The sequence below is a fragment of the Rhododendron vialii genome, chromosome 13a (assembly GCF_030253575.1).
Source record: "Rhododendron vialii isolate Sample 1 chromosome 13a, ASM3025357v1".
NCBI lineage: Eukaryota > Viridiplantae > Streptophyta > Magnoliopsida > Ericales > Ericaceae > Rhododendron > Rhododendron vialii.
In genome coordinates this window covers 2,727,338-2,838,810 of record NC_080569.1, presented here as the reverse complement: position 1 = coordinate 2,838,810, position 111,473 = coordinate 2,727,338, and the positions used below count along the sequence as shown (strand labels likewise).

The 111,473-nt window shown below is 37.8% G+C and overlaps 11 protein-coding genes and 3 long non-coding RNA genes across 24 annotated transcripts; 4 read left to right on the top strand and 10 right to left on the bottom strand.

Annotated features, from left to right (window-relative positions):
* The first annotated feature begins 12,176 nt into the window (after window positions 1–12,176).
* LOC131313497 (transcription repressor OFP12-like) lies at window positions 12,177–13,224 on the top strand. The gene has a single exon (XM_058341826.1). The coding sequence runs from the start codon at window positions 12,328–12,330 to the stop codon at window positions 13,042–13,044; it is 717 nt and encodes a 238-aa protein (XP_058197809.1). The 5' UTR covers window positions 12,177–12,327; the 3' UTR covers window positions 13,045–13,224.
* Window positions 13,225–17,020: 3,796 nt separating this feature from the next.
* Window positions 17,021–17,447, top strand: LOC131313496 (uncharacterized). Its single transcript, XR_009196214.1, has 2 exons — window positions 17,021–17,148; window positions 17,241–17,447. It is a non-coding gene; the product is annotated as an uncharacterized LOC131313496 (long non-coding RNA).
* Window positions 17,310–19,691, bottom strand: LOC131313495 (small ribosomal subunit protein uS13z/uS13y/uS13x). The gene is made up of 4 exons (XM_058341825.1): window positions 19,571–19,691; window positions 19,302–19,462; window positions 17,808–17,996; window positions 17,310–17,642 (listed from the first exon to the last, which is right to left on the bottom strand). Exons 1-4 carry the CDS (start codon window positions 19,571–19,573, stop codon window positions 17,537–17,539), a joined length of 459 nt encoding a protein of 152 aa, XP_058197808.1. The 5' UTR covers window positions 19,574–19,691; the 3' UTR covers window positions 17,310–17,536.
* A 1,041-nt stretch (window positions 19,692–20,732) lies between these two features.
* On the bottom strand, window positions 20,733–34,459 carry LOC131313494 (uncharacterized). Of its 6 annotated transcripts, none has more exons than XM_058341824.1 (13): window positions 34,296–34,412; window positions 33,827–34,010; window positions 30,197–33,356; window positions 29,591–29,720; window positions 29,387–29,469; window positions 28,162–28,391; window positions 27,512–27,598; window positions 24,072–24,171; window positions 23,702–23,915; window positions 22,975–23,624; window positions 22,738–22,864; window positions 21,985–22,304; window positions 20,733–21,041 (listed from the first exon to the last, which is right to left on the bottom strand). In XM_058341824.1, exons 3-11 carry the CDS (start codon window positions 33,212–33,214, stop codon window positions 22,853–22,855), a joined length of 4,524 nt encoding a protein of 1,507 aa, XP_058197807.1. In that variant the 5' UTR covers window positions 33,215–33,356; window positions 33,827–34,010; window positions 34,296–34,412; the 3' UTR covers window positions 20,733–21,041; window positions 21,985–22,304; window positions 22,738–22,852. The 6 variants fall into 6 exon arrangements, with proteins under 6 accessions (XP_058197807.1, XP_058197806.1, XP_058197803.1 ...); XM_058341823.1 differs by having other exon boundaries at window positions 22,816–22,864; XM_058341820.1 differs by having other exon boundaries at window positions 22,816–23,624; window positions 33,827–34,022; window positions 34,310–34,459.
* Window positions 34,460–36,868: 2,409 nt separating this feature from the next.
* Window positions 36,869–39,868, bottom strand: LOC131313493 (small ribosomal subunit protein eS24z-like). Of its 2 annotated transcripts, none has more exons than XM_058341817.1 (6): window positions 39,720–39,868; window positions 39,551–39,629; window positions 39,420–39,461; window positions 38,615–38,785; window positions 37,335–37,421; window positions 36,869–37,226 (listed from the first exon to the last, which is right to left on the bottom strand). In XM_058341817.1, the coding sequence occupies exons 2-6, from the start codon at window positions 39,623–39,625 to the stop codon at window positions 37,185–37,187; spliced, it is 417 nt and encodes a 138-aa protein (XP_058197800.1). In that variant the 5' UTR covers window positions 39,626–39,629; window positions 39,720–39,868; the 3' UTR covers window positions 36,869–37,184. The 2 variants fall into 2 exon arrangements, with proteins under 2 accessions (XP_058197800.1, XP_058197801.1); XM_058341818.1 differs by having other exon boundaries at window positions 39,723–39,801.
* Window positions 39,869–43,644: 3,776 nt separating this feature from the next.
* On the bottom strand, window positions 43,645–45,088 carry LOC131312836 (uncharacterized). The gene is made up of 2 exons (XR_009195999.1): window positions 44,752–45,088; window positions 43,645–44,155 (listed from the first exon to the last, which is right to left on the bottom strand). It is a non-coding gene; the product is annotated as an uncharacterized LOC131312836 (long non-coding RNA).
* Window positions 45,089–46,984: 1,896 nt separating this feature from the next.
* LOC131312835 (uncharacterized) lies at window positions 46,985–52,437 on the top strand. 4 transcript variants are annotated; one of them, XR_009195997.1, is made up of 4 exons: window positions 46,985–47,970; window positions 48,134–48,375; window positions 49,025–49,127; window positions 51,777–52,437. It is a non-coding gene; the product is annotated as an uncharacterized LOC131312835 (long non-coding RNA). The 4 variants fall into 4 exon arrangements; XR_009195996.1 differs by having other exon boundaries at window positions 46,998–47,107; XR_009195998.1 differs by having other exon boundaries at window positions 47,006–47,107; window positions 48,115–48,375.
* LOC131312834 (NAC domain-containing protein 2-like) lies at window positions 49,171–51,782 on the bottom strand. Of its 2 annotated transcripts, XM_058340831.1 has the most exons (3): window positions 51,642–51,782; window positions 50,174–50,457; window positions 49,171–49,670 (listed from the first exon to the last, which is right to left on the bottom strand). In XM_058340831.1, the coding sequence occupies exons 1-3, from the start codon at window positions 51,760–51,762 to the stop codon at window positions 49,587–49,589; spliced, it is 489 nt and encodes a 162-aa protein (XP_058196814.1). In that variant the 5' UTR covers window positions 51,763–51,782; the 3' UTR covers window positions 49,171–49,586. The 2 variants fall into 2 exon arrangements, 1 of the variants encoding a protein (XP_058196814.1); XR_009195994.1 differs by lacking the exon at window positions 49,171–49,670 and having other exon boundaries at window positions 49,795–50,457; window positions 50,552–51,782.
* Window positions 52,438–56,031: 3,594 nt separating the features above from the next.
* Window positions 56,032–58,706, top strand: LOC131312833 (uncharacterized). Its single transcript, XM_058340830.1, has 3 exons — window positions 56,032–56,368; window positions 57,819–57,960; window positions 58,361–58,706. Exons 1-3 carry the CDS (start codon window positions 56,082–56,084, stop codon window positions 58,442–58,444), a joined length of 513 nt encoding a protein of 170 aa, XP_058196813.1. The 5' UTR covers window positions 56,032–56,081; the 3' UTR covers window positions 58,445–58,706.
* A 526-nt stretch (window positions 58,707–59,232) lies between these two features.
* Window positions 59,233–63,322, bottom strand: LOC131312832 (COMPASS-like H3K4 histone methylase component WDR5B). The gene is made up of 3 exons (XM_058340829.1): window positions 62,532–63,322; window positions 60,579–60,891; window positions 59,233–59,548 (listed from the first exon to the last, which is right to left on the bottom strand). Exons 1-2 carry the CDS (start codon window positions 63,183–63,185, stop codon window positions 60,601–60,603), a joined length of 945 nt encoding a protein of 314 aa, XP_058196812.1. The 5' UTR covers window positions 63,186–63,322; the 3' UTR covers window positions 59,233–59,548; window positions 60,579–60,600.
* Window positions 63,323–66,101: 2,779 nt separating this feature from the next.
* Window positions 66,102–73,133, bottom strand: LOC131313417 (F-box protein SKIP17-like). Its single transcript, XM_058341708.1, has 13 exons — window positions 72,610–73,133; window positions 71,797–71,972; window positions 70,571–70,765; window positions 70,110–70,220; window positions 69,434–69,519; window positions 69,226–69,347; window positions 68,491–68,555; window positions 68,315–68,387; window positions 68,160–68,222; window positions 67,903–67,967; window positions 67,497–67,571; window positions 67,143–67,401; window positions 66,102–66,517 (listed from the first exon to the last, which is right to left on the bottom strand). Exons 1-12 carry the CDS (start codon window positions 72,964–72,966, stop codon window positions 67,179–67,181), a joined length of 1,611 nt encoding a protein of 536 aa, XP_058197691.1. The 5' UTR covers window positions 72,967–73,133; the 3' UTR covers window positions 66,102–66,517; window positions 67,143–67,178.
* Window positions 73,134–75,149: 2,016 nt separating this feature from the next.
* LOC131314400 (ent-copalyl diphosphate synthase 1-like) lies at window positions 75,150–83,275 on the bottom strand. The gene is made up of 14 exons (XM_058342997.1): window positions 83,181–83,275; window positions 81,266–81,315; window positions 80,020–80,326; window positions 79,707–79,890; window positions 78,929–79,152; window positions 78,442–78,562; window positions 78,226–78,338; window positions 77,779–78,005; window positions 77,508–77,623; window positions 76,963–77,061; window positions 76,592–76,834; window positions 76,326–76,455; window positions 75,914–76,129; window positions 75,150–75,439 (listed from the first exon to the last, which is right to left on the bottom strand). The coding sequence occupies exons 1-14, from the start codon at window positions 83,272–83,274 to the stop codon at window positions 75,224–75,226; spliced, it is 2,340 nt and encodes a 779-aa protein (XP_058198980.1). The 5' UTR covers window position 83,275; the 3' UTR covers window positions 75,150–75,223.
* A 1,615-nt stretch (window positions 83,276–84,890) lies between these two features.
* LOC131314403 (ent-copalyl diphosphate synthase, chloroplastic-like) lies at window positions 84,891–89,152 on the bottom strand. Its single transcript, XM_058342999.1, has 9 exons — window positions 89,033–89,152; window positions 88,847–88,959; window positions 87,536–87,762; window positions 87,057–87,172; window positions 86,825–86,923; window positions 86,480–86,734; window positions 86,170–86,290; window positions 85,799–86,014; window positions 84,891–85,221 (listed from the first exon to the last, which is right to left on the bottom strand). Exons 2-9 carry the CDS (start codon window positions 88,890–88,892, stop codon window positions 85,003–85,005), a joined length of 1,299 nt encoding a protein of 432 aa, XP_058198982.1. The 5' UTR covers window positions 88,893–88,959; window positions 89,033–89,152; the 3' UTR covers window positions 84,891–85,002.
* A 13,796-nt stretch (window positions 89,153–102,948) lies between these two features.
* Window positions 102,949–110,882, bottom strand: LOC131314402 (ent-copalyl diphosphate synthase 1-like). Its single transcript, XM_058342998.1, is given in 15 exon segments — window positions 102,949–103,479; window positions 103,922–104,137; window positions 104,294–104,414; window positions 104,581–104,702; window positions 104,704–104,839; window positions 104,953–105,051; window positions 105,136–105,251; window positions 105,427–105,653; window positions 105,867–105,979; window positions 106,052–106,172; window positions 106,468–106,691; window positions 107,240–107,432; window positions 107,568–107,874; window positions 108,759–108,808; window positions 110,808–110,882. Coding segments are annotated over 13 exon segments (2,208 nt in total). The 5' UTR covers window positions 107,866–107,874; window positions 108,759–108,808; window positions 110,808–110,882; the 3' UTR covers window positions 102,949–103,257.
* Window positions 110,883–111,473: the final 591 nt, after the last annotated feature.

The window sequence follows — 111,473 nt, the reverse complement described above, 5'->3', positions numbered from 1 at the left end:
TATTTTGGCCCTGCTAGGAAGTCTTTTGATAGTCATCTCCGCAGTTCCTTGAAGACATCATGTCAGTGCTGCATCTTCCCTTATGATCACTGGGTGCAAGTTTGTAGTACTGAATTGCCACCTACATGTATTGAACAGGACTTTCTGGAGATGTTCATCTTCAGGACTTTAGATCGTGATTAGTTGCCCTTTCTTTTGAAGAGTTTCTATGATTAGTGGATTAGAGTACAGAAATTTTGTTTCTTGTAGACTAAGACAAGGATGGGATTGTGAAACACAGAGAAAACAAGATTTGAGATACCAACTGCGCGGCATGAGATACAACTAAAATGTGCCCTCACGATTAGCTGAGTAACGCGCTGAGTAAAATAAAATGCACCCTCGTGATTAGCAGAGAAACGAGTCTAATGACCACTTCCATCATATTGCGTCGATGAGAAGGTTTCTTGTTTGCTCTAATATAAGCCTTGGAGTTTGATCTCTGCGTTGAAGAGAATTAACGGTCGGTTTGTTTTACGGGACTATTAGGGCTATAATTGTTGGCTAATGCTTGTTTTCTCTTTCCCTTAAGATTATCAAAGCTTCACTTATTTCCTAGTTGATAGCCAGTGGCCTGATGTTCGAGGATAGTTTGTCAAGGACATTTGAAGTGAATTAGCCTCATTTTTAATTTTGGGTTTCACGTGAAATTTCTCACCCATGGTGGTCAAGTATTAGAGCTAGAATCAGAAGAAGTTTGTTGTAGGGTCTTGTTTATTTTGGTGGCACAAAATATCTTTGAAATTCTTCTGCGAAGAATGATGTTCCATCAATTTCTTGTCCACAAAAACTCTTCAAACCTTCGAGGAGGGACCTTTCACCTTTCCTTGTAAGCTCAACAGATTGTCTGGTTCTGTGAATTGTCTTTGTTCTTGATGGTTGCCTGACTGAAGAGGGTACACCTGTGTGCCAGGTTGATGTTGAGGTGATTCTATCGGAACCCAAGGGCATTGCAGGTTAGGTTCTATAGCAGGCTGTTGTGCCCCTTGGGCCTCGTCCCGAACCGTTAAACATGATCCGGACCGTTAAGTTTGTAGACCTCGAAAAATCAAGGTTTTGTCACGACATGGGTAACTTGGTGATGAAACCAAATTATCTTGGTATTGTAGTTTTAAAATCTTTTTTGTCGTTCATTTAACCATCCATATTCTCGGAAAATACCTTAAGAGCCCTGGTAAAACTCCATTTTTGCACTTCATCATTATCACCTTCGAACATATCCTTAATGGTTGTAGGTATTTGATCTCACTATTTACAAATTTTGTCTCAGCCCTTGTCCCAGTAGGAGATTAGCTCAAAAAGTAAGCTGGCTCGGTCACCCAATTATGGGAAAAAATAGATTATAGACTAATATTTCTTATACAATTACTGATAAGATTTGGGAATACATAAAAGTTGGACGGAAACCTCATGATGAGATAATGTTAATCATCAATAGAGATGCAAAGGTAACGGCCAGTGGGAAACTAGCTCGCAAAGTATCAAAAAGCTCTTTCGAGGCAAGTTGGCTTGGACTAGGGAAAAGAGAGACTAGTACATTTTTCTTTTTTACAATTTTGGATATGATTCGGAAATACAGAAAAGTTGGACGGAAACGATGAGATAACTTTAATTGTCAATAGAGTTTCAAAGGTAAGGATTTAGAAGAAAAAAAATCTGAAACCTTATCCTTTCATAACGTGGAATGCTTGGTTGCTCTCACTTTAAAACACCAAACATCAGAAAGTCTACACCCACTATTCAATATTTACCGCTCTTTCCACCGCCCTCGAAAGTGTTTTGGACGGTCCAAAACTCTTTTCTAGAAAAGTTTTTTGATTGCCGAAATGGACCGTGAGATGTTTAGCGGTGATTCTTGAACGATGAAACAGAACGGTGGGCATAGCACTGCTGTTCAAACGCTCGTGGGCCACATGTCCATAAGGTATGCAAACGGCTACGGAAGAATCCCAGTTGGTCCCTAAACTTTTCCCATCTACCTCCCATTGTTCTGTCATTGTCTTGTTATGTTTTGGAAGGGGTGTGATGGATCAGTTGGTTACATACATGGACCATCATCTTTCTGAATGTAATAAAAGAGGTGGTGGGGTCTTAGAATTTGCTCTACTCCCCTCTCTATTGCCAAAGGTGTCTTTGAGACAAGGCAAGAGGAAAAGGGGATCCTTTTTTTCAACCGCCTGGATCAGCTTACGTGTATTTTGATTATTCTCCTCCCCGATCCGGTCAAACGCTGGCCATCTACGCCGAGACTATTGGATTCGCCAGATATTTCTCTCTTACGCTCTGGTTCAAAGAGGTTGTCAAGTTTCAAACTCAAGATGTCTGAGTTTATAGTTCATCTCTGTTGTCACTTGAGCTACCCTTGGTAAGGGACCCTTTTCAAAGTCAGGAAAGAGCATGCAAAATGTGATTGTTTCTCTAAAATTTTATCTTGACAAGGAATTTTGTCCACTTTAGCATTCACAAGTTCTCTCTCTTGGTAAAGCACATATTCCCTTCAAAGAGCCCATGGGGACTTCAAAGTGCTACTCCCTCCGTCCCTAAATAAGTGTCCGGCATGCAAAATTAGGCTTTACAAAACATACATATTTTTTATTAAAAAATTTAATTTTTGTACACAATCTAATAGAACTCATTGTTATCTATTGATTTGTGAAAAAAAATTTAATTTTTTTAACGAAACAAATGTATCTTTTTGAAGGCTTAGTTTTGCGCGCTGGACACTTATTTAGGGACGAAAGGAGTTCTACATTCTAGTTTTGACATGTACGGCCTGAAAGAAGTTTTTTTTGTTTTTTTTTTCCAGCTTTCTCTCTCAACTTTATGTCCCTTCAGCATTTTTAAATTTTGTTTTTTTGACTGGGGTTCCAAGCGGTTCATCAGTCCATTCATCTCGGCAATAAACAGCTCAAATTTTAATCCGAGCAACGGACGGTTGAGATTTTTATGCACTTGGATTAGATTCAAGCCGTTCGTTCCGAAATGAGCAAATGGATGGGCCGCTCGACACCCCGTGCTTGGCAGCATCTCCCATCCCAGAGAAATGAATGAAATGATAGTACAAAAAGAAGTTCAGAAATCTCTATCTTCTCTTTTCTTCAGACCATTAAAAGGTCATTCTGTAGGATTCAGTCCCTTCCCAGTCTCCACTGGACACCAAGAATTTTCATTCTCTTGGCCCAGAAACGGAGACCAATCTAACTGGGCTGGCCCAGTCTCTGATCTCAGAAACCCGCCCATGACCAGATCTTTGCTCAAAAGAGATTCCCCTTGAGAAAAATTGTTGATCAGACCTCAATGGAGAGAATGTAGATTGCTGAAAGTGGGCCGGGCTTGAATGTTGGCCCATATTTTTATACCGTCAATGACAGCACGTTTGATTGTCGGATTATTTTTAAGAAGGATTGGATAAGATAAGATGAACGGTAGGATAGAGGGGATAAGTGGGGTTCGCGGAAAAATAGATGGGACCGTATGAATACTCGGATTAGTTGTATTACTGTGTTTGATTGAAGTAATATAAAGATGGCGGATATAATCCGAGAAAGGGAGACTAGCTAATACCATCCCTTCTCGTTAATTCCCCACATGGGATAATAAATGGACAAATAGTCCAACCTTATCCAGTTCGACCCTTAATCCCATGTGCATCAAATGCGGACTAGGAAAAAAAAAAGAAACATGTGGGTCCACTCTTTAATCTCCCTCTCTTATCATGCAATCAAACATATCCTACGAATACGATATAACTTTTCAACTTATTGGGATTTTCAAAATGAACGATTGCAATCAAATTAATCAACGGAACCCCAGTGCGGCTGTCACAAAACTCACAACACCTACGGCATGTATCCTCTTAAGCACCAAATCAAATGATAGCGGATAGTATATTTATAATTACTACCAGTCACCACCTTCTTAGATGTAATATATAAAGTTTTTGTTATTACTACATCATTGTGAATGTCGCATATCGAGAGAGAGAGCTCTATCGATCGAGAGAGAGAGTCATCCCGATTGCAGGTCCTTAAGCACCTCTATCGATCGAGAGAGAGAGAGTCATCCCGATTGCAGGTCCTTAAGCAGCTCTATCGATCGCAAAGCCAACTGATGATCGATGCTCCAATAACAATAACAGTAGTGGCCGGGGATATGCATTAGGAGTAGTGTATCATCTTTACATTTCCATTTTGTATTGTTAATTTCCACAATGCAGATTGCAGACGCTATCTGGGAACAGCTAGCTGTACCCCAGAGATGTACTCTCTGTTAATTTAGTTCAACGCACGCAGTTCCTTTATTTAGAGTGAAGAACAAGGGCATGTTAACTTCGTTGCATCAAGGGCCCGGACTACCAAAATGTAGGGCCCATTTCGCAGCTTAGTTAACACGAGAGAGAGAGAGAGAGAGAGAGAGAGATGTTTGTCGGGATAGAATTGCAAATATATATGTATGTATGTACGTACGCTGCTAGGCTGGGTAGTGGGGCAATAATCGATCGAAAGCAAAGACATATCCCTACAGCTACAGCTATGTTTTACGATTTTGTTGTGTCACTACTTAATTAATAATTGAATAAGATAATAGTAGTATAAGTATATAGTAAGATAAGATGCCATTTCTCAGTTCGTTGTTAATTTGGTTTAAGTGTCAACGATTCCTAATTATTCATAAAGTTCAACTGATCACTTAAATGAAAAATTGGACAGTACTATTATATATAATACCAATAATCTACTAATTATTTTGTAATCCAAATCTACTAACTAGTTCCTTTGTTTATCTATTTATATCTACGATTGGATATGTAATGCCGGGGTCTCAACTATATATCCAGTGCTTGCTACTGGATTTTGGACGGGATTACATATTCTGAGAGAACCTATATCCTGAGATATGAAATTTTATCAGAGAGGTGCGATTCTCTCTATCCCTTTCTATCAAGAGCTACTAAATGTGACTATTTTGCCCTCTCCGTTTTTGTCCCCGTGTGATTTGCACGAGGATAAACACTGAATTTCTTTTCTCTCCACCATTTCTATCCTGAGGGAGTTTATATCCCACTCATCCCCTAAAGATAATATATCCCATCTTTTTATCTTCGAGCAAACAAACGAGCCCTTTGAAGTTATATTGTGTATTTATTTGCCAGACTTTTGTCTCAAGCACTCCTTTTTCGCTCATACCCCCCTCGATTGGAAATTACATGCTTTATTCATATTGTGTGAAAATGGGGATTGAAAACCCAATGCCAAGCAAATTTCTACCGCACACCATGAATTGCAAGAGTTGTTCCAGAATAAGATTCTGAGACCGTACACGTTAGTAGTTAATAATTTTCGAGCAATAATATTGATGGCGAGGTTCCTGTGGTAATATTGTAGGTAGGACAATGATAGGCAACAAATGCAAGAAATAGAAAGCTTCCCCCAATCGCTCTATTTTACCGCTTTTCCCACCGCTCTCAGTGACAGTCCGGACTTTTAAAAATTCTTCCAAGAAAGAGTTTAATTAGCATCTTTGGAAGAGTGTTTTTTTTTTTTTTTAAATCTGGACTATTGATTGCCGAGACGGACGATGAGTTTGAGTGCTGCGGTAGGGGGAGCGGTGAAACAGAGCGGTAGAGGTAGCACTGCTGTGAAAGAAACATGGTTGTTGGATGGGTCAGAGTGTTAGGCTCCCCACCATGTGACCGAACCGATTGATGTTGCCTTCCCTGCAGTTGGTTGCTTGGTTGATTTCGACCAAATACTCTCAGTTTTTCCTTTTTCCAAAACAAACGCATCAAGAAAGAGGGGGAGAAAATGGTGATCAGGAAAGTTACTGTAGAACAAGCGTTGACAATCTTAATGATACTACTACTGGATTTTGAATTTTTAAATGGCTTCTCAACTGTTGAGTTCAAATTTATGATAACAAAGGAGAGGCAGGACACGAGAAAGAGACAAGTCGATCGGATCGGATGGTAGTTGACGAAGAAGGGTTGCAGAGTCCTTTTCTCTAATTAATAGTACGAAGCAGCTGTTAGCATGTTTTGAAGGTCGATAAAGTCAAAGGCCAGGATCAGCTGAATTTGTTACTAGTATCTAGTAGTAATTTTTATGTTGTGGAACGTCACAGTAACCCACAAGCCAAACCAACACCTCAAGCACACACAATCAAGCCAATCAACAGAGAAAAACAAAACAACACAACGAGAAATACGTGGTTCGGTCTACTTCCACGGAGAGGGGGGAAACCTTGACTATACTATGGGTGGAACCCAATATTTTTTAGAATAAGGTGTTCGTATGAGGAAGGGATCATTAGTGTAGGAAAAACATTGGGGTAAATATTGGTGTAATTAGTGTTTTGGTACCTAATCAACTACTACATTCGGTCTTGCTATTGTCAGTCCACTGAGCTGATGATAAGCATATTAAAAGACAAAAAAAACACGTATTTCTGTGTACTTTTTATACCTTTAATACACATTCATACTCACTATTGTCAGCCTTAGAATTTTCCAATTTCATATCCTTGAATAGACTTTTTAAGTATGAAAATTCTATGCGTGTGACATTCTCCTTTAGAAAATTCAAAGCTACGATATCGTACAAGAAATCCTACTTAGAATATAAGAGATGTTAGTTGGGTTTCTTTGAATTTAATTTTCTATTGCTTTACTTCCTTTTTATTTGTTTTACTAATACTTCACAATTAGCATGCGCGCGTATTTCACAATTAGCATGCGCGCGTATTTGGATCGAATATATTTTCTCCAAATAAACCGGACGTACATACGCTAAAATTATAGCAAAAATTATATTCATACCACTTTTGTTTGAAAGATTTTTAAAAATGGTGTAGAAGATCATAAAGCAAAATAAAATCATCATTTCATATGGGCCAGTGCAGCCAATGGCCCGAGTAAAAACAAGGGCAAATTTCACTGACCTCCCCTGAGGTTTCTGACACGAACAGAAACCTCCCCTGAGGTTTCTGAAATAACACTGCCCTCCCCTCCTTTACCTGAAAATACCAAGGGACCCCCCTCTCCGTTAATTGGACGTTAAAAACGGATGGAAAAGGTTATTTCTCTCTCCACCCACTACTAAATGTACTATATTTTTTACAATACCTATACTACCCTCACCAAACTCTTTACCCCTCTTATTTATAAAATATAAAATACAAAAATCACTACACTTTGTACCCGTTTCATTTTGAGATTTTGTCCTTATTTAAAAGGATTCACATTTGTTAATCTTCTATCAAATTTTTGTGAATTATTAGTTCGTCTTGATAAGAGGAATTAAAAAAGTAAAAAATTAAGATTTTTTCCAAATATTTTTAGAAATTCAATATTTTGGGTAAAAATAATAATTTTGTACTATTTTAATTCCTCTTGTTGAGATAAGCCAATAATAATCCACAAAAATTTAACGCAAAACTTGCAAATACGAAAAAATTCAAATATGAACAAAAATCAAAAAGCCTAAAAATCCTACAAACAAACCCCGTAAAAATCAAAAAGCCTAAAAATCCCACTAACAAGCCCGTACCCTCCATTGCCAATAGTTTGTTTTTTGGTTTTTACGGGATTTGTTTGTGAAATTTTTAGGCTTTTTAGTTTTTGTTCATATTCGAATTTTTTTCATGCGGACCTGTTTGTGGGATTTTTAGGCTTTTTTATTTTTGTCCATATTTGAATTTTTTTTGTATTTACTAGTTTTGTGTTAATTTTTGTGGATCATTGGTTTGTCTCAACGAGAGGAATCAAAAGAATATAAAATTGTTACTTTTATCCAAAATATTGAATTTCTCAAAATATTTGGTAAAAGTCTTAATTTTTTACTTTTTCAATTCCTCTTATCGAGACGAACGAATAATTCAAAAAAGTTTGATAGAAAATTAGCAAATGTGAAACCTTTTAAATAAGGACAAAATTTCAAAGTGAAATGGGTACAAAGTGTAATGATTTTTGTATTTTATATTTTATAAATAAGAGGGGTAAAGAGTTTGGTGAGGGTAGTATAGGTATTGTAAAAAATATAGTACAATGACATCGGTTTTGTTTGGTTGGGAGTTTAGTTTAGTTTTAGTAGTGGGTGGACAGAGAAATAATCTTTTCCATCCGTTTTTAACGTTCAATTAACGGAGAGGGGGGTCCCTTGGTATTTTCAGGTAAAGGAGGGGAGGGCAGTGTTATTTCAGAAACCTCAGGGGAGGTTTCTGTTCGTGTCAGAAACCTCAGGGGAGGTCAGCGAAATTTGCCCTAAAAACAAACAAATGGAGTATCATCGATCATTTCATGGTTTGTTTAAGGACAAGGATATGTCTCTTGTCAAAAATCATTACTCCAATATTAATGAGTGGTGCTATGTGCACTGACCAAAAACATACCGATGGTGTACCGACCGTCGCGACTGATTCACTCCAGTCACCAGACGGCCGATCTAAATTGTCCATAAAAAAATTTTAAAAAAATAAGGTATTTAGATCGAGCACCTACACACATCGGATGCCGTTGATTCTCACGTAGGGCCCCTCGTTTTTTTTTTTTTTTAATTTTTGGACGGCTAGGATCAGCCGTCCGGTGGCCTAAGTGGGTCCGTCGCGACGGTCGATACACCGTCGGTATGTTTTGATCGGTACCAATATCATTTTCGAATATTAATCCTTACAGTTTCCTTGTTTTAGAGGAAATTTCCAAAGGTTTCCCAGTTGTGTTTAGAATTGGAATCATTATACCCTTCTAACGCAGATACTTACATGAATACAGTGGGACCCATGCATCCTTAATACAGGTACAAGTACAGGTACTGATCATGATTAACAAAATCTGGGGAGTAAAAACGCGTTGGCATCATCCAAATCTGGGGAGTAAATGTTTTTTGGGAGAAAATTTTTCAATGCCGGATGAGTATATCTCACGTGCTATCTGTTCAGCACATCCGAGCCACCTAATATACTTATGGATGGTTTGAATTGAAACTCTCTTTCTCTCCTCTCATTCCAGTACTTTCTCTTTCTTTTTTCTCTCTCTAAATCCGAGCCGTCCAAAAACGCAATAAACGGTTCGGATGCACCGAGCTGACATCATGTGGTACCGCTCGGCACTGAATTTTTTTTCATTTTTTGGGAAAGATGAATGAGTGCGGTCCTGTCGATGTTACTTAGGGGGTGTTTCCACTAACAAAAATCACAAAAAACTTATCGTTTTTTTTCATTTCGTTTCTACTAACAAAAAACTTAACAAAAACTGTTTTGCTACAGTAATTCTACTCACAAACCATTAACAACTTATAACTTCTCAACCACAAATAATTAGAAGAGTCCTTCTACCACCACACTCATTTACACACTCATTCACACACACACACACACTCACAATAAGGTTGGGGCCCACACACACCGCACACACTACACACCCAGTGTGTGTGGGCCCCTAAATGTGTGTGTGTGAATGGGTGTGTAAATGGATATGGTGTTAGAATTATTGTAATTAGGTTGTGTTCCAGAAACACAATAAGAACTTATTTTTTGTGTAATAAGAAAGCTTGTTCCGAAAAATAAGAAGGTTAGTACTTATTTTGGAAGAATTTATATAGGTACCGACCGGCCGGGGAGGAAAATCGTACCGACGGCCGCGCCGAGTCGTCTCTGGCCACCGGACGGCCGATCCGAACCGTCCAAAAATTCTAAGAAAAAAAAAAATCGAGGGAGCCAATGAGGGAATTAACGGCATCCAAGGTGTGTAGAGTGTTTGATCCGAACACCCCTTTTTCGTGTAGGGTGCTTGATCATATATACACAGAAAAGGGGTGCTCGGATCAAGCACCCTACACATCTCGGATGCCGTTGATTCCCGCGTAAGCCCCCTCGGTTTTTTTTTTTTTGAATTTTTGGACAGCTCGGATCAGCCGTCCGGTGGCCAGAGACTGCTCGGCACAGCCGCCTGTACGATTTCCCTCCGCCGGCGCCCATTATCATAGCAACAGTCTTATTTTTTGTATAAGGCAATTTCAAGCTCAAAAATCATGTATTTACGCAAATAATTTTCCTACCACTATGGATCTTGTTTGATAGATCTCATTGAGATCTTTAATACGGTGCAAAAAAAATTAAAGATCTTGAGTTTGAAAATGTGAAAAGAACTTTTTATTTAAATTTTGTGGAATGACCCTTCTTATTTTTAAATGAAAAATGACAAAATAAGTACTTATTTTTTAAAAAAATTTCCGGAACGGAACCTTAGAAACACCCCTGATTATTATGCTGACTGGCACCGGCTGATATGTGGTGGCGTATATGAAAAGTACTTTCAACCGGCGACTACACACTGTAAAAAAGTACTTACAGTTACAGAGGAACCTTTGCCATAAATAGCTCTGAGATTATTAAACTGTAGAGTTCACCTTCCCATGAGTTATTTATTGCAAATCAAGACAGAAATACTATTTTGCCATTATTTGGAGTACCAATTTGGAAAATGATTTTAATACTTCATTTTTTTTATAATTGTACTTCAAAAATTGTTTTTTGGTATAAAAATTATACTCCCTCAGTCCAAGTTTGTTTGTCAAAATTTGACAAACAGGCCTTTTAAAAAATTGTTTATATTTTACAATCTATAATGTTTTACATAATTTCAATAATATCATACTTTAGATCTAATTGAGATCCATCAAACAAGATCATATTGTATATAAAAAATATTATAAATTAAAATATATAAACAATTTTGTAAGAGATCCCAAATAGTAAAAATGGACAAACAAATCAGGACAGAGGGAATACATAACAAGACAATAAATTTTAAAGTGTCATCATAAATAATGAGAGTATCAAAAATATTTTCCTACCAAATTTCAATTCATATTTTGGCAATGGCGGCGATTTGACTGCCGTTGAATTTTCGCATGTAGTTTTGTACCATGTCACTCTGAATTAGAATTATCGTAACACATATTAAATTATTTGGTGTACACCAAATGTAGATCAAATTATGTGGAACATTACTTTGGGCTTTCATACAAATAATTAAAGTCATTTAATTTGTTTAAAGCATATTTTTAAGAGTTTTTATAAATAAATAAAAAAAGCTCATTCTGGTAATGTCTGTCGGCTCCGTTCCAAAAATCCTCTTAAAAAATAAGCAGCTCATTTTATATTTTTAAATTCAAAAATAATGTAAATGAAAAATAATATTTTATTTATTTTTGCATCGTATAAAAAGATCTCATCGAGATCTTTCAAACAAGATTTATATTGCATATTTTTAAATTTCAATAAATTCATAATTTTTGAGCTTAAAATTATCTTTTTAAAAAATAAGAATTTTTTTTTAGTTTCGGAACGGGGCCGCTCGTCTCTGAATTTCCACGGCAAAGAATAAAATCGTGGACCTGTTGGACATTTACCCCCAATATTTTTACTGTTAGGGAAAATGACAGCCAATGATGTGTTTGATAATTAATACCCGCCAAAGATATTTTCAGCATTAATAAATATTCTCAGTATGTCTTAGCATGTCCTTGGCAGGTATTAATTATCAAAGCACGTCATGAGCCGTCATTTTTCCCTACTCTTAACTATACGACCCAGAGTCCAAGACAGATCAAGTGGGCATAATCTAGCTACGACAAATGGGATGGTATAAATAAATATTTAGGTTACATGATACTTCTTCAGTCCAGATTTAATTGTTCCTAATTCTATTCTAACCGGCTAAAAAATGGGTTATATCTTTGAATTTGTAATGAATTTCATATCGATTATGGATCTTGTTTGATAGATCTCGATTAGTTCTACAATACATACAATGTTTTAGAAATTCCGTAAAACATTATAAATTAGAAGATATAATCAATTGAAAAATAACACGAACTCCAAAAAAAACCTATTAAATCCGGGCGGAAGGAGTACTTTGATAGAATCTTTCGTTCTCGTTCCTATTTTCGTTCTATGTCTCCCTCCCAACTTTCTCTATCACGAATTCTAGTCGTATGTGATGTTTCGAAAAGTATTTCCGCTTCCGTTCTCTCACACTGACAAAAATATGTGACTTTGGAAAAACGCAAAGTATATAATTACGTACAAACATTTAACACACATTCATAATAAAAGCGGGTCACACACACTCAATCATATTATGAGCGGATCCCACACACCTCTATTGTTTGCAAAGTGCAAAAATATGTGACTTCGGATAAATATAGGTTGCCCCTCTCTCTCTCTCTCTCTCTCTCTCTCTCTCTCTCAGAAGATAACACAGAAGATAAAACAGAGAGAGAGAGAGAACAAATGAGGAGCAAACTGGAAAGAAGTATCAACATGTGCTTCTCAAAGATCAAACTCCCAGGCACCACCCCCAAAGTCACCACCGATTCTCCCCCATTCCCTCCAAAAGATCACAGCCGTCCATTACCCCACCCCACAACCACCACCGAATCACCCTCATTCCCTCCGGAAGATCTCAGCCGTCCATTACCAAACCCCACCACAACCACCACCACCAATCTCGTCAAGAATTTCAACTCTCTCTACGACGACCCCACCTTCGACTCCACCTCCCTTTCCAAATCTCTCTCCTCTTCCTCCCCCTCCTCCTCCTCCTCCTCCGCCGCACCCGATCTCGCCGCCGCCTTCGCCTCCCAACGCTTCTTCTTCTCCTCCCCCGGCCGCTCCAACTCCATCGTCGAATCCTCCTCCTCATTCTCGTTCTCCTCCTCCTCGTCGTTAACTACTTCCGTTCGATCCGACAGTATAGTCGGCGGCGGCGTGGCTGTGCCGACGTACTCGCAGGATCCGTTCGAGGATTTCCGGCGGTCGATGCAGGAGATGGTGGAGGCCCGCCGGTTGGTTGACGTCAGCGCCGATTGGGACCACTTGCACGAGCTACTCACGTGCTATCTTTCCTTGAACCCGAAGAGCGCTCACAAGTTTATTGTCCGTGCTTTCTCCGACCTCCTCGTTTCTATGATGGCGCCGCCACCAACGAAGAACGGTGGCCGGGGATAGGCCGGGAAGCGGCGGTTGTTGTAGCATTTCCGCGGCAGAGTATGTGAATGTTAGAGCAATGTTACGATGAGATGGTAATCAAAGATGGTCACTAAAGTATTATCGGTTATTTTATATATGTTGTTAATTTATTGTCTTTTAACTGTTATTTTGGGGTAAATGGATTTCGTTTCTCTCATACCAGAATGCCTCGAATATGCTATTCCACAACGGTCCGTTTGGATGGATGATATGATTTTGGGTGGATATAGAAGATGGTGGATTTGATGGTGGATATAGAATGAGGAGTAATATGTAAGGAGAGTGGATCCACCTCATAAGAATGATGGATTTGTAATCCAGTGTTTGGATGATTTTTTGAAAAGAGGGATATGAAAGGTGGACATGAAGAGATAAGTTATCAAATGACTTAATTGCCCCTAGTTTACTATTTTAATGGAAAATTAGGTTAATTTCATTAAAATTAGAATAAGTGCATATTTATTGTTAAATGTGGGATAAAATAAATTTATTTTATCTTACAAATATTTAATCATATTATTTATTAGATAAAATATTATTTTCCTAAAGGTAATCCATTTTCAGTCAAAAGAAAACTACTCAACTTTTCTCCCCCACCGAAAACAGTGTGCAATTAGAAGAAAGCAAAATCCATTTTCAGTTCACTGTTCATCTTCTCCGATTACTTTCTCTCTCTCCGATCTAAACTGGGCCTCCTCTTACTCCTCTGTTTCCCCTCATCACCGACTTCGACCTCGCCTCCCTCGACATTACCCCCCTCTCTCCTCCATGGCTGCCGTCAACTTCTTGAGGGGCTGGAGTTCGGAAATGGAGGGAAGAGAAAAGGCAAGGGCAGAGGAGTAATTCCACCACCCCACATAACTAACGACAGGGGTAACCCCTGTCGTTACATATCCACCCGCGGGGTGGATTACAAATCCGGAGGCTTCAAATCGGGACCAAATCCGGCTGCCATTTTTTGCAGCCAAAGACCAGAGATAGAGGAGGGAGGGATTGCAACTCCGGGCGCGAGCCAAATCTGGGTGCAAATCCCCCAGCCAAACAGGCTGTAAAGGATAAAAGTTCCAAGTATCGATCTCTACGTAGGGTATGAGTCAACATCGTAAGGATCATCATATTCTAATTTTTCAGATACTTATTTTTCGCTTTACGAAATTGGACATTCTCGCATAATACATTACTTTTAAATTAAAAAATAAGTATTTATTTGAAAACTAAGTACTGTACTTATTTCTCTTAACGAAACGAAAAAAGTTTATAGTATTTACTAAAAGTAGGATTTGTGCATAGACACATGTCATTCTTCTTTTCGCATGTATCAACTAAAAATTTATTTAACAGAAAAAAAAAAAAAACTCAGTGCGAAGCCTTTAAGCTATGGATGATAAATATTTTTGGTAAATAGAAGCTCTGATTCCACACTCTCTTACCTGTGGGCTTTGATTGTTTTCGTTGGCAAACAATGCTTGAGAGATTAAAAGGGTCTAGCTAAAACTTTTTTGGATCAAAATAAACAAGCAAGCATGCCCAACTAAGACAAGCTCGGGGGAATCTTCATTTTTTGTTTTATGAGCTGAGGATCATAACAAATTACTAACAAGTCACCACTACAAGATGCTGTAATGTTTCAACAGCAAAATATGTGAACCCCCAAATCCCCTATATCGAAATTTTGATGTACCCATGTTGCGGTGCGTATTTGGCCATTGGATCATTTGAAACTTTTTATGGGATGTTAATCCAACGGCCTAGAATGCATAGGAACAAAGGAATAGAGGTAAGAGAGGAATTGGGTACAGAGGACTTGAGCTTAATGGACATGAGAAAGCGAATAAGTATTTCTCTTCAATGAGATCGTATGTTTAAATTTCACGGAGGGCCAAACATTTTACACCTTGGGGCCATGTAGAGTTTGCTCAGTTGGTAAGTTCAGGACCTTGAAATTAATCAAGGTACGCTCAAATTGACTCGGACATACGGTTATAAGGAAGAAAAAAAAAGGTACATGGCTTGTTTGTGCACAGATATTGTAAGTAAATGGTTCAACTTGACTGTTAATAAGTCTATAAAGATGCACGTATTGAGAAATCATTTTGCGTTCATACTACATGTTTGTTTGTCATTGACGGTGGCCGTCGGTGGAGGTGGGCTAATCTGTTGGCTCCGACCGACACGTGGCCTCATGATCACCCGTTGTTACTCTGGTGTTTAGCAGCTAAGCAAATCATACTTGTCGGTTTTCAATACTATATTAGTAAGTGATTATGTGGTTATGGTGACAAAAAAAATTAAAAATGTTGGGAGACGTCCATTCCATTGACAATTTGACGGAGGTCTAAAAAGTCAATGTAGTGACTTGTTACAAGTTTTTTTTATATACGCAGAAGGTGAAGAGAAGAAAGACGACCCTTTTCTGTGAGTTTTTTTTTTTGGTCTTGAGGCAGTAAGATATTGGATACACTCATACACCAGTTCAATCTCCTCTGTCCCGAAAACTCCAGTGCATCTGTGCCAAGGGATTTTTCGATCATTGGATTGTGTGATTTTTTTTTTATGTTTTATATCCAATGGCCGAAAAACTCTTCGGCACAAAAATTTTCAGCACAGAAGATCCTGCCTCTTGAAACACATAGGTGATCCACTCCACACACAAGTTACACAACGGTAGGAACATACAAGGGAATTACTCCGAATATTGAATTAATACTAGTAATAAAAAATACCATTCCTCCCGAAGATAACTGGCATCCAAACAAAGCCTTCAAATTTTTGTTTTGGTTTGTAGTTTGGACCGATAGTGTCCTTTTATTGATATATATATATGCTATGTTCATGCTTTGATCAAAAAAATGCCCTCACTTACAATATAACGTGAGATAAATAGGTCGTGAGCTAAAGCCTTGGAAATCCTAATGCCATAATGCTTTTCACTATGTGCACTAGAAAGAGAAAGTTACAAATAAATACCACATGCCATCAAGCTAAATCACCTCCTTTAGTTCGGCTTTTCTTAGGATTTTGCTATTTTGGTTGGTTTCTTGCCGTTTTTTTTTGGTGGTCTTGGGTGACTTATGCCGGTAAGTCCTTGTTCCGTTTAATCTTTGTAATCGTTTGTAAAAATTAATAAAATCTTTTTGCTTAGAAAAAAATAATCACCTTCTCTAGGTGGGTCCTAATCACGCTTAGCAAACCCGCATCAATGCAAAGAGTGAGGCTGTATTTCAATCAGTTGATCGTTGAGATCCCTCCTAGGTCAGTGATGGATGCAGAATCTTACTACTCGTACGATTTTAAGAAAAGTTCTTCAAAGTGAAATCCAGCTATGCACCTTTAACCTTAGCCAACGACCAACAAGAAAAATGGAGAGAATTCATTGCAAAATGGACAAGTACCACTGACATGGCTAATCCCAAGCTTGAGACTGATCAGCAGACTGCAAACGTTATAAAACCAGATCAAATCAAAACCAAATGGGTCTGGATCCTCTTCGGTCCAAAAAATTGGACTGGAGGAGACAGTCCAAATCAAAACCATTCATTGGTATAATCAAATTAATCAATGGTTCGGATTTGTTCCAAAACTCTTACATGGAATGTTTAACTCTTTCGTGGAAGAGTTTCGCGACAAATCTCAACCATTCATTCATCGCATAAAAGGGAATCCAAACCTAAACTTTAGACTGGAGAGGATCCATTTCCCTTCCGAAATTGAAACTTCTGTTTGACCTTGGCCCTTGTAAAACCAACATCCCACTGTCAAGATGTAGAAGGGCGCTGTCAAGATGTAGAAGCCCTTATATATCCTGCTAGTATTTAATCTAAAAGAGAGAATCTGGAAACCACCTTTGTAAATGGCTTCTCCTTCAAAAAATTTAAGTAAAAGCAATCATCGTACATGTCCACAGTTAAGTTCCGAACATGGAATCATTCATCTAACTAAAATCAAGACCCCCTTTGCGATCTCACGGGTCACAAACAAACCATTACCACAATCGGCAATTGAATATGAACTGCTAAAGTAACACCACCCCCAACCAGCACAAGCAGACGCATGCACAAAAAACTGCATAATGGAATCCACCAGGTGGAATCACAAAAACTAATCTTGAAAACCAAATCCGCCCAACCAGCACAAACAGACGCGCACACAAAAAACTGCATAATGAAATCCACCAGGTGGAATCACAAAAACTAATCTTGAAAACCAAATCCGCTGATATGACAAAATTTACGCAACCCAAAGAGTTCCAAAAAAAAGATCCATTCATATTAAACACCATAAACTAGACGACTACCCAAGTCAACCAGAAGTCATAATGTATAGAGAGAAACATATAGATAAGTAGCTGAAAACATCAAAATGGTGCAAAAATCACGGCAAAAGATAACATCAATTCTCAAAGAAGTGCTGATGTTGGTAAAGGTCGTTCAACAAAACTAGCTGCAGGAACCATAGCAAACAGAGAAGCAAATTATCGCTTCTTGGAGACACCGACAGTCTTTCCCCTACGGCCGGTGGTCTTGGTATGCTGTCCACGCACTCGAAGACCCCAGTAGTGACGTAGCCCGCGATGGTTCCTACACAAATGCCGAACAAAAAAGCAATGAAGAGCTCGTGCAAGCAAAAAGTGAACTTCCATAATGTTTTTATATCATTATTCTAACACGGAAGGAAAGTGAAAGAAACGAAATTTTAGACTCCAAACATGCCACTCCAGCATTGGAACATAAGTTATGGATTACCTGATCTTCTTCAGTCGCTCCAAGTCATCCCTGAGCTTCATGTCCAGAGCATTTGATGTCACCTGAGAGTACTTCCCATCCTTATAATCCTTCTTCCTGTTCAGAAACCAGTCAGGGATTTTGAACTGGCGAGGATTTGCAACGATTGTCATCAGGTTATCAATTTCCTGACTTGAGAGTTCACCAGCCCTGCAAGGTTCATTCAAACAAACTTCAGCATAATAGGTCACATACTCAAGCCAAATTTAGAAAACAGAGGAACAAATCAATATGATATTTCCCATCCCTATAAAGAAAACGAAGCAAATAAATCCAGCATCTTTATCGCTAAAATACTTGTGTGGGATAACAAAATAACAATCAAATAGGAAACGATTTAGTAGTTATCTGGAATATCTCAAGAAAATAGAACTTCCGGGGTCATATAAACTACTATTCTTTTTCTTGGTTTATAACTTCTGACAGAACATGAGTATATCTTAGAACGGGATTCAGTCTTTAACAGCTACATCTTTCATTTTAGAGGCCATAAGAGATTATGCAAAAACAGCACAAGTAATTGTAACTACAAAGATTGCTATAGAGCTCAAAAGTAGGGCTGATAAACAAACAGATCTACTATGTTTGTTCGTTAAGAGCTTGTTCGAACCTCTCTAAGTTTTCAAAATAAGCTTGTACAGTTTTCGAAACTCGTAAGTTTTCAAACCAAACCCGAACAAAGTACTGCTCGACTCGTGCAGCTTTTGAAGTGTGAAAATTTTCAAGCTACTCGACGTCACTCTCTATCGTCTCAGTTAAAGATCATTCGAGATCAGCTCAACTTGTAAATAGATCAAGCTTGAATACATCTTTAAAGCTCATTAATATTTTAAAACACACTTAAACAATTAACTGTTCGGTTCGAAATTCATTCCGATCGTTCATCAGTCCAATGAAAAAGTGACTCTAGTCCATATGGTGTGCTGTTAACCTTGTGATTAGTTTAAGCCCTCACATTGAGTCCCCTGCGGTCTAATGTGATTGTGCATATTAGAGAAACTTGCCATTCATATTCGACACAAGAAAAACGACAATAAGGGAAAAACTAACAAGTAACATCGAGAAACAAAATTCTCAAAAAAAAAAAAAATTCCAGAAACGTCAAAAAGAATAATCGTATTAGTGATCTTTCAAAATAATTCAAACCACAGTATCAAAATCTCAAATTGCTATTTCCATTCGAACTCTCAAGTTATGAGCTTCACTGTTCCAATAATCCATGGGTCTAAAACACTCTAATCCCACTTCCTAATTCGTCATTTTTGACCCCTTTGCATGTCAGAGGACCACATCTACAATCATAAGTCATATTTTGTTGCCCCTACAATCATAGTCACGAGCAAAATCTCACCAGATAACCCTAAACTATATATTAGAAAAGATCATTAAACATGAATAGAAACAGTTAAATATGAATAACAGAACGAACTTGAGGTTCAAGTGGAACTGTAAAACCTCTTGTTCATGTCGATATCGGCCTTCTTGCAGACGATGTTGGCGAAACGACGCCCGATACCCTTGATTGAGGTCAGCGCAAACATGATCTTCTGTTTACCGTCGACGTTCGTGTTCTGCACACGAAGAATGTGCTGGAACTCCTCATTCGCTACCAGCGACTGTCAAAACCAAACATCAGACAAATAGATCAATGGAAAACGTACACCGTAAAAACATGTATACAGAGAGAGAGAGAGAGAGAGAGAGAGAGAGAGAGAGATGGTCACCATGGTTAGGGCTTCGGATCAGGTTTCTTCTTGGTCGGTGCTTGAGAGTGCGGCTGGCCAGAGAGAACGAAGCACGAAAACCCTAAACTCAAAACGATTGATGGTAATTCCACGGTCCTTACTTATAAGAGAGGCAAGAGCTATTAGGGTTTTCGACGCTTTGTTATTTGTCCAAAACGCCCCTGGTAAATCTAGTTAATGACCAATGAAGCCTCTTGGGCCTTATTGGACTGGAAGGTTTAGTTGGAGTCCATTAAAGGCTTTACTTTACTACAACTGGCCCAAAAATATTGGAATTTGTCAAAAAAATTCAAACTTTTTGCTGCTAATAGTAAATAGTATCAATAAATTGTTTTTATTCCTAAAGAAGTTTAAATTCTTCGTAATTAGAATGCATTTTCTTAAAGTTCTCATTCGGACTATTTTTTTGGGACGAAGGGAGAATTAATTTAAACCGTCTATTTTGCAACATTTTATAACTGATTATTCTAAACTGCAAAGATAACGTGTGAATCATATTTGCCTATTTGAGACAAATATGACGCTAAAACGATGCCATCTTATGTTAAAAGACATATTTAACGGAATTATAGTAACTTAAAGAAATTTTTGGAATTATTTAATATTTTCCACGAATAATACTGAGCATATTGAAAAGAACCACTTGAATCACCTAGAGTTATACAGCCTTTAGGTTACGAGGATCACTTCTGATAAGGTTTGCCCGGAAATATAATTATTCAATGCTCCTGGAGCGTTTGCTCGTGAATATAATTATTCAATGCTCCTAGATCTCCACCCCCAGAGCCTTTTTCAAGCGCGCATCGGTGGGAAAGCCACATACTGTATGATGAAACTTACACCAATATGTGGTGAAAAATGAGCCTTTCACCACTTAATATTTCTCCTCTCTAGTTTTAGCCAAAAAAATCCGCGGATTGCAATTGAGCTGTTCATACAGGAAACTTATGCTATGGCACATTTCACTTTTTTTTTCTTTTTTTTTATATATTTATATAACTAACACACCTTGATTTAGCAATGAATGGCCATCCATTGAGCTAAATTCGACTCAGAAAATTGCAAAACTAGTTCATGAATATACACTTAACCAAATATTGCGGGCATTGTGGGAGCTCTTGTAAATGAAAAAGACTTGGGCTTAAAAGAAATAGTAAGGCATTTGAGATACTCTAAGAAAATATAGTACTATTAAGTTACAAATATTTACCATCTGCAATTCCAAAAGGCTTATAGCAAGTCCACAATATCGCAAACCAAAAGATGAAAAAGATAATTACAAAAATGATTACATCAGCTCCAGTTTGGACACTCCCCTTGTTATGATGCATTACTACCTTTACCAGCAGCATCCTAGTCAAGAGATAAGAGTATGTACTCAGCAAAATATTCCTGTGCTTTTCTACATGGCACTGAAATTAGATGCAACATTAGATGCAACCCACCCCTACTGCAGGGAGATAAAGAAGCAATTGTTAGGTAATGAGAGAGAGAGAGAGAGTCTACAAGAGGTTGAAAAAGAAAATGTACAAAAGCACAGGTATGAAACTTGAATCAGAAGAGTTTGGTTCTTAAAGCACATTATTGAACATATATGAGCTTCGTTCATATCAATCTCAACTTAAGGATTTTTTATAATTGGTTCTAAGGAGCCTGGGGATGTCAGCAAAACCCAAGTTTCCCTATTTCTCTCTTCACATAACGTTGTCATGAGCAAATTTTCTCATACTTTTGCAAAATACACTGCAAACTGACGAGAACGACCAAAAACAGAATCATCTAGGCCATTCATCTTTTTCGATGACATTATAAAACTCAAAGGTCAGCATGCATTCACAGTAAGATGCAACAGAAAACAAATTCAACGCCCCACAATTGAACCTTTTGCATCTACAACATAAATTACGCCGTTAACTGTGTTCACATTGACAGGAAAACCAGTACTCACCGAACAAGAAGCAAAGATTGAAGAAATGATGAGTTAGTGAAAAGAGAAAATAAAACATGCACAGAACTTACAGGGAATTTGAATGTGACTATTCATGACAATGTTTCACCAACTATAGACAAGGCAAGAAAAGCACAACAGACAGCCAAGTCAGGGACAAAAGACACAAAACTAGAGCAGGAAGGAAGAAAAGGAAGGGAAAAACAAGCAATTCAGGGGAAAATGTAATCAATTCAAGTAAAATACCAGTAATTTTGCATAGAATAGATGCTACATGTTGCGCAATGGAAAAACAAGCCATGTTGCTGACTCAAAGTAATTGGCACCATTTTACTATAAAGGATAAAGGAGAAAAGAAACACGGAGCAAGGAAGACACCTAAAAATATTTAATGCTACCAGAGACCATTAAGGCAAAGATAACAATAAGAGACAGTTACACATACCTCAAAAAGAACTTTCGTTCTGGCCTCTCAAGTTTAAATATTCACATTTCTCAAAGAAGGTTGCAACAAATTATTACTCAGATTGTTGAAACTTGATGTGTCTCTCTTCTTGCTATCCTTCTGCGAACTGATTCCCATAATATTCAAAAAGGAGAGTAATTAACAAATTTCCCAATCTCCAAAAAGATGCAGATTCTCCATTAAGATTGTGGCCTCGAAACAGCAACCACTACATCTCTACGACAAGCAAACTCGCTTCTACATTAAGCTACATGAAGTTAGCAAAGTTTTCCACTCTTCAACAATCTATGTGATTCTACCTGCAATACATTAGATTGCCAAATTAATCAGAGAAGACTGGAGAGTAAACAAGTGGAAAAAGGAACAAATTGATAACTACCAAGATATCACTTTCATGGAATTGACAAATTACGATTATCTCTAGCAGAGTGGTAGGAAAAAATTTCAACCATGAAGACCTGGTCATCATCATGCCAAATAGCAGATCCTCTCTTTTTATAAATAACAAATATCCCACATGTCACTGCTAGGAACTGTTTTCTAATTGAACACCAATTTCACATAAACAAGCTATCAGTAGATGTTTCTTTATGCAAACATGTGTCCGTGCGCGAGCATGTCAATACAAACATACATGCGCGCGCACACAATACAGACACATGTACATATATGTGTACGTGTGAGAGAGAGAGAGGGAGAGAGAGAGAGAGGGCTTTCCTAAATTAGAATCACCTCATGAAAACCAGATGTATTAGGACTCTGAGGGATCGAGAGGTACAGGGCAAGCTAGACCAGGAGGATGTGGCCTACCTGACAACCAGACTCAGATTCCTTAGAACAGTGAATGCTAGCTTGAGGCCTGCTGGGAACGGAATTCAAATCAATGGAACAGGAATCAGAATGAGCGGCAGCGAATTCTTCTTTCTGTTCATGGATATCTTTCACAGTAACCATAGAAGTTTGACCCACCTCAACAACATGATTCAAGGCATCCACTTTATTTACTGCAGTAGTATCATATTCATCAACACCCGAGTGGCACCCAGAGGACTTGCAAAGTCCATAACGAATATGAGATGCTTGGGAACCAGGTTTAGTAGCATCATCAAAAGCCCCGCCAAGAGGACAGCAGTTATGGTGAACTGAAGAAACAATTTCCAGTTCATGAATTTGGGCAACATCCTCTTTCGAATAAGACAGTGTAGCATCCTGGGGTTGAGTCATAATTTCAGCAGAAAGGTAGACAGCTTTAACTTCTCCATTTAGTTCATGATCAGCACCTTCCTTCCGTTTACCATCAAGAGATCCCCCCAATTGTGTAGCATCAGGCATGATCGTGGAAACATGAGTTAACTTCTGAGCACTTTTTTGTTTATTCAGTTCCTCCACAGTACGTTGTAAATCAAGTTCAAGAGCATCTCCGCCAGAAGACTCTGAATCTTTATTTTGTGTTTTTTCACACTCTTGATTGTCATGGGTATGTTTTTCAATGGTTAAGTCCTGAAAGTTCACTGTCTCGCATGTTACATCAGATGCATCATATTCAGCAGCAGCTATATCGCTTTTTCCAGGAGCATTTGAAGTTTGCTGTTCGATTCTGCGTTCTGTGGAGATTGTACCTGCAATACGAACATAAATACTTAAAATCCTAGAGAAAAAGTTCTGAAGCCATGCCCTTCAAGCATTCATGAAATACCTGCAGTGGAAATGAGACTCTCTCCACCAATACTCTTCCTCAACAAAGGTTTCTCTAACATATCTACACCGGGGAACACTATCATATTCATGTGTTTCATTTCTTTCTTGTTTGATTCTTCAAGGGGCATGAAACCAAAAACAGAAGTCCACGTTTGTAGCAGTTCAGAGATTGCAGGTATAACCAGTTTCTCAACATTAAGCGAGCATAGAGCCTGGACAAATGAGTCACAAATGGCTTAGCATCAAAAGACAAGGAAGAGCAGTAAATCCAACAGAACCAAGAAAAATCCAGATTTAAGTCACTATAATCCTAGATTGTTTGCCCAGAATGATTGTAACAAGGATCTGAAATATGGTTCACAACATACCAATTCAATTGCATTTAGTAGCCGACGACACATCCCTTGACGCCTATAAATATGCCGAGTCCCAATGAATGGCATCTCTGCTAAGTGATTCCCATGAATCCTATTCATCAAGGAGTAAAAATTATAACTCTAGTAATTATTACCAGTAATATCCTTGAAGGCCACAGATATTCACAAATAAATGCAAAGGTAATTTTACTCCATGCACTAGCAACGAGAAAATCAACACAGAAGCCAGTTGAATCAAGCCTCTTGTTTCTGCTAGACCAACATATTCCCCCCCAGAACCGGTAAATACTTATGCTACGACAAAAGGTTGTACCTCACTCGGCAACTTAACACACAACAAGGATGAGAGAATTCAATTTGATAATAAGGCAACTGCAAGGTGAGATACTCAATTAGGCATTTTCAGGTCATTTTCCAGCAATACTCTACTGTTGTACATTCTGTTTCCATTTTCATCTTACAATAAGGAAGATCAAACAAAATAACAGAAAATTTAACTTTCTTAACTATATCCAAAATTGGATTCTCAATAATGAAAACCATTAAATGGAAAGTATAACAAATATACCCAAGTGAAAACATGGAGCTGACATTGATAACGTTTTGGTTGTGCAGAAACATAAAATATCCTAATAACAGACACTTAGATCAGGAGAGAAGAATAAAAAAGAATAACAGCACAATTGTGAAATTTTAGAGGAAAACTTCCATTCTCTTTCTCTGTCTGTGATTTTGGCTAATTAAGAACTCTTAACTGTAGCTCATGACCGCATAAGTAAAAGATACATGCAACAACACCATATAGTAGGTGGGAAAGCCCAGGATTCAACCTAGAGAAGTCAAATTTCATGAGATGCACGCACACCCTGCCAAGCTACTTTTACTCATGATTTGAAAAGTGAAAAGCAAATTTTTTAAGTTTGATTTGAGTACGTATGTCCTTTTCCAGGGCACTTGAGAAAACTAAAAATAAGAAACGAACCACTTTGAAAAAATTGCCTAGGGCCTTGATTTTCAACCCATTCTTCCCCTCAAGTGTTTATCTTTTCTGAAGTTACAAGGGTAGCATAAGGTCAAGGAGGGGCAGAAATAGCTCGGGGTTGAGGCAGGGGCAAGGGAGACTTTGCATGGAGGGACGGAGTTGAGGAATCGTCCCTCGTCCAACACCCACTCGTTGCCATCTCCACCTAATTTGATGGACGACAAATTTATTTTTTCAGAAGCGTTTGGGAAAGTAACTGAATGTCCTACTTTTGTGAAAATTTATATTAGAAAACGGTTCATTTACCTAGAGAAATTACTTTTGGAAACACTTATTAAGATATAAAGGAAACACTATCTTTACTTCTTATATACCTCTGTATAAATATGTAAACTACCCGACCGGTGCCAACGTACACCACACGAAGCTTAGAAATTTATATGATAGTCCATAGACAATATTTCGTAGCTTGTAGAAAGGTGATCATACTTAGAAATGCTACTTCATTTTTCTTTTCGTTTCCTTTACCTGTATATTCGTATTAGACATGACTGGATACATCTTATAGGTGTCCCAAAACCAATGCTTTCTATTTTCTAACATGCTATCATTAATGCAATGTTCAATGTTTTCTTCTCACAAGTTCTTTGCATTCTCTCAAAGTATAGGCATCACTCCTGTATCTTAACATGTCGAACCCTCTGGCAATACACCATATGATTATGGATTCTGAAAAACATAAAGTGAAACATGATTCCTAATTTGATATCAAACTATGATTGTAGACTAATCAATATGATGTTTCGGAAGAAATTTGTTTCTCTCTTTCAAACAATAAAAGTAAGTTTAAAGGTAGAATAAAAGTCAAAACCTCAAATTCAAAACACCAGGCAAATGATCGTTCATTAATGCAACTTTAACTGTTAATGTTTATACTTAATGGAACTTAGAGTCTAGATGGAAGGAACCGAAAGAAAATGTATAAATACCACTTATCCTTATCCTTTTCATTCAGAGTTTTGACTGAATGGAAATATTGCAAGGAGTGTTATTGGACTTATGTCTAAACCGTTGGGACCATTTTAGAAAAAAGCATTTGACTCATCTTCTGGAAAATATTGATATTATGTTGATTGAATGACAGAGGTCAAACCAATTAACCATATATAAAACAAGTGTCGGACGGGAACGATTGGAAACACCCACACTCGTCCATATGTCAATTATCTGACACAAGTAAATATCAAATTTGGCCTTAATATTCGGCACAAGCCTGGAGAAATGAGGAATGCGCATTACGTAGTCTCACAGGCAGAAGATTTAAAAAAAACCGTTAGATCCTTCATGAACATGAATCCAAATACCCGACACAAGTAGGATTGTGCTGAGGTATGTATAGTAGTTAGAGGAGCTAACGCAGGGATTTACAATCTCTCGCTCATCCACTCTTCTCCTCACTCTAACATAGAATGACCATGGCATGCCAACGACTCAATGAGCTACCATTCCAAGACCACCTTCGAAAAGGTAACATGACTCAAATACCATAAATCTTTAGCAATAAACACAATTTTCATCATTGCATTTAAGTGAAATGCAAATAAGGAAGGTTTAGGGCTGAGAATAGAAGTTTAACAGGATTTTACATTTGAATAAGAGCGAAAAATCTTTTGTCACCACATTCATATCAAAGAATTCCTCGTATATTTACGTCACGGCGTAATAGTTCTTAAGGAGTAATTGGAACTTTGGAACAATAAAGCTCATTCTCATGGGAAGTAAGCAACTTTCCCGATGCAAAAAATACTGTCTCTAGAAAGTAACAGGATACATAAAAACATAATCAAATAATCAGCACTTACTCCCAGAGGCATCACAAATTCAATTGGTCTAATTTGTAGAGATAAATTTCAGCATCTCTAAAACAGAAGAACTCCAACTCCAAATAATCATACCCTTCAGCAAATCCAGCTTCAACAAATCTTATTCCCTCTAATCTTCTTAAACATGTCAATGGAATAATGGCTAGCCTTGCCATAGTCTAACTGAAATATACTATCAATCAGATTCGACTTTTGATTGGAAGAACAGGCGGGGACAACACAGCATCAGAATAGACCATACATGTGTCAACACATAAGTAGAGCATGATTCAGAAGAATTTTCGAACAAAGCCAATGAATGTGAAGATACGTAAAATAGTTCCCCAAAAGTTAAAAAAGAGTTGGAGCTGTAAACCTTGTCACTGACATTTGTTCTACGCTGATCGCTACGAGCATACCATAATAGTGACTCAAACTTATTTTTACCTTCTAGGTTCATCAACAATTCAAATGCATGGCCAACAATTTCTTCGTATTCTGACAACTGAAATCTTGTATTTAAACAGTATTTATGCCTCAACATCCTAGCTGCAACAAATTTGATAACAATGCAGGCAGAAAAAAACCTTATGGATGCCGCTGAGATAATTTCATCACCCCTCTCTAGAATAGCAGTGAAGAAACCAGCGTAGTTCAGCCGAGTAAAATTGGACCTGGAACCAATTCAATAAACAGACAAGAATAGTATCAGTATTAAGTTATTTAATATCCGTATGAATATAGAAAACAGGACGGCCACTTGGCGTTCCCCTCTGTTTTAAGTCTTTTCAATATTGGACCGTGCCAATATTGTCCAAACAATGCTACAATACACAATGCTAATCGCGTCTATTTCCATTATTTAAGGTGCACTACGATAGTACATAACTTCAGATAATTCCACATCTTGAAAAAGGGAATAAACCGGTAACTGATACAGGTTTTGGAACTCCTTTGTTAGCACAATATTCAGTTGCAACAAGAAACCTTCCCAATGACAATCAAACTCTTGCAACAGACTACAACTATTTCAAGGTAAATAATGGATATATTCCAATATAACACCAAATTAGTAACATTCACAAATCACAAGTGTCTGTCTTTATAAGTCTAGTTATAGAGTTCCACCCACATGCAAGCCATGTGTGCCTCATGCGGAACTCTCTAGTAACTGATATTTGTTCATCTGCAATACTAACCAGTCTCTTTCAACCAAAACATAGTCAAAAGTGCTTACCCACAACTATAGACAACATTACGAATCATGTTGATTCCACTTCTCGGGTCAACAATTGGCAAAAAACACTCGTCCAAAATAGACAATGCAACAGCTAACTTGGAGTTGCATTCAACTTTTGAAGGAACAGATGTTTGTGGGCTGACATCAAAACGTTGACAAAGAGTCCATGAATATCCTTCTTCCAGTCGATTTTTGACCCCAAGAAGCACCTGAAGTCGCTCAAAGACCTGTTGAGCAAGTATTATGTTCATTAAGTACCAGTAAATAGAGAACACACCGGATACAGAACTGGAGTCATAGAGCATAAGTGCAATTACTGGGGATTGAATACCTAAGAGAAGGAAAAGGAAACACAAATTGAAAACCAATTTTTCAACAGAACAAGAAAAGGGAACAAGAAAAATAACGCAATATAAAAAGGAATATATGCCACAGTTCCAGATAAATAATGTGGTTAGCATATGGTGCCAAAACTGCTCATGTAAACTCAACTGAGGTCCAGTAGCATGTTAATGCTTGAAAAGGGTAGCAATGGCTAAGCTGTAATCAATAATTTTAAAAGTATTTGCATGATGCATAACTTATTTTGGTTATACATCAAGCAACCCTTATTAGTGCTCCTTCAGCACAGATGACTTTCAAGTTGGATTACTTGCACAGTTGCACCCAAATTCGATTACATAAACAAATTGCACCAAGAAGATCTATAAAGTAATAATGTCAAGATAGAGGAAACACAAAACAATGATTCCTTTGGAATTAATTTAGCTCCTTTATAGACATACATGGAACAAAATAAGAGGCAGTTTGGGGAACAGATAAGACCAATCATCAATCTAATAAATCTTGAACAAACAACCAAATTTCGTGATGCCATATCCACAGTAGTCACCAACTGTTATAAACCCTTTGTGTATTGTTATGCAGGTTAAAATATTGTACACTACCGTCATAATAAGAAGTAAATCAGGACAAGAGAATTTGACAATTTTCCTTCCTAAAACTTAACCAGTCCACCTAAGTTTTACTGTACTACAATCCCCGCTAAAAGAAAACATCAACATTATCATATAATGACTTCGATGTTGAGACAGGAGTAAAGCATTAAAGAGTTCAGAATTAGTGTCCCAAACGAAAATAATGATTAGCAACTAAAACTACTACTTATTCCATCAAGCAAAAGTACTGATTACTGAAGCTGTAGAACTTCATCAATAGTTACCTCTTGACATTTCTCTCCACAAAAAGACGGACGATCAGAATCAACATGCACAGCATCGTTTGCCTGAATGCAGAGTAGGTGGTCTACAAAAGGCAACATAGTTGATATTTAAGACAAACTAGCTATATCCTGGAATCAAATAGTGAAATACAGAGTTGAAAAAATCCCAAAAAATCATAGCACTGTGATAAGTGTAGTACATACATTTTTCCTCGCACAACCGGCACGTTAGCAATGCAGAACCAGTTGCATCACCACTCTGACATGTACTCCCAACCATGCCACAAAACTTGCAAGAACAATACACACAGTGCCAGTCACCGGAAGGAAACTTCTGCCATGCAAAGGAAAGAATGATTATCGCATTGGCCAATAGAAAACCCTTGCACTAAAAATTTTTGATACATGCTAATCGAAATGAAAATTCCTCTATCTGCACAGCAGCGGAACCATTACTTTGCTGAACAAGCACTTGAAAAACATTACATAAAAGAAACCCAACTGCTAAACACAAGTTTAGACAAATAATTTAATTTGGATGCCGAAAACAATTATTTAGAACCTGTCTCCGTAACATGGACAAACATTCCCTAGATATTTTTTTAGCCTGCCGCCTAAAAGCTTTGGATTATTCACATTGGACTGCCTACAAATGAATAAGCTTAAGAATGCTACTGCATAGAACACACAGACGCAACTTTTAGATAAGCCCTAAATGAAGATGCGAAGTATGCATCAAAGTGATACTGCATTACTGCCTATAATTTACATTACTATAAAACCGTATAAAATGAGGCAATACATCAATACCTGTATATTTAAGCAACTTTGATGAAAAGTTGAAGGACAGCCATCACAACATATTAAGTCCCCACCATCCCCACATTTGTTGCATGTATCATCATTTGGATCATCGCCATTAACGTCAACAGAATGGACTCGAACGCATTCAGACCCATCATGTTTGCTCCACGAGTCTACTAGACACTGGAAAAGGGAACTTCCTGACTCGAGATAAATATTCTCAAATGGTTGTGTGACTTTACTTCCAGCATGAGACTCAAATTCCGCGAGAGCAAAGGTTTCATTGCAGCAGTCACAATGAATGCCATCTCTGGTTATCCTGCCCTCAAGCAATACTTGAGTCCTTCTATGGTTCATATATTTAACCTTTCCACTAAGAGGAACAGTTCCCAAGTCAATCATCCACGAAAGAAGACTGCGCTTCCCATCATATAGTACAAAGCCTTCACTGTCTGGATCCAACCCCTTCTTCGAGTGACGACCCACCAGAGCATATCTCTTTCCATTTTGTCTCTCCCTGCGATGTGATCTTTGCATTCCCCTCTGAGATGTATTAGCTGGAACGTCTTGTTCACTGTCTGACGATTTCTGTTTTGTTCCTCTCTTAGCATTGTTCTTTTTAAACTTCTTCTTTTGAGTAACTCCTTTGTGTTTCTTATTTGCACCCTCTCTTTCTCCCTTCAATCCCTTTTGTAGTCCCATTTTCTTCTTTGTTGTCCTAAATAATTTGCTTAATTCCTCTTGTGGTATCAGAGTAAATGCAGCAAGGGCCCTACTATCAGCCTCGCCACTTTCAACTTGTTCTCTAAGAACTTTATAAGCCAAGGTGACTGACCACAAACCACGTCCTTCAGGACTAACATATACAGCGTCGAAGTACTCTCTGCCCTCCTCTCTGCCGGACCTGGGCCTACGCTCAATTGTCCAGCCTGCACTCGTAAGCATAGCCATTATTCGATCCCTCAAAAACTGCTTTTCAGTACTTCTTTTGCAAACTCCCCCTTCCTTTTGCTTGCTCCCTTTTGACTGTTTCACAATGAATTTCCGGCCCGAATCACGTAACTTACTGGCTAACCTATTGTGCTTTCCATTGTCCAGAAACTTAGAACCCCTAGAGACCCTTTTGGACTTCAGTATATCGCCATTTTCCCTGAACCCCACCAACTTTTGCTTCGCCTTCAGCGGCCCGCTTTTCCCCTGCACTTTTCCTTTTATCTTCTTCTTTTGCCTGTCAATCAATTGGACACTGTGATAGTTTTCTATTTCAGTGCTATTCTTGGCTGAAACATCAGCTTCTTTCCTCCCTGTAACCCCCAGAACACCTTCAGCAAGTCCAACACCAACCGTCTTCTCAACGCCATTTGTTGCCAGTGTCCTTGACCTCAAAATCCTACCAACAACCTGAGCCTTACCACCACAAGATACCTCCTTGACCTTCTTTATCAGTGTGTCATCATCCCCATTGCGTTCAGAACTCTCCACCCTTTTCCTTTTCCTCCCCTTTTGTCCTCTCCCAATTTTAGGCTTACCTGTATGGTGTTCAACATAGGCCTTACCATCAGCTTTCTCATTGTGCTTGGTTTGGTCAGATTCCTCAGACCTATTTCTCTTCCCTACCATCTCATTACCATCAGTGTTGTTGGTATCAGCACCTTTTTCCGGACCGGAACGTACTACTATACCTTTCTCCTTATCAGAACTCTCCACCGTTCCTGTCTTCTTCCCCCTGCTCCCTCTGATGGTCCCACCGTGGGTCCAGGACTTACTGCAGGAATAGCACATGTACCGAGGCTGAGAGTGATTGTTGTTGTTGTAGTACAAGAACTTGGTGTTCGTGGAGTTGCACCGCAGGCATGGGGGATGATCCGGCTCTTGCGGGTGTGCTCCAAGAGGCGGGCTCTGCCGCCCCCGTCGCCGGTTCTTCCGCGTTTCTAAATCTTTCTCATTATCGTCAGAATTCCCTATCCCTATTCTTACCATCCCTTGCCGCCCTATCCCAACTTCAAGCCCAGATGTTACAGCATTAGCATCGGGATTACCTCTATGGTTGTCACCACGCACACTACTATCAGCATCTTGACTGCTATGTTTCTTCTCTTCCTGTTTCCCCTCAACCTGTGCTACCATCTCGTTATCATCAGTGTTTTTGGCTTCATCGCCTTTTTCTACACCTGAATTAACTTTATCATTCTCAGACCCATTGCTCTTCATCTCACACGATGAATCTTTGACATATTCTGGATCAGTCAAAGTTGCAACAAAATGCGCTACCATCTCATAACCATCAGTATTGTTGATCTCACTACCTTTTTTTAGACCTGAAATTGCGATAGCTTTCTCCCTCTCAGAATCGTCCAACCTTCTCCTTTTGTAGATGGTCCCACCACGAGTCCAGGTCTTACAGCAGGAATTGCAGAGGTACCGCGGCTGAGAGACTTTGTTGTTGTTGTAGGCCAAGAACTTTGTGTTGGTGGAGTTGCACAGCAGGCATGGGACATGATCTGGCTCTCGCTGGCCATGAGTTGGGCGCTGCTGTCCCCTCTTCTTGCCCTGTTCTAAATATTTGTCCTTCTCATCAGAACTCTCCAACCTTCTTCTTTCCCTCCCAATTTGAAGCCCCGGTGCATTAGCATCGCCAGAAGAGATATTGGTATCTTCTCCTCGCTCCATATGTTCAAACCTACGCTCAAAGTTTCTGCCAATAGAAGAATCTTTAATATACAGGGTCCCACCCTGAGTCCACGAGTGCCGGCAGGAACGGCAGCAGTGCCGGGGCGGAGAATGTTTGCTGTTGCTGTACAAGAGGAACTTGGTGTCCATCGAGTTGCACCGGGGGCAAGGGAGATGACCCAGCTGCGATAGATCCACGGGTTCTAACTCTAGCTCTTTCTTTGTTTTGTCACCCTCACTACCACTGGTGATTTCATCACCCTTGCTTGTGCCTGAATCGACATTACCATTTGCAGACACAATGACATTTTCTTGCTTTGCGGCCATAACATTGGATCTCAAGCCCTCTCTCATCTTACACACAAACCTAATTTCTAAACCCTCGGTCAGCTTCAAAGATAAGCAAGGGAAATTCCAACCAAAATAAGTTTGTGAGGACAATTGAGCTTCAGAGACTCACATTATACACAAAGCCAACAAACAAGCTCAGGAGTATCTGAAAATCAAATGATACAAAGAAAATGCATGAGGAAACAATGGCAAGACCGACTGTACAAAAGCAGACAAAATCACTACCAAGCTACCCTCCAGCTTCCTTTAGGTTCAGTCCAGTCCAATTTGGGCTTTCGTGGGCCTCCTTGGCCCCACAACAATGATCAGAACCATTCATTTGGAAAGCTCCTAGAGTACATTACCCACGTAAAAGATGATGATTTATCCAAGTAAAATTCGCAGTTCAAGTACTCAATTTTTCTCCGTCTGTTTTTCTTTCACAAATCTGTTTTGTTCATATAGGCATCGATGCTTGATCAAGTTGATTTGTTGATTTTTTGCATGGTTAATATACTTGACGATTTCTACAAAATGAAAAGCCACAAAGGCCCAAACTGGACAGGACTTGATTCTAAGGAAACTAGAAGAGGGGAGTGCGAAACCACCATCACAGTAAAACCTAAACCAATGTACCTGGGTATACGTGCACGGCAGCGGTATCTATACGTTGTAGAACCCACTAAATGGCGTCCGAAGCAAAACGATTACCGAGACAGGCAACCGAATCACGTTCAGAGTTTTATAAGCCCATCACACCGTTCTCAGACTTGGAATGAATAGCAGCAGATCTCAAGCCCTCCCTAGACTCCTCCAATAGCTCGGAAAAACCCTAATTTCAAAACCCTCAGTCAGGTTCTAACAAAAACACTGACAGACCAAAATAAGAATGTTACACGACAGTCAAGCTTCATAGCCTCACTGACATCATACACAAAATCAAATTCTTGATTCGAAAAACTAGGGAATCACTAAAATCTAATGATATAAACAAAAACAGAGCCAAAAAAAAAAAAAGGGAATTTGGGGGAGAGACCGTACAAAAGGCAGAAACCGAATCAGAATATGATTGGGAATCCTACCGCCGTCACACGTAGAATAAAACCTAAATCAATGTACCTGGGTAAACATGCAGGAGAGCTGTATCTACGCGCCGTGAAACCGACAAGTCAATGGCAACCGAAGCGAAGCGATTGCTGAGAAAGAGAGAGGGAGGAGGAGGTTGATGAATGGGGGGTTTTAGAGAGAGAGAGAGACAAGGGGGTATTTGTTTGTTTGTACTAGGAGTGAGATTTATGCCTTTACGTTTCGTTGTACGGAGGGACGAGGGAGTATTACTGGGGGTTTAGTTTGTAATTTCGAATTACTTCTTGTATTCCTACTGAAAATTTCCCTCCAATCTGTCTCTCTCCACAAATTGAATATTTTTCCTTTCTTTGCTCGGTCTTGGAAAATACTACTCCTACTAATTGGGATGTCCAAATATAAGCTTGGGATTCATATTTCACACCCAAAGCCTTGTCTTTTTCTTTTCTTTTTATCTTCGGAAATTCATTGTAGGCCCACAAGTGAAGTAGAAAGTGCAAACGAGTCGGGCCGAGTTTTATTGTGTCTGTACTCGGCTCATTTACTAAACGAGCTTAAAACTCAAGCTTGGCTCGTCTTAAACGATCTGAGTCTGACTAAATTATTTAATGAGCCGAGCCTATACAAATAAGCCGAGCTTTGAGTGTCGAACTCAGCTCATTTACTTAACAAGTCAAACTGATCCGAGCTTTAACGAGCCGAGCCATGAGCTGTCTGCGAGCAGTTCGGTTCTTTTGCACCTCTGCCCACAAGCTGCAACACCATCTCAATAAACGCGGGAGCTTTCAGACTCATTATAAAATTCGAACTTCTTTTCCCGTACCTTCATAAAGAGAGACGAGGTGTTATCATTATCACCTCATTAGATACGCTTCACTTATTTAAGCCCACGTGTATCGATCGGTTTTTTTCCGTTTTAAATGTTGCATACCACTCAGTATTTTTTAACAAATATACTTTGAAATCTCCGTATACACTCTTGATATTTTTCACTTGACAAATAGTATGTGATATAAAACACGTGCAAAAAAATTGAATAGCGAAAGTGATAGCATGCCATACTATGGCATTACTTCTTTTCTTTTCTATCAGGCATTACTTCTTTTCATCACTTTATTTTTTACTTTTTTGGGTAGGGGTGGGGTAAGAATGCAATTGTTGATTGTTTTTGGTTCATTGCAAAAGCGTGGATTGAGCTGACATAAGTTCATATGCCCCGTTTAATAATAGTGATTGATGAATGTGATTCGTAAGAAAATGCGATTGATAATAAGTACGGATTAGTAATGGGTATGTTTCTCATACGGACTACCATGCCCTAAATTTACAATCAATGCACAGAGATATCACAGGTAATGCATGAGATTTACTGCCATAAATTGTTGAATTGTGCAAATCACTCTGGTGGGGATCCTTAATTATGGAGTATTTTGGATTTTATTTGTTTGCTATGGGAACCATTTATGATTCATGTAATCCTGGTTTTTCTGCTTTCCTGTCCGGCAGGCAGAGGGAATAATGCTTGGCATTGTTTTTGCAAGTCAAATAGGTTTCATTGCCAGTGGTTGTAACTAGGATTAGTTTACTAGTGTGTTTGGAATTTCAGAATCTTTAGATAGCAGAATCTCATCTGTCAAATTCAAGTGCATGAGGTCATCTCTATTACTGAACGGTTAGATTAATACTTATCATTAACAATGAGTTATACAAGAACAATTTATTTCGAATTTTACTAGGATTTCCCTTTTTCTTGTAGATGATCTAAGTTGTTAAAATATAAATGGAGTTTGAGCGATCAGATTCCTGCCGGAAAAAAGAGAGAGATGCCAGTTTGGTTGCAGTTTACGTAATTAGTTTTTGCACAATATTCCAAGAAAACCATGACTTAAACAAAATCACTTTATTGCATTCATACCTTATTCGTTTTCGGGCGGAACGATTTCCAAGAATCTAAGAAATGAGGTTCTGAGTTTGTAGAAAAAGAATTTGAGAAACAGAATCTGAAAACTACAACCTAACAGTTGTTCATGTAATCAAGAATAGCTTTCACCAATCAATCCGTTTGAGAGTCTCATGACAATCTAAAAAGGCAAATTGTCAACCATCTCAATCCTCCCCAATAATTGACATGTAAACTGAACCTTACCAATAATACTACTAACATTGTCTACAATGGCTACTCATTATTCAATGCAGCCGCCAGTGTAGGCACCTCGATCAAGAGTTTGAGGCTACACCAGGAAAAACCTATTGAAAGAGAGCCAGAGAGGCTGCACAAGAGAAGACCTTTTTCAGTAGATGATTTTTATTACCAATTTGCCCAACACAAATCGCAGGAAACCATTGCAAAGGTGTCCCTGGTTCCAAAATCTCCCTCAAAACCTCCTATGCTGGGAACTCACTCAGACAACACCCAAGACAGCAAGCACGTATTGATATAAGTTGTGGGGATAATCTCCTATGCTGGGAACTCACTCAGGCAACACCAAGACAGCACCGGTAGTTTGGACGTATTGATATAAGTTTTGGGGATGATTGTGCTGAGAGAGAGAGAGAGAGAGAGAGAGAGAGAGAGAGAGAGAGAGAGAGAGAGAGATCAAATTCGTATCTGACATTACAATCACCAACTCCAATTTAACTACCATCGCATCAATGACTTTGGTGGCAAATCGCAAAACAGAAAATTAAGCTCAATTCTGGCAGGAAAAATAGTTTTCGATGACTAGATTGTTTGACAAAAATTAGGACATGCCGAAAGTTCAAAGGAACTACTTAAGAAGCATGACAAAAAAAAGGGGGACAAAATACTCCAAATATAACTGCAGAAAAATGTGTAGAATGGAGCTGCCGAATAAAGAACATTCCTTTGCTTCCACAGAATGCAACAAACAACGAAATCTGCAACATCTCATTTCTTCTTCCCAGCCTTGGCAGCATCTCCAGCCTTGGTCTGCACATTTTACGAAACCACTGAATGCAGATGTATATGGAGAGAGAGAGAGAGAGAGAGAGAGAGAGAGAGAGACGGTTGGCCAACATTGACCAGTGTTTCCCTTACCTTCTTCACACCACGGATCTTCTTCGCCCTGTTCTTCCTCTCTTTCATCTGCTTCCGGGACTTCTCCACCTTTGTGTCCAGGCCATTCTGCGAAGGATGAATAGGTCAACTAATACGCTCGAGAGAGACAGACAAAGTGTAAATAGCAATTTCTCATGCTCATTTCCTTTGCATTCCATTACAGTTCATTTAATCCCCAGGGCACCTTTGCATGACTAGATAATCCTATTTGCATTAACAGTTAGAATCTGATTTGAATCTTTGCGAAGCTACCATTCTACTTGCTTGCATATCATTCCACTAAGAGTCATCCAACAGGGTAGAGAGATTTTGGAGCACATGTTGAAAGAAAGACGAACAGAAGTATGGGGTTTGTCTCTTAAAACAGTTCATGATGCCCCTAATGTTCATTGTCGATTCTAGCCATCACAAGTTGTTGTAGTTAGCTTCTATAGTAGGTTGAACAGCACACTGAATAATTGAAGCTATCTCTTAAAACAGCTATGATGCCCGTATTGTTAAAGTTAGCATCTATGTGCTTATCAGGAAAAAAGAAGTAAAGCATCTATAGGAGAAAGAAAACTACACGGAATATTGACATTTGCTTCTTCTAACCATTACAGACTTAAAACTTCAGTGGCTTCTCAATGAATAAGCACATCTAATTGAGCCCAGCCTTAAATTACCTAACCACGTGAAAGTAGAGAGCTATCCTCCTAAGCTTTACAAGAAAAAAAAGTTGCAAATTATGTCCAAAATAAGTGAAAATCTTAGAGGCAACTAAAAACATCATCATTTCTAACTGTCACGTTTCCCTGTTTTCCAACCATCTAGCTGTCTGGGTGAATGTGCAGCCCTGAGTGGAATTCTTCTTCTCATGTATGTTCCATATCATTCATCTTATGAACTCCATGAAAACTAAATAAAATAGTCACAATCTTAAGCAAAGAAATTTAATCATTTTTTCCTTCCGTGGCATTTGTAATTGTGTTACTCAACAACCTAAACCCAATCAGTATTGTATTGGAAACTCCTGGGGCATAGTTGGTGTAACGGGTTCAAATAAAAGAAAGAAAGAATTTCAACATCAATACAAAAAAGGAATGAGGAATTGCAGAACGATGATGGCTGAGACAGTGTTCACCACTCTGCAACTCTGTTGATGATCCATCTTAATGGAAAACAAAGACAAGCACAGAACAAAAAGACAACAACCACTCCCAAAACATATCCGTTGCCCACGCTTAAGCATATCAAGCAAGCAAAAGATGAGAAAATACCCTGATGAGCCTGTATTTTGGTTCGTATTTCTTTGCATTCTCAACAGAATCATAGATCAAACCAAAACCAGTAGATTTGCCTCCTCCAAAATGGGTCCGGAACTTGAAAACAAAGATGGAGTTTGGATCTTTCACATCGTACATCCTCGACAACTTTTCTTTCAGCTCCGCCTAAGATAAACAAAGGATACCAACAAGGAAAACCTTCAAAATCACACGAACTAAAACCTAATTGTAATAAAAAAGGATCAGCTATAACAAAATAGAGAAGCTGTAGGCATATCACAGATATCAAAAGATCTTTTCCAATCCAAGGGGGGCTTCTCATATTTACAGTATTTTTGCGGTGAGCTCCATTTACTATTTTTATACTTTCTTATTTTTTGCGGTGAGCTCCATTTACTATTCTTTTGTACTTTCTTCTTTTTACAACGCCATAGGTCGGCAAAGCATGATCGGGCAATAACCAAAACCAGAACAATAGTTGAATCAAGGCAAACAAAGCTAAGAAACACATTACATAGATACATTGCAACCTAATCACATCCCTTCCTTGTAAACTTGCATAACTTCACATACAAAAAAACCACACCTCTTCAGTAAGATAAGTTCAAAATTTTCGACACAGATTGCACCAACATTAAGGAATAAACTAGTTCACTACTTGGCGTCTATAATAACATAAACCGAATTCACATAAACAATACAATAGCTAAATCTACTGATTCACTGTATAGAAACAGTAAATACGAACATGTATGAATCATGTCAAGTTCAAGAGAAATACAAAAGGGAGAGATCAAACCTTGGAGACATTCGCCCTTCCTGGATGAAGAACGTCAATGATCTGAACCAAATAAATCAAAAAGAGCAGAACATGAGACATGTGAACTAACAGCAAACAGAATAATCAACGAAAGAAATCAGAAAACTCACAAATTGCTTCCTCGCAAGGAGCCGATTGGTCATGAACTTCCTGGTCCGGATCGTCACCGCCTTGCTGTCCGCCATTATCCTACAAACAAGCTTCGGTTACACGCAAGTATATCTACATACATACATACATACATATAGAGAGAGAGAGAAACGGAGAGAGAGAGGTTACTCCGGTGTGCGATTTCTCTCTGTCCTGCGCCTCCGTCGTCCGTTCTCTGCTCAGCAAGGCTGGGAAATGGAGGCGCCAAACAAGTTAAGCGTTTAGGGTTTTAGAGAGGAGTATATATGGGCCTATACGCTCTGGCCCAACAAACCGTAGGTTCAATCGTCAGGAGTCAGGACTCTCTTTTTCGCTGGACTGTTTGCAAAACCCGAAGGCCCATATTGGTTGGTCCGGAAAGTCACCTACCCGAGACCCGAGTATAACGGGCAGCCCGATCAAGAATTAGGACATTTGGCATGTCATCGACTCATCAACTGCAAGGGCTGCAAACGAGCCGAGTCAAATCAAATTTTGAAGTATTTGAATTTGGCTCATTTATTAGTTATTGAGGCGTTACTCGAGCTCGGCTCATCTTAAAACTCAAACTTGAACTTGACTTACTTATTAACGAGCCAAGCCTCGAGTTACTGAGAAGTTCATTTGCAATCCACAATATTTTTTTTTATTATACGATCAATAACAACTTTCCTAAAAGATGAGAAAAAGGCACTCACATTTCTATATTGCTAAAGAAAGGACATAATTTTATGGATATGCCATCTACTTTCTTGCTAAGATGAAGTAACATCTTAAATAGAGTTATTTTAGTACATTTGGAAAATGTAAAAATAAAAAGTCAAAAGGAAAAGTCATCAATATAATCATAACAAATAAATAGAGTACAATATTTGATTACATTCATGATACATGAGGTCGGTTTTCTCCACATCCAACCAAAAGAAAAAGAAGATGCCCTTCTTGATTGTGTCACAAGTTAATATTTGTAGGTTCGTTCACTATGGTAAAATTACGAAGAAGAAAAAAAACCTTAGCCACTCTCGTTTTTCCTTCATCAATGACATTTTGGAGCACATTGAACTTTGACTTCAAATGTAGAGATGTCAATTTCTTTCGAATGCCAGTGTTGGTGTCAAAATAAGATCTATTATCAATATAATTAATTTTTCTTCGACCTCCAATAACTGTATTTACTTAACATATGGTCTAAACGTGAAGCTTGATACAATTCTTGGTATATTGTCTCGCTTTCTGCAATCTGAAACATTAACATGTAAAAAAATGAAAGAAAAATAAATAAAAGCTTTTTTAATCTGCAAATAAAAAGGCTGTATCTGTGATGTTACCTTATCTTGTTGATTCGTGCCAAATTGTGATACCTCACGGACAAATTTAGTTTGTTGTGTTAAAAAGAAAGAAAACTAAGAGAATTGGTAGGAATCGCGGCGTGAATGAGGAAAAAGTAATTATTCAAGTCCATATTTGACAAATAAATTGGAGCTCTTGTGATCTAAAATAAAGATCCAAAGGAGTAGTTTTTTGTTCCTACAAACAGTCCCTAGAGGATTGGGAAACGTTGTAGTGCGCTGTGTGTAGTGCGGCATTGTAGCCATCCAAAAGTGTTTTCAACGGTTCAGATTAAAAACAAACTCTTTTCCGAAAGAGTTTTCCCAAGTACAATTCAAAAAAAGCTTATTTTACATGACCCTTTCTCGGCGTCAAAATTGACAGATCTAAACACCATGCCAAAGCTATGTGGGATTGGACTTCCCAAAAAGCCGGTGGTTGGAGCTCTTTTCTGTGTCAAAACCTTAGTCATATTATCCTTCTCCTAAATGCCTTGTGCTTTTGTTCTTATTATCGCACTGCTCTCATGTTATCAATTCTTGCTCTATCAAATTCTACTAGTTTGTGCATGTCATTTTTGATGTGTTTCAAATGTCCTTTCACGCTCCCGCTCCTACTCACGCACGCGCATGCGAATTATGTGATTTGAGTCAAAACTAACCCATTATTTAGATGCTCTGGTTGGAGCCTCTTACAAGATACATAAAAACAAGTTAACATTTGGCCCAATTGAATGAGAATTAGCAAAGTTTAGTTTGTCTACTTATATATATATATATATATATTTTTTTTAAAAAGTTTAGTTTTTGTTTGGTATGAGCATAATCATGAATTCCAATGAATGGTTCATCTATAATTTCACGTTAACATGTAGTAATCAACTTGCCTTTTTTTTAATACTAATAAAATTAATCCACACACCTGATCTTAATCAGATACGTACGGCCCAACCCCTTTTGGGGATATTTTGCTGTTCTTTTGTTTTCGTATGGACTCAATAATTAGTCAATGAAATACACTGGAGCTAGAGATAAATAAATGATTATATGTAATCACACAACGTGAAACACGTTGCGCCCCTGCGGGGCCTCATCAGTCTATTAGTACTAATTTCTAGTCTTCACAGTCCTTTGTTCTTTTAGGGTTGTAAATTTCCAAATATTAACATCTAGGCCAAACGAATCAAAAAGTTATGTGCAAAGCTAAGAATCACGATATGTTTTTTTTTTTTAAATAAGGACAACAAGAAAATGTCCAAAAATCTTAGCGAAACTCAACCTTACTTCCTTTATATACCATATATAGTTTGATCAGTTTAGATGAACCAAAACATAGGCAGGCTAGGCAATCAGGCCAATTTCATTCGAAACTCAAAACAATACAAGCTTCTTTTCATCGCACATTGATTTACCATGATTTTGTCCCAACTTTGGATTTTTTTTAAGAAAATTGATCTTCGCAAATGTAAGCTGTTTTACTGCCACCTATTTTTAACGTTAATCAAACATTAAGTCGCAGTGCCACAGGGGTATTACTCAAACATTTTTGAGTTTTAGGAGTTTGTGGGTTCGGGGCGTGCTATCGACCCCCATCAAACATTGCAGCCAATGAATATATAGTACTACTTTTTTGTTGGTATACTTATCTTAGGTGGTGCACACACTGATTTTGACACTACATATGTTTTTTTTTTATCCTGACATTACAGATGTTTGATGTGTCTATAACAATGTGACATGGCCTGATGCTGAACCCTACAGGGAGAGGTGCCAATAGAGACACAAGACCAACCTTCTCACATGCCAGAGACTTCTCCATCACAACTCATAACTAATGCCCACGTACAAAGCTACTCGCAGTGAAGTGGTCACCGCGTAACGGTGTTTAAAATATTTGGAATGGTCCATGGATGCTAGCCTATGGCTTGCACTCTATGACTAATTAGAATCCCTTTTTAAAAAAAAAATCTGGCATGACTAATTAGAAATTTAGAATCCAATTAGTGTAGCCCAATGGTTAATCCAGTTGGTAGGTTTGCTCCCCACACAATTGACCACGGTTCGATTTTTGAGGTCAGGCCACCAAAAAAAAATTTCTCGTGAATTCCTTAGTTCTGGCATGGATGAACTGTCTTTCACCGGACCGCGAAAGGAATTAGTTGAGATGGACATAAGCTGCTCTTAAAGAAGAAGAAGAAGAAGAAATCAATAACGTATCTCCCGTATCTCTGTTGTAAACATCTCATCTACGTCACGGAAATACAAACTCACAAAATAATGGAGCCATCATATCCAAATTTTAGTTATATTCTGTTATGTCACATTCACAGAATTGAAAGGTACTCCATTACAAGATAGAGACAGTAGAGTGAGATGAAAAATTAGTTAAGTACCCAATACCCTACACCATCACCAGAGCCCTTATTTGTTCGATGGTTATGAGTGTCCACAGTGAAACTAAGGGATTCACAAAAAATTTCTTTCTTGTGGCCTGACCCAAGAATCGAATCCCCAGCCAATTGGACTAAACCCTTGGGGCTATCACCAGATTCACCAGAGCCCTTTGTTCAAGAGTAATAACTTTGCCCTTGCTCTACCCAGTGTCCCTATGGCACAAGTCCTTAGCTTCATGCACGGTATATATTTTTTCACAACCTCAACCTAATCTGTGGTTCTCCTTCTAAATATCCATCTCTCACACCTTTAAGTCCCATAAGTTTCTATTCAAAACATCCAAAACCCCTAAGAGGCTTAAACTCCGCATGAAACATTTCTCTTGAATATGGAATACACAGCTAAATCAAATAATGTAAACAACCCAGGAACTATACCATAAATAGACCAATCTCTACAGGTTGCATTCCAAGAAGTGCATATCAATAAGGTACCTAATTTCCACCAGGCAAGACTCTAGACCAACTGGAAAGGGGTAAACAGAAATCAGAATCTTCCTCCTGTTATTCAAATAAAATACCTGGAATATGAGAATCCCATACGACTAAGATATGGCTTCATATATCAGAGGAAAGACAAGACCATGAAAAATGGCTTCCCCATGAGTGCACTGTAAGTATGTATGTACATGCAGGTTTTCCTTAATCCCTCCTCTCTTAGGGTAATATCCATGGAACTAGTGATAGAGACTTCATTGTTTTGAAAACAAAGCTGTGTCTGACTCCACCAGTAATGACCACAGCACTTGCACATCTTCACATGAGCACGATTTCACATCCTCATACAGAATATATATTCCCCTACCTGGAAAAAGGAAAAAAAAGAAGAAGAAGAAGACTATTAGTAGGAAGTTATCATGCGGGAAACTTTCATGAGCATGTACAATGCTACCTTTATCATTCGGCCTAAAATTAAAAGACTTGACCTGACAGGAGGACAGATTCCTGTGCTTCTCAAAATTGCAATGAAAGGGAGAAACTATTTGAAATCACAACACCAAGAATAAAACATATGGACCAAATCAAGCAGCAACTAATGATTCCCTCTTTTTTGTTTGGTGTAGAACTTCTTTTGCTTTCTGCTTATACGCAAGAAACAACTTAAAGATGGAAAAGCTTATTTTTGAGAAGCTCCATTTTGATGCTTTTTGCTTATAATTTTCAATACTCAGTACAGGGAGACCTCTATGAGAAAACCTTTGGAGAAACACATGAAAGAAATGATATCCAAAAGTCGAAAAAGAAAAGATTTCCAGCAAGCTAGGGCAAGCAAAGCAGATGAAAGAAGACAGAAGAGGATTTTGTGTCGAGTAAAACCAACTTGTCAGTATATGGCCATCGATGTAGAGAGATGATAACTCATGGAAGAAAAAAACAGAGAAACATAGACTGGGAAACTACGTTTTTGGGGAGCCAAGTGCAGCCGATTCCAAAGCTTCTTCAAGGGGAAGAAGAGGGATTGAAGCCATTCCATTAGGAGAAGTAGTGAATTTGGTCCAAGGTAGGTGAAAGGTTGGAAGGAAATTATAAAGGATGGGTGTTGAATGAGTAGACTGTAGCTTTGCTTAGACAAGGGTGGATTCTACAACACTGCTCCCCTTTATTTTTCCGTGTAGGGCAGTGGCAGCAGAAAAATTTCCTCTGTTGGTGTCATGTCATAGTCGTACCCTTTTGACATTGTAGAAGGAGCTAAAAAAAAACCCCTTAGTCTATTTCACACTTTAAAATTCCCTCTCTCTATATACCTTGTATCTCAAGCCAAAACTTATACACTTCTTTTATCACTTGAAGCCTACCAACTGATGAGGTTTCCTCTTCAATCTTTTGCTTTCCCTTTTGGTGTCCCAAGTCCACAAGCCTCAAGTTTCACCTACAAGATTTCTATTCAATATATGTCACAAGTTGCGTATTTTGTCCTTGTTTATCTCTAGTTGGTAAGGCAAGAGCCTGCAAGGAAGGAGCAATTAGATACATATAGTGCCCTGTTGGTTCAAGAAGTCCACATTTCAAACTAGTGCTTCCTTATTTCTGCATCATTTTCCAGTCTTCTTGGTGAAGCCAACACATGTCATTTTCAACCTATTTGAATCAAACCAAAAGAGAAATAGCTATCCAAAATATCTCAAATTAATGGTCCCAAGAATAGAAATCTCCTACATCCAACAAGGTGGAAGTCTTTCTGACTACTTAACTAAAGTAAGTGAATCCTTTAGCGGGGTTTTCATTAAGTAGAACATTCTATGTTTTAGCCAAAAACAATAGCTTTTGAACCCAGAAAAAAGAGAGACCAAGTTTCATTCGATACATAGTGGAAACTTGCATGAGCCTTGGATGTACTCAACTACATAGTTGGGGTACTACGTAAAAAACCTCCATGTCTTGCATTCTTTGTTTCTTTTCTCGATTGTTTTTGACGTGTTGTGTGTTTGTGGGTGGTATGGTCAATTTCTCGGCACATAATTCAATCCCGAAAAAGATCTAAGATGAGATATATCATCTGCATCTTTATCGGGCCGGTGGCAATCTAGTTCATAGCATGTTTTCACGGAAGGGATTTGCTACTAAAAGAACGAAGCAATACAAAATCAACATTTTCCATTGTAACGATCGTGAAATCTCAAGGGGAAAAAAATACTTGACAAAGCTTAATTGGCTCAATTTAAACAGGCAATGGAGCAAAAATTTCATGATCCGTGAGTGATAGAAACATCGTTTTTAGCCTCCCCTCTTTCAAAATGGTGGTTGTCGCAGATTAATAGGTGCAAAACCACCATAAACGGATTGGGATAAATTCCGGCAACAATGAAATCCCATAAATAAAGAACAATGAAAGCAATACAAAATCAAAATCGATCAGCTGAAGAGAATGAAAGATTTGAAGAGACCTGTTACAATGGCATTGAGACCATTCCCATCAGATTCTTTCCGTAACTCCCCTCTGCTCTGCCGATCAACCACCTACTCTCTCTCTCTCTCCGCCGGAGTGAATTTATTCCATAATTCTCTGAAATGGGTTTGATTCAGTGCGACTAAATCTATTTTCTCACAAAAAAATTCACTCAAATCATCTCTGATTATACACTAAACAGAATTCGATTAGCATGATCTAATTCAAGATTTATCTACTTGACAAGACCTACAACTTGAACATTTTCGATCGAGAAATAAACCCCGAATCAGTTCAAAATTTACCAATTACAATCGGTACGCTGTTTCAAAGAACACTTAACATGCGAAGTTGAGATTAAAAAGAGTAACGGCGTCGTTTAGAATTTGTTGCATAACACAACGGTTTTGATGCAATGTGGCCTAGTCTACTTTAACAAAAATAAAACCACTTAAATCATATCCGATTACGCATTAAAAAGCATTTGATTGACATGATCTTGTTCAGAATTAGTGTTCTAGACAAGCCTTCCAACTTGAACAGTTTCGATTGATAAATAAACTGTTACGGAAAGAAAAAGCATTTCACAATTTACCAAATACAAGTTGCAGTCCCTCCCTACAAATCACACTTCGCAGTTTCACCGTGAGAAGTCCCGATTTAATCCGAGCGACGCCGTTTTGAGGAATGAACTCCGTGTTGAAAATGCGAGGTCTCGACAAAAACCGGTCGACGTCGTTCTGAGTAATCGTCATCTTCCCCAACCAACCAAACCGATATCAACGGAGAAAAGGAAGAAACAATGGATGCTAGTTCCTCTTCTCCAAAACGCTAGCCCTAGCTTCAGACATCGCCACTTTCTCAGCCATCGTCACTTCTTCTTCTTCTTCTTTACTGAATTTCATTATATCTCATCAATTAATCTACTTATGTTGTCATCCCTTCTATCGGTAAAATGCAAGAAAACTGAGAATTTTTAATTTATGCGGTGCTCATTTTTTTAATCTTTGTGCTTGCATATAGCCTTTGTCTACAATTGGGTTTGCATGAAGAGTGAATATGGGTAATAAGATACGAAAAAATGCATTTTTGTTTCATTTTTTGATTTTTTGGTGATTGGATAAACAGCTTGGTGGGTTTTTGATTTCAAGAGCAAAATCGAGAGAGCAAGCAGAGAGGTGGTTTCTGCGACTCGAACCTGTGACCACCAGGTCACAGTGGCATAAGCTTACCGTTGTGCTCGGGCCGCCCTCAATTAGTTTTAAATATTATGTCATATTTCTGCTGTTAATTTAGGAGGGGGTGGAGGTGAAGATTCTACAACTGCCTGAAACTTTTTTTTTTTTGTCAATCGATAGAAGAGATTATTTACATCAAATATGAAGTACATAGTACAAATCCGGGACATTACAAACCCTCTAAGGGAAGAAGACCCACGTGGAAAGACTCGAACTCCTGACCTCCTAGTAAAATGAAAGAGTCCTGACCAACTGAGCTCGCCCCAATTGGTTAACGCCTGAAACTTAACATGTGGCATATTTTTTATTTTTCCGTTTCAATCCATAAACCTATGCGCAAACCTACAACCTGTGAGATATGCAACAGAAAATACTTGACATCTAACATAAGCACAATACTCTTGTTTAGCTTTTCTGTTGGTAGTTCTGAGGCAGTCCTAAGAAGGGTTGAGCTTTTCCCAGCCTAAGCCGTTCTACTTTCCAGTTTAGATTTGTGTAACTAGAATTCCAAATCTGTCATTAGAAAAGACGTGTTTTCCCCTGCGGAAGCAGTTCTGCATCTATTCTTCCAAGAGTAGTGGCATTCCCTTGTGCTTTTTTGATGCTCTCAGTTGATTTTGAACTGAATGAAGAATTCAGTGCTAGCTTGTTTGTCCAGAGGAAAATAGGATGAAGCATTGAGCCATTTACGCAAGAGGTTTGCTGACAGGTTACCAGATATTTGGGAGAAACTAGTGATGCAGTGTCAGTTAGAAGTGCAGATGTTCTCCGCCAAGAGTGAAGAAAAGAAGCAGTGCATGGCTTGAAGGAATTGCAGAGTATAACTAGAGGGTCCAAATTTCATGAAAGCTCAAAAAACTGCAGTCAACAAATTTCTACATGCACTCATCTGATTTTGAGGTAGTTTGGATTCCTAACTTTCCATTTGTATGTGATGGTTTTGCTTTGTCCAAAATTGTGATTGGAAAATAACTAGTCCGCCTGTAAAAGCACAAGGATTTTTCTATGCATTTTGTTTGAACTGCGAATTAGTCGCTGATGTTTGTTTAACGAAATATTAGGATTTGATTTGTTGAAGATCAGAAAAACTTAATTCTGGTAATTAACAACTCCGTAGAATGTAATACCGCAAGAACTTAGTAATTGACAACCTGGTAGAATGTAAACTTGGTTTGCTCATTTGGGTACTTGGCCTACTTGACAGCAAGAACTTTGAAATAATCTTGCTCAACTAACTTAATACCGGCAGGAAAGCTGTCTGATATCTGCACTTGATGAAAAGAATACACGTTTTGGTGCCATCTGAATTTGGATACGGTAACCACATCAAGAATTTTAGTGAATGGGAAAGTCACAGTTCTTTATCTTCAAGAAGTTAAGTCCTTTACAAGTGTCATGCAATACCAGTGCACAAATAGCTTCGATTTCCAAGATGTTGTCAAAGCGAATGCCCCGTAAACATGCAAGTTTTGAGGGTTATGTAAATGATGTTCTTATTGGGCGGTAATGTCATGAGGGTTTTCTAAAACTTGCTGTTAATTTGTTGCAGAGTCCTTGCTACGGAGAACATGATATTTGACACTTTCAGGCAAATTTTATTTTCCCGTGGTGAGAAATGGAACACAGCATAGTCTCAAGTCGTTGTATTACAGGTTAGAGAGGTTTAATAAAGTGTCATAAATTCCATGTATTATAGCACAGGTAGAGTTAGATATCCTGTGCAATCATTCTTCCTTACTCTCTTGTGGTGATTGTTTTGTTTTGTTCCTTTTCTCTTTTGCTCATATATACCTATCTACTCTCGTTGCTTGGTGGAACCTCTGTGAATTTGCTATGGAAAATGGAGTTCGAGCTGCTAGGATACAAATGCAACTGGTTGAAAAAGTAACTTTATTCACGACATGACAATCATCAAACACTCAACAATTAGGTTCCTAGAAACATTTATGGTATGGTACTGTGATATCAAGAGATGCAATATTGTACATAAATATACACGAAATGATGAGCACGGGGACTGCCTACCTAACAAAGATAGAAGAACAAAACCTGAACAATCTTGTGGCTCAAATAAAAAATTCCATGTTACCTTGCGGAACATGATTGTTCTACTAAATATTCATTCTTTCCATCTGTGAAAATAGTGCTTCTGGTCCAAAATCTTCATAGATTTTACAAAGAACCCAGTTATCGACCTGAAAAAGAGAAAACAGAGTAATGAGTGGAGAGGACGCCCAGACTCATATACTAGGTTTAGAGGTTATATTTAACCAATGTGGGACAAGCTTCAACACTTTCCCGCACGTACGACCCCACGTGGTGAGGTAAGCAAACAATTCAACACATACGACAACAATCAACTATTAACGACAAACAAAGGGGAAACCAACCATCAACATTCAATGACATAGAGTCTTGTCCAAAAGCCTCCGAAAACCTAGCTCTGATACCATATTAAGACTCAAAACTAATTGGCAATGAGTGGAAAGGCCGTCCAGGCACATATACTAGTTTTAGAGGTTATATTTAACCAATGTGGGACAAGCTCCAACAGAGTACATAAACAATCAGCCAAAGCCAGCAACATGGTTTGCACGCTGCTAAAATTGAAGTATATGCTAGGACTTAAAAGCAGTAGTCAATGTAAATTTCCCATGCACATATAGCTTTACTAGAACTTTAGTAATGGTCGCTTTACCCTTCCATGCTCATGATCACATTTGATTGAACAAATATGATGCTGCAGTCTGTATTCGATCATTTTCCAGTTTGTTTGCAGCCCACTGTGCTGGCTCTGATCACCTTCATAAAAACACAGGTTTTTCTTGACTCCAACTAGCCCGTCCTTGCCAAAGATCACATTACCAGGTGTTGTTCCCTTCCAGTAGCCATTTCCTGCTCTACGATCTGGCCGGAAGACTAGACCATACAAATAGCGCCTCGGTGTCAACACGTAGCATTCCTTTGTTCCATGCCAGTCTCCTTATGCATATACAATGAATTGTCAATAACACAAGAAAAGTTCGCAGACAAATTAAACTTGAGGCACCCGATGATTTGTTTAAGTAAAGAAGACATTTGGATATACAAGATGCGCGTGCCCTTATACTCCTTACAATACCCTCTTAGGTCCGGATATCCTGGATAAATGGACGGTTTTGGAGACAATTTCTCACCAAACCGACCACATCAGTCTTCTAGTTCTAGGAACCGAAACTCACCAAAACTGTCAGCCAAAAAACTGTTATGTATTGAAACAATTCAGTCGGGTTCAGTATAATCAGGTTGGGCCTTAAATTCGGTACGAGTACAGTACAAAACTGAAATTCCATTCGACTGGAAAAGAAATCTTCAGTCCAACTAGTGAAAGGGGCAAGAAAAAGTAGAGACATTGGAAAGAGGAGATAGTGTTGGAAGTAGAGAGGAGAGACCAAGGGGAGGTTTTCCTTTCAAGTTTGTAACTAGGTTACCGTGATGTATCTGTATGTGACATTTAAACATGATGTATCTGTATGTGACATTTAAACGCACAGTTTTGCAGGAAAACTTGAATTCCTCCCTTTTTTCAGGATGTATTTTGCCCATTGAGAAACTTGAAGTTGTGGGTCTCACAACTTTCTTGATAACTGAACATAAAGAAATTTGCAGGGAAGTTAATTGTTTCTCCTTTCTGTGCAACTGAGCCGGGGCCTAAAAGAATTGGCCGCCGGCCTGTCCTGTTTATTAGGTTGACAGATTCTTTAAACCCAAACCAAATGAAGACCAATTCTTGTAATATTTCAAAACTGAAGAAAAAAAAAACTAACTAAAAAGAGCAGAACATTGTTCTCTCTTGGTGAATTCTTTTCACATCCGTAACTGAGAACCTTAAATATCAGTAAGACTATTCTACAAATTTAGTCAATCTATATTCGAAAGCAAACGTTTTTGTGGTCAAATAAAATACTAATGCTACACCAATTTTTCCATGAACTACTTAAAAGTATCATCTAACTATGCTTGAGAAAAAGATTAAAAAAAAAAAAAAACCTATGCTTGGGAAACGGGTTTTCTGCACACTGTCGACTAGCGTGTATTGTATGCATGCAAGTATATGTTTATATAATGGAAAACTAATGGAGATTGCGAATAACAAGTTTGAGGGGAACATGTTGCAATTTGCAAACCTGGGAAGAAATCTTGAGGATTGTGATTACTGAGGTTTGCTATGATTAATCTGTCTATTAGAATTGGCTGGTTTGTAAATTTGTTGTTTAGTTGATGCATCAAAAAGTAATCCAAATCCATTCTTTCTGTCTCAGGTCCCACAGAAGCCCCTGTAAATTCTATGAGCACTGTAGATCTGCGAAACAAGTTTATGGAGTAAGTTGGAAACAGGGTGGTATGTGGTTTTTCGCGGTGGTGAATAGCGGCTGTAAAAAAAGGAAGAAGACTATAGTAGACTTACATAATGAAAAGGTTTGGAGAGATATATAAGAGAGGAGAGAAAGAACTGGTAAAAGGTTTTGAGAGGTTTTGGTTTTATAGCCTTTAGGCAGAACAAGAAACCTAAGAACACAACTTCTGGACAAAACCGCGTTTGGAGCCATTCGATGTTTGTGGGTTCACGTGCATCGAACGGCTCTTAATGCAGTTGTGTTATTGATTGCTCTAGGCAGAATGCATCTTTTATGGGAACAAAAGGAAATCTATTAGAACTGGGAATCCTGCGATATTTTTTTTTTATCTGCGGAATCCTGCGACTTGGAATCCTAAACCGCCTTTGTTTAGGATTCTGTTCTCGATTCCAACTTTCTTTTTCTTTAGAAGGCTTTCATTGTTTGTTGGGTCATGGTTCTTTCTATTTTTGTCCACTAATTACCCCTACGTGGGAAAATGTATGGGTGTTTTGCATTAAATCTAAACTCTTTGCGCGTGAACATGGTATTGATCAGTTTCAAGAATTGAGTATTTCTATATCAACGATGCATACAAATTCAAGTTACTTTTTACTCAGCTCGTTATCGGCTCATTTGATCAAATGGATTCCCTTGGTAAACAAATCAAACTTGAATATACTACTCTTAATGCTCGTGATTGGTTAGCAGTCATTAGTTGAGATGTGAGTGTTTTGATCTGATAAATGCAGTGAGTTATAAGAAAATTATTGACGCACGTTAAAATTAAACGTTAATAATTCATTATTCAATTCGTTTACGTAATCCTTTAAAATGTTCTACGTTCCGTTTTTAATAGCCGTACAGCGCTTGCGCTTTCTTGTACTGCTACTGCCCGGAAAACAATTTAACCTCAAGAAAGGGACTCGGCTCCCATCCACTTTGGTCTAGCCTCGGTTCCCATAAAAAACAATTTAATCTTAATGCATTGGAAATTTTATCAACTGATATCTGCTTAACGTGATTTTTGACGTGGTTGATGTTCTCAGCGATCTCTAAAAAGTAAACGATTCCCGATCAAATACTCATACTTGACAAAGCTTAATTGGCTCAATTTAAAAAGGCAATGGAGCAGAAATTTCATGATCCGTGAGTGATAGAAACATCGTTTTTAGCCTCCCCTCTTTCGAAATGGTGGTTGTTGCAGATTAATGGGTGCAAAACCACCATAAACGGATTCGGATAATTCCGGCGACAATGAAATTCCATAAATAAAGAACAATGAAAGCAATACAAAATCAAAATCGATCAGCTGAAGAGAATGGAAGATTTGAAGAGACCTGTTACTATGGCATTGAGACCATTCCTATCAGATTCCTTCCGTAATTCTCTCTCTCTCTCTCTCCCCGCCGGAGTGAATTTTGCATAATTCTCTGAAATGGGTTTGATTCAGTGTGACTAAATCTATTTTCTCACAAAAAAATTCACTGAAATCATCTCACTAAACAGAATTCGATTAGCATGATCTTATTCAAGATTTATCTACTTGACAAGACCTACAACTTGAACTTTTTCGATCGAGAAATAAACCCCGAAACAGTTCACAATTTACCAATTACAATCGATACGCGGTTTCAAAGAACACTTCGCATGCGAAGTTGAGATTAAAAAGTGTAACGGCGTCGTTTAGAATTTGTTGCATAACACAACGGTTTTGATGCAATGTGGCCTAGTCTACTTTAACAAAAATAAAACCACTTAAATCATATCCGATTACGCATTAAAAAGCATTCGATTGACATGATCTTCATCAGGATTAGTGTTCTAGACAAGCCCTGCAACTTGAACAGTTTCGATCGATAAATAAACCCGGCATAAATTCACAATTTACCAAATACAAGTTGCAGCCCCTACAAATCACACTTCGCAGTTTCACCATGAGAAGTCCCGATTTAATCCGAGCGACGCCGTTTTGAGGAATGAACCTCCTTGTTGAAGATGCGAGGTCTCGACAAAAACCGGTCGACGTCGTTCTGAGTAATCGTCATCTTCCCCAACCAACCAAACCGATACAACGGAGAAAAGGAAGAAACAGTGGATGCTAGTTCCTCTTCTCGAAAACGCTAGCCCTAGCTTCAGACATCGCCACTTTCTCAGCCATCGTCAGTTCTTCTTCTTCTTCTTCTTTACTGAATTTCATTATATCTCATCAATTAATCTACTTATGTTGTCATCCCTTCTATCGGTAAAATGCAAGAAAACCGAGAATTTTTAATCTTTATGCTTGCATATAGGATATCCTTTGTCTACAATTGGGTTTGCATGAAAAGTGTGAATATGGGTAACAAGATACGAAAAATTGCATTGTTGTTTCATTTTTTGGTGATTGGATAAACAGCTTGGTGGGTTTTCAATTTCAAGAGCAAAATCGAGAGAGCAAGCGGAGAGGTTGTTTCTGCGACTCGAACCTGTGACTACCAGGTCACACTGGCGCAACCTTACCGTTGTGCTCGGGCCACCCTCAATAAGTCCTTACATAAAGGTACCTCAGTTGTCTTTATGTTTCTATCTTGCTGTAATTTGCAAACCCGGGAAGAAATCTTGAGGATTGTGATTACTGAGGTTTGCTATGATTAATCTGTTTATTAGAACTGGCTGGTTTGTAAATTTGTTGTTTAGTTGATGCATCAAAAAGTAATCCAAATCCATTCTTTCTGTCTCAGGTCCCACAGAAGCCCCTGTAAATTCTATGAGCACTGTAATGAAGGTTTGGAGTAAGTTGGAAACAGGGTGGTATGCGGTTTTTCGCGGTGGTGAATAGCGGCTGTAAAAAAAGGAAGAAGACTATAGTAGACTTACATAATGAAAAGGTTTGGAGAGATATATAAGAGGAGAGAAGGAACTGGTAAAAGGTTTTGAGGAGGTTTTGTTTTTATAGCCTTCAGGCAGAACAAGAAGTCTAAGAACACAACTTCTGGACGCAACCGCTTTTGGAGCCGTTTGATGTTTGTGGGCTCACGTGCATCAAACGAACGGCTCTTAATGCAGTTGTGTTATTGATTGCTCTAGGCAGAATGCATCTTTTATGGGAACCAAAGGATCCTGCGACTTGGAATCCTAAACCGCCTTTGTTTAGGATTCTGTCCTCGATACCAACTTTGTTTTTCTTTAGAAGGCTTTTCTTGTTTGTTGGGTCATGGTTCTTTCTATTTTTGTCCACTAATAACCCGTACATGGGAAAATGTATGAATTTTTTTGCATCAAATAAACTCTGTACACGTGAACGTGGTATTGATGAGTTTCAAGAATTGAGTATGTCTATATCAACGATATGAATTCAAGTTTTATAGCTCGTTTGAACAAATATATGGATTCCACTAATTCATTGTTCACTAATTCATTGTTCGATTCGTTCACATAATCCTTCAACTACGCTCCTGTTTTTAATCCTTATACGGCGCTTGTGCTTTCTTGTACTATTTTAGTACTACTACTACCTGGAAAACAATTTAACCTCAGGGAAGGGACTCGGCTCCCTTCCGGATTGGACCAATCTCGGTCATTTGTGGACCCGGTAACCGGGCCCACAACAATGATTAATATTGTTCACTTTTAGAGCTCGCCGAGAATACCAACCTCGTGTTACCGGGCTCACAACAATGATTTGAGTTGTTCACTTTTAGAGCTAGTCGAGAACACTGATCACGTCGAAAATCAAGTTGATCGAATACCGGGTGATATGATTTTGAAATGCATTAAGCTTGCAAAATAAAATTAGCACAATAATTTTTTATTATTATTGTGGGCCCAAGAACAACCCTCAAATGTCTGAAACTGGAGACCAAATTCGATGGAAGCTGAAAACGGAATTTAACCTAAAGAAAGAAAGAATCAATGACTTTCACTTCATTTCAAAAAGATATCAACCTTTAATATTCGTGTCATTTTTCTTGTTTATATTTTTCAATCTATATTATTTTTTATAAGTTTGAAAACATTATATAATATATCTAATAAGAAATTATCAAATAAGATCAATATCGCATATTTTTAAAAATTCATATTAAAAGATATAAAAAATGAAATTGACATAAATATTAAAAATTGACATTTTTTTTTTGGACCGGGTGAGTAAAAAAATAGTAGTAGACAAAATGAGGACAAAAAAAGAAAAGAAAAGGGGTCTTTCAAGTTTGAAGCCACAGGCCTCTCTCCCACACACAAACCGAAATGATAGCTATATCGGCTCTCACTCCCTCTCTCTCCTGTCGTTCACTGCGACCCCATTTCTCTCATCGTCAAACCCTCCATTCCAATCCCAGTTTCTGCCCAAAACCCGCTTCAATCCATCCGCAAACAACCCTTATCCGCAACAGAACCGCCGTTCTTGGAAGCAATTCGAATGACCCGAAGGAGTCGGCGTTCATGGACGAAAACGGCGCCGTCGATGATATGGATGGGTATATGAACTATCTCTCTCTAGAGTATGACTCCGTTTGGGACACCAAGCCCTCCTGGTGAGCTTTTTCCCTTCATGGGTATTCTCTCAATTCTGTGCAATCCATGTTGCTTTTTAAGCCCTGTTTGGGTCAGTTCAATTCCATCTTCACTTCCCTTCTGGTTTCGTAATTTCTTTCGGACATTTTGTGTGCACTTCTTGAAGTGTTCTTAGGAGTGCACTGAAAAATGGGGTGTGACTGAAATTTGTGCTAGTTCCTGCTAAATTATAGATTTAGTTTCTTATTTCCACTCTTGGGAATCCAATTGGAGAAGCTTATGGTACAACCTTGATCATTAGTTTCATAATCTAACCGAAATGATTCGTAAATAACACTAAATATTTTGCTTACTATAACCAAAATACTAATACTGTACAGATAAACCAAACAACTGTGTAACAAATCTAACCATGAACCACAAGATAGGCAACTAACCATGAAATTCGTACCTAACTATAGACATACTTAACTTCTCTTCTCTAGGGTATATTCCTATTCGTAACTACGTCAAAACAGTACATAACATAAAGCAAAAAATACATGACATGAACCAAAAGAATTACAGAAGATCAAACGAAAGAAGTATGTAACATTAGCCATGTGCTCCACAGCCTTGTCCAATGCAGTTATTCGAATTATCTCTTTGGCTTTAGGTTCGATTTGTTTAGGGCAGATATAGGGCATTGTAATTGAAGAATTTTGAAGGAAAGAAAGAAAATTGTATAAGCACTTAATCAGAAGGAAAAAGTTTAATGGAAGACTAGGCGAGCAGTGATCATTGATAGTTTTTCTCAGGAGAGTGGTCTTGAAATGAAAATAGAGTGGAATAGAGTATAACATGATTACACCATAACTATATTGACGAATGGTTTCTGTATACATCAGGAATTGTGGCTATTGTACTTCGGTGAGAATTTGTTTCGACTACTGACCACATTACTGACCTTCTGATTCACTTGCCCCTTCGTTTTGATTTTGCCCGAGTATCCAACGATTTTTGTAAATTGTAATCATGCTTTCAGCAGTTCGTGGGAAAATGTTACTTCCAGGACCTTGGAATGATTTGTATCTGCCGTTGATAAGAATACATATTTTTTACTCATTTTATCTACCTTCTCAGCGAATGACAAGTGATGCTTTAAGATGATTCTTTGTTTCCTATCCTCATCGATTGGGTAATGAATAATTGGTAACCCAGGGGTGCCACCGAAGCATACTGTTTATTCCCTGAATTTTAACTAGAAATGAGCACCCGCCATTTGTCAAAGAAGTGAGGTCTGTAAGCTAGATTTGGAATGTGTCATTTATATCGAATAGAACTGAATTCTTTCTTTCATTTATTTTTGGTAAGTTCAATTTTATTAGAACCACCAAATACTTTCATTTTGTTTTGTTTTGTTTATTATACAACCAAATTACGTCTTTCCAATGTGCTTGTGTTGTAGTTTTAACTTGATTCTTTTGTTAGGTGCCAACCATGGACAATAACGCTGACTGGAGTAGTAGGGATTGCCTCTAGCTGGCTAATTCTGCACTCCATACTAGTGACTGCAATAGTTCTCTCACTTATTTGTGCATGGTGGTACATCTTTTTGTATTCTTACCCCAAGGTATGAACTTTCTCTTTGTTGTCTCTGCCTCTTGTGATTAAATTTTCCTAATATTGCAAAGTGCTGACTATGCCTGCATTGTGGTTATTTTTTGTTCATTTTTTTCAAAATTTGCTGAGAAATTCCACGGGGTACTACTTCCTGATTTATCTTGTTTTGGTTCTTTTTCTCCATGTAGCTTAAGACATGGAACGGGGAAACACCCAATAGCGCATGCACCACCTTTTCCCTCCCTTTTTTTTTTTCTTTTTTTTCTTTTAGCATATAAGGCTATAAGCCTCTCCTATATTCTAGGATGATTATTTCTTTTTGGTTGTTTGGTCACTCTGACGTACGGCAACATCTGCAAGAGAAAGGATAGAAGCTCCCTTTGAACTTTTCCTCCTCTCTTTTTTCTCAGGCATATTCGGATATGATTGCAGAGCGGAGAAAGAAAGTGACGGACGGTGTTGAAGACACGTTCGGTTTGAGAAATACCCAATGACATTGACAGGGAGGGGTGGAGATGGGGTTGGGACGAGAGAATTTTGGCTTCGGTAGAGGACACAATTTATGTAACCGTATGCGTTGACCTCACACGAAACTGATAGTAGCCGGGAAGAGTATTTGGGATGTGGAAATGATTTATGAGTACTCATCTGTAGTACCTATGCATATGCCCGAATAAACTTGAAACACAATTATGTGTATTGTTCCAACTTCTCTAATGGAGAACCCGCGCTAGCTAACCTGCTTCAAAAAATTAACCTCAGTCTATACAGTAGCTGGTTGAGTTTCCATATATATTACTATATCTTTTTCCAAAGTCCCACTCTTTGGAATCCTGGGTTGTCACACAATTCTCAAATTGTAATGGTCAGTTCCACTAAAACTAGGCGATATATGTTAGTGAACTCTTTGGCGACAGACTTGAGTCACTTGATGCTAGGAGCAGTGCTTGCTCCAACCAATAATTCTCTTGCAAAGAACGTAGAAAAAAAGAGAGCAAGGCACAGAGGGTTAATTAACTTTGTTGTGCCTACAAGGAATCGAAAATTTCACCCCAAGACTTCTGAATTCTTGAGTCTTGACATGGCAACAACAAACCTGCTTTATATTTGCAATTTCGCTCCCAAAAGTTTTAATCTCAGCTCGCAGCGGAATTTTATCATACAATATATGATTTGCCCATAAACCTTAACAAAAATGGATAGTTATTGTGGGCACAGTCAGCACAGCACTTTGCTATACCCAAAATTACACCAAAACCTCTGGAATTTCAAGAGAAAGAAATGACAGAACATAGAAAGCCCATATTGTGTTAAAACTTGTGGAACTTGCATCCACCAAGTCAGGAAGGCCATGTTGTTGGCTTTAGCCTCTACACAAAAAGGATCAGAAATCAGAACTATTTATAAAATTTACACACTGCTTTACATAAAAGACCCAAATAATGTAGCAAAGTCTCCTGGTCTTCTTGAAGGATTGAACCTGCCTTCATCTAGTAATGACTTTAACTCATGGTCATGATACAGAAGTATCACACTTGCTTGGTCTTTGCAGCTCCATCCAATTGCATATTCTCTAGCATTCATGTATTATGTTCAGCCTGCATCATATTTTGAATAATGCATTATTGAATGGATCAAGCACCAAAAGGGGATGCTTTCTTCCCATGAAATGTGGAAAGAACCTTTCTAATGGCCGCATTTCTGCATTCCTCAATACAGTATAAAATTTGGAATTGTATGAAAACTAGTACTACATCAAAGGCCTCTCATCCAACGCTGGCTTGTGTTTAGCGAGGACAGTGAATTTCCCTTGGCTGAAAATCTACTCCCACTTATAAAAGGGTGTACTTTCATCTTATAGAACCAAAACAGGCAATATTGAAGTTAAGAGTCATACTATGAATAGGTGCAACTAGAATGGGAAAGAAGCACCATAAATTAGCTTTGTACAAGGGTTGACATATTACTAGGGTATGAAGTACTTCATGTGGTTGTGAACATAGCCAGGTAGCACCAAAGCTTTGATTTCCCTTCTGGTGGCACTCTTGTGGTGTCATTTGCCACGTCAAGGGTTTGAGCCACAGTACCCCACTCTATCACCCAAAAAAGAACATGGCTAGGTAGTATCTCCAACACTACTAGTTACATTAGCTAGTCAAAAGTACAAAAAAAAAAAGTACTTTCTTTATTTTGTCTATTTTACTTTTTGAAGAGGAGGACCGCTTGCATTGGCTAGTAGGGGAAAAGGGAGAGAATTGGCATTTCATACATAGTAGGGATCCACTTTTAGTAGCTAGTGGAAAAAAACCCAAGGCAAAAATGCTAATGGAGAAGAGAGCCTCTTGGAGTGCCAAAATAAAGCCTTTACTAGCTACTTAAGCCATTCGAAGGGCCTCTTGGAGATGCTCTTAGCTAGTGTCCACATTGCAACCATGATGGATGTGATATGATGAGGAAAAGCAACTGGAATGACTGAAACTTGCTACAAAGGCTATACAAGTTGCATTATGTCTATTCTTAAAAATCTGATTCAAGTCTTCCACAACTACTCCGGATACTTGAGAAAATCAAAATTTGGGGGGCAGAAAGAGTGAATTTGAAAACTTACTCCAATAGGAAGAAACTTACCCGTGCACAGTTGCTTCTGAATTCACGTATCCTGAACCCAAATCCTTACTGTTCTATCGCCATCAAGGCCAGCAGAAGCAATTTTGTTCTCAGTGGGGTGGCATGTAACCGAGATAACAGCATCAGTATGGCCTTCAATTTTTTGAACCAAGTTCTTCCCTTGAAGATCCCACAAGTAAACACAGTTATCCTCAGATCCGCTGACAATGTATTTTCCATTCGTCACTGAAAATGTGGATGTTATGCAATATACTTGATTCGTGTGACCCGTGTAAATTTTCAAGAACTTCCCAGTTGAGTAGTTCCAAAGCTTCTGTATCGACAAACAAAATTAAATTAGAAAAGGGAGGTAACAGATCTGTATGACCTAAGAATTCTTCAACTGTATATTCCTTTACTTTACTTTGACAAACACAAATTCACTAATTGAGAGTTTCAACTTGGTCAGTATGAGCTAGCTTTCCAGTCCTCGATCACAAAAAAAAGAGTTTGAAATTTGTAGAACTCTAACACAAGATACGAATGCAGAAAATAAACTACAGGAAAGCACAAAACACACCAAGAACTCTAGACCACAGTTGATGCAATTGTTTCGGTACCATAAAGAGAATACAAGAGACCATTATTAATGCTTCAATATATAGGTTGGGTCACAGCTACATGAAAACACGGAAAAAGAGCAAAGCATTGTGGATTGTGCTCGTTGTTCTTATGAAAGTAAGCATCAGATTCAAATTTTTACAAAGCTGATTCTACTCAAATTTCACAGCAGCCAACACAGTTTTTATAAAATCAGTCAAGATGTTAGTTCAACATGCCAAGTTCATACTACATTACACACTGTTTTTCACCAATCAACCAAATAAAAAAAAACTAACTAAAAATGCCACAGCCTTAAGATGAATAAACCAAATGAACTAAACCAACCTTTAAGTCCCAATCAATTAATGTCAGTTACATGAAAGAGTTTTCCCATGAGCTCTATCAAGTGTACTCTGCAATATCCAAAATGTAGATCCTTATGAACCACAGCCCTTAAATGTCAATATTGGTCTATCAATCCCCATAGTGTAACCCTAACTGTAGAAAGATTGGATTTTTTCTTAACTAGGTAGCCAAGAATCGTCACTCCTCCTAATTCAGTGGCGGATACAGCTTAGGACTGGTGGGGGCACAGGACTCCAGCGGATTTTTAAATTTTTTTTTTTTATAACTGTAAGAAAAAATTAATACTCCAATACCATTCTCAACGACATTCTAATGTAGGACTCAAGGCTAAATACAAAGTTCCGCTTAAATATGAGATAGAGAAGGGTGTTGACGTACCCTGCGGGCCACGACGGTGCTTCAGGACAGTTGAATCATTAATTACTCATGAGCAAGCCTCCATTTACTAAATTTTTGGCTCCAAACTACCACGTGTTAACAGAATTAGTACAACTACTATCTCATCACACAATGCAAATCAAACAAGGATCCTTTCACCTACTTCCTAATTCCACTATTTATCTTCTTAAATCTATCAATAACTCCTCTCTTTGAAGATGATTCATTTAGAACTAAAAATTGAATTATTTTACTTGTCCATATAAATAATTGTGGAAACCACAAAATTTTCTAAAATATAAATCATTTTTGAATTTTTCCTTTGTGATACTTATGTACTTTAAAATGGTATGATAACACTTTTTCTAATTGGAATCTTGGAGAATTAATTCAAAAGAAAATCAAGATGTGTTAGATTCTTAAAAACGAGATAAATCATTATTTTCTTCACAACGAAGTCCAATAGGTTGGATTGTTCCCCCAGATGTACAAATTTCTCCCTATGCCACTGTCCTAACAACCACATTGGCCGAATTAAAAGATGCATATCGAGGAAAATAAGCAACCAATTGTTCAGAAAATTGATCATACAGCTAAACAATCAGCAGAATCATAATAGTAACTTACGAGACTATTATCGAGCGTTGCAACAAGAATAAACTTTCCATTAGGCGAGAACTTGGCAAACGACACAGCCGTAGCCTCATCAAAAAGGTTCTTCAACCACGTCCCCGTGGCCGCGGCCCAAATCTTACACGACCCATCATGACTCCCCGACACAATCAGCGACCCGTCCCGATTAAAATGCACCGACGTCACGGGCATCGAGTGGGCCCTTATCGCGTGCAAGCAGCGCCCCGTCTTGACGTCCCAAACCCTAACGGTCTCGTCGAAGGAGCCGGAGACGATGAGGTCGGACTGGGGGTTGAAGTTGACGCAGAAGACGAAGTCGGTGTGGCCCTTGAGGGTCTTGACGCAGTCCTTGGAGCGCGCGTCCCATATGCGAAGGGTGCGGTCGTCGGAGGCGGAGGTGAGGTAGTGGGAGTCAGAGGACCAGGCGAGGTCGGAGACGCCGGCGGAGTGGCCGGAGAAGACGGAGAGGAGGGCTAGGGTTTGGGAGGAGTAGATGAGGATGGTTTTGTCCAGGGAGGCGGAGGCAAGGAGGGTGCCGTCGTTGGAGAATTTCACGCAGGAAACGGCGCGGGTGTGGCCTGTTAGGGTTTTTAGATGTCTGTAGGGGCGGTACGGCGGGGGTTGGGCGGTGGCGGTGTTGCTAGCCATGCCGAGCTAAAGCCGAGAATCCGCCGCGGACATGGATTTTGTCACATGGTAATAAAAACTTCGATTTATAGACCCCGCTCCCGTTTTCAATTTTTCGGTCCGGGCTGATTTGAGCCCATTCACACGAGAAAAAAAAAAAAGGGTTAGAATTTTAATGCAACCTTCACAATATCAATATGCTTTGACGGATGGTCATGCACTTTCGGTCTTGTTATTGTCAATTCATTGCACTAATGATAAGTACACTATAAGACAAAAAAAAAAACGTATTTATGTGAAATTTTTATACTATTTAATACACATTCATATATTTATTATTATCAATCCATTGAGCTGATTTTAGAATTTTTCATGCACTTTTTTTGAATGTATGAACATTTTTAGTAGTATTATTATCCAAAACAGTTTAGTTTGCATTTTCCTTCAATTTTTTGCTAGACTCGCCATTTCAATTTAAATTTACACAAAATTTAAGGAAAAAGTTATTGTTCTTGCCAAAATTAACAACTTACCATATTTTGGGAATGTAGTGGCCCGAATAAATGGGGCTCCGTACTTACTCCGAAGACATCACCGAGCTCCGTACCGACCCCGGAAGCATATTACCGAGGGCTCCGTACCGATCCCGGAGACATACCACCGAGGGCTCCGTACCGACCCCGGAAACATATTACCGAGGGCTCCATACCGACCCCCGAAACGCAGCACCAAGGGCTCCCGAGCAAGCCCTGATGAGACACAGCATCTCTAATAATCCTCACAAAGGGTTGACCTAGCCATGTGCTCCGTAACCGCCTTATTCGGTGCGTCATCTATGATGTCACCCGAGCGTACTCTTCACGCACTAGCTTGGAGGCCAAGCAAACCTAGGTCTATAAATACAAAAGGATACTCATTTTTTAGAGGGATGTCATTCTTCCCTAACCCGAGATCTACATTCTCCCCTGAAATCTAACTTGATCGTCGGAGGGTCACTGGGCTTTCCCAGCCCTAGTGACTTGTTGCAGGTCAAGCGGCGGAAGCACGGACCAACGGAGGGAGGAGCCTAACCCATATCGCGGTCAAGGTCCCGACAAATCGAACCCCTACTTGATCGTCGGAGGGTCACTGGGCTTTCCCAGCCCTAGTAACTTGTTGCAGGTCAAGCGACGGAAGCACGGACCAACGGAGGGAGGAGCCTAACCCATATCGCGGTCAAGGTCCCGACAAATCGAATCCCTACAGGGAAGAATTTCACGCGTCATTCATGTATCATGTGACTTAGATTCCTTCCTTTTATTTTATTACAAGACCCACTTATTTAGCAATTGACACTTATTTAGTGACAAGATCTCATCAAGCTAAATAAAAGCAATATTATGGGGATTACCATTCAATGTCATCTGACATGTTATCAATATATTAGTGACATCCTCTATTACAAGACAAATGAAACTCATTCTGTTATGACATTTATGAAACAACAAATGACACTCAAGATGTGGTCATCATTAAGGTTCCATTACGTAAATTCACTTTCATAATTTCCTTCTCTCTCTAAAGCAAACGCTCGTCATTCCCTCTACTTCACCGGTTAGGGTTTGCTGTGCAGCGGATTCCTCCGATATTTTCCTCTGCTAGGGTTCTTTTTCTTTTATTTTCGTTTTCCTTTTGCTTTTAAACCCTGTTTTGAGTTTTTTTTTTCTTTGTGTGTGCGTGCCTCCGTTTGGGGGGGGTTTTAGTATCCCTCGTTTCTGGGACTTTACCCCTTTTCGGCTGTGTCGATCGAGGGTTTCAGGGTTTTTATTTGTGTTCTCTGTTTCTGGTTGTAGCTTGTCTGCCTTCACATTGTGTGGCTACCACTATACCCCAACTGTGTTTGGCGTGCTTTGCAATATGTCATGTTCCAGCCAAGGTGGTGTAGGTTTAGATTCTTTCCTTTGGTTGTTATGAGTTCCTTTTATAGATGTCGAATGTCGTATGACATATCTTGAATAAAAATTTTGTTGAATCAAAAAAAAGAAAAGAAAAGATCGGGTCACCATTTATTTTAGTTTAAGTACAACATACATAAAATGTTTATAGGCACCTTAACAAGCTTGTGAGCGTACACCAGAAGCTGCCTAGGCACCTTAGTTACAACCACGAAATCAAAATTCCTAGTTAACATATCTTTAAAAATATTACTTGACACTAGCCATCTCCATATCCTGTAGCCCGGAGTCCACCACTATCGCTCCAAGTGAAGATCCACCTACTTGATACCTCCCTTAAACTCCCATTAGTCCATCTTTAATATAATGCAAACCTCACTTCCAAAAACCCAATTAAAAAAAGAAAAAAGAAAAAAGAAGAACCAACGTAAACATCATTTCTTGGCTACACCCTCTTGTTGTACTTTAGTTTGTTAAATTTGGAGAAAAAAGTTCGTTGAAAAGGAGACCAACTGGGTGTAAACAATATCGATTTCTTGCAATGCAGTTAATGGAATATTGCACCTTTTTTTAATTATCACAAGAAGCTGTGGCACGCGCAATGCATGGGCAAAACTATGGCGCGTAAGTTACTATATTGATCAGGGACAGATGTAGCCCGGGTTGGTGAATCCGACACCCCTCAGATGTGATCACTACTACTATTCATCAGAAAAACAAAAATGGCTTTGAAAAAACGAAAAGCAGATAATTAGAACATAGATTAAACAAAATGAGGTAACATTGGGGAAGATATACCAACATGAAAAAATTCAGGAAAAAACAGATGAATAACCAATTAGTTTAGTATTTTTACCAGTGAATAATAAATGAGAACCCTTCTTCAGAAGGTTGATTGAGAACTCTTATTTATATTTGATGTAATCCTTCCCAGCGGGTGTGCCACCGCTGCTGGTAGCGAAGAAAGAGAGTATTCAAATTCCATTTTTTGTAGTAATACAGATTTATCCAGGCTTCTCGGAAAATTCGTATAACTAACACATAATATAGTGGCAACAATTATTCGAAAATGTTGCACAAGTTTTTAAGTATAAACGACAACAAACATGGGTGACTGCTTGAGAGGGTGAATGAAAAATAATCCCTCTCATAGGTACTCCGCGTCTCCATCTAGGCTAACGGAGTGAACTACAGGCTCGATATTCATCTCTAAAAACTGAAAAGGGAGGGAAAAATACACTACCAAGTCTCCGCATTTACAAGGTCTGCAAGCAGCAAGCATTTGCCTTAACGGTGGGGATGACCACATGAGAGGATATTCAGACATCCATTGCCTACAACCATTTTATTCACCACACCGTGTTTTTTTTTTTTTTTTTTCCGTCCTGCCAAAGCCCCTTAAAGCATCTTGTTTATCATCTGCCAACAACCACCAGATCATCAATTACAAATATGATGCAGACAAAAATACAGAATGTAGCATCTACTAGGCTGCAAAGTTCCTGGGGAAAAGGAAAAAATGCAATGCAAGAGTAGCCATCTTCACATAATCCCAAAAGCATAATGTTTAATATGTTCTTTTTCTGCCATGCTTTCATATAGTCAGCATAAAGGAAGAACTACGGGAGCTGCAGAGACTAGTTGCTTGAACCGCTAGTCGTTTTCTGAGGTTTGTTAATGCAGCCTTTAGAGGGCACGCCATATGAAATTGCTTTCCCGGAAACTATTTTTAGTGGCGAATTCGTTTCCTAGAATTTTGGCCCACAAAGATCAGAAGAGTAAGTTGCAAATGGAATACAGAAGTTGGGCAAATAATGTCAGACCAACAGAAAGCAAACAAAGAAGCCTATTGCTCAGTGTCGTGTAGAATTCTCAACCCTTGATAAATCATGCCTCAGCCATCATGCAGCGAATTCTCCATATAAAGAGAAAAGTCAGCTTATAAAGCTAAAATAAGTAATAAAGCAGCAAAAGGAAATCCACCACATGCCTGAGGCATATATCACACACACACACACACACACACACAAACAGAGCAACTGACCTTGAAAATCTGGTTCATGCTTACTAGGCGCTTCTTTCAGCCAACCAGAAAGTCCACTTCATCTGAACTCTCCTCATAAATTATGTAGCTGGCTTCTCGGCCATCCTCATTGCCACTACCCTGATCGCTATTGTAGCTACTTTCTGTTGAACTCGTGAACAGTGTCCCACTTCCATCTGATGTATGACTGCTTGGCTGTGAAGGTGAGCTCAAATCACTGTATGCTTCATTGGCAACCATTTGTTCAATATCGATGAAACTGCAAAAGAAGTCGAGAAATTCCACAAAAAGGTTAGAAATATTTCCACGTTCCTTTGACAAAGCAGTTTCATAAAGGTAAATGATCAAACCAACCTTCCTTCATGAGGGAACTCAGCCGCAAGGTAGAAACCAGGCCTTTCTTCCTCCAGTTGCTTTACAGGAATGCCACTGCACCATAAAACCAAAGATTACAAGTTTATTACAACACAAGGAAGTGAAAAGATTGGGGTGAGAGTTGGGGAAGCCCTATAGCTGTGAGGATTCCCAATCCGCGTCTAGGAGTGGGATACGGTGCCCAAAAAAGTCTCCCATGGGTTGGGGCGTTTAGAGATATAAAAGATTTTTGGGTTTGGGGACAGAGGAAGTGAAATCCAGCATTGATCTGCCCCGTTGCCATTTGTGGTTTCCGTTGTATGCAACCAGATCATCTTAACCTTGTTAAAGATTACAAAACATAGTATGACATTCAAAGGAAAAGTAAAAGATATGGAACAACTACCTTGTGCTATAACATCTATGATACCAATCACCTTCAGATGCTAGACCTTCCCTGTTCGATATGTCCTGTTTGGACGGTACAGTGAAATCCAGTGAGGAAAGCTTAGAAACCTTGTTTTTGAAGAAAAAAACATAAAAACCAAAAGCACAAATACAGCAAGAGAGACAGCATGAAACTCAAAGCTCAGGGATCATAACAAGTTCAAGAAAACAAAATCCAAATAAGAATGAATGCAGCTAAAACTTGTTTTCACTCACAAGATGCCTAAGGATCTTGAAATCTCCTGCAATAACTGCAGTACACATCCGTGCAACTTCCACCTGCACGATGACACAATTGCGTGTTTGTGTGTCAGAGAGAGAGAGAGAGAGAGAGAGTCATGCAGAAAGAGAGGGTAGAGATTGTAACCCACTTCTTTGAGATGCATACAGTCTCGTAAAATTAAAACCTCCAGTTGATTTCCGCCGGCATCTCCTCCAAGGTTCCTAAAGGACAGAAGGTGGCATATTTCAAGTAAACTCCTAAAAATTTCAGACAGGTAAACAGGACAAATTGTAAAAGGTCATGTTCACTAGGAAATACGCTTACCTGAGAAAGCCACCAGTGATTGAGTAGGAGGTTGAGAAGTCAAGATATTTCAGTTTATGGAAACCCTGGATTGATACAATCAGGTTTGAATCAGAATGCAATTTCTAAGCCGCTTCCTAGGATTGTAATTCAATCCAATTGATATGGCTAAATCATGTTCAACAAACTAAAAATAAATCTAGATAAAACTCCCCCTCCTTGTTTCACTATCACAGACACCCAAGCCTGCATGGCTGACAGTCTCCTAGTTAGTAACATACAGAAGTCTTTCATAGAGTATAAATTTGGCAAAACTCATGTTATTCATGCAAAATAAATCCACATCTAACAGAAGGCTGACGTGTTATTTGTTTCACAGAACTAGCCTACTGCATTCATTCTTCGCCTTCCTTGATAACGTGTTTTGCTAACATGTACCCCCAGCCAATAAAAATTAATCACCATGAAAATCGATATCGGTCTACTTCCATCACTCAAGACACAGTTCTCCAAAACCTGTGGGTTCTGAGTCAACATCAAAACAGCTCAGACCTTACAGCTCTACACCCTAGAAAGATCACAATACTTGGTTGAGAATGACCTGATACCTATGCCAAGAAATTTCACAAAAATGGCAGTTTTTTAATTTGCAAAGATCAATTAGGACATTATTGCCAAATTTCTGAGTATTTTTTTAAAAAAAAATGGAGAACTAAGTTTTATTGTACACACAATTTTGCATCTCCAGAAACACACCTTGACAAGAACGCGTACTTTGTTGTCATGCAGCTTAAATCCTCTCAGTGCTAAGGAAGTTATATGAGGACAGTTTTTCACTAGGTCATTGCAGGTTGGCCATTTCAAACTATCATCTCTACCTGGAAAATTACCACAGAAAAGTTAAGCAAGAGGTTTTTCAAGAATGACATGAAGTAGCCAATGCCATCGGTAGAAAATGAACAACCTGCTTTCGAAGCTTCAAAATGCAACCGCTCTATCAAGTGACAATATTTGCTCACTGATTCCAATGTCTGCCTCAGTTCAACGTGACTATGAGAAGAAAAACCGTTCTTTTAACAAAATTCATCATGAAATTAACACGGAGAAATACACAGGAAACTATTCAAAATCACAAGGACAAAATCACAAACAAAATCATCATGAAAACACGAGGAAAAAAACATTTCCCCTATTGAAAGGGCACAAAGAGTACTCGTGTCCTTTCATTATAACGTGAAAAGCTACTGATACCAAGTGGAGCATATGCAATTTTGAACTCCTAAAAGATGAAATTGGAATCTTCTATTGAATCCAGCAAGTTTAAAGAAATGCAAAACAGTCTTCATCTGCGGCAATATTTATATCTATGTCACATGTTTGTTCACCGTAGCGGCACCCAACACAAATGCCCCTCCCTGAGGTCCCTCTCACCTCCTCAACACCCACCCTCCCATTCACAAACATTGCAAAGCAGTAAAAGAGTATTTTCTTGTGCAACTTTTCTTTTCTTGCTCCTTTCTTTCCAGGCATGTGTGCAAAAATTAATGGCCAAGAGCCATACGAACTATGTTTAGTTCCATGTGAGAGCGTGGTACGATAAAAACTTAAAGCAAGTAGTAAAAGATTAAAATTTTACTTACAGTCCAACAATCTCTAGATCAAGGAGAGATGGGCAGGCTGACAAAGCTGCACACAGAGCTGCGTTATCCATTCTTTCAATATTGTAGAGGTGCAACCTCCTCAAACGAGCCCTTCCAGTTACCAAATAGAGAAACAAAGTCAATACCACTAAAACCACTCTCTCTAGCTACAAGAGCACCTATTCTGTAGTGGTTCCGGGTTCACAAAAAATGTTTGTGCAAGTGTGACTGCGAGTATACCTAGATAGAAGTAGATATAGGATTGACAAGGTATCCCATACAGCGAGCCTATTGCCCAACCAGGCACGTTATGTAAGCCCAAAAAACACATCATGTTAAGCAAAATGCGACTTCATAGATTGCAGTGTGTTTAAAACTCAGGACTTTTAATAAGGCATGGTCCTACCCCACGTTTTACAACAGTAAACACCAAATATACTGAATTCTCTTTAAAAGCATACCCAGGAGCATCACTGTCCCCACTCAAAGAGCTCAAACAGGACCTTGTGAGACTAGATGACTCCTTTCCCTGTCTTGATCTCTTATCATTCCATGAAAAGCCAGGTGCATCCGCAGAATTTCTGATAGTATAAACTAGCGGTTGAGAGGATCCCGGTGATGCAGTTGGTCCAGGAACTATACCTAGCTTGAGAGACCTGAGTTTAGGAAATTTAAAATAAAGGATATCACCAATAAGTGGAGAAACTGTAAGCGAACTATGAACTGAAGACAAATATGATACATCGTGTGAAGAATATGAAAGACAAGAGGAAAACTAAAAAATAGCTCACCAAAGATAGTGGCACACGTAGACACAAAAAATAAACACGATAATTTCTATAATTAAGATTCCTTGGAGTTTGACCTTTCACCCCCTTCCAGCCACAAATCAGTTCATCTTCACATTTCCCCTTGTGTATCTGTCCACCCTTAGAGCATATGCATCACTAAAACCAAACGGTCATTTAATTGAGTCAATTAGCTTTCATTTCCTTCCCATCCTCAGTAAGATTGTCTCTGAACCAAGCATAAGTTCATCATCTGAGGCCCAAGTAAGCCCGGACCAAGGTCACTCCTACTTCAGTGTTTATTTTTTTGGATCGGCGTCACTCCTACTTAGTTGAAGCCTAGTTGCCGCGGGTACATATAACTTGTCTTACCAGTAAAAGCATAGGAATCCAAGCATCTTTCTGCTTGCTTTAGTAAGGAGATCCAACTGTGAAGGCATGTATGCCAGCTACCTTGTCATACCTTCATCTTGAAAAAATCTCTGCTTTTTATATTTTCATTCATACATATATACACATCTCTGTATAGTTAGATATGTATGTACTCTATATATACATATCCAGACCAAGATAACTTACTAGATCCATGCCTTATCAAATAAGGTGGTTATGTTCTCAATACAAGTAGCCAATAGGTAGGTTTCTCTATTTTGCCAAATGGACAAAACTCGAAGAAAGGATATAATCCAATATCCAATCAAAACTCAAGCCCACCTTGGATGGTCTAGTTCTACTTCTACTTTTTAACTCGTCAATATCAATTCCAAACAATTTCAAGCAAATCTTAATGATAAAAAAAATACAATCGCTTATGACACAGGCAACTACAATGAAGCTTAAAAAGAAAGAGAATAGCATAGAAACATGCCAGGAGACGTAAGTTAAAAAAAAACCCTTACTGAAGAACTTTTCCAGCTCGTTGAATAAACGTAGACACAACCACATTATTGACCCTTGGGACTTCTGCCGTCAAGTCAATGTTGGCATAGCACAAAGGATCCATCGTACACTTACGGAACAATGTGCACGTAGCTGCAGCGTAGCATACGCTCTGCGTATCAAGTACGGAAAAAACCTGCACAGCACATACAAGTAATATGAGCATGCATGGTTAAGCCACCGTAAAATTAAACATCTTCATTCTAATTGCCATCTTCATCATTCACCCAAAAAAAAAAAAAAAAGTTGACAAATTCATAAAATCCATAATTGTAAACTTCCATTAATTACGTCCAAAATCAAAACCTTGCAGACAAATTATACAACCCTGAAAATATCAACAACAAATAACAGTAATCCTCGAGCTCAGCCATTAAGTTGACAAGGGAATGCAATAGATATAACACTACTGGTCGGGCACACTTGGAATATATGGGGCGTTGGACTCCAATGATTCTACTGCTTTGCCCTCACAGTTAATTCATGTTACAGTAAAAGCAGTTGCAGAATTTTATTTGTTAGGACAACGTTGGATATTACTTTTGTGGCTCACACCACTTGGTATTTTCCCTTTCTATATCTATATTAGAATAGATGTTTTCACGGCCCGTCATAAGTTAATCAACAATGCAGCGCACAAATTGAAAATTATAACGAATCCATAACGCAACCCATTACAGTGAAATTTCCCAATCCTGAATTAACTCAAAACACCACATCTAACGCGCAAATCTTTCCAATTACAACAACAAAAAAAAACAATCCACACGTACTTTGGTAGTGAGATCAGGAGGCAGGGCCCAAACGACGGCGTTGTGCATAGTGGCGCGCTTTCTGGCAGATCTCTTACCGGCTTCGAGGAGCACAGATCCCAACCTCATCGCCCGCTCGATCATATCGTTCTGGTCCGAATCACAAGGCCTGGACTCGAGCAGGCGGTCAAAGGAGAGGTCTAGGGAGAGCGTCGACGTCGAATCGGATAGACCTAGGAACGATTCCAGTAGCCGGTCCATTGGATCCGGTCTGGAAATCGAAACCCTATGGCTCGCGGTTAAGACGAGGGGATCGGACGGTAGTGAGCAGCAGGGGCGTTTGGCCGTGGATGGGCAGCCGAGGAGGAGGGTATCCATATCGGGTGGAGGACAGACAGAGAGAGAGAGAGGGAGGGTGTGTTCTGAGACAGTTCAGTAAAGAGTAAAGTCCAGATTGCGAGGGTACGGACGGAGGGGTATCGAGTGACACGTGGCGGGGAGATGACGTACTACAGTGTGAGCTGATGAGGCGCGTGTATGTTGGTCGCCGGCTGTGACCGCGAGTGAAGGAAAGGAGAGAGCAGCGAGAAATGTTCAGCCAACCGTTTAACCAGTTGATCGGTGGATTTGCTCCCAGATTAAAGTTCGATGTTAGGAGTCAGGACGTTGAAAAGTACGGAGTAATTTTTTTTGAATTCATTAGTACCGGCGTGGTCCATCACTTGCCTGTCACTCGACTACACAAGAGTTAGATCTCGTTCCTCTAAACTTAAACTATAAGTTGTAGATTACGATTTTTTTTCCTTTTGTCCTCCTTCAATTTATTTATTTATTTTTTTGCGTTTGTTAATTTTAAACCAAACAGAGTATATATTATTGATTCGTTTTTATGGGAGGGATTGAAAAAGTAAAAACAATTGACTTTTGCTCAATTTTTTTTGTGAAATATATACTCCATCCGTCCGGATTTAATAGTTTTTTTTAGAGTTCATGTCATTTTTCAATCGATTATATTTTTCAATTTATAATGTTTTACGTGATTTCGAAAATATTGTATTATAGAACTAATCGAGATCTATCAAACAAGATTCATATTCGATATGAAATTCATTACGAATTCAAAGATATAATCTATTTTTTACCGGTTAGAATAGAACTAGGGACAATTAAATCCGAACAGGTGGAGTACCTTTTTTTGGGATATATTCAAAAATACTTGTATAAAAGTCTTAACTTTTTACTTTTTCGATCCTCTCGTCAAAACGAACCAATAATACATAAAAATTTGACGCAAAACCAATGAACGTAAAAAAAAAAAAAAAACGAATAGAGACAAAATAAAAAAGTTATAGCCACGACTTTTAGTTTAGTAAAAAAAACACCTCCTTTCAACGATGTGAGTGTAAGCTGAATCAAAGGAAGAGGTTTTTTCTTCACTGGTGGAAATACGAAGAATTCTTCGTGGAAAACTGACAAAACCAGCTGTTAGGGAAAACGATGTGGAGTATTCCACACTAAAATGGGAACGGTCCATCAACACTCTCAGTGCGAATCTTCGAACGCACGACCAAGATGCACGATAAAACGGAAAAGGAAAAAGGCGAATGAGGCCAAACGGCGCCGTTCCCATGTAAGTTTACCGTCTCTTCCGCCACCCGTCTGCAACCGAAAATACGCGTAATTTTTTATGAATTCGTGTAAAATATCAGCTCCAACGAAAACCGGTAAGTATTTTTTCTGAATTCCTAAGGGCGAAACTGAGTAGTTACGAATCCAGAAAAAATACTTACCGATATTCGATTTTTTATCTCATAAAAAAATATTTTAAAATTTATGGTATTTTTCTGTATTTTTATGAGATCCGGAGTGAACTCCACACACGTGTGGTGGACATGTGCAATGAGCTTAGACTTTCTGATATCGATAATGATGGTTAATGGCGAATCGTTGAAGATATATCTTGTTTCAAATTGGATAAAAAAAAAAGAAAGAACAGACTGTACTATGAAATGGCAACAAAGTACCTCATATGAAACTTCTTATTTTTCTAAGGTGAGGCAACGTGTCTCAGCCCAGTTTACGTGTACCTCAAATTTATGCCTACGGTCTCTCCTATAGTCATTTCACACTTTTACACCATTCACGTGTGAGTGAAGTCAATGAAGTGGCCCCAAAAAAATTTTGATCTAAAACTTTCTGATTCGATTCCTATGATTCGTGGTTTAGTTTTTAATTTACATGATCTGTGAGGAATGGGACCGGACATCTCTAGCTTATATGAAAAAAATTAGCACCAATTCGGACCAAAAATTGAAAAAGTATAGAATCTCAACCAAAAGAAAGATAGTAAAATTGTTTCTGTTGATTTTTTTTTTTTTTTTTTTTGTCTTTAGTAAACTTTTTAAGTTTTTGCTCACTAGTTTTTACTTTTTAAATTCCTTTCGCCAAAATGAACGAGAAAAATTAATGGAAATCTAACAAAATTTTAAAGAAGACAAATAGAAAATGATGGGAATCTAAGAAAATTTAAAGAAGACAAATATAATGACAATTAGATTAGCTTAGGATAAAAACACCCATTAATTAGAATTCGCAATACGTCTCTTGAGATATTGATACTTTTTTCATACAAATATCACACTATTCTTTCAAGTAGTACTTTGGCAATGTGAAAATCAATAGTTGCAGGAACAAAATAGGCAGCATAATAGTAAGACTTTGCAACTGCAAGAAAAGTTTGCTTGATATCAGAGTCGATGTCATCTGATGAAGCACAAACTACTAACTGCACTAGTTCTTGCATGTCTGATTCGATACGGAGGGTTGTGTTGCACTTGTCCTTGCCCTGAATCTGCTCACGTTACAAAAGTAGAGTAATCACAACTAAATAAGCGAAGCTAATATACGCAACCAAAGATAAAATAAGTATTATATTTCGGCGATTTTATATGTGCCTAGTTTTCTTTGTGTAGTCTTAATTAGAACTTTTTAACTTAATTTTCTATTGCGGTTCAAAAAAAAAAAAATCAGAATATATAGAATTAAACTTTATTTTGATATTTTGATTTGGTTTTAGAATTTTGAGCTTACATATAAACAGAGGATTGTAATCATCCAAGACAGTGTATTTGATGCTCTCAATCATGTATCCATGTGAATGAACAAGTTATTGAATAAAATTTTTCTCCGATGTTCATCGAGAATCAAGAAGCTTCGCTTCTCGTGTGCATGATTTAACTTGTTTTTGTTAAGCCATACATGATATGTACGTATAACGATACAGAGAACTAACGAGTCCATTCATTTGATTACTTGGTTATTTTACCTTGTTGCGTGATGGTTGCCGGTGTTGAAACTGCAGGAGTTGGCAACAAACTCCATTGGCAATGTCGTTGAGATGCTTGTACCGAGGATGGGAGAGTTGTGGAAGTTTCTCAGGCGCCCCAAAATTGGCACACAAATTTATTGTACGGACTAAAAGTTCTGCTTGTCCCTCTCGCATGTCACCATCTTCTTGCCACGTCATTATCCACGTCTCCCACTTCACCCACAAGACAACATAGAAAAAAAGAGAGAGCATGTTATCGATGATATGGCATGAAATCTTGTGCCCTAGTTGTTTTCATGTTGGTTCTATACCTTTATTTTGGTGAAAAATACTACAAAAGAGGAGCATGGGACGAGATTGAAGACATGATCGATCCATGTTCAAGAACAAGTACTATATAGTAACTTACAGTTTGATGTAAGTGGTGGTGGAATATTTCCCTATCCTGTACCACATGCGCATCGGACAAGAGTCGATTGAGGGTTCCAAGCAATACCGCGACAAGTCCCTGTCCCTGTCCCCTCGTTATTTTTCCATCCCTACAAAGTATGGAGTAAATATTATACTACCATCGTTCATGTAACCTCTTGTTATCTTGAATGGTTCACCATGTTCAACTCAAGTGGTACATATTGTGAAAAAGGCTGCTAGCAATTCAATGGATTGTGTACTTACCACCTACTAGTCACGTAGTCACTACGACGCTTTCTAAATTCACAAAGGAACGCACTCCTCTCCCAAGTTCCTTCGTTTTCAAAAGAAGATACAACCGCTTCCATCAATATTCTGGTTTGAGCCCATGCAAGTCGCTCTTTTGCCCTTTCTGGTTCATAGATACTTGCTGTAGCCAAATAATATCCGAAGAGCATGTCTTTTTTGCTCATTCCAAACTGTTCAAGGTTGCATTCTGTGTACCATCTATATAGAAAGTAATTGGTAACTTTTTTTTTTGATTGGCAAAAGTAATTGGTAACTTAAATCTCAACTTAAGAAAATTTACAACAATGGAGCAAACTTTTGAATGCAAGCTAGGTATAATATCATACTTGTGAATGGTGTTCCATTCTCTCAAATGCAATCCTTGGCAGTTCTTGTAGTCTAATTTGGCAAGCTCCAAGTAGTTGTTACTACTAACATTAAGCAGCCTGGGGCGGCGAATGATACAAAAAATCGAATTCAGAATCACTGCAAAATGGTTAATACTATAAACTGCATTTAGCAATTCAAACTAGCCCCCAGAGTGATATATAGTTGCGATTTTTAGGTTGACAACGAACAAACTATTCTGGCAGCGATTATTTCTTAGGCTTTCGGTGATATTTGTTTTCTGTACAAACAACTAAACATACTATTTGGAGAATGTGGAAACAAAACATAATTCAATCATGACAATTCAGAGCATGATTTCAAATTTCATGCCCTCTTTTGGGCTAGTAATTCGTTAATTGGCACTATGTTTTGTTCCGATTTAATTGTTCTTCTTGTTAGTGGACGACGGTTTTGGCCTTCAAGAGTTTGTTATTGAAAAAAGGAAAAGAAAAAATCTCTGCTACGTATCAAGCGTCAAGTGAACAAAAATAACAAAAGTTACCTGTACAAGGTCTTGCCAATCCAGACATCAGCTGCACCACCATATTGGTCCAAGTAGAACCTCGTCTCCACCCGAGGTAGGCTGGCATACCATGGCACGTCCAGAGCATATCCCACCTGATATAAGATCAAGAAATTTTTGTACACATTTCCTTTTCCCTTAACTAGCGTTGAAAATCACATTGGTGTTTCTTTAGGCCTTGTGTATCGAACGGGTACAACACTAGTAGTTGATAAACAGAGTACTGTAAGTATCAAAATCACATTCGTACCTCACCGGGTAAGTCCTTGGCTATTACCCATTTATCTAGGAGCTTGTTGCTGGCTTGTTTCTCTCTCAAGAACTTGGATGTGAATTTCTTGGCATCTTCGAGGATATTTTCTTCTGGAAATAGAATCTGAGAAGCCCTATACAGGTTATACATTGGAGTTACTCCCTCAGTTGACTGCCCAGCAAGGCAGAAGAACTCCCCATCCTTCTCAAAATGCTGAAACACATCTGCTGATCGAGAAAAGAAAGAGAGATGCAAATCCAATAGTTATAACTTAAGTACTCCTCTCTGGTTTGAGTTCTCTACAAATTCCCTTATTTTGGATCTTCTGTTGTAACTAGTTAACCTTCCTTTTCTAGAGAAACTTGAAAAGTTAATTAAAGATTTTTTTTAAAAAAAATTGAGAAAAAAGGACTTTTGAGAAACCAAACCAAGCACTAAACTTACCAGCAGAAACTTGGTAGCCGTGTAGTCGTAAAAGCCTAAAACCCATGGCTGTGTCGTCTATGTCATGAATGGTAGAATTGCTTGCTGAAAAAACTCCTTGCTCAGTCCAATATCTGAATTTTAACTTAGTTATGGAAAAAATCATTGCACTAAAGATCCTTTGTAATTTAACTATATATATATATATATATATATATTAGTTGATTTTAAATATACCTGTAGACGTAATCCAAACATTCTGTAACCTCTGACTGGAAATACCGGGAAATTCCAAGGCGTCGGAGCCTATCAACAGCCCAAAGGAGCTCAAGTATGTCCACGGGGTAAACATTGGGAACTGAATATTAAAAAAAAACAGGCTAGATAACTATAGAGCTGTAAAATCTAAAATTAAAGCAAGTTTATTACACAATACTTGTCAACATTTTGGACAACATGTCACGTGCATGTTAAACACCCACATAAAAGGACATAAAAAGCAATGTGTGCTCCTTGTGTACCAGATTCGCTGGTATGGGGTGTGTGTGTGTTGTGTTGTGAAGGTGGTGGTCCTGGGTTGATCATTCGATCATGTTTTTTTTTTTTCCGGTAAAGATCATTCGATCATGTTGTTAATTAGCAATGTCGATTCAAGTTAATCGAGCTCGATCGGGTGAGCCCACATCGCCTGTAGTACTGCAAAGTGTTATAAGCACTTAATTACCTCCCCCGTCGACGAATGTTTCAACGGTTGTGCTAAGATATCTCAAGCATTTTTCATCTTTAGTCTGCATTAATGCAAACGCGGTGGAAGAAGGAGAAGTGCAGAATGATCCATCTGGAAACTGAAACTTAAGTAGCTTTTCCCAATCCAGGTCTTGGTCTTGCATTCCTTCCAGGCTATAGAGCAGTGATGTGGGCACCCTGTGCATTATGCCCTTTGGTATCCTATATATATATATATATATATTGCACAAACCAAATAATCACATATTACTTGTGTGTATTCCAAAACAGGATCACCAAAATGGTCAAAATTACTGTAATAGACATTCCATATACTCTCTTCTTACAAGTATCCAAATCTTCATCATTAAAAACACCACCAACCCCGCTGTCTTTGCAACGGCTCTGCCTGGTATAATGTAATTTGAATTGGTTGCCTTGTATAATTAGGTTCAATTTTTCTTCCTGTTTTTGAACTAAATGGGAATGAGGAGAGAGAGGGGTGGAGGAGCATGTCTGTAAGTAAAGAACAATAAGCATGTCTTAATGGTCTTTTAGCTAAGGGTTCTAATCGGCTTATGTTTATAGATGAGGGGGTCTCTGTTTGTCCCCTTTTAAGATCAAGCGAGGGATTGAGCCAGAAAAAAGTCAATGGATGATGAGGTCTCCGTGAAATTCTTTGCGAATAGATTGATACGCTTGCAATTGGGCTTTCGAAAACTGCCAACAATATATGTCTAGGGAAGAATTAATTACTTCTATCGAAAACTACGTACCTTGCGAGCTTCAGATTTCTCCTGGCATAGATCTCCTGTAATACTACATGATCAACTGGGACTTTGATATCTAACTTGCGACCGATTTCTATAAGCGAAGGGAATGCTACTTCAAAGCCACTCAGCATGTTCTCCTCATTCTCATCTTCAAGCTTGTGTATGTTTTCTTTGACGAATTCCATTCCTTTTTTCGACCGAAAACATACACACCAGTTAGTCACAAATTTGATAAACAGTTCATGAATTGAACGCGTGCAGTATAGGGAAAAAGGTCACATAGGATATAGTATTTTAGCACTGTTGAATTACTTACCTTTTTTGGTTTTGTCCGGATGAATGTTCCATGATTTTAGTGCAATTACACAAGCTAAAGTGCTGATTAATCGATCACTGGCTTTGAATATCAAAGCGTCACCCCATGAACCATCGGGGAGCTGATTATTAGAAATCCATTCAAGGCATTTGGGGAACTGAGGACCACCATTTCCGTGGAGATCTTCAACTAGAGCTACCCATGCGGTATCATAAGCTGATATGCTCACACGACCTCCATCGTTCATAGACCCCAACATCGATTGTATAGAATTCACATGTTCCTTTATTTTGCCCATTGAATTCACCTTTGGAATCACATCAAGTACTGTAAGTACCGTATTTTAATACCGTAATACATATATCCAGAGCGGACTCTCATATTTGTGGAGTCTAAAGCGAACTTTCTAATTGGCCCTTCAAATCTCTATATGGTTTGCGTAGTTGAAAATAGTTAGAAATAAAAAAGGCTTCATAAAGAAGTCAATATATACATGCACCAATTAAAGATCATAAATAGCCAAAATTAAGTACCATTAACAATTCCGAATACTATAATCTAAATATAACTCATCTCGCATTTTTAGCTGCAAATGTGCTACTTAAAATTGTAAAATCAAGTTTTGCCACCACAACACTTTCAATAGACAACATAGCCAATTTATATTCAATCTACACTGTCAGAAAATCAAAAGACATGCTTATTTATCGATTTTTTTGGTTCCTAGAACTCTGCGGATATACTACTCTCTACAGATCCTAAAAATGAACGGTTCAAATTACAACAAAAAAAGGTCTGGTGAAGCCTAAGTGCGATGGTGAAAATGGTGGGGTTTCACTAGTGATGAAAAGAATTTACACTCATAATTATCTCATGTTTGGGTCTTTCCACTCGGGTCTACTTTTAATTGGGCCTTAAAATTTTTTTAACTTAACTTTTATGTAGGCCTCAGTTATAACTTACTGTAACTTTTTTAAGTAGGCCTCAGTTATATGTGAGCCTATAAAATTCAGGGCCCCAAAGTCAAACTCTGCATATATTGTCATCACAAAAAAATTAAGGAAAAATAACAGTGCATGACGTATTTTAATAATTAATACCCGCTAAGAATATGTTAAAAATATTTGTTAATACTAAAAATATCCTTAGCGAATATTAATTATCAAAACACGTCATTAGCCGTCATTTTTTCAAAAATTAAGGGGAAAAAAAGAGAGGAGAGGGGGGGGTGGTGTGTTGAAACTACCTCAAGAGCTTTTTCTCCTTCTATGTCATGTCTGAAGACATCTCCGTACTCTGCACATGCGTGAATATCGTAGAATGCATAAAAAACACTTATTATTGATCACAAGAGAAACTTTAGCAGAGTAGATCGTATCAATTGTCACCTTTACCTTATCTCTCTTCTGAAAAGAATGAAAAATTAGTAAAATAAATAAGTTCACGTGCCTTCTTTACAATCTGATGTATATTTAATGTAATAGGGTCGAAGGCAGTATGGGTCAAATGAGGCCGGGCCACTTTACCCCCACTCAATTTTCCATTATCCCTAATAACAATTGCTAATGGATTGTAAAATAATTACTAAATTTGACCCCATTGACATTTTTATAAGAGGAGTGCTAGAGACAAAGAAAATAGACAAAGAATTGACCCTTAAAGTGTATTTGAACGGCTCAGATTTACTGTGCAGTGCATCTGAATCGTTCAAGTACACTTTAAGGGTCAATTATTTGTCCATTTTTTTTGCACGTAGCATTTCTCTTTTTATAATTCCCGAAACATTTCACCTCATAGGTATAAAATTGCCCCAGATGCTTCATTAATTCAAATAGCAAAAGGTAAAAACACTTCTACTATATATAATCAGATCATGAAGAACTTGTTTTATATTTGAACGGGAATCAATTGATAATTGATGAATGATAGATTTACCCAAAAAAATTGATGAATGATATGTTACATTGATGGATATTTACAAGGATAGTTTGAGAATTGCCAGTTTTAGATTGTTGACTTTCCAAGAGGAACAAACATTGTGCAACATTTCAAAATAAAATATATTAATTAATGGCCTATTAACAATCAGGAACGGAGGAAGTAATATTTTGTATAATTAGAAGCAAAGTTGGATGATTTGTAAACGTCCTTCCCGATATCGGATTTAGGTGATTTTTTATAGGAACCCTAAACAAAGTATTTTAAACAACATAAGCGGCTCCGATCATCTTTGTGGGACCCAAGATTGGCACAAAAGTGATCTGTGCACGGCTTCTGTACAGCCTTTACTGTACGTGTATCTTTACCATTCTTAAATCGGGGGAGGGACTTAGGGGTTTGTTCCCTCCTAATGTTTCAGGTTCAAAACCTATCAGATGCTATCAATTTTTTTTGGGCCTGTCAATATAGAGCATTTTCTCCGGCTTTAAAGGGGGGCCCCGCTCGTGGACGATAGATTTATGGTCTCACGGGATTAGCCGAAGTATACGTAAGGCTTAGCAAAAAAAAAATTATCCGTAAGCTGGCCCGAACACATGTATAAAAAAACCAACTTCTTTTATCTCAAATACTTGGCTCACGCATCCGGATTTCGCCCCTAAAATTCAATATTGCCCATGCGCTCTCTCATCTCACTCTTAATTAGTTTATTGGCTTTTAGCTTCTTCGTTTTTCAATTTTTCCTAGTTTCTTCTGGCTACTGGTTTCTTTTTCAAATTAAAGTTGGTAAAAATACTTGAGTTTGAGGGAGATGTTAAAATAATATTAGGGACTATTATGTTAGCATGTTTTCTGTAGGTTTTATTATTGTGTTTTCTATTTAGACTAGGCCCTATTATTCATGTTTCCTAGTTAGTCTATATTTCCTTAATTATTATGCATATTTTTCTAATTAAGTTGCTTATGTTTCTTAATCACCAAATCTTGTATATAATAACCTATATAAAAGCATGTTATCGCTTTAGACACATAAACGACAACAAGTTTCTTGTCAATTGGAGTACTTTTCTAACAACATATAGATGACTGTAAATGATTTTCCAAGAAAGTTCATTTCCAAGGCTTGCTTTTGCATAACCAAACACCGGAAGTGATCGTAAAATAGATCAAACCAACGGAGCTTAAAAGCACAAAATTAATGTAGGGAGGAAAAAAGAATGTACCCGAGAAATTAGTATTTAAGGGTTGTTGTGCCGCAGTCAATGACGATCGCAACTGGAGGATGAGGTTGAAGGATTGATCAGTAGAAGAAGACATGTTGTTTTGTGTTTTTTAGTTGTTTTTGGTCTGAGAGAGTAAGCTATATATAGTGAGCCAAGGAAGGTGGGAGGACTTTAGAGAGACAGAAAAGGGGAAAGTTGTTCACGGGAGCCTTAGGCTCTGTTTGGAATTTAGAGAAAGGAAAAGAAAATAAAAGAGAAGGAAAATACTAGGGAAAATTTACTATTCAATGAACTTAAAATCTTTATTTTCTTTACTCTTTTCCTTCTAACCAAACATTAGGAGGGAAATTTTTTTAATTTTCCTTTCTTTTCCTTTCTTTTCCCTAAATTCCAAACAAAGCCTAATTAGGTGAAATGTCTAACATGAAGTCTTCTTTATTACGGTACTACTTAGTAGTTAATATTATTATTCAACAACTATTTAAAATTATTTTTCTTGCTTTTAATCCTTATGCAAAATCGATAATCAAGCTTTTAAAATCACGTCGTTTATCCTCAAATACAAGTTTTATCCCCATTTATTTTGCAATATTCCATTCAGATGTCGCTTTTAAAATCACGTCATTTATTCTCAAATATAATACAGGTTTTAGCTCCATTTCTTTTACAATACTATCTTCAGATGACATCTTCAAATATAGGTTCCATCTACATTTTTTTTGCAATATTCTCTTCAGATAACAAAGAGAATACTGCAAAAGAAACGAGGAGGAAATCTATATTTGAAAATAAATAACGTGATTTTAAAAATGATTAGTCAAAGTCTTAGACCAATGGCTGATGCGATGAGGTACAACCGTACAAGTCTTCAGATGAAATAATCATGTCTGATGTGATTAGGGACAGCCTATCTGTCAGGCAAGTGCGTTAGACTAATTCTTTGTTTTTTTGGGTCTGTAATATGACACTTTAATTTCTTTCTTGATTAGGGACAGCCTATCGATTACAGAACTCTCGTTACTTTTTGCTAATATATGAATTTTTTTACATACCAAAAAATAAAGAAATCATGGCTGATGTAAACCCCTTTTCTCTATATGTTTTGGAATTAGTTGTTCAGATCATTTTCAAGCGAATAGATTCATGAATCTGTTGGTTATCTATTGGTTAGGTTTAATAATGAGAGTACGCCTTCTCTCTCTTGTTATCCTATATTCGGAACAGGCTCCTCTCCCGTTTCTCTCTCTAGTCCAGTTTGCAATTTTGTCGGTCCATCACGGGCCCACAACAACGATCGAAATCATTCATGTTGTAGAAAAATCATCTTGATCGGAAACCGTTTGAAATTTGATCGTCACGCATTTTGATTGAAGAAACACACCCAAATGGGTTGGAGTGTGGACGATATAGAAAACACACAAATAGAAATTGTATTACACTCATACAGAAAACAGAAGCTGCATTGAGAGGAATTCACTACTCTCTCTCTCTCTCACACACAAGTCCCTCGCTGGGTTTGATCCTCGCTAACGCCTCGTACACTCTCTCTCTCTCTCTCTCTCTCTCTTCCTGTCACATACTTTATTGCAATACGCACAAAATACTAGCATTTATATCTAACTACCTGTGCAACTCCCAGTTCTTAATCCACGCAGCGGTTGCCTTATTATTTTTCGTACACTCTCTCTCTCTCTCTCTCTCTTCCTGTCACATACTTTATTGCAATACGCACAAAATACTAGCATATATATATCTAACTACCTGTGCAACTCCCAGTTCTTAATCCACGCAGCGGTTGCCTTATTATTTTTTCGTACAAGTATCAAATTACTGACTCAAATAGTACTTTGGCAACGTGAAAATCAATAGTTGCTGGAGTAAAATGGGCAGCGTAATAGTAAGACTTCGCTACTGCAAGAAAGGTTTGCTTGATATCAAGGTCGATGTCATCCGAGGAAGCACAAAGTACCAACTGCACTAGTTCTTGCATGTCTGATTCGATCTGGAGGGTTGTATTGAACTCGTCGTTATCATGAATCTGCTCACATAAACAGAACAAAGTAATAACAATCCAACGAAGTTAACAAACAATTGCTGATGCATGCACCCGGCCAACTATTTGAGAAATTTTATGTTTTCACTAGTTAGTTTAGTATTAATTGCCTGGCTAGTTATCTTTGTACAAGTCTTAGGATATTTAGAAATTCAAGTAACTTTCGTATTTTGTTGTGATTTTATTGTTTGGTTCTAGAATTTTGAGCTTTAATATAAACAGATCGAACATTGTAATGGTAGGAGACGGCGTATTTTGATGAATTCTTTTGATATTTTGAGGAACCAATAGATCATTTGGTGCCTCTAATTTGAACGTATACGCAATGACTGATGAACGTATACGCAATGACCAATGAAGTCTGTTACAAATTCTAGTTTCGTTTCTTGTTTATACGCAATGACTGATGAATGGATAAAGAAATGATAATCAAGTAGACTATTTGAACGTATGATTTTAACTTGTTTCTGTCGACCACTATATGATGTTAGTATGTTGCACATACGTAGTTGTTGAACTAACTAAAAAGTCCAATATTCGATTATAACTTGATTAATAATTTTACCTTGTTGCGTGATGGTTTTTGGTTCTGAAATTGCAAGAGTTTGTAACAGACTTCATTGGTCACGTCGGAGAGATGCTTGTGCCGAGGGTGGGAGAGTTGTGATAGCTGCTCAGGTGCTCTACAATCGGCGCATAAGTTTATCGTGCGCACTACTAGTTCTGCTTCTCTTCTGCGCATGTCACCTTCATCTTGCCATGTCAGTATCCACATCTCCCACTTTACCCAGCAATAGAAAAGGGAGGGGGGTGAAAGCTATGTTATTTATTATTCAAACTTTGCGCAGATGAGAACCAATTTGATAAGGTAGACAAGAAATGAATGAAAGAGAGAAATTCTGTGTTATGGAGTAGTGCTATCTATAGAAGACTTACAGCCTGATGTAAGTTGTCGCGAATGTCTTCACCGTGGGTTAGTTGTGCATCAACCAAGAGTTGATTTATCGTTCTTAGCAGTATCGGGACAAATCTTTGTCCCAGTATTGTTTCCTTGTGCCTGTAAAGTACAAAACTAAAGATTAGCTTATATCCACATGCGCCAATGTTTTTAACATTTCATGTTCTTGAATGACTCAGTACCATGTTCGATCCAATCTACATAGTATCCGTAAGTACGTACCTACTATTACATAGTCTCCTACTACTTTTTAGCAATGCAGAGATGATTTCGTATATACTTAATTACCACATATTATTCGCACGGTCTTCATTACTTCCAATCTTTCTGAATTCACGAAGAAATGCTCTCCTGTGCTCAGCAGAGCTTCCCTCATTTTCAAAATAAGATACAATTGCTTCCATGAAGATCTTCGTTTTAGTCCATGCTAGTCGCTTTTTTGACTTTTCTGGTTCAAATATACTCGCTGTGGCCAAATAATATGCAAAAAGTAAGTTCTTTTTGCACGTTCCAACCTCTCCAAGGTGGCATTCTATGTACCATCTGTAGAAAACATCATTAAAAACTTGGGTCACCAGAATCTTCCACATACGTACGAAACAGAAATTGTGAAAACAAGGGATAATATTATACCGTTGAATGGTGTCCCATTCCAGCAGATGCAGGGCTTGGCAGTTTTTATAATCCAATCTTGCAAGCTCGAGAAGTTTGTTGTTGTTAATGGTATGCATCCTATTGGAAAATGAGAAATCAGCATCGATCAACTCATTCTACAAGCCATTCATGCGTTTCATCGGCCATAATCTAACGTATGTACTATGTACTCCAGTCAGGAAGCGCGACGAAAATCAATAGCAGAAGTTACCTGTACAAGGTCTTGCCAATCCAGACATCATCTGCACCACCATATTGGTCCAAGTAGAACCTTGTCTCAACCCGAGGCAGACTGGCATACCATGGCGTGTCAAGAGCATATCCCACCTATTATTCCATTATAATGTTAGGATTTTGCAGAAGCTAGCAAACCAAAGCCGAAATTCAAAAAACAAAAGTAATTCCTAATCACAACGAACAGAGGAAAATGTAAAAACTCAAGAGGTGCACTCAAGAATTCGCGTGATTAATTAGGCAAATCCTGCATACGTCCACAAGAGATAAAAGCGGTACAAGAAATTATGTTGGATCTCATAACCGAAAACCCTTGAACACGACTCTCTTCACCCAAAGAACAGCTCATTCCCATCATATTGTCTCTTGCTACTAGAAAACAGGTCGTGTATGTATATTAGATAGGATTGGAAACAATCTATTGGCACATCACGAACTGAAAAATCACAGCCATACCTCACCAGGTAAGTCCTTGGCTATTATCCATTTATCTAGGAGCTCGTTGCTGGCTTGTTTCTCTCTCAAGAATTTGAATGAGAATCTTTTGGCATCCTCGAGAATTTTCTCTCCTGGAAATAGAAGTTGACAAGCCCTATTCAGGTTATACATTCCAGTTATTGGCTGAGTTGACTGCCCTGAATAGCAGAAGAATTCCCCATCCTTCTCAAAATGTCGAAACACATCTGCCGAGAAAATGCAAAACCAAATGTACTCATCACTTGGGTCTCTTCGAGTATAAAAAAAAAAAACTTGTGTCTCTAGTTGACACAAGAGAGAAACTTATTCACGGAAGTTTCTTCACAGCTCTGCACAATCTCGCCTGTCCATTCGCGCAATTAATTGAGATTGCTTTTCAATTTTGACCGGCTAAAAATAATTTTCAATCTGGATCATCCAAAAATATTTTAGACACGCACGAATGGGCCTCCGTAAAGAAGTTATTCTGTTGACACAAAGATTTTCATTTGGGAAATTTAACTTTTCAACAACCTAAACCCAACTGTTCATCTCATTGATGCAAAACAAAAAAATGTGTCAGCCAAAATTAATTTAAAATTCAATAGGCATGTGAATAAATTGCATCTCATTCTTTGCAATATGTGGCGCGATTTAGTATAATACATTTTCGTCCATTTTAATGGGAAAAAAAAAATGTTGCTTGTTCACATGCCTACCGATAGCTGATTAAAATTATTTTTGCATACATGATTTTTGCAGATTTTATAAGATAAACAATTTTGATTATGATTGTGGGGGCAAAAAGATACGCAATGAAAACTCAAGGGCACGGAGGTGTTGGGAGGTCAAATAGAGCACCCTCCACATCTATGTTCCTGTGCATCTGCAATCGCAGGATTGCACAAAAGTTTCTTCTCGAGGTACATACACATTTTTGCAGGTATAGAGATGTGGTGGGAGATGTTGGGTATGGAGAAGATCTGAACCCAAAATCTTTTAACTTGTCCCCTTCTCCAATAAAGGAATTTCTTGTTTTTGTTTCGGAGGAAATTTTAGAATATGTCAATTGTTTTACCTTTCTATGTTACTACAAGGAGAAAAACTTACTCATGGAGTTCCGTGAATAAGATTTTACGGAGGTCAATCTCGTGTTATGAATCATTGATTGCCAAAACAGACAGGTGAGATCGTGCGGATTATTTTTTTAACACAAAACTTCAATCATAAAACTTGTTGAGAGCAAAAACTATTTAAAGAATTGAAAAAGGAAAGTTGTACTCTTGGAGAACTCAAAAGCACTAAACTTACCAGCAGAAACGTGGTGGCCGTGTAATCGTAAAAGCCTCAAACCCATGGCTGTATCATCTATGTCGTGAACGTTGGAATTTCTCCCCGCAGAAATTCCTTCCTCAGTCCAATATCTGAATTTCTACTTATAAGTTTACAATAATAAAGTTCGTTTCAACTATATATCTAAGCCAAATTTGATTATACCAGTAGACGTAGTCCATACATTCTTTGATCTCCGTTTGGAAATACCGAGAAATTCCGAGGCGTAAAAGCCGATCAACGGCCCAATTGTGCTCAAATAAATCCACGGGGTAAGCATTGGGGACTAGAAAGACAGACTAGACATTAGTAGAGTAAAATTTACACATTCCTACGAAAGACGCATCGATGTGAGGCAGCAACGCTTCAGCCCTTTTGCAACTCCCCTCCTACGTGCGGTACAATGGTTGTGTGAATCCTATTTTTGGGATTTTACAAAAATGATTTGAGCAGTCCAATAATTTTAAAATAATTAATAAATGGAGTGATCTCGTAAAAAATCAGCTCAATCGGATACTTGTAATTAGTTAATTCAATCTTTCAATTGTTCATTCAAAACTCAGGACCTATATACTGAATGAAGTAGAAAAAAAGTTATACAATTATATGAGCCATATATAGTACTCTTGATCTGAACCACAAATATTGCAGGACTTATTTAGAAAAGCACTCAATAACAAAATCATCTTGATCAGATATCAATATGTACTATAACGGGAAGATTATGAACTGTTTTAATGCATGGCGATGTCTGATAAAATTAATTTGTTTACTGAGTTCTCTTTTCAATAAGCCCTATAATATTTATGGTTCAAATCAATGGTTTTTGGGCACATAATTGTATCTTTGTTTTGCATTGGATTAAACAAAAAAGTATCCGATTGAGCAAATTTTTTAACAAGATCATTCTAAATATTATTATTTTAAAATTATTGAACAATTCAAATCCTTCATGTGGGACCCAAAAATAGGGCCCACACAACCATTGAATCGTAGGAGCGGAGGAGCAAAAGTGCTGAAGCGTTGATGCCTCCCTTGGCCCCAAAAACGTCGCGTTTTGGGGCGCTGGAAGCTGCATCGAGGAATAGCTCACTAATCCCTTGGTAGAAATTGTAAGACAGATCATCAATGAAAAACATTGCATTGATCAAATATGAGTTTACATACAGTTAGTAACAGGGGCGGGTGCAGGAGTTTAGGTCAGTGGTGACAAAAATGTATAACCAAATATTTCGCATACGAAACACTATATACGATAACGATATTTATTTTGGATAAATCTTATCGGGCATAGCTTATAATATTTTATTGAGCTATATGATCTACTTACTTACAAATTTTAGTAAATTTTCATTTAATCTGGTTATTTCAAATGATCTAGTGTAGACAATATTAAAATAATATCAGATCGTATGAAAAAATATTAATTTTTAGTGCATTTTTTTGACCCCATCTAAAAGCCTAGTGCAGCCGCCCATGGTTAGTAGCCATTCATCGTTTCATTTTCCTTCTTTAAAACCTGTATCATTATTATTTTTTGGTCATTCGTTAATCCTAATCTATTCTATCGATTTGGGTAGGGGGATGGTAGCTTACGGGAATCGAACATTTCTCATATGCATGGGAGTATAAGGGAGACACCAACTGCACTCCACTCTACTTGCAAAACCTTTATTATTTGATCATGTTTTTTCCGACGTTAATTCAACTTAATTTTTCTCGAAGATGGTCTGCTTAAATAAACGATTTGCTCCACCCATGACACAACTGAGCTTGGAATGAGCCCACAATAAGGGCTTCTACTTTATGAAACTAGTACAATAAGGAATTGGGATCCTCTCCGTTACTACTGCAGGATGGTCATGTTTAACTACTTTCTAGGTTCTTTCAGGCCCACTTTTATTTTTGGAATGAACAAGGCATAAGTTTTGACAAACCTAAAGACCATGAATCACGCAAAAAAAAATCAGGTTCATCGAATATCGATCAGTTACTTCAAAAACATATCAATCAATAATCCATGAACATGATTTTTTGGGCAGGTGATGATTTCATTGAAATCTAGAAAATGAACGGTTTAAATAATTTTAATAGGCTTAGGAATGACCCATCAAGTATATAGACAAAACCGTCTAACCCCACAAAGAGATCGAAGAGAATCTCTTTCCTATTATAGTAAGCACTTGTACCTCCCCCGTTGAATTTCTTGACAACTCTGTTAAGATATCTCAAGCAATTTTCATCTTTAGTTTCCATTAGCGCAAACGCGGTGGACGATGGAGAAGCGAAGAATGATCCATTTGGGAGCTGAAACTGAAGTAGCTTTTCCCAATCCAGGTCTGGCATACCTTCCAAGCTAAAGAGCAGCGTTGTGGGGATTCTGTGCATTACATCCTTTGGTATCCTATATATATTGCACAAACCGAATAATTACATACATCTATATCTATATAATAACGGAGCTCAATTTTTTAATCTTGTATACGTAGTTATAAATCTAAACCTTTTCATTTCTAAATCCTATGGTTAGCAAGAGTTATGAATTTCTATAATAAATCTAGACCATCCATGTTTTGCTACCAACGGCTAGGATCAATTTTCCAAACACTTACTTATCTAAAAAGAATGATTTTGGACTGATTTTATTTGTTATAGAAGCAGAACTTTAATTGATATATATGTGTGTGTGTGTGTGTGTGTGTCAATCAATGTTGATTTTATTTGTCGTGGAAGTAAAACTCATATATGGTAAAATTTTAATTGAGCGTTCAAGCCGTTTCCCGCACTAGTGTAACTATAATGTGCATGGGACCTATGTTTATTCTTTTCCGCACAAATAGTTTGAAGAAGGTCAAAATAGACATTCTATATACTCTCAGGGGAGAGTGCAATTATTTACTGTCTTGAAAAAGTGGGTCAACATTATCTAATCTCGTATGATCCACACCAGATCCGACTTCGATGGTCAAAACCATTACTTTTGGAAGAACTTATCTTGGAAACGTTTTTAAAAAATAAATACTTATTTTGTCACTTCTCATTAAAAAATAAGAAGGATCATTTTACAAAACCTAAATAAAAAATTCTTTTCACATTTTCAAATTCAAAAATAATGTAAATGAAAAAAAAAATCAATTTTTTTTGCACCGTATTAAAGATCTCAATGAAATCTATTAAACAAGATCCATAGTGGTAGGAAAATTATTTGCATAAACACATGATTTTTGAGCTTGAAGTTGCCTTATACAAAAAATAAGACTGTTGCTGTGATAATAGGCACCGGTGGAGGGAAATCGTAATGGCGGCCGCGCCCGGCCGTCTCCGGTCACCGAACTGCCGATCCGAGCCGTCCAAAAATTCAAAAAAAAATAAAAAATAAGGGGGCTCACGCCGGAATCAACAGCATTCGAGGTGTATAGGGTGCTTGATCCGAGCACCACTTTTCCGTGTACATATGATCAAGCACCCTACACGAAAAAGGGGTGCTTGGATCAAGCACCCTACACACCTCGGATGTCGTTGATTTTCGCGCCGGCCCCCTCGATTTTTTTTTTTGAATTTTTAGATGGCTCGGATCGTCTATCCGGTGGCCAGAGACGGCCCGGCACAGCCGTCGGTACGATTTCCCTCCCCGGCGCCCATTGGTACTAAGTAAATTCTAAAAAAATAAGTACCACCTTCTTACATTTTTGAAACAACCTTTATTATTGGACAAAAAATTAATTCTTATTTATTTTCTCGAACGGGCTCTTATTCTTGATCTGAATTTCTTACCCCATAGAAGTGTTATTTGATCATATGTTAGTATTATATTTACTATACGGTTGGTTACTCTGATATTTTTTTATTATTGTAGACAACCAATATCTATAGCAGTTCTGCTGACAAGTGTACCGGGAACAAGTTAAAGTTGCAATAAATATGAAATATTATCCAATATTTAATGTCATTTTTAAAAGAAAGTCAACAATAATGTGAAATGACTATCAAAATCCGCACACGAGATATTCATCAGCCGCATCGCCGACCCGCCGGAGCCACCAAAACACAACACCGCCTCCTGAAAACTGCTCGAAAGAACTCCCAACCGCTCGATCGAATGAGCGCAGAGACCAGACCCAAACCATGATATTCATCGGTAATAAAACCCTCCCACCGGAGACTAACACACGAAGAGGAAGCAGATCGTAGCAACCACGAACAAGAACCACTCTCGATCTCTGCCAACTGCCGGAAAAAGCACTTCGCCATTAAGCCCAAAACCAGGGTCACCCAACAGCGCCCACTGGTGACCTTCCACGCAAGCTGGAAACAGAGATTGAACAGAGAGGAACGATCGGAGAAGAGGAAAGGGAGGGACGAGGAGTAACAGGACCGAGAGAGAGAGAGAGCCCGGTGGGAGGAGAAAAGAGGCGGCGTCTCCCCCTGCAGAAACCCTAATATGAGGTGGTTCTAGAGAGAAGGGGAAGGTGAAAAGTAGTTTGGTACAATCGATGTTTTCAATAAGTTTTAATAAATGAAGAACAATGTCGATCATTAATTAAATTAAGTTAGTCCGGAAAGGATCCAAAAATATTAAGGCTCTGTTTGGAATCTAAAGAAAAAAAAGAAAAGAAAAAGAAAATCAAATAAAAGGAAAATAGGAAGGAAAATTTACTATTTACAAAACTAAAATTAAATTGTTATTTTCTTCCCTCTTTCTCTTCCCATCAAACAACAGAAGGAAATTTTTTTTAGGAACTTTGTAGTTAAGTGTTCATGTCAATTTGGTCCCTGTAGTTATAATTGGCTTGATTTACACTCTGTACTTTTCATTTTGTTTCAATTCGGTCCAATTACTAACTTCCGTTAGTCCGCTGTTAGTTCTTTAAATAGCAAAATCATATGGCCCCTTTTTTTGGGGTTAAAACAGACTCGTTCGGCTAAATAAAACAACTTCTTTATTTTTTGTTCTTATTCAATTTTTTTTTCGTATTTGTTAGTTTTTCGTCAATTTTTTGGGGGTTATTGCATCGTCATGACGAAAAGAATTTAAAAAGTAAAAAATTATTATTGAAATTCAATTTTTTTTGAATAAAGACGAAAAAATTGGCTTAGGTTTATTTTTCAACATTCCTAGTGAGGAATCAGTGCATGGGCCAAGTATAGGAAAATGAATGGAATGATAGGGCACTATTTTTTGTAACCACTTAGGCTGTTAAGTTAGGTTTATTGTAACCTAGTTGAGTGGTTTGTTATGTCTATGTATTAGGTTATGACATGGTAAATTTGGAATTGAGTTTATATAATATTCTGACTTTTGGACATGGTTATTTATCATGTTGTGACTTTTGAATCTATATAATGTTGTGACTTTTGGACATGGTTCTATATGCATTTTCAGTACTATGCGGAAAAATAAGGCATCTCAGTATTTGTCCACAAGTTGAACATGTGGACAATATCAATGGTTATGATGCCTCATGGCTGATCATGAAAATGCTGAATTTGATGACAACTTTTTGTAGAAAATTATAACCAGTTTTCTTCCCAAGTGCCTCTTTATCAATGGAGAATGAAAAAATGAGCTGTGTTTTGGTTCGGAGGTATATTAGGGCAAGAAGGGAATGAGTAACCCTATTCAGCTAAATACGCCAACTGGCCTTTTTTTTGTCCTTATTCAATTTTTTTTCGTATTTGTTAGTTTTTCGTCATTTTTTTTGAGAATTATTGCATCGTCATAACAATAGGAATTTAAAAAGTAAAAAATTACGATCGAAACCTAATTTTTTGGAATAAAAACAAAAATAAGCTAATGAGCCAATTTTTTCATCTTTATTCAAAAAAAATTGGATTTCGATCATAATTTTTTACTTTTTAGATTCCTCTCATCATGACAATGTAATAACCCCAAAAAAATTGACAAAAAGTTAACAAATACGAAAAAAATTTCAATAAGAATAAAAAAATAAGCCAGTTGGCTTATTTAGCCGAACGAGTCTATTTTAACTCCAAAAAAAAGGGCTATATGATTTTGTTATTTAAAGGACTAACGGAAGTTAGTAATTGGACCAAATTGAAACAAAATGAAAAGTACAGAATGTAAATCGAGCCAATTACAACTATAAGGACCAAATTAACACAAATACTTAACTACAGAGACTATTTCAATTTTTTCCCCTTTTTTCTAGTTTTCCTTTGTTTTTCTCAAGTTTCAAACAGAGCCTAAAAGTTCAATATTTCTCGTAAAAGGAGACTAGCCAGCCAAACTTCTCCTCTTTTACAAAAGAAGAATTAGGAGGAGTATTTGATTGAAAGCTACGTACCTCGTGAGCTTTAGATTTCTCCTGGCATAGATCTCCTGCAAGATAGGAGAATCGTCGACTGGGAGTTTGGTATTTAACTTGCGACCCATTTCTATAAGCGAAGGGAATGCTACTTCAAACCCAATTGTCATGTGCTCCGCATTTGCATCTTCTAGCTTCTGCATGTTTTCTTTGATAAATTCCATTCCTTTTATGACAACACCAATAAAGTTATGAAGTAGAAAAATAATAAAAATCAACTGAATATATATTACATCTCAAAAAAAAAAAAAAAACTGAATATGTGTGTGTGTGGAGCGGGGAGGATATTTTGTAGTTGCTCCATCTCATAATTTTAGTTGATTGGTCAATTAGTAATTCTTCGCACAATTCTCATTTTCCGGTTCTATTTTCAGTACATTTTAAATTAAATTTCAAATCTGAAAGTCACAATGGCTGACTAAGGTGTTCTTGAAAAGTTGCAAATTTTGAAACACAATCTTACGCCTTTAAATAATTGGATTTTTGGAAAGGGGCCAAAATTACAAGGAGGGAGATAGTATTTTTTTACTAATCCAAAATAAGTTATGTGTTAATGAAATTACCTGTTTTGCTTTTGTCCGGATGAATTTTCCAGGACTCTAGTGCAATTACACAAGCTAAAGTACTGATTAGTCGATCGTGAGGTTCGAACATCAAACTATCACCCCATGAACCATCCGGGAGCTGATTATTGGAAATCCATTGGAGACTTGTGGGAAACTGAGGGCCGCCATTACCGTGGATATCTTCAACTAGCGCTACCCATGCAGTGTCGTACGCTGATAAGCTTATATCTCCATCGTTCATCGACCCCAACATTGATCGTATGGAATCGATGTTTTCCTTGAGTACTTTGTTTCTTGCATTCACCTTTAATTCAAATATTATAACTACGTAAGTGTATTCGAGTTTTTTTCTCAGCAAGTATATTCTATTTATTGCCAAAGAAAAAAATGAGAGAAAGAGAGATCTGATTGTTCAAACCACCTCCAGAGCTTCTTCTCCCACTATGTGAGGTAGGAAAACATCTTTGTACTCTGCACATACGATCATGTTAGATGTATAAGAACTCTTTTCTTTTTTTAATCGAATAAAAGTAACATTTTATTACGGAAAAAAGAATTCCAACTAAAAGTTGAAAAATATATTCAGATGGAACAAAGCCTATTCACACCTATATGAACAAAGACCATTATACCTGATGGCCTAAAAGTCTAAATATTATAAATAAAGCCCAAAATACTAGATGACCAAAAACCCAAATCTTATAATTAAACACAGAAAAATAAACCTTACCCGCTAAAGTGAGCTAGGCCCATCCTGGGAAAACCTAAAACAAATCCTAATCTTTTAAAAAAATTCAAACCCTGGCGCCCCACCGTCGCCGCCCACAAAACAGTCTTCAATCACCAAAATTTGATCAGCCACCACCGGTAACCTCCAAGCCGCCCTTGGCCACCCACCAGAGAAACTTCACAGAGCACCGAACCACCTAAACTGCCGCAACAACTCACCCTACTGTTAGGCGAAGACCGTGACACCCAACAATGACCACAGCTGGAGCCACGCCGACTGAGCCGCTCCGTCACCAGAGACTGCCTTGCCGTTAGGCCAAAATTAGAGAAACCAAGGGATCATCGACTGGCAGCCAAAGAGAGGAAATGAGCTCAGACGAGAGGGAAAGAAGCAAGAGGAGAAGCCAAGAAGGAAATAGCTCAAAAGATAGGTAAGGGGTTCGAAAAAAAAGAGGGGCGAGGGATAGATCAAAAGGACCAAGAAGTCGACCGCAATGCCGCCCGAAATCTCCAAAAATGACCGCTATGATACCGCTGATTCAGCACCCAAAACAGTTGTTTTATTTGTTTAATGTGTCGTCTTATTTGAATTTTTTCAATATTTATTCATATTTTTATACTTTTTTGATTCGCCCTAAAAATTACGACAAAAAACTAAATACAAAGTTACAAAAAGTAAAAAGTACCAAAATAAATTTTAAACTTACAAGTTTACAAGAATGATAATATTCCTAAAAAATAATGGTAAGTTGTTAATTTTGACAAGAACAAGAACTTTTTTTCTTAGATTCTGCGTAAACTTGAATTGAGATGGCGAGTCTAGCAGAAAATTGAAGGAAAATGCAAACTAAACCACTTTGGATAATACTAATAAAAATGTTCATATAATCATAAAAAGTGCATAGCTATCCGCGAGTGCAATTTTGTTTACCCTCTTTTAAAAAGAGTGAACATTATCTTCTTTCTCATTGTTGAAATGGTGTGGATCCCACTACAAAGTGATGTCATGCTTACCATGAAATATATTTTTTGGTAAGCATAACATCATTTTGTGGTGGGATTCACATTATTTCAACCAATAAAAAGGATGGTAATATTCACCCTCTTAAGTGGAGGGTGAACAAAACTCAACTCGTTTCAAACTCGCAACCTCACAAGTAGAAGGGCAAGCCTTTACCACTGGAACAAGACACCCCAAATGATATATTCTCAGGAATCTAGCTAATAAAATACAAATGTGTGGGGACTATACAAACACAAGTTAAAAATTCTCGTAAACAAAGACCTAAATATCTCATGAAAATGTACCAATTTGTGATTTTTTTTTCCTTTGGGTCTCGCTAAGTTATACGAATTTTTTTTATAACGTATTTTATGAAAATGAATTGAGGATGGTAAACGTATATTCTGAATTATTATACACGGCTTTTTTTAGCTCTGAGGGGTGGTGTATTGGTCTTGACATGAGATGTATGTGTTTTCTGGTACATCTTAACAATCATGTTTATATACCTTACTTAACTTAACTTCTTCGATTCACAAAAAAAATTCCGATCATTTCATTGTCTTAATTGAATCCGCCCTTGAACGAAAGGATCTACTGTTTCAAAGAGGATTTCAAAAAGATACTCCATGTACCTTCCGTGCGAGGTTTATTTACAGCTTTGCACCGGAGACGAGGATTCTTATTAGCCCGTTGATCTTTAGGTCCAGCGTAGCACACACCTATCAGAGAGAGAGAGAGAGAGAGAGAGAGATTTGATGTTATAAGGCCATTTTGGCGTAATAAACCCCTTGTTTTTCAGTGGGGTAGATCCCCGCAGTTAACAAGTCGGTAGCATGCAAGGTGTAGAAGGACCCTTCTACGGAAACAGACATGGATACCGACCATGGCCACTGACGGTCACGCGGGATCTACTCCGGGTTCCGCACAGATGATTTGAACTGTCAATGATTTTAAAATAAAAAATTGAGTGAACCTGCAAAAAATCAGCTCAATCCAATATGTGTAGGTATTCGATCAAATCTTTCATTTGTTTCACAAATCCGGAATCGGAATGAAAACATGAAAGATTGGATCGAGTATCTACACATATTGGATTGAGCTGATTTTTCATGGTCCCACTTAATTTTTTATTTTAAAATTATTGAATGGCTCGGATCATCTATGTGGGGATGGGTCCCGCGTGGCCGTTGATACACATGGTTTGTTTCCTTAGAGTTCCCGGATGTAGAACTACCTTTGTAATCGATTTTTTTAAATTTTTCGCCATGTCAGGTTTCTTGCTCATTAATGGATGCTTTTATATTCGACCAATTTTTGCATCTTTCCTTTTTTGGATTTGAAAAACTTGACTAAAATTGTGTGGAGAAGCTGACAAAAAAGCTTCCTAGGCCATGAAAAAAAAAACAACAGATTTCATGTAGTCCCTAATCATTGAGGGTATGGGCAAAAAAAGATTGGAGACAGACTTAACATTTACAATATATACAAAATAACTGCTCTTAGAATACCATAAAAAAAAAAAAAACAAAAAAAAAACAACTTAAAAGGAGGGAAAAGAGCATACACAAGAGAGTATTCAAGGGTTTTTTGAGTGAGGATCGGATCTGGAGGATGTGAATGGAGGATTGAGTAGAAGAAGAGTAGCACATGTTTTGGATGTTTCTTTTGTTGTTATGGTTTTGCTTCTTGGAGAGGAAACTATATATAATAAGTTGGCCGGGAACGGGGATGGTGTTGTACGGGAATGGATCATTTAATAATATTTGGGACATCTTTATTTATTTTCAATTAGTTTTGAGGTGGACATAATTAAAAAGATGTAGAAATAGAACACGTGGTTGCTGAATTTCTTGATCAATTGGACTGGTCAAAGTCTCGAAAGCCCAACAAGGTTCTAATTGTGGATTATCCGATTTAGCAAAATTTGAACGAGCTCAGATTAAACCCAAACTTGATGGGCTGGAGTATTTTTGAGTTGTGGTGAAGACTCACAATCCCAAGGTTGTGATCAATAGTGGATTTGGGCCTAGTTCTTTTGTCTAGGCCTCAATTTAATGTTTTTGCCTTTTTAGGAAATATTTAGAAATTTGATAACTCTTACTGTATAATTCCGTAGACATTGGTTGGGGTTGTTGTCAAGAAGAGCCATTAGTTGTTAATTAGTCAGTTCATTAGTTGGTTTAGTTAGCTAAGTTGTGTTTATTATTGTACCAGCTGGCTCTAGTGATGTAAGCTTATGATGTGATGATGTAATCAATTCTGTTTGAGATCGTGCAAAAGATAGAAGCACTGATCTTTCCCTTTTGTAACACTCAAGTCAGAATGAAATAGAGAATGAAATAGAAATCAAGATTCCTCTCTATCTCTCTCTCTCTCTCTCTCTCTCTATTTCTTTATTTTGAGATGGACATAAAATTTCTACAGTTGTAACCACATTATTATGTAACTTTTAATCAATAATATTATTTGAGTTTATCTCTCTTCTTATGGATTCAAGAATTGCTCGATTCCAGATTCGTTAAAAAAATGGAAGATTGGGTCGACTACTTATGCATATCAGATTAAGTTGAATGTTTTTCGGACTCACTTGTTTTTTTTTAAAAATTATTAAACAGCTCGAATCATCCGTGTAGAATTCAGAATAAGCTCCACGTATCTGTCGGCGCCGGCTGTAGCAAAAGTCCCTTTGTGCTGCCCTTCTGCTTTTGTTTTCTTATGAACTAGGGAATCTTGTTTGTAGCTGGTATTTTCCCACGTACGATTTCTTGCATGTTTCTGCTTTTTGCTTTTTGAAAAGTCTAATACTTGTTTTGCTACACATAACTGGAATCTTTATGCACACAGAAAATGACTTGTGGGAACACATGCACACGCTTATGAACAAAAGGGGAGAAGGAGTGCCACCGACCGACATGTAAACGAGTCGAATCGAGCCGAACCTTATGATATTCGGGATCAGTTCATAAGGTGCAGGTCAGGCTCGAGTTCGGCTTGGACTCGATTCGAGCCTGGACTATAGAGTCCGAGTTCGGCTCGTCTAACATTTTTAAAATTTAGGCTCGGCTCGTTAAGGCTCGTTAAAGTTAACCGAGCCACGCAGGCTCAAGTTCGACCAATTTTTTTTTTTAAACTGTAGCAGATTAATTATCTCCCAATCCCTTTCACTAGAGCAGACCCACTTTTGAGTTTTGCACAAGAAGAAATCAGGGGTTAGTTTAGAGATTAAAGACACTGAAGAAGTTCTAATCGCCAGAAAGAAGAGAGTGCCCACTTCAAATCACCAGTAGAATACACATGTAGCCATACCCCAACAAAGAATCAAAGGAGGAGGCGGCGGCAGACCGGAGGCAGTTAAGACAGAGAAGGAGGCAGATTGAAGAGAAGGCAGATCGGAGAGGAGACGGCTTGACGTCGGTGAAGGATTAGAGGTGGTGATCGAGAGTGGAGAGCCGAGGGAGGCAGTGGAAGAAAGAGAATGGGAAACCCTAGTCCCTAGTTATTAACGTGTTTGGAGAAATGAGAATGAAGTACGTGAAGAATAAATTATATTCACTGTCGGTGTGTAAAACCCCACTTTTCCTACACTTGAGTAGTATAACATTTGAGGAGTATAACAAAGGAGAATGAAGTATATTTATACGCTTGAGGAGTATAACAATGGAGTAGTAGGTAGTAAAAACAATTCTTAAATCATACATACACCACTAAAATATATTATAATATTTGTATTGGAATCCAGGACCTCCGAATCTCTCTGCGCTCGTGCTACCAACTAGACTAACCCACATGTTGATTTAAATAGGATAAATAATAATATTAATACTATACAAATCGGCTTGTATCGCGGATGGGAGGGTTATGAAAGTTTCTCAAGCGCCCCAAAATTGGCACACAAATTTATTATTGTGCGGACTAAAAGTTCTCCGCCTCTCCTTTGTGCATGTCACCATCTTCTTGCCATGTCATTATCCACGTCTCCCACTTTATAACATAGAAAGAAAAAGCATGTTATTGGTGATTTGGTCACACTAATAATTAACATTTTGAATACATGCACTAATAATTGGTACCTATTATTATGTGTCTAATGATAGTCGGTCACCATAGATTGACTTTGGCATGGCGTAACAGTATTCATTTTGCGTTTAGTTTTCACTTAATTTTCAGATACAAGGATAGCATTAATTACTCCATATATCCGTCCCCATTTTTAGAATTCAGTATTCCATTTTGAACTATTAATAAGCGTCCATTTTGTAAAATTAGTGGGTAAAAGTTGATGCATTGTCTATTTTATTTCTAAAAGTATATTCCATTTTGAAAAGTTAGTGAATAAAAGTGTAATGATGATGGATAAGTAAGAAAAGTGAAGGAAAAAATTGATGTGTAAGGTATAATGATGATGTATTTTTAATAAGTTGGAGTTACGAAACAAGACACTTAAAAAGGGACAGATGGAATAATTAATTATCATGTGACGTTTAAAAGAAATCTAGTATCCCTTAATTACCTCGTTTGATTCGTGGACTGAAAATGATGGAATTAATAGTTCCTGGACTATTTGTCCTAGATTAATTTTATCCCATCCCATATTTGATTCGGATGGGATTATTTATGGGATAAGGAATAGTAATTTTTTTTTAAATTTTGAAAAACATTTTTCGAAAAAAGAAAGTTTTGAAAAAGTAACATTTTAAAAATAATAATTTTCGAAAATATTTTTATTACAAAACAATTTGGGAAAAGTTTTTTTTTTGAACTAATTTTTGAAAATAAAAAACAATTTTCTTTAAAAAGTTGAAAATCTGTTTTTGGAAAGAAAAAAAAACTAGTTTTTGAAAACATTTTTCAAACAAAATAGTTTTTGAAATCATTTTTTAAGAAAAGAAAGTTCTATCAAAAAATAATACTATTAAAGAAAGTTTTTCGTATTTTTTAACAAAAATAATATTTGAAAAAAAAGAAAGTTTTGAAAATAGTTTTTTTTTTTTAGTTTTTTAAAACTTTTGAAAAATAAGAAAGTTTTGAAAATATATATATATTTTTAAAAGTTTAGTTAAAACATTTTCAGAAATTAATATTAAAGAAAATAATTCTGAAAATACTATTTGACATCAATCTCAATATCATCAAAATATTTTTGAAAATAATCTCTTCTTTATTAATTCTACGTAATCTCACCTCTCCCCTAGGATAATATAGTATCCCCATATAAAGATATAAAATTAATCATGGGATTAATAATCCCGATAGTCATCTCGGAAACCAAACGTGAGATAATTCAAGATTAGGGACAATTAGTCCCATCCAGATAGTTAATCCACAGATCAAACGAGGCCATGTACAATCTTATTAGTTACTATTACTCTAGACGAAATTGCAGCGTGATTTACATTTTAATCTGTCTTCATGAAACATGGTTTGCTATGAGAGAGAGAGAGAGAGAGAGAGAGAGAGAGAGAAGGATTTCCATAGAACTCATCAAATACTTTTGGAGTTTTACACTCTACACAAATGACAAAACACACATGAAGCTGCATTTGAGAGGAATTCACCACTCCCTCTCACACACAATTAAGTCCCTCGATCACTAGGTTTGATCCTCTCTTACCCCTTGTAGGAACTCTTTCTAACTCTTCCTCTCCCGTGCATACTTTATTGCAATACACACAAAATACTACTAGCATATATATCTAACTACCTGTGCAACTCCCAGCTCTTAATCCGCCGCCGCGGATGCCTTATTATTTTTTCGTACAAATATCAAATTACTGCTGGCTCAAATAGTACTTTGGCAATATGAAAATCAATAGTTGCAGGAGTGAAATAGGCAGCATAATAGTAAGACTTTGCCACTGCAAGAAAGGTTTGCTTGATAACAGGGTCGATGTCATCATCTGAGGAAGCACAAAGTACTAATTGCACTAGTTCTTGCATGTCTGATTCGATCTGGAGGGTTGTATTGAACTCGTCATTGTCATGAATCTGCTCACATAAACAGAACAAAGTAATAACAATCAAATAAACAATCGCTGATGCATGCAGCCAACCATTTGAGAAATTTTTTTATGTTTTCAGTTACAACTTAGGTTAATTTCGGGGCTCTCGTGGGCTTTTGGTTTTCTATCCTGAATGATGCTTCTTTGGTTTCCTAACTTTGATCGTCTAGTTTAATAGTATTCTTTTCCATTTGACCTAAAAAAAAATACTCCGTATTAATTTGCCTAGTTATCTTTGTACAAGTCTTAGGATATTTAAAAATTCAAATTACTTTCGTATTTTGTTGTGATTTTTTATTTGGTTCCAAAATTTTGAGCTTTAATATAAACACAACATTGTAATGGTAGGATCACAGTGTATTTTGATGAATTCTTTTGATATTTTAAGGAATCAATAGATTCGATTATAACTTGATTAATAATTTTACCTTGTTGCGTGACAGTTTTTGGTACTGAAATTGCAAGAGTTGGTTGCAGACTTCATTGGTCACGTCGGAGAGATGCTTGTGCCGAGGGTGGGAGAGTTGTGATAGCTGCTCAGGTGCTCTACAATCGGCGCATAAGTTTATCGTGCGCACTACTAGTTCTGCTTCTCTTCTGTGCATGTCACCTTCATCTTGCCATGTCAGTATCCACATCTCCCACTTTACCCAGCAATAGAAAAGGGAGGGGGGGTGAAAGCTATGTTATTTATTATTCAAACTTTGCGCAGATGAGAACCAATTTGATAAGGTAGACAAGAAATAAATGAAAGAGAGAAATTCTGTGTTATGGAGTAGTACTATCTATAGAAGACTTACAGCCTGATGTAAGTTGTCGCGAATGTCTTCACCGTGGGTTAGTTGTGCATCAACCAAGAGTTGATTTAGCGTTCTTAGCAGTATCGGGACAAATCTTTGTCCCAGTATTGTTTCCTTGTGCCTGTAAAGTACAAAACTAAAGATTAGCTTATATCCACATGCGCCAATGTTTTTAACATTTCATGTTCTTGAATGACTCAATACCATGTTCGATCCAATATTCTACGTATATAGTATCCGTGAATACCAACTTGTTTTTAGCGGTGCAGAGATGACTTCGTACTTACCACATGTTATTCGCACAGTCTTCATTCCTTCCAATCTCTCTGAATTCACGAAGAAATGTTCTTCGATGCTCAATAGAGTTTCCTTCATTTTCAAAATATGATACAATCGTTTCCATTAATTATGATCTTTGTTTTAGCCCATGCGAGTCGTTCTTTGGACTTCTCTGGTTCAAATATACTCACGGTGGCCAAATAATATGCAAAAAGTAAGTTCTTTCCACACGTGCCAAACTCTCCAAGATAGCATTCTGCGTACCATCTGTACGTACAAAGTACTCCGTATATATCTTTAATAACTTTGGTCACAAAGAATATCGATGTTCCAAATATGCAACAAATTAAGATGGTGGAAACAAGGGGATAGGATCATACTTTTGAATGGCATCCCATTCCAGCAAATGCAGTGCTTGGCAGTTTTTATAGTCCAATTTTGCAAGCTCCAAATATTTGTTGTTGTTAACGTTAGGCAACCTATGGGAAAATGACAAACCAAAAAAACCACTCATTCAAACAAACCGGTTTTTGTTTCATCAGCCGTAAGTGAAAAGTAATTACCTGTACAAGGTCTTGCCAATCCAGACATCATCTGCACCACCATATTGGTCCAAGTAGAACCTCGTCTCCACCCGAGGTAAGCTAGCATACCATGGCACGTCCAGAGCATATCCCACCTGATATAAGATCGATCACGAATTTTTTGTACAAAATTACTTCTCTTACCTAGTGTTGTGTCCGTTCAATGCACAGGGAAAAAAAATCACATGGGTGTTTCTTTCGATCTCATGTGTTGAACAGGTATAACGCTAGTTGATAAACAGAGTGCAAGTATCAAAATCACATTCGTACCTCACCGGGTAAGTCCTTGGCTATTACCCATTTATCTAGGAGCTTGTTGCTGGCTTGTTTCTCTCTCAAGAATTTGGATGCGAATTTATTGGCATCCTCAAGGATTTTTTCTTCTGGAAACAGAACCTGAGAAGCCCTATACAGGCTATACATTGGAGTTACTCCCTGAGTTGACTGCCCAGCAAGGCAGAAGAACTCCCCATCCTTCTCAAAATGCCGAAACACATCTGCCGCGCGAGAAAAAAAGAGAGATGCAAAGCCAAGAGTAATAACTTAGGTACTCCTATCTGGTTTGAGATCTCTACAAATTCCCTTATTTTGGATCCTCTGTTGTACTGTAATCAGTTAACCATCCTTTTTGAGAGAAACTGGGAAAGTTGATTAAAGATTTAAAAAAGTTGAGAAAAAAGGACTTTTGAGAAGCCAAGCACTAAACTTACCAGCGGAAACTTGGTAGCCGTGTAGTCGTAAAAGCCTAAAACCCATGGCTGTGTCGTCTACGTCATGAATGGTAGAATTGCTCGCTGAAAAAACTCCTTGCTCGGTCCAAGATCTGAATTTTAACTTAGTCATTGCACTAACCTTTCACATGTAATTTGACTACATAAGTTGATTTTAAATATACCTATAGACGTAATCCAAACATTCTGTAACCTCCGATTGGAAATACTGGGAAATTCCAAGGCGTTGGAGCTTATCAACAGCCCATAGGCGCTCATATATGTCCACGGGGTAAACACTGGGAACTGAATATTAAGAAAAACAGGTGCTAGAATAACTATAGAGAAGTAAAATCTCAAATTAAAGCGAGTTTTGGACAACATGTCATGTGGATGTGGCAAACCCCCGACATAAAAAGCAATGTGCGGTCCTTGTGTGTTGTGAGGGTGGTGGTCCTGGTTTGATGATTCGATCGTGTTTGTTCAGTAAAGATCATTCGATCATGTTGTTAACTAGCAATGTCGATCCAAGTTAATTGAGCTCGATGGAGTGAGCCCACATCGCCTGTAGTACTGCAAAGTGGTATAAGCACTTAATTACCTCCCCCATCGACGAATGTTTCAACAGTTGTGCTAAGATATCTCAAGCAATTTTCATCTTTGGTCTGCATTAATGCAAACGCGGTGGAAGATGGAGAAGTGCAGAATGATCCATCTGGAAACTGGAACTTTAGTAGCTTTTCCCAATCCAGGTCTTGGTCTTGCATTCCTTCCAGGCTATAGAGCAGTAGTGTGGGCACCCTGTGCATTATGTCCTTTGGTATCCTATATATATAAATATATTGCACAAACCAAATAATCACATATTACTTGTGTGTATTCCAAAACAGGATCACCAAAATGGTCAAAATTACTGTAATAGACAATATTCCATATACTCTCTTCTTACAAGTATCCAAATCTTCATCATTAAAAACACCACCAACCCCGCCGTCTTTGCAACGGCTCTGCCTGGTATAATGTAATTTGAATTGGTTGCCTTGTATAATTAGGTTTTTTTTTCTTCCTGTTTTTGAACTAAATGGGGATGAGATGAGGAGGGAGAGGGGTGGAGGAGCATGTCTATGAGTAATGAACAATAAGCATGTCTAATTAATGGTCTTTTAGCTAAGGGTTCTAATTGGCTTATGTTTATAGATGAGGGGGTCTGTTTGTCCCCTTTTAAGATCGAGAGACTGAGAAAAGTCAATAGATGATGAGGTCTCCATGAAATTCTTTGCGAATAGATTGATACGCTTGCAATTGGGCTTTCGAAAACTACCAACAATATATGTTTAGGGAAGAATTAATTACTTCAATCGAAAACTACGTACCTTGCAAGTTTCAGATTTCTCCGGGCACAGATCTCCTGTAATGCTATATGAGAATCATGATCAACTGGGACTTTGATATCTAACTTGCGACCGATTTCTATAAGCGAAGGGAATGCAACTTCAAAGCCACACAGCATGTTCTCCTCATTCTCATCTTCAAGCTTGTGCATGTTTTCTTTGACGAATTCCATTCCTTTTTTCGACCGAAAACACACACCAGTAAGTCACAAATTTGATAGATAAACAGTTCACGAATTGAACGCGTGCAGTATAGGGAAATTAAAGGTCACATACTATATAAGTATTTTAGTACTGTTGAATTACTTACCTTTTTTGGTTTTGTCCGGATGAATGTTCCATGATTTTAGTGCAATTACACAAGCTAAAGTACTGATTAATCGATCACTAGCTTTGAATATCAAAGCGTCACCCCATGAACCATCGGGGAGCTGATTATTAGAAATCCATTCAAGGCATTTGGGGAACTGAGGACCACCATTTCCGTGGAGATCTTCAACTAGAGCTACCCATGCGGTATCATAAGCCGATATGCTCACACGACCTCCATCGTTCATAGACCCCAACATCGATTGTATAGAATCCACGCGTTCCTTTATTTTGCCCATTGAATTCACCTTTGGAATCACATCAAGTACTGTAAGTACCGCATTTTAATACCGTAATATATATATCCAGAGCGGGCTCTCATATTTGTGGAGTCTAAAGCGAACTTTCTAATTGGCCCTTCAAATCTCTATATGCTTTGCGTACTTGAAAATAGTTAGAAACAAAAAAGGCTTCATAAAGAAGTCAATATATACTTGCACTAATTAAAGATCATAAATAGCCAAAATTAAGTACCATTAACAATTCCGAATACTATAATCTAAATATAACTCATCTCGCATTTTTAGCTGCAAATGTGCTACTTAAAATTGTAAAATCAAGTTTTACCACCACAACACTTTCAATAGATTACATAGCCAATTTATATTCAATCTACACTGTCAGAAAATCGAAAGACATGCTTATTTATCGATTTTTTTGGTTCCTAGAACTCTGCGGATATACTACTCTCTACGGATCCTAAAAAATGAACGGTTCAAATTACAAGAAAAAAAAGTTTGGAGAAGCCTACAGGCGATGATGAAAATCGTGGGGTTTCCACCGGTGGTGGGAAGAATTTACGCTCATAATTATCTCATGTTTGGATCTTTCCACTCGGATCTACTTTTAATTGGGCTTTAAAATATTTTTAACTTAACTTTTATGTAGGCCTCAGTTACATGTGAGCCTATAAAATTCAGGGCCCCAAAGTCAAACTCTGCATATATCGTCATCAAAAAAAAATTATGGAAAAATAATGGCCTAGGACGTGTTTTGATAATTAATACCCGCTAAGAATATGTTGAGATCATTTGATAATGCTGAAAATGTCATTGACAGATATTATTAATTATCAAAACACGTTTTTGGCAGTTATTTTCTCAATTATTAGGGGGGGAGGGGGGGAAACTACCTCATGGGCTTTTTCTCCTTCTATGTCATGTCTGAAAGCATCTCTGTACTCTGCACATACGTGAATTGTAGAATGCGTATAAAACACTTATTATTATTGATCACAAGAGAAACTTTAGCAGAGTAGATCGTATCAATTGTCACCTTTACCTAATTTCTCTTCTGAAAAGAATGAAAAATTAATAAAATAAATAAGTTTACGTACCTTTTATACAATCTGATATGTATATTTAATGTATCAGGGTCGAAGGCATATGGGTCAAATGGGACCACTTTACCCCCACTCAATTTTCCATTATCCCTAATAACAATTGCTAATGGATTGTAAAATAATTACTAAATTTGACCCCATTGACGTTTTGATATTGCCCGAAACACTTCACCTTATAGGTATAAAATTGCCCCTAAAATTCAATACTGCCCATGCGCTCTCTCTTCTCGCTAGCTCTTAGTTAGTTTATTGGCTTTTAGCTTCTTCGTTTTCAGTTTTTCCTAGTTTCTTCTGGCTACTAGTTTCTTTTTCTGTAGGTTTTATTATTGTGTTTTCTGTTTAGACTGGGCCCTATTATTCATGTTTTCTAGTTAGTCTATAATTCCTTAATTATTATGCATATTTTTCTAATTAAGTTGCTTATGTTTCTTAATCACCAAGTCTTGTAGCCTATATAAAAGCATGTTATGATAGACCTATGCTTTAGACACATAAACGACAGCAAGTTTCTTGTCAATTACTTTTCTAACAACATAGATGACTGTAAATGATTTTTCAAGAAAGTTCATTTCCAAGGCTTGCTTTTGCATAACCAAACACCGGAAGTGATCGTAAAATAGATCAAACCAGCGGAGCTTAAAAGCACAAAAATGTTGGGAGGAAAGAAGAATGAATGTACCCGAGAAAGTATTTAACGGTTGTTGAGCCGCAGTCAATGACGATCGCATCTGGAGGATGAGGTTGAAGGATTGAGTAGAAGAAGACATGTTGTCTGTGTTTTTTAGTACGTAGTTGTTTTTGGTCTGAGAGAGTAAGGTCCTGTTTGGCTAAATAAGCCAACTGGCTTATTTTTTGTCTTTATTCAAATTTTTTTCATGTTTGTTAGTTTTTTCGTCAATTTTTTAAGAATTATTATATCGTCATGACGAAAGAAATCTAAAAAGTAAAAAATTATTATCGAAATCCATTTTTTTTAATGAAGACGAAATAATTGGCTTATTGGTTTAATTTTGTCTTTATTCAAAAAAATTAGGTTTTGATCGTAATTTTTTATTTTTTAGATTCCTCTTGTCATGACAATGCAATAATCCCTAAAAAATGACAAAAAACTAACAAATACGAAAAAAATTTGAATAAGAACAAAAAAAAAAAGCTCATTAACTTATTTAGCCGACCGGGGCATAAGCTATGTATGGTGAGCGAAGGAAGGCGGGAGGACTTTAGAGAGACAGAAAGGGGAAAGTTGTTCACGGGGCCTTAGGTGAAATGTCTAGGCTTCGCTTGTGTTTGGTTAGCATTTTAGTTTAATTTTAGTTTAGTTTTTCAATCACTACCCTATTTTTTTTCCAATCATTACCCAATTTCTCCAATTGTTATTTTCTCATCTCTCTCTATTTCGCTCCAATCATTACCCATCTCTCAATCATTACCATATTTCTCTCTCCACCTACTACCAAAAATAAACTAAATTAAAATTTCAACCAAACAAAGCTGGCGCCGAGTCTTCTTTATTACTTGGTTTATATTATTATTATTCAACAACTATTTAAAATTTATTTTTCTTTCTTTTTTTTTTAAGCAAAATCGATAATCAAGCTTTTAAAATCACGTCGTTTATCCTCAAATACAGGTTTTATCTCCATTTATTTTGCAATATTCTCTTTAGATGTCGCTTTTAAAATCATGTCGTTTATTCTCAAATACATGTTCTATCTCCATTATTTGTACTACGTGAACAAATAATATCATAGTACCAATTATTACCTTCGGTACTCCTTTTCAAGAATATTTAAGAAAAAGGCCCCTTTCAAAGAGAATTTCAAAAAGAAAGTCCAGTACCTTCTGTACGAGGTTTAGGTACAACTTTGCACTGGAGACGAGAATTATTATTAGCCCGTTCATCTTTAGGTCCAACGTAGCACACACCTATGAGAGAGAGAGAGAGAGAGAGAGAGAGAGAGAGAGAGAGAGAGAGAGAGAGAGAGAGAGAGATTTGATGTTAGCAACTGAATAGGAGAGAGAGAGAGAGAGAGAGAGAGAGAGAGAGAGAGAGATTTGATGTTAGCAACTGAATAGGTCCCGCACTTAGCAAGAAAAAAATAAATAGTAGAAAAGGAGCTAGCCAGGGAAAAGAACATATATACCCACGAGAGTACTATTGATCAAGGGTTTTTTGAGTGAGGATCGGATCTGGAGGATGCGAATGGAGGCCGATTGAGTAGACGAAGAGTAGTAGCAGTAGTACATGTTTTTTCTATGTTTCTTTTGTTGTTATGGCGGTTTTTGCTTGCTAGCTTCTTGGAGAGGAAAATATATATAGCAGGTTGGCTAGCTGGCTAGATATATGGGTATGCCACATGCAATTTCAGTGGATAAAATTACGATAGAATTGCATGTGAGCATTGAAACTGGCCATGACCATGGCCTCGTCACAATTAATATATAGCAGAGGGGGCAGTGGTGGGTATGGAGTTTCGTCTGCATAGCTTAAGTGATTTTTTGATT

What these genes read in the sequence shown, in the direction of transcription:
- LOC131313497 (XM_058341826.1), top strand. Translation starts at nt 12,328, where the DNA reads ATGAGGAGCAAACTGGAAAGAAGTATCAACATGTGCTTCTCAAAGATC.
- LOC131313495 (XM_058341825.1), bottom strand. An exon ending in GATATCGACATGAACAAGAG is followed by an intron (nt 17,997 to 19,301) that starts GTTTTACAGTTC and finishes TGAACCTTGCAG; the next exon opens with GGCTGGTGAACTCTCAAGTC. An exon ending in GAGCGACTGAAGAAGATCAG is followed by an intron (nt 17,643 to 17,807) that starts GTAATCCATAAC and finishes GCATTTGTGTAG; the next exon opens with GAACCATCGCGGGCTACGTC.
- LOC131313494 (XM_058341820.1), bottom strand. Translation starts at nt 33,214, where the DNA reads ATGAGAGAGGGCTTGAGATCCAATGTTATGGCCGCAAAGCAAGAAAAT. An exon ending in AATGTTGTCTATAGTTGTGG is followed by an intron (nt 27,599 to 28,161) that starts GTAAGCACTTTT and finishes AATTGGTTCCAG; the next exon opens with GTCCAATTTTACTCGGCTGA. An exon ending in TACTAAATGCAATTGAATTG is followed by an intron (nt 23,916 to 24,071) that starts GTATGTTGTGAA and finishes TCATTTGTCCAG; the next exon opens with GCTCTATGCTCGCTTAATGT.
- LOC131313493 (XM_058341817.1), bottom strand. Translation starts at nt 39,625, where the DNA reads ATGGCGGACAGCAAGGCGGTGACGATCCGGACCAGGAAGTTCATGACC. An exon ending in CAAAATACAGGCTCATCAGG is followed by an intron (nt 37,422 to 38,614) that starts GTATTTTCTCAT and finishes CATCCTTCGCAG; the next exon opens with AATGGCCTGGACACAAAGGT. An exon ending in AGATCCGTGGTGTGAAGAAG is followed by an intron (nt 37,227 to 37,334) that starts GTAAGGGAAACA and finishes TAAAATGTGCAG; the next exon opens with ACCAAGGCTGGAGATGCTGC.
- LOC131312834 (XM_058340831.1), bottom strand. Translation starts at nt 51,762, where the DNA reads ATGGATTTGGATTACTTTTTGATGCATCAACTAAACAACAAATTTACA. An exon ending in TCCTCAAGATTTCTTCCCAG is followed by an intron (nt 50,458 to 51,641) that starts GTTTGCAAATTG and finishes TATATGCATAAG; the next exon opens with GAGACTGGCATGGAACAAAG. An exon ending in GTGATCATGAGCATGGAAGG is followed by an intron (nt 49,671 to 50,173) that starts GTAAAGCGACCA and finishes TCTCTTTTTCAG; the next exon opens with GTCGATAACTGGGTTCTTTG.
- LOC131312833 (XM_058340830.1), top strand. Translation starts at nt 56,082, where the DNA reads ATGATAGCTATATCGGCTCTCACTCCCTCTCTCTCCTGTCGTTCACTG. An exon ending in TGGGACACCAAGCCCTCCTG is followed by an intron (nt 56,369 to 57,818) that starts GTGAGCTTTTTC and finishes TTCTTTTGTTAG; the next exon opens with GTGCCAACCATGGACAATAA. An exon ending in TTTTGTATTCTTACCCCAAG is followed by an intron (nt 57,961 to 58,360) that starts GTATGAACTTTC and finishes CTTTTTTCTCAG; the next exon opens with GCATATTCGGATATGATTGC.
- LOC131312832 (XM_058340829.1), bottom strand. Translation starts at nt 63,185, where the DNA reads ATGGCTAGCAACACCGCCACCGCCCAACCCCCGCCGTACCGCCCCTAC. An exon ending in CAACGCTCGATAATAGTCTC is followed by an intron (nt 60,892 to 62,531) that starts GTAAGTTACTAT and finishes TTGTCGATACAG; the next exon opens with AAGCTTTGGAACTACTCAAC.
- LOC131313417 (XM_058341708.1), bottom strand. Translation starts at nt 72,966, where the DNA reads ATGGATACCCTCCTCCTCGGCTGCCCATCCACGGCCAAACGCCCCTGC. An exon ending in CTCCTGATCTCACTACCAAA is followed by an intron (nt 71,973 to 72,609) that starts GTACGTGTGGAT and finishes TGTGCTGTGCAG; the next exon opens with GTTTTTTCCGTACTTGATAC. An exon ending in ACTGTATGCATCTCAAAGAA is followed by an intron (nt 68,223 to 68,314) that starts GTGGGTTACAAT and finishes GTCATCGTGCAG; the next exon opens with GTGGAAGTTGCACGGATGTG.
- LOC131314400 (XM_058342997.1), bottom strand. Translation starts at nt 83,274, where the DNA reads ATGTCTTCTTCTACTGATCAATCCTTCAACCTCATCCTCCAGTTGCGA. An exon ending in TGTTTGGATTACGTCTACAG is followed by an intron (nt 78,339 to 78,441) that starts GTATATTTAAAA and finishes GTTAAAATTCAG; the next exon opens with ATATTGGACTGAGCAAGGAG. An exon ending in CCAAGGACTTACCCGGTGAG is followed by an intron (nt 77,624 to 77,778) that starts GTACGAATGTGA and finishes ATCTTATATCAG; the next exon opens with GTGGGATATGCTCTGGACGT.
- LOC131314403 (XM_058342999.1), bottom strand. Translation starts at nt 88,892, where the DNA reads ATGGGTTTGAGGCTTTTACGATTACACGGCCACCACGTTTCTGCTG. An exon ending in GCGACAACTTACATCAGGCT is followed by an intron (nt 86,015 to 86,169) that starts GTAAGTCTTCTA and finishes TGCTGGGTAAAG; the next exon opens with TGGGAGATGTGGATACTGAC. An exon ending in AAAAACCATCACGCAACAAG is followed by an intron (nt 85,222 to 85,798) that starts GTAAAATTATTA and finishes TGTTTATGTGAG; the next exon opens with CAGATTCATGATAACGACGA.